Source organism: Temnothorax nylanderi, unplaced genomic scaffold (genome assembly GCF_030848795.1).
Source record: "Temnothorax nylanderi isolate EJ_2023f unplaced genomic scaffold, tnyl_v1.0 TNYL_tig0225_pilon, whole genome shotgun sequence".
NCBI classification, from domain to species: Eukaryota; Metazoa; Arthropoda; class Insecta; order Hymenoptera; family Formicidae; genus Temnothorax; species Temnothorax nylanderi.
This window is the reverse complement of record NW_027249287.1, coordinates 104525-248703: the sequence shown is the minus strand read 5'-3', so window position 1 is coordinate 248703 and position 144179 is coordinate 104525. Positions and strand designations below refer to the sequence as shown.

The 144179-nt window shown below is 44.2% G+C and overlaps 1 long non-coding RNA gene across 1 annotated transcript; it reads left to right on the top strand.

The window, feature by feature from the left end:
- Positions 1-24692: 24692 nt before the first annotated feature.
- On the top strand, positions 24693-127061 carry LOC139779413 (uncharacterized). Its single transcript, XR_011719892.1, has 3 exons — positions 24693-25141; positions 51879-52153; positions 126163-127061. It is a non-coding gene; the product is annotated as an uncharacterized lncRNA (long non-coding RNA).
- Positions 127062-144179: the final 17118 nt, after the last annotated feature.

Genomic DNA, 144179 nt, shown 5'->3' with positions numbered 1-144179 from the left:
TCCTCCCGCTCCGTCGCCGGCCCCCGAATACACCCGGCACCCGGCATCTACCAGTGACATTGAGTGACACGTTTAGCACATCCGTTTTATTACAACTTCCCCTTTCGGACTGCGGCCTCTCTCGCCAATTTGGTCGCGCTATAAAACACGTGGCGACAAATTCGGCACTCTACAATCACTGAACTACCGAGAGACCGATCGGACTTCCCTCGGTCCGCATATCGACGACACGAACTTTGAGGTTCGTCGCTTGGCTCGCGGTCAGAAGGAGGCGAAAGATCCCCAGGCTCCCGATACGAACAATGAATTATCGTGGCAAACAGAGATTCAATTTTCCGCGAGCGTCCACGAAGAAAAATCAGATATGGGGGGGTATCTCTTCTCCCCGGTGTGTCAAACTTGGGCGCAGATATAAAAGTCGGCTACGATATTTTATACGAGCATGTCGGCTATCGACCGCGTCGACGTAACCCGATTGCCGATAAGGCCGCGTGAACGGTTGGCCACAAGTTGGAAGGAGCTTTTTATCCATGACACGCATCTACGGAATGGAGAAACGGCGGCGGCGCAAAAGCAGGCAAAAGGGCGAGAACGAGGCCGGCGGCCTTACCTTGCCTCTTCTCTTTGGACGCGCCGCGTTATTTAGTGCCGAGTATCGCAGCACCATGCTTAAGTGCTCCGTTGACTTACATCCCTCCGTACCGAGCCGGATTAAAGGAGCGAAATATTTTTCCGTCAAGAAGCGTGATGGAACACCATCGCATAGCGGAGCAATTAAATGTATTAGACGCGACTAGTCATGTATGAATGGTTTGATCATGTCATGAACACATTTTATCTAATATGATACTCTGTTGTAAAATATTTGTATTACATCAAATTGTTATCTATATAAAAAAAGCAGGGAAGTTAATTCAAATTATATATTAAGCTCATATATGAAAGCAAAAGGCAAGAAGTTTATACATATCACTCGTGAATAGCAAACAATTCACTTTGCTTTCTTAAATCAAAAGAATATTATGATCATCTCCACTTTAAGTACATAAGATGCGCGTTGACGGATCACACAGGAGAAGGCCATATGGATCCAAATATGGCGATCCGTCCGATTGGCTGCTTTAGGTGGCTACAGACTTGCCCATTCCTAAGCATTCGAGATTGGTATGACGGTGGGCTGAAAACGCGAGGGTCGTCTTAACACGGGCTCACACACATGTTCTCAGAGGAGGATAGTGCGCACGAAGTAAACGTCGAGAAAGAAGCGAGGGAGGCCCATTGGTTGGAATGGAAACGACATTCCATCAAACCAAATTCCATCTCACGTATATCAAAGCTGCGACTAACTTCTTTCTATTCTATCTTTTTCCCATTCTCTGAATTTGATTGGAGCATCTCTTCACCCCGACTAAAAATGTGTAGGACGCGAAACTATTTGAAGAAACGATACATATTTGCAACATTCAAATTGATAATGTCTCTAAAATTCGTAAATCCAGTCGAGTGGACCAAACCAGTGTTTGGTCTTCTACGATTAGTCGAATTTCTCTCGTTCGCTTTTAACAAGATATCCACATTTCGTGGGGATTCTCCCGTCCTGTTAGGATCACAAAGTGCTGCGCTAAACACAACTTCGCATTTAAAATCGCTACAATGCAGCGATTTACTCGTTGCACATAAAATGACAGCAAAGAGAGACGAGAAACATCTTATTTATAATGGCATCAATTAGCAAACCACTGTAAGAGCATCCCTGAGGGACGGTACAAACGGTCGTTTAATGGCGTCTTACTTGTGAGAGTTGTGAGCTCCTCGTGATCTCTGGGAGATCAGAGATCGATGTGGAAGCGTTAGGCTCCGACTATAAGAAAGGTCGGTGATGCGATGGCGAATGGGTGCGTTGACGTGACTCGATGGATGCATTTTTAACGTAACCAAAATAGCGGCGGGATCGCAGCTTAGAATAGCTTTCGAAGTGAGCGAGGGAAGACGAGATAAAGGGATTTAAAGAGAAAAATAGCAATGTAGAAAAAATGAAGCAAAAGAGAGAAAGAGACAGAAATTGAAACAGACAAAACAGCGACAGCTGTAACAAAGACAACAACGACGATGACGACAACTGTAATTCCATTTCCGAATACTGTTCTCTTGTTTTCTCAACGTTTTATTTGAAAAATTTCTAAAGTTTCGAACATTATATATTTCTTATTATATAAAAAATGTAATATTATCAAAAATTATATTAGTAACAATTAAGTAGTTGCCATAAAAATGTCATAATATAACACGCTTGAATCTTTTATAACGCAATAAGCAAGCAAGTAAATATGAGCTGGCATACGTAAGGTCGCGGGAATACGTTTACAGAACTAGAAGTTTCCGAGGTCAGACCGTACCTAGAGCGACACGACGATGGCAATATCGACAGTCGTAAAGCTAACCCCTTATGGCGGTGTGCAGTACGCCTCGCATAGCACGGTCGCTATCTCACGAGAGGCCAAAATGAGAGTGAACCGGCGCGGCGGACGGAAGAGGGAAAAGTTGCGTTGCCTGATATGCAGATAGAAGAAGTAGGTGTTTGAGTATGTAACGTCGCACGAAAGACCCGTCGCGTGGGCGAGACGTCCCGTTACTTTACGATTATTTTATCGCCGACCGTCGTTGCTGTCGCTGCGAAGTTACCGAGGAAAAAAGGATAGAAGCGATCAAGGTGAAATGAAGGGATAAGAACGTGTAGCTTTCAGTACTGCGATACGTGGCATCGCTACATTCGCACTTTGACGAAACAAAAGTTCGTAAAATGTAGAAAATTGCGAGCTACGTGACACATTATAGTGTGATCTACGAGGCATTAATGATAACGAATGTATACTTATTTATCAAAGGATGTCTTATTCTATTCGACACAATATTAGAAAAAAAAATAAATGTTTGGTTTACCGTAAGTGAAATTAAAATGTATGAAACAGAAGTAACGCGAGGCAATCTACATATTGTGTATTAGAGCAACAAACGTAGTATCGGTTACGAGGACGATTAACGTAATTCGAGATGGGAACCGCGGCGCGTGGACAGACGATCGTACGACCTCGTAAATCAATGCATGCTCAGATTGCGCTCGTATTAGTGTCGGTTTTACGGCGCACTTAGAAAGATAGATTAAGTGCGCGACCTTAGCACCAATCAATGGAACCAGATTACCGATGGTCGCGGTTAACGATTAATGTTCCCGCCCCATTAAAATTAGAATAAGATATTTAAAGCGTGACTCGCCGCGATCAAACCGATCGTCGATCCAGGACGTTGATCCTTCGCGTGTCAACATCACGTGCCGGTGTTGCTGTTGCTGCTGCTGCTGTTACTCGGAGATTATGTAAAAGATATTTTAAGGCTCGCGACCCCTGTCTCTCTTCTCATGATTAATGAAGAAGACGAATTTATAGAGGTACCGTTAAGCGACGTCAAGGTCACCATGGTGTCTTAACGTCGCTTCGAGTAACATTATTCGTTCTGTGGATAATATTTAAGAGCCTCTCCATTACTTGCATATCTTTAGCGCCACGTGTAATATTTTGTGTGATATTTAATACCTGAAATATATATTCAACATCGGAATGCCGTAATAAGAGATTATTTTAATGGTAACTCCGATATTCTTATCGATTTTTATATGCAAAAAGCACTATAAACTCATCTACCATCAATTTGCATCGCACACGCGCGCATAAGCGTCCACGAACGCGAAAACAACGACTACAACACGGAACCACGACTGCAACGTCGTCGCGTATGTAAATGCGCAGAGGCACCTGCAGTGATAAATTGATTATTCCCGACCCTCCCTCTCGAGTCTCTTCCTTTTCCTACCGGCGGTTCTCTCGAGGCCTCTTGAGCAACGTGACTGCTCGATCGGCCTGCCTCTAGGTCGCATTATAATAAATACATAATGTCGATCCTTTATATTTTACGCAGGCAGAATTTAAAGAATACCGTAAACGGCACCCTCGGGCATTGAGCCTGCAATTTCGCAAATTTCTTAAGTATCCAAGATACACGGAGAGGATAGAAGGCGAGCTAACTGTTGCCTATGTATTACGAAAATTGATCTAATTTTTATTTCAAGCTCAAATAAGACCGCACTAAAAAATAAAATATTAATGAATATAAATTACTAGAAAGTATTAATCCAAATTCTTTATTATTTACATAAATTTACTTCTCCAACGAAAAAATGCAAATCATAAGATTCAAATTTCGACTTAAATTAAATTTGAAAAATGTTGCATGCCAAATTTCAATTCAAAATGCACATTTATATTACAAGAAAATTTTACATTTGCCTTTTAACTATACTGCATTGTTATTATCGACTCAGGCGAGAAGATACAAAGCAGATCAAAGCGCGGCGCGCGGACACGTGATCGTGTCACTTTGGTAACCGAGTCAATACGCCATTGAAACACTCGATGCCGAGTCATCGAGTGCCTCGTAGCACGCGTTGCATGCGGATTGCATCCGCGAAGGGAAGATTAGGGGCGGCAAGGGGAGGGACGGGATTGCATTGTTTCTCTCGCCGTGGCAATCTGTTGTCGGCCCTCTTCACTCAAGTGTCCTCATTCTCCCTTCACTATCACTACACCACCAGCACCACCACCGACTATCGTCACGGCGCAGCGTCACTACCACTGCAACCGTCTAGTCTCATCGTCCATCGCGTCGCCCGCTACTTTCATCGAGTGCTTAGACTTTTCGACCACCCTCGAATCGACCCTTCGAGCAACAGCGAACGTCGCTACGCCACTCCCCTCTGCTTCTGACTGTACCCTTCAAGCACCGACAATTAGTTTCCCATTGACCTATACCGCGGACCCTCGATGGTACACCTCGCGAAAGAATTAAACCGGAACAACAAACAAACAAAGGGCCGCTTAATTCAAGGGTAGCGCTGAAAATCAACCTGTATTTATGATAAATCAACCTCTATTGTTACCCGTTATCGCATTGATCGAACACACGATTTGAAATTAAACATGAATTTTTAAAATAAATTTTTTTTTAATATTTCTATATCTATATGTTTTATCAGAACATTTAATGATAACATATCCAATTTTAACAAAGAATGATTAAAAATGAATTGGAGTACCATTATACTTGACAAATATATACTCGCGCGTTAACCCCTCGCAATTGTGGCTCGAAGGAGCTACGACCTCATTATCGAATCGTACACACGATCGGCGTTTACGACGTCAGTTGGTGCTGGTCCACGTGCATGGTGTATGTGTTTGACACCGCCGATACCAGGCGATACCAGTCGGAGGCACGTGTTGGTCGTGAGAGCCGGTGTGTCACGTCCGGCAGGTAGTCCGGGAGTGTGTAACACACGGGACGATCTCCGCGCGTCTCTTCTGTTCTCTTGCCGTTGTAATTAAACGCGAAGGAGCTCGAATAAAAGTCGTGCGGCACCGCTAATTAATGATGCCGAAGTGTCGAAATCGAGTCGCAGTATTTCACCGAACTCCGTTAGATCCTACTGAATCGTTCGCGCCAACGTCAAAGACGGTCGGTGGCGGCGGCGGCGGCGGCGGGGAGAAAACGCGGAGACAACCTCGCACCGTATAGATTCTTGGGACACAGGCAACTAATAGAGCGGAGTGAGAAACAAGCAGCCGAGGAGATAACGGCGAGAGGTCCCGCCGCCTGGTCCGGCATAATAATTTGTGCGCGCCTCATTCTCGGTGGTGAGAAGAGGAGAAGGGATGAACGAAGACTGAAAGCTTGACATCTCAATTACGAAGAAAATCTCGATAAAAGAAGGACTCGTGATTAGAAGCAGTGGATACTATTAAGAAAAATATTTATGTAAGAATTTTTAAAAGTTTCTATATAAACCCTACCATCTCAAAAAATGTAATATAAATAACTGAATAATATCATATCTCAACATCGCTTTTAAAATTTATTGCAACTTTTCGCGTTATCATATCGCAAATTTGTTTATAATTTCCTTCAATGTTAATTATATGTATATCGTGATACATTATATGTATATCATGATACATGTACACATCATCCAGCATAAAAAAATTATCTAATTATTTTACTTAGAGTATTACTTACTTTTTAAGCAATACTCAACTGGGATCCATCGTACGCATGGAAAAAAGAAGAAGTATGAGAGAAGAGCGTGACTGGAAAAATACAATACAAGCTCTTATGTACTTATAGATTATGTGCAATGGATCCCATGTATAATGGAATGTAATGCCGCAATAACATAATGTAGCGGTAACATTGTTTCAAGCATATACGAGGCCCCAACGCAATCAAGTATCTCGACGCACGTCTTAACAGATGCACCTCTCTCGTACCATGTTCTTTAACGTGTCGTACTTTAGTTCACTACTCGAACATTACTCGGCAATACTGTTCGATAGACTCGCCCTATCGCAAGAAGTACATAATGTCGAGGCATCGACACATAACGAGAGATCGTAATGTCCAATGTCTAAGGTCAATATTTTTCAGCGGAGCATCCTTGTAATAAGATATAAAAAGTACCACATTGTTACGAGAACTCACGACATCTATTGTCTAACGATAAATTTTTTTTAAAGAGAAATCGCGATGCTCTATGTTGCCGTGAAAGGACTGCCGTCAAACGATGTCGGCGCGAGTTACGCGGTAGAAAACAAAATGCAATTAACGACAATGGCCGCGTCTGTTCATTAGCATTTTTTTACGTGCTCGCTCGCGGCCTTTGTTCTATTTTCATTTCGTTCCATCACGGCGATCTACCGGCTCTCCTCTTTTCTACGGCCAGCCACTTCGCTTCATCGCCGGTGCGCGCGCTTCATCCCTTCGCCTCTTCACCTTCAGCGTCCATTGTTGTCGGCGATGGCGGTGCGCTCATTGTGCTCCGACACAATAATAATTGCGCTAATGATCGCGCTCGAAAAGTGCTTCGTAATCGGCGGGGTAGGGACCCTTTCAGACTCTTTAGCCCGTTCCTTAAAGTAACTACCAACGCGATAAAACCTCCCGCTCGATAAGAAAAAAAAAAAAAAAAGAAAGCAATGAAAAAGCTACAAGTCAAAATCTACGCGTGCAGTAAATGATACACGCGGACAATCGGGATGACTTCTTGGGAATAGTACTATTTTTAAATCCACTCTGTATAATCGATTATATTTCGGCCAAGTAAGATATTAAACTGCTAAAAAAATGTCATAATAAAAAAAAACAAATAATGCGGCCACAATCAAACACGCAATTTACATAATCGACTAAACGGAAACCGATATAGTCGATATACAAAGATACAAATACGCCCGGAAGCGATCGTCAGGATCGAGAAGCGGGAACGAAAGAAGGGTCTAGAGAAAAAGGGCCGTGGATCCATTTTCTCGCTTCATTCCACGAGCGGTATTCGCGTCGGTGCCCGACCACATATTAAAGGGATAATGTAAGCGCGCGCCCGCTCGCTCGCACGTGTGTGCACGAATCGTACGTACGTACCTAGAACGTGCGTTAACGTACGAAAGCGGGTAGGATACGCCACGCGGGGCACTCTCTTCATTTCCAGGCTGTCACGAGCAGAAGAAGATTCGGCCTGCGTTTGACAGCCCCAGGGTCTGGGTTGGGTGCTGCTGCTGCTGCTGCTGCCGCCGCTGCTGCTGCTGCTGCTGCTGTTGCTGCTGCTGCTGCCGGGGCTGGGCCGTAGGTTGAGAGAATCGTGCAGGGGCATGCTGGAGGTGGAGGGTACACAGTCGAGAGGATCAGCGCGAAGGGACGAGAGAGAGAAAGTTGGCGTGTGCCGGTACTACCGATTATACCGTACTGCATCGTATTGTTACATCGCGAAACCACCCCTTCTACGTTCCCCTTTTCTCTTGCACTCGGCTTTAACTCGCCCTCCGCTAGCACTCTCTTCCAGCAGTATTCATCTCTCTCGCAAAAAAATTGTAGAAGCGGACCGATACGCAGTTTGAAATAGTGTTACAATACGTGTCTCCTTCCTTCGGAAATATCAGCGAATACCTCGTGTCTCTCTCTTTCTCTCTTTTGCAAAGAGCGAGATACGATCTCTTGGTAAACTTTTCGTTTTCAATTACTCGGCTACTAGACCCGTTCACCTTTATTGCGTCCATTGTACGATATATTCTTAAAAATAAATGCTAAAATATGATCGCGCAAGAAACAAATTCTGCTGAGGCTTAAATTGAATCATCAAGCAAATGGAATACTCATTGGAGCGTGTTGTTGCGCAAGAAGCCGGGTGTGAAGTCGTAATTACTTTGCATAGTAATAGCCTCGGCATCGTATCTGCATATACGAAGGTTAAAAGAGAGAACTCGCTCATCGATGTGTAATATAAGGCTGCCATGACTTGACTGGTATTGGAAAGAGTACATTAAAAATATTATCCTAAAGGGAAGTCTAAAAGAGCATCGAGCAGCATCTGTAGATAATAATTAATTGTACTATAATGTACTTATTTTCTCTTCTTTAAATCTGACACTTTACGCATTATCTCTGAAGAATATTATTTCTAATGCATCATTCTTTACATAACTGCAAACACACAAAAAACTCGTACCTTTTGTTGTTGAGTTGGATTATAATAATATAAATACAACTTATATGTGCGTTGTTGTTAACTATTATGATTTACTTCAGCAAGTCCTTTGAATAACGAATCGTCGACCGAATTTTTATATAAAAATATAACAATAGCGTTGCCTTCGATAAATTATTCGGTGAATTACGACAAAAGCCGGTGGATTGGGATGACACGAAGGGAAGTCAGAAGAACGGAAGTAAAAACTAAGAGGAAAAAGGATTTGAGAGTGCTGCGGAGGGTGTCCGGAATCGAAGGACCAACGAGATTCCCGATGGAAACTGAAAACGCGTATGGAGCAGACGGGTTACGGGAGGGCAGATGCAATGACGGCTGCTGTTTAATATCGGTGCCGCACATGGGCGCACTCCGAGACACATTTCACTAATATTGCACCAGCCAGCCAGCCAGCCAGCCAGGCAGGCAGACAGCAGCCAGCAAGCAGGCAGCTAACGGAGACGGCGCACTTTCCAGCGCACGCTTTACATATCTCTCGGCGCATTAATATATTCAACACATATGAATATTGCAGAGAGACCGAGAGACACGTAGGAAGCGAGATAGAGAAAGAAAAACGGGACAGAGAGGCAGAGAGAGAGAGAGAGAGAGAGAGAGAGAGAGGGGGGGGGGAGGACGGCGAGGGAGGCAGGTAGAGATGATGTACTCGCCAGCTAAACCATTGTGCCTATCTTGGGCTTCATGAAATCTGCAATTCTCTCGCTTTCGCTCTTTCACTATCTCCTATACCGCGTTCCCTTCGCCTCTCTTTGTTCCGCGACAGAGCTTTGTGCTTTGTGCCTCTCGCAACTCTGGAACTATTTCCGTGGCTTTGAATAAGGAACTAATGAATACGAACTGTGGATGGTGGCAAGCTTATATATATATATTCCCTTTATAGCTTATATATATATATATATGTGTGTGTGTGTGTGTGTGTGTGTGTGTGTGTGTGTGTGTGTGTGTGTGTGTGTGTGTGTGTGTGTGTGGTGTGTGTGTGTGTGTGTGTGGTGCGTGTGTGTCACAGGCTACTTCATTTCTTTTCCCACGTATAGTTGCAACAATTGTATCGAAGAACAGTGATCACAATGAATACCTTTGATCTTTAAATGTAAGAAGTTAATAAAGTCTATATACAACAGAGACGTTACCGTCATCGTTAATTATTTCCTTGTGATTTGCTTGTGATCATCAACTACTGTAGTTAAAGACAACTTTGTATCTCCCCGAAAAAAATGTTTTTCTATCTTTTATTTCTATCAACTATCTTCGTTAATGCGTTTCCAGCTGCATCGTGCAGTTTCGGCGAGACATTTTCGAGCGAGGCGTTTTCTGCCTCCATGGGAACCAATTACCCTTCCACCCTCTTACGAGAATGGCCGACCCTTTGGGCGATGGTCGCCGGTATACGAAAGTCCGGTACGCGCGTGTGCATACGTTCGAGAGTCGCACGAGTACAACGTAGCGTGACAACGTAGCGCTACGCGTGTACATAATAGTATACACGCATATATGTATACATATACATACAATCACGTGTATGAAGTCACATTCACGTATGGTTCTACACAACAAACGCTTACACGCGTAGATGTTTTAAACATACACACATAATAATACATATATGTATGTTTATATGTATGTATATATGAATATATATATTTATATATGTATATATGTATATACACGTGTGTGCGTGTGTGAGTGAGTGTGCATACAGACACATACGTGTGCTTATGTCCGACTCCTTGGCAATAGACATTGGAGAGGACAAGAAGGAGAGACGGAGAAAGACGAAAGAGCCCGAGTGAGAGAAGGAGAGAGAAGCAACAGTGATGGATCGTCCAATCAGTGCCGCGAGATGAAGCACGAGAGAAACGGAGCGAGCGAGGAGGCGAGACCGGAGGAGAATCTTCTCCACCTATGGCACGGTATACGCGATGGACGATGAAAAAAGAGAGAGACGAAAAGCGACAGAGAGAGGGAGAGGTCATGGTCGGGTCGGTCTCTTGCTAATCGAAGAACACGAGGTGGCCCTGTGGCGGCTCTCCGTGCGAGAGAAACTCTACCTCGGCTATTCTCCTCCGCCATCACCTATCGCCGGGCCAGCTATTGTGTAACTTGCTCTCGACCAGCAACGAATTCTCTTCCGCGAGGCCTATAGTCGTGATGAAACTTCCCTGACATTATCCGATAAAGTCCCAATTAGCTCGTATTTTGAAATCACTTGCAAAACTCGAATATTCTTTCTCTTTCCATCTCAGCAAAATTTTTATTTCTCTTATTTATTTTATAGTAACCATTATCTCACATTAATTGTATCGTTTATGATGTATTCTATATTAAAATTAAAAGCAAAAAATGATGAAATATTGCAATTTTTTAAACAATTTTTTTCTAATCTTTCCAAAAGAAATTTATTATGTGTTGTATTGTTAATATTTTTGAATGTTTAAATATCATCATTGACAAGACACTTAGATAATTATTATTAACATACATTAGTATAATTAGGTAAATTTCGCAAATTTTGAACAAAACTCGGTTGTTGTGTTGAATTGCATCAATTACGTAACTATACACGCTTGCTTTTGGATAACCGCGGTGTACCAAGAAATGAGACAAACAGAACTGCGGTCGAAAGGGTTGAGCCCAAGGGTCGCGAGTCGCGGGGTTGAACACCGCTCAAACTACCGCGCACAATGCCGGTAAGGAGGTTGTTGAAGATCCGCGTTACTACAAAGGAGCTTTGCGACGAACGATTGCACGCGGAACACCACGAGATGATCTTCGTAACGGTGGATCGTAACGATATAATCGAGTATTGAACAATAAAAAATTTTCTTCCATTATCCTATTCTTTCACGTTGCATTTTACTGCCGCTTTTTATATTTTACTTATTAATTGATAACTTGAGCAAATAAAAATTGCAAAAAAAAATCCTTTCATCAATTGAAAGTAAAAACATGTGTTGTATGCATCATTGCAGAAAAAGTTTCTATTAATAACATGTATTAATAATAATATGTATAATTGATATTATGAATCTAAGATAGTACAATATATGTATATTATCGTATGTACAAAACAAGTTTTTTTTTATTTTTAAATAAATTTATATTACAGATAATGCAAAAAATTTGCAATTTGCAATTTTTTCTCGGCTCTTTTATATTTCTAATAAATTTTACTAATTATATTAATAATTTAATTCAGAACAACGAGCGTAGGAAGTGTGGCTATTATATTAGCCAAAAAGTACAAAACGCGACGAAACGTATAACTTGAATGATATATCTGGCTACGTCAATTCTTTCATCACCCATAGACATCCGAAATGCACTGCGGGAGATTGAAAAATGATTTCCTAGCAACGACGTAGCACGAGTTACGCCACTGTGCGTAGAGTGGTGAAAGAGAGGAAGAGAGTAGAGAGAGGGTGGCTAACAATGGCCGCCAACCAAAACATCCGATAAATCTAACCGGCCCGGACCTCAAGCCCCGAGGGGTTTTAAACTCTCTCACCCCAAACGCCGACGCGGGCGCAACCCTTACATTACGTTACACACTCACAGAAAAGGGAGCCATGCCGTGTGCTATTGCAGGGCGATACGGGGGGGTGGCAAAGGGGTGGTAGCGGGTGTGCACAGTACGGTGGTTCCACGCGATGGAAACGGGGAGAAGAGAGGGACGTGATGTGCGACCCATGAAAAACCAAACCGAGAGAATTCCACCCGTTCTCCTCCTCTTTCACCTCCGTTTCTCCAGCATCCACCCCCGCGTTCCCTGTCTCGGCTAACCTCCTTCTACCAGTAAACGTAACGAGATCCACCGCGCGCGGGCGGTCGTGTACCGGCTCTGACGAAATTTCGACGAATTTGCTTTGTTACCGCATCCTAATTCGTTTTGTCCCTCCCCCCACCCTCCTCCCTATTCAAAGCCGCGGTCGAAATTCCGACTTAACAAACGCGCGCTCTAAAATTACGACGGGAATGGTACCTTATTCAAAGTGACTTCAAATAATTTTCAAAAATAAAGCCGTTTTGATATAAGAAGTTTTTAATTTTCATTGATATTAATATGATCGAAATCGTATATTGATCGACTTTTTCTTTAAGTTAATAAGTAAAACACGAGCTATTAAAGTGGGAACGAGGCTGCGAGGAAAAATTGGAATATTCTTCAAGAATGATCGTAACGTGTATCTATAACAATCGAAAAAAATCGCTACATCGATTAAGATATGCCATTTTTAAAACGTTCTTATAAAATTCGAAATAAACGCAGGCGACATCAGGAGCTGCCTCTGTCATCGCGTTCGTAACGGATGAAAATATGCAGTCAGGGAAAACGCAGAGGCACGCTAATGTCGTCGCCGACGCAGAAACTCGACTCTCGCCGCCGCGTCGTCGCGCAACGTATCGAGAGTTAAACGACGCCTGGAATCTCAGGATTCCTCGACAGTCGTACATAATCAAGCGCGTCTACGATATTCCGCACCCGAGAGCTGAGTGGCGAACCGCGTTTCCGCGTCGAAGAATGTCGATAGCTTTCAGCTACGCACTTAAATATATGCAGGTATGACGTGCTGTTTGCTTGAAAAATATTGAGATTATTTATAATTAAAAATACAAAAGAGACCGTATATAATGGAAAGAGTGAATAAGGCTTTTCGTTATTACACGATATTTACTTTCCTCGAGTGAAACAGCGAAGGAATTATTTTACGAGTGAGAACATGTACATTGCGATTTCGATATTTTATATCAATCTTAGGGACATAAATCGCACTTTCGATTTGGATACAATCTGGATACGCCAAATTAAACGGAATTTCACCCCTACGCGGTCGCTATCGCGAGTACTTTCTACATGTACCGAAATTGACTCGATGCTCCTAAACACGGAAAAAAAGGGATCCACGTGAGGCTGCGCGAAACGAAGGTGGAAACGAAGAAAAAGAAAAACCCTTTCTCTGGAGCGGCGCGAGCCCAAGTCCGCCCCACCTTTTCTTTACGGATCGGCTCGAGAGAGGAGCGGCGTTCGCGCGACCGCTTACCCGCTCCGTGGGCGGAAGGAAGAGGTCCAGATGAGAAGAACGAGGAGGACGAGAGGCCAGAAAGAGGGACAGACAGGTCGGCCCGAGAGAGGAACCCGCGGCTGCCATGGTTACCGTCGCATTCCCGCCTCGCCTCGTTGCCATGGAGATGGCGGCACCCTTTCCCTCGGCTCTCCTCTCCTCTCCTCTCTCTTTTCGTTCTCTCGCTTTCTCTGCTCCGTTCGCATGCCGACCGACACTCTCACACTCGCGAATATATCCCGTCCTCCTCGCTCTCAGGCGCCGATCTTCTCTCCGACGACAAGGGGCGACTCGCTCTCTCGCGCTCGCCTCGTCCTTTCTTCGCGGAGGGTACCCGCTGCTCCACGAAGAGAGGGAGGTCGAAAGAGAGGAACAGACGGAAAAGACAGCCCGCGAACGTGTACGCATGCGTGATGCTTGGCCCTTCGCAATATCGAGGCTCGATGCATCTCCAGAACGATTCGATCACTTATCAAACGCGAGTCACTCGCAACCTCGTAATGTGCCTCTCGCGCGTTGCTTATCTGTGGCGTTCGAGAGGATCTTGATGCCTCTCGAAGAAGGTCGACACGATGTCGCTTACTACAGGATCGCGCACGTGTAATAACAAAGTGAAACAACGGAAATCCAATATTGAAAAACTTTTGTCGTAAAAAAAATTTGTATTTACTTGTTAACCATTTTTTTCAAAGATTGAAACAGTTCAGTTTAGATCTTACGTATACTTGATGCCAATGATTTGTAAAATTGTGATATCATGAGTTGCACTTTCTCTTTATAGTCGAGCTTAATTTAGAAAGAATAAACAACAGAGTTTCCAGTGAGCTTTCTACAATTCTATGCAGTGCGTAGCGTCGTGTCCGCTAATCATCGTCAAGCCGAATCATTCGCGCGCAAAACGAACGGGATGTAAGCGCCCTATTTCGTAAATCGCAATTCTGATTGGCCGTCGCGTCACCCGTTATCAATATTTATTCAGCGTAGCGAATGCCCGAGGCCGATTAAAACTTGTTTATGCGGCCAACGATTCGCTCCACCCACAACGCACACCAAGTGCACACAAAACGACGCATCTTTTCCCTTCGCTTTACGCACAGCACACGGTTAAAAATGATTGAAGATTAATTCGGGCGAATAAAAATGAATTTATGCTCGGCAAATGTCATTACGTACAACTTTATACTTTATATTACACTTAAGAAATATAATTAAAAATATTGGTAGTTAAAAACATAAATTGCTTTTTAAAAATTGCAGAGTTGTGCAATCTTTATAAGAGGCAATTAATTTTTTCAATTACCCCATTTGCATTATTTACTTAGTTAGCGCTTTACGATTAATTCCTTCAAGCGCATAATCCGATAAAGAGAGAAGTGTAAATAACAATTGTATAGATAAAATGCAGAAAGAATAAAATGCGTAAGTACGCATAGAACGAATTACAGAATACTAAAATAATACGTACAATGAAATAAAAAGTCATAGAAGAAAATCTTCCACAAAAGACAAGCCCTCAAAAATTTTGTAAACACATAAATGTGTGGGAGAAATATCTATGTTAGATAATAATTGGATAACTATTATTGCTAGAAAATGATAACGTATTCTAATAGAAGGTCTTATAAAAAATTTTAAATTATTTGGCAATGTGTTCCCAATGACTAATAAGATATTCTAATAATTACAAATGTGCACTGCATCTAAAAATTTTTTTATAGAGATCACTCCGACACTGTCGCGTTATGTGCAGAATGAAATAATTGAAACTAATATGACGAGACTTATTTCAGCTTCGTTGCTAATAACAGTCGATTGAAGAGCGCAAAGTGTAAAAATTTCAGATTTGTGCGAAGAACTCTACTTACCGGGACTACCGAGGAAGACCGAGGAGTAAAGGACACCACGACGCGCGTCGGTCGCCGCGCGTTGCGCGTCAGGAGGCGAACTCCATTCCCTACGTGGACACCATTTGCCTGAAACAATTTTTTCCCATTAAAATTATTATTATATAATTATGAAAAACTTAGTTTTTCAGTTATGATTTATCAATCGCTACTTGTCGTCTGCGTTTTAATAAACATGTTTGTAAGAAGCATAATCGCATTAGGAATATATATCGTATATTTTGCACTTTTAGGAAAAAAGAATTAAAGTTAGAGAGAAAAAGTGTATCCATAAATCTCCATTCACAAATCAAGTAGCACCGCTGACACACGCGTTAAATGCATTAAAACAGGAATAGTATTGGTGAGTCAGCACTTTGGAGTTATGAAACAAATTCTTCAATGGATTTGTTTTAAGATGAAATGCCGACGATTATACGTCGCAATCAAAATATTGTAAAAAAATCGTGCTGATAACGCGAAATAGCCCGTTCTCGGGTAAAAATAAATGTTCTCGTATCGATTCCCGCACGAAAACGTTATTATGCGGAGCGCTATGGAGAAAAAGTATGCAGAAAGGGTTGATGTGGAGGAAGCGAAAGATTCGTGATCGTCGGCGTCACGACTTCGACCAAAGAGATTCTATCGTACTATGCTCTCTATATGTATGCCGTTATAGCACTTTCATTCTTTTTTCCACCGGGTAGCATGCGACGTTATCCCTGCGATTTACTTCGCCAGAATAAGAATAATCCTACAATTATGCTGATTATAATAATTACTTAAGAGCGCGAGAAAGCAGTTGTGCTAAATTGCGCGGTATTCGCACGACGGTTATACCACCCAGCATAATATTAATCAATGCCACGACGTGAAGCGATTAAACGAAAAAGTATTGTCTATAAAAGTTCGCTTTTTATATCAAATTAACAGGAAACAATAATAATTTCTTATTTCTTCTTTATGTGTGGCTGCACAAAAAAATTCGGAGAATTTTCTATCTTCCAACTGATTTATCAAGCGGCGAGCACCACTCGCGACTGCAGTATTGCAATTTTCCAGATGCGAAAATAGGAAAGGTATCTACTTTATTTCCAGGGAGATCCCGGCTGAATGAGGATACACGGTAAGAAAGGGTGGCGCCGGGGGATAAGAGTAAGCCGCGGAGCGAAGTAATTTCACACGAGAGAGTAGGGTCTTGCTGGGTGAGAGGAGATCCCGCGGAGCTATAGTCTTATCTCGGAAATATAGCGGGGCACATCCCCCTGCGAAAATTATATTCTTGGAAAGCAGAAAATTGCTTCGCTACAGCCCGTTCTGTACGAGCGTGCAGTCCACCGATATTAAGTTTTTGTTAACATTTTTGTATGCGATCAACTGTCGCTTTATCACAGATACCGGGATGTTAATTTCAAATAACAGAGATTCGATAACAATCCTCCGTAGACTCCCTAGCGCGATTAGCTTTGAATATCATTTTGAAATTCTCGTTCAATTGGCGCGCGCTTCAAACTAATGGATTTAAAAACGGAGCCAACGATTGATTATAGTGTACCGAGCGAGTGTGGGTTCAACTCTTGATTTTACGGTCACGGCACGACCCGTCAGTTTTGGTTAATCGAAATGACAGGGCTGTGTCGGCGATTCGAAAATAATGGTTATTCCGACACAAGGGACAATCGAAATCATGTTAATAACAAGAGATTAGTGTGTCCCGGCACTTGACCTGCGAGCAAATCTATTGAGATGATCTTTTCTTCATCAATATCGTGCAAGTTAAAAAAGGATTGGTGAAAAATGCGATAATAAAAACACGATAAATATACATAAGTAAATATTCAAAGTGCATTGTCGATTCGATGTCTCGTTGAGATATCTCGTTGCCGGAGATCCCGTCTTTCCACGCCGCGGATAAGTGAATAAACAATATATCAGGATTATTCAAAGTCATTTGCTCGCGTTGCCGACCCATTACGCACCGCCAGGCTATACGTCACAGCCATTTCGAAGTCCTCGGAGGCACAGGTCCTTTGGATACCTGTAGAATCCTAGGATGAAGGTGGGGCGGATAGATGGAGATTTATAGCCGCTAGGAGACAGGGTGTAATCATACACATCGCCCCATCAACTCTATAACTGTGATTTACCGTGGGAATTCTAAAAAGTTCTGGAGTTTCTACCGTATTTTGACCCGAATTCTCTGAATCTCGGTATGCGGCTGCAACGACTGTCGTATGTCAAATCTAGGTGGCATTCATGAACGTATATAGTTACGAAACATTAAGACCGTTCTATTTTCAGACAAATATATAAAATAAGTTTTACAAAAAAAAAATCTTTCTCAATAAAACGGGGAAGCGAAAAACAACATGAGATAAACCACTGCTACTAACTTGAACGTTGTCGAAGTCGACTTTACGTCCGCAGAATAATTGTCGCATCTGACAGTGCAAAATGTTTCTTCACAAGAAAGATTCGTTAAGTGGCATCGAGTGAGACGTCTCCTTTGAATGATCACCGTAGCTAAATTGCGGGTTAACTTTGGTCTAACGGGTTCGCGTGTTCGCGACAGTCATGCCACAGGGCCGAGTCATGTATCGGGCAAAGCCCTAGAGGAGTGAGTATACGATCGGTGGGAGGTGGATGGACTAATACGACGACCACGTCATCTTCGCTTGAAACCAAATTCGTATAGCCACGCGCGACGCAAAACTCCCGCTATGACTTTATTTTTGCACCCAACAACAGCTGACGGTTACAAATTGGAATGTAACAGTCGGACACGCGACGGACGCCGCGTTTATTTCTTCCGTGCGTCGACAATGATCCTCCCATGACTAATTTGTTTCGACAATGGCAAATTGCTCGAGCAACGTATATCTTTTATCTGCCTTTTCAACAGTCATTGCAAATTCGTGCAATGCATCATACAAACTTCCGGAAGCCCTCGCGGAATTTAAAAGATTTTAATTGCTACGAAATGATTTTACGCGATCATCGATTCGAATCTTCCAGGCACAGAGAGATTTGGAGAGGATCCTCAATGTTGGTATCCGGCTTTGCCACTCGTGGAGACCGTAGCGGATGTTATAGATAGAATATAGGTACCCAATAACCCCATCACGTCGGAGATGCTTCCTCGGTATAAATAAATCAATATAACTCGCTTCCACCCTTAGACGCCGCCCTCTTTCGCCGTAAGAAAGTGACGTATGAGGCTCGCATCTTCAAGGCGAGGGTTGAAGAGGCCACCCTGTTATTTCACAGTTAGGCTCGTCCCTCTCGCTCCCCTCGAGCTCCCTCCAACCATCTTTCTCGTCGTCTTCTACCATCCAGACCGACCTGTGCGTCCCTAGTGCCGCTTCCAAACGCGCACGAGTCCCTCGGGAAGCTTTTGTCCTCGAGCTGTAAGCGACTTCCTGACAGGCCAAGTTTGCACCTGCTCTCCTTTCGGGCTCGTCCGTGTCTCTCTCTTCTTCTATCCGTTCTCGACGTCTCTTTCGCTCGTTGTTTCGCGTCTTACTCTCCCTTTCCCTCTCGCTTCGTCCTCTCTTTGCGAACTCCGCCTAACCTTACGTCGCTCCACGCCACCACCACCGCCACCACCATCCACCGACGTTACCGGCGCGTAATTTATTCGGGATAGGTATCCTCTCTCTTCGGCCGAAGGTAATCCGTAGATCAGCACGCTGGATAAACCGGGCGTGTCGTTATATACGTCCGTCGAAATTATTTTCGAATAATCCTTGCCGTCGACACCTCGAACTCACTTATCTTAATTAAAACTACCCTCGCTTCGCGGCTCGAGGCGAATCGGATGTTTGCGCGATTTATGGTAATAATGCTGGTGGTAAACCAACTCGTTTAAATGACAAGGTTTAATAGCCTGTTTTCTTGTGAAGATGCTGAAAGATTATTCAAGATTTTCACGCATCAAATCGTAAGCCTCAATAACCGTTCTTTGAATATCGATACTTTTAAAATGTTTTGAAATTTTTACGCAAGTTTCTGCAAACGAATGTATGAGCAAACCGAGTCAAAATTAAAATAAGAAAAATCGCTCTTTTTCTCGATTAAAATCTAATTGTGTGGAATAAACGGATAGTGTTTCAAGGTTGTTGGGCGGTCGTGACGCCATTCCTATTTTCCATTTGCGAGCAGAAACACCGTCTTTCTTCGGTAAGTAGAGGGCGACGGGCGGAGGTCTGCGTTCGCAGATGTCGGAGATGCCGAGTGATTAATGACGCCCGATAGACGTAATTTGTTGCGGCTTGCAAACTCGCCGTCTCTCGGTGCGTCTTTCAAATTCAAATTATTGATAAACAGGATGCTGTTTGTAACAGCCGGTACGGGACGATGTCGCGGACGAGCCAGACGACTTCACTAAGCGCAAGCGATATACATAGTAATTAATTTTAAACAACGTGTTACGCCATTTTCTAATCCGTACAGAAAATTCTTGCGCGTCCGCCGTCCAGCGAAAAGAGAGAGTCATAACGTATACACACGATAACTCACAGCACCTGAGAATTACAGTCGTAAAATCATGCGCGGATATTGAACAAAGTGACAGTTGGACATTATCGCAACGCATGTAATTATTCCAGTTTTACGGATAATAATATGCGTCTTCGCTTATGCGCGCGTGAATTCATCCGCACGATTATCACGAGACTGTAAAAAAGTGTACGAAGAATATTACGATCAGATCGAAACACTGTACGATCGTATCGGACGCGCATTATCTAAATCGAGAAAAGGAGGGATGATTCTTATTAGCGGAAATAAAGATAGTGAAGCGATAAGGTACTCGCTTTAATAGTCGTGCGGCTAAGTGTGTGCGAGTGAATTTCCCCGTTTGCGAACGCGAACGACGCCGTCGTTTTGCAGCATGCGGATGCGAGATTATCATTAAACGTGTAATGGTAAGAAACCGCGTAATGGAAACGGTCGACGGGTCCCGCTGGTCAACCGACGATAAGATCGAACAAAGGTGTTAACGTAATTCAACGACGACAGCTGAGAACGCCAGGCTTCGGTAATGCGCGCCATGCTACCCGCCGTCGCGCCTTCTCCTGGCGAGTCCCACTTCCTCCATAAAACGTAAGTTCACAATTAACACTCTTTCGTCCGCGGCAGTCAAATTTACGCTGGCACTTAGCGCCAATGGCGATTGCGCCATACTTTGCTCGCATTTTAAGCTCTTATCGCGTGACGCCTTCGTGGAGTGTTTAGGTTTAGATACAGACAAGTGCGAGTGGGAGTGAATGATAACATATCAAAATCTGAAATTGTTTCTATCTGGCTAAAGTATAAGGAAGTATTAAAAAAAAATACGTTGATATTTTTCCCATTTTACGCGGCATGTATAAGTTTGAAAAAATTGAAACAAAATACCTGACAAAAATTATTATACCAGACTTCTCAACGGTTTGGTATATGTAATTTAATTTTTATAATATTTTTATATAGATTCTTTATTAGATTCATTCCTATATAACAGTAAATTTACAATTTTAAAATGCACAGAAGTGTTTTAATTAACCGAGTCGATATTCGCTGATTACCGTTTCGAAGCGTCGACTAATAGCATTGCACTCGCTTGCCCGCGCCGGTTAATAATTCGATAAAAATCGCTATTGATCTCGCAGCGTGGGTACTTGCATTAATATCGTAAATCAAACACTTAATCTTCGGACGGGTGAAATCGATGCAATAATGCTTTGCCTCACAGCGGACCTTACAATCTCAAAAGCAGATACATCATCGATACTGGATTTTGTTACAAGGAATGTATTATTAATTATTACGAAAGATTTCTATCTAATCGAAATTCTTTTCGGCCGATGTTTTATACAATAAAATAATATAATTCGCACGTATCATTATCACAGTGAATTCCGATGTGATCGTCTCGAAAAGATCGTGTCCGCGAGATCAGAAAAGTTTTTCGCGCTACGATTTATCTTCCCGAAATTACAGATGCAGTTGGCACTTGATGTCCACGAGGATATAATTAGATTAATAGCCTCGCGCACGGAGTTAGAGCCCGCAATGGAGACGCGCGCGCGGAGAGGGTATACGACAGTTGGACAAGCCGGAGTCCGGCCTCAACTATACATAGTGGACGGTTAGAAATCATGGCGAGTGACGTCACCGCTCGTGACTTGTGACACGCGTCGGTTTAATTAGCGCTACAATGCCGAATCCGCGTGTACGTGCGCGCCGGAAGGTGGAAACCGAGGAAGGCGAGCGAGCGCCGAGTCCGGATAAACCGCGCGCCCTGTTCTCTCGGTCGCGGAACCTCCTCTCTTTCTGGCACTCTGCCTGCCGACCTCCGACCCGCTCCCGAGGCCCTGGGACCACGTTCTCCGAATTACCGGCCCGCCGTCGCTGCAACAGCCTTGCACTTAGCGTAAATTCACGGCGAAATCGACAGCGCTTGACGTCCCTTTTCCCTAGCCCTCTTCCTTCTCCTCCTTCCCAAGATTAACGATACGTAGAAATAAAACTGAAAATTGCGAAACCACTAATAATCTGCTGATACCAGCAAGGAGGAAAAATTATTGAGGTCGCATTTCAACTTTATGCGTTAAGTTTTGTTAACTTAATGGAAATTTCATGTACAATGTCGTTATAAGATCTTGATCAGACTCACTCCGATTTCTTTCATTTCATACTCGGAGTATTCGTTTGACATTTCTTTTCTGGTCATAAGATTAACTTACAATATTGCTCGTGTTAGAAAGATGGAAGAACCGAACGGAGAAAAAGACGATAAACGGCTGATAAAGAGATATCGAAGCGACGACGAAACAATAGTACACGACGAATCGTTGCGTGCCTTCTCTCTCTCTCTCTCTCTCTCTTCCGTCAGCGCCGCGTGCACCTCGTGAGGTCGTGAGTCACGTGAACGCGTGTGCGTGCCACAGGCATGTGTCGCAGACCGGCCACGACACGCGGCCGCGCGGGACCGAGATAGGAGAGATTTAAAATGTTGCGGCAGGTCGGGAGGATTAAATGATGATAAACTATCTCGGCAGCCCCGGTAGGCTGACCCTGCACGACGACTTGAATTACGACCGTAAAACAAAACTACCCGATGCCAGGCGCGCTCGACGAAACGAAAGACGTATTCGCACCAATCTGTCCGAGCGGCGCGCCGAAACGCATAATCACGCGCAGAGCCACTCGCGTGGCTCTCGCCTCTTTCGGACTTTTTTTTTTCATGTAGCAACGACGGATAATTATACACTGTTAAATATAAAAGGATGAAATTTATATCAGTATCTTAAGATAAATAATATTTTGTTAGTTTTAACTACCATATGTGTTGAAATTTATTATTTTAAAACAAAATAATATTATTTTAACTTCATTGATTTAGTTAAGTTAACGACACATTAAGTAGGACCAATAGCGATCTATAGGAATGGTTAAAAATGATTCAAATTGAGCATAATTTGACACCACGAGTTTAACACGTTGACTACCAAACATTAATTTAGAGTTAACTCGTATTTGGCGATTTGGCCCATTGTCTTATTATCAGACATTACACATTTATTAACACGTCTATTAACAAAAATATTTATTATTTTTATATATTATATTTTGGATTTTGAATAATTTAGCATGCATAACTCAAATTGGATTGGCGTCGAGGACCTTTTTCCCAAATATGGCTTGGCAGTCAACGTGTTAACAGTGTAGACTGCAATTTTAAATATTAACATACCGATTACACGCCACATTATTCCATAAAGCTTACCATATAATAACAATATTTTTCGATCATTACCGATATTTCAAAAATAATTGAACCTCTGACAAACTTAAAATTTGCCACTACTAAATCAGATCGTAATATGATTCGATGTATTACGGATGCAAAACATGCACAGAAAAAAAAAGTGGCAAATCAACACTGATATACTTGTATATACGCAAGAATATGTAATCTTGAAATGAGATTATATTGCTTATTAAACGCGCGAAAAAAACTTGCTTGAATAAAGTATATACAATTAAACGAAGTTTTAAAAAGTTGAAATAAAAAACTGAAATTCTTATAAGATTATATATTCTTGCGTATATGAATATATATCATTACTAATTTGACACTTTTTTCTTCTGTGCGGAAACGTATGGTATAAAACGAAAAAATATATGAAAATGCGAACGTTTGCTTGCGGAGAGACCTTAATTCGCGATTCGACGTGTAACATACCTCGGGGACTAAAGAAACGCATAAATCTAGCCGGTTAAAATTCACCGAGTAGAAATCCGCGCGGTTAAAATCCACGATCCACTCCACCCGGTTATGCAAAGAGCTCGCGCTTTTCTAAACGCGTCGTAAAATCGCGAACCTAACGACCGCGGTCGCGACTCTCCTACGGAGAGCGAATTTCGCCCGCGCCCGTTTTGGTACCCTTTACGCGCCCGCCCCCGTCCCCGTCCCCGTCCCCAATCTCTCCTCCCGCCATGCAGACGGGATTATTAATTCCCTCGTTAAAATCCGACCCGCGGCATCGCCACGGTTTGTTATTTACGAACGAAAATTGTAAATACGAGGCGGGCGGCGCGCGGCGCGGCGCGGCGCGCGTATCGACGCGCAACCACTCCCGCGGCCGCGGGCAATTAATAATCGCATCGCAGCTAATTAAATCCGGAAAACATGCAAATGCACTGTTTATATTTCAAAGCGATCGGTCGATCGAGTGCAACGACGTATCGCCGGAGCGCGGCGGGAAGGCATTCGGGCGCTGGGCGAAGAGCGAGGAACCGCGCCCAGGGGATTCGAATTATATATCATCCATAAAAATACATAAAACACGATCGCGCTCTATTAATCGCTTTACCGCTTTACGACCGCGCGCGTTGCATATTAATGCAAGCGTGCCGCGCGCGCGCGCGCGCGCGAGGTCGATCGAAAAGAGATCGTGTCGTTCACGATGCGACACGGCCAAACATGGTGTACTTACATTTCACAAGTACCGCCGAATGTAAAGGAAGACGGAGAAAACTTGTAGACTCCAAGAGTCACCGTCAAGAAATTCGGGTACTTACGGAAGAAGCGGTCACGAGGAGGAGATTCATCACCCTAGATCGTGTCGCAGTCGTGTGATCATGAGAAATCATCCGTCGGAGCTGTCGGAGATCGCGCGCGAATATCTCTCCGACGACGCGACGCGAGCCCGTTACCGTACTTGCCGTTCAAACACGCCTTACTCGTGCTGCCAGCTAACGAGCGACGCGGAAAGCGTCGGCGGCACCGTCGGCAACGCCGCGCACGGCGCGAGTCCGCCGCGTTGCCCGCGCGTTCGCTCGACTCCGTAAACTCCGTTCCGTTCACCTCGTCTCGCGCCCGCGCCACCGTCCCACTTCGTCCCTCTCTCTCCTTCGGGCACAGCATCGACGGGATGCGGGATGATTGCGCTACGCGGCTGATGCACTTTTGGGGTCCACGCGGCGGCGGCATCGACGATTACGTGGGAGGAGGAATGAACGCTACGGACGGGAGCGAGGAAGACGGCGCGCGATTGACGGGCAGGCAGGTAAGCGGGAGAGGGGAGGGACGATCGAGAGGGAAAAGAGAGGATCCTGGCGCCGACCTCGCCGCGCGAGTCGTCTCTCTTTCCTCCCGCCTTTTTTTTTTTTCCTCGTCGAGTAATTACGTCGTTAAGCGCGAGGCAATTAAGACGCAAGAAATCGAGCAACAATCACATTTACGGGGCTGCCGCTTCGCTACGGTGTATTGATCCACGACGGTGACCGGGGGGTAAGCGGGAGGGGCGGGGGGGAGGGTAGAAAAGAGAGGAAAGAGCCAGGCCGCGTCGGTCGAGCGAAGCGGGAGAAGAGAAAGGGAAGGTGGAGGCGTGGAGGAGCCGGACAAAAAGAGCGCCGGACGTTTTGTTGGAATCGAAGTGCTTGCGCGCCGCGCCGCGCCGCGCCGAAGCCGGGATTTTTCTAGCCGCGGCGAGAGGCAGTTATATACGTTCGACAAAATCGGGCCGTATAACTGCCTCGGCAACGCGGAAGTCGACATTGTCGATCGGACATTGACGATCGAAATCGAAATTTATACCTCGCCGCTTCGATCTAACGAGGCGTAATCGATAGTATTGATTAAGAGACCATCTATCAAGTGGAACATTGAAAAATCTAATTGCGAACTTCCTTTGCTTACGCTAATAAAAGATTATTTGCAGCTTAGTGTGTCCAATGAATTAATCATTGTTTCACTCGGGATTATTTCATTGTAAAACAAAAGCGACTGGTTATTAATAGCGCATAATAATGAACGGCTATCTGTTCCACGAACGTCGACGTTTCACGAGAAACGTTCTTCGGACTAATACGACCGCGATTCGTCACAAATAGGCTTTTCTTTCGGCGCGATATCGAGCTTCTTGACTTAATTTATGCGTCGCGAGTTGTTAAAACGCGAGACGCAAAGGCATGCCGCCATCACAATCGTAAGATTTACCATCGTCGATCCGTCGACAAATTCGTCTCGCATTCTGTCGGCAAGCTTTAACGATATGCAGTTTATTATTTGTATATGTCGCAGGGATTTCGTGTAATTCGTTTTTTTTTGCAAAATCCCTATGGAATGTACAAAAAAGCGGGATATTGTGGAATGAATAAAAATTATAAATATAAATATAATTTATATTATATTTATAAATATAAATTAATAAAAATTTTAACTTATAATTTCACAGAACCTAGGATTTTGCAAAATCACTAGTAAGATTTGTGTAATTTTTATTCATTCCACAGTATCCCGGTTTTTTGTGGATTCTCTAGGCATTTTGCCAAAAAAAAAAAAAAAAACGAATCACACGTAATCCCTGTGACAGATATAACTTAAATGCTACTGGCGTTTCGTTGTAAAATTTATTCAAATATATTCATTGAATAATGGTACCTATTTTTACATATCTTTCTTGCATGTGTCTAATGTTGCTTAATATAAACATATTAATTAATTATTATTTATACCAATATATACATATAAATTGCACCCGTCACGAATGGGGAGTTGCGACAAGTAAAAGCGATTGAAAGTGCGTGCATTTAAAATAATGCTGATTTACAATTGCACTTTGAAGATGATCACGCGACATAATAATGATCTTCTTATGCCGATATTTCGATTTAATTAGGATTTAAGTATTTATCAAACGATCTGTCGCGAGGTGAATTATATCCAAGGAATTCGTTAATCGTTTTCGCTGAAACGAGGCAATATATCGGCCGTTTAATGAAAATGCGCTTCTATGAATTCGCCCGGTGTTACACGACAGGATCGAATTTATGCAGCAACTGCGCTAAGAGTGCAACTATACGAGCGGAATTACTTTACATTAATTTTATCACGAGCTACGATAAAGGCTGGAATATATTACGTTGGCCACTTGCTCCGCGATCATCTCTCCCGCATCTAAGTGCGAAACGCGTTCGTTATCCCCTTAAATACGGACGTAAAACTGCGCGGAGTATCCACGCAGGTGGCAAAATTTATCCCCGCATACCGCAGGTTCCCTCCGATGAACACAATGATTTTTAACGAGCGGTAACGAGCTCCTTTTCCCGCGCGCAAAGAAAGTAATGTTGTTTACTCCGCGTGATGTGTAACGCGAGGAAATAGTAAATCTGAAAAATAAAAAAAATCTATGCCGTTGATCGGGGCCCGCCGGAACCGTGGCACGATCACTCTCCGTTTACAACGCGATTTGACGTGTACTAAGCTCTCGCGTATTTCCTACGATTCTTGCATTTCCGTTGCGGAATCCGCCCCCTTGCGCGCACTCGCTTTTGCATTAATTCGCTCGAACGGGATAAAATGTCGAGGCTGATATCATTATGTTCCGCAATAAAGATACGAGCACTGCCTTTTCTCACACCTTCTATCTGTATTGCTTCCTTCTGAAGAATTTATCAAATTGTTTTTAAATTCCACCTGTTTTCAACGGATCCAAAGAGAAAAAATAAAGCAGGATGAGAAAAACGAGAATATATGGAGAAAGAAGCAATGGAAAAAAGGGTGATGAAGTTTGTGGCAATCATGGCGTCAGCTGTTTTGTTTCGGGATACGCCTATTTATAACGCTTCACTCCAGAATCCTAACGTCGACATTGTGTCAATATAACATGCTTTTCTATCTTTTTAATGAGTTTAACGCACGCGGACGAAAAGAGGAGAATGATTAAAAAGTAAATAGATAGCATCAAGGAATGAAAGTTTCTATATGGTCGTCTTATATGGACGGTTCATAAATTTTCCAGTGTTAGCGAAATCAACGATGGCGATGAAATTCTGTAATTTACGATCCCTATTGCCAAGATAATTTGAGTGATGCGAGTTTAAAGCGCGGCAACAATGAAGCGTACCGTAACACGTAACTGTTTCACCCCTCTGCCGATGCGCAGATAAGTCAGAAGCGTGTCTCGCGAAACGCGTGCACAAACCTGTCATACGAGCGATACACTACGTTAAGTCACACGACGATTATCAGCGACGTAGCGCGACAGGTGCGCGTCGATAATGCCATCGACAATAATTGCGAATCGTAGACGGCCGTCCCCGGCGCGCGGCGCGTCGATCCAGATCCACATAATATATCGGAGTGATGCTTCCGTTGCACGGCGATGACGACGATTGATTCCGATCAGTGAAGTTGACTCTCTGTTTCCGTAAAGCACCCCAAAAAAAATGATAACATGAAGAATCAAATTGACTTATAAAGAATTTCACACATAAAAATAAATTTCGTTAAAAATAATCTCAAGAATCAAGAATACGTCTCTTTTATATAAAAGTTTTTCATAAAAATGATGCGTGAAAATAAGCCAAAAGGATAAGCCAAGAAAATAAAGAAGGTATGTATGGGTGATAGAATATACATTCGGGAAATGCAAGAATACAGGAAGTCAGAAATGATCGCGAGAGAGCATGTGCCAGTAGAAAAGGTCGATGAGCCGAGAATTCGTAATCATTTCCAAAGTCAGTCGAGCTATATTTCAATGCCACGATCGACACGATAAAAGTTTTACGATCATGGAATGACATTTATTATTTTCATCTCTTTAAGACGGTTTTAAAATCGCTTTCCGATAAAACCTAAAATAAATGAATAAAATTAATATTTCACACTATCTTTTATTTAGATCTTCCGCTCTTTACTTCCTTTTGATATAAAAAAATAAAAATATCTAATATAATCATATACATACGTACAATTGAGGATACTTATATAAACTCTAAAGTTTCTGATCTGTTCAATTATCAAGATAATAAAATTAATCTAGAAAACAGAAAATTAATAGATTTTAATTGAAATATATTATTTTTTATATTAAATTATATATATATATATATATATATATATATATATTAGTGTAAAATGGTTGTACACAATTTATATTTATTTAACTTATTAAAACACGAACAACTTTGTGTTAAACGTAGTGTAAGTCGGGAAAATCGATGAGGAAAAAATGAAGGAAATTGTGAATTGTACCCCCCGGGGTTTTCCGATTACGACGTAGCGACGGATTTAAACCGCCAAATGGACGATCAGTGGCGGGAATCTTCGGCAGACCACATAATCCGGATCACGATTAAAACGTGAAAATAACGTCGTTACATTGGGAACGGTGAATCGTCCTCGACGCCGGGCGTCCTGCCGGAGAGAGAATCACGGTCGAGCACGAGGGGTGGAGACGAGGTGCGGGGGTGCGCAAAGAGGGGCAACAAGCAGCCAGGGTAACAGTAACGACGTCGACAGGGTTGGCGCGGAGGGTAACTCCCGTCGGAGTAGTCCTCCGGCGGCGAAGAGGGATGGAAACGGGAATACGATTGGTTTGTGAGGGTCGCCATTCACGGGGGTCGCCGGTGCCGTTTGGAGTCTGCGCTCTTCCTTGATCCCGAGAGAAGCGTTTCGCTCGTTTCCAGAGAGAAACGAGAGGAGGAAACGTAGGGAGGCAAAGGACGTGGAAGATCCTTTTCGCCGAAGGCCACAGAATACCCGGGGTAGGGAGAGACGGAGAGAACACCGCCGGCCGACCAACCGGCGCGGCTTGACGGACGTCGCGACGCCCTACGTTACCTTTATCGCCGACGCCCTTCCCCCCATCTCTCCTCTCGGCCCTCTCGCTTCACTCCTCCTAAATGGGAGAAAGAAACGATCCCCGCAGTTTTTACGTCTTCTATAGATGCCGGATCGTGAGCTACTTCTCCTTCTTTCACTTTCGACATCGCCAAATACGAGCCCTGGAGATGTACTTTTTCGTCTAAAACGGCCATCTCGATGAAAGAAAGAAGTATCTTTCTCTTCTTTATATTCCCCCCCCCCCCCGAAATTATACAAAAATATCCTTTCTTTCGTGACAGTGACATATCACAATTTTCTACGATAAGATAATTTTTTATAACGTAATATATTTATAATTAAAAATTATTCTAGTATTTTAGAACGGAACGTGACGACTGATGTTATTACGTGGTTGAATCTATCTTATTTCCATTCACGAACATATGATAACTCGTTAGACAAAACATGAAAGCTTCTGGTAGGTCAGCATGCTCTTGGCATAGGGTCAATGGTATGACGGTACACTTAAGACGTTATTTACGACGTCGTTTCACCGCTAATGTTTCGATTGAGGCAGGTCGGGTGCTTGCCCGATCTGTTTATGACGAGAACAAAAATTCCACGAAGGATTAAGATATCGCTGCGATGCAGCAAACAGGAAAAACGGAAATGCCGAATGAAAGGAAATGATGTAACTAAATCTATCGCCGTACAGAGACGCGCTCTGCACGGCGCATTTTCGCAATTTCGTTCAATTAAAATAACAGCCTGCCACTTCGTATATTTCTCAAAATGTTACGATACTATTTTTCACATACATGTCCTGTACTTGTTTTCCGCTCCAACAAAGTTGATATGCTGCAATGTTGCGACGTAAAAATATCCCACGAGTACTTTCGATAGATATTTTTTCAACTTTAAAAATATTCATATGACAACGCAATTCCGTTATCGTTTCGGAATATTTTACTTATTTTACTCGTCATCATATATGTGCCGTATGTTGTATGTGTGAATTGAAAGTGTAAAAGAGCTCTTCTGAATTTTTTAAAAAGAATTAGAATGTTTAATTTACTACAAAGTGTTTAATTATTAAACGTATAGGAATATTTTTTATTTATGTAGTGCGATATTTTCGCATAGGAAGACAGAGGAGAAATCTCTCTCTCTCTCTAAATTTCATAAGAAGAAATCTCATAAAAATCTTCAAAAAGTGGACACATATTATTTTGAATCAGTTTTCACATAATCGTATAGACTTTGATAGTATTTTTACAGTCTCTACTATCATAAAACGAGTTTAGTGAGCAAAAGAGATGTGAGATAGGTAGGTCTGTCAGAGTGCAAACAACGAGGGCTGACTGCGGAAAGGAAATGACAGAACAACAAGAGGATGAGAGGGGAACTATGTATAGACAGAAGGTTTAGAAGGTGGGATAGCGGAAACTGAGCTGTGTATTTAAATTTAAATATAATGCAAATCGAGCGAGATAAGATGAATAATAATTGTAACGACAAGGGCGGGTGACTCGCGAGGGAGAGTACTGACATCGAGGAGAAAGATGGGAACGGTATCATTGTCGATAAGGCGATATCCAAGGCGAACTTGCAATTATCATTCTATATTATACAGCGAATTATTTGAGAAAACATATATTTGTCTAAACTTCGTCCATCGTAAAGATCAACGTAGAACTGAAAGTCTTGAATGAACAGAGAGAAATATTCCGGAAATCTAGTTGCAGAAAGGAAAATCCACCACTCGTTAGTAATTACGTGAGTAACGCTCATTGATGGTTTTAATATAGCTCTCGCTTTTTTTTCCGCTCGTGGACCGAGTTCCAATTTTAATTTTTTATTGCGTGTCGCCATTAGTCGCATTTTCCCGGCATCGCCGTTTTATTGGCGTATCTATCCGTTCTTTATACTACCAAGTGCACAATACGGCGCCGATTACCTGGATTATTTACCACTGCCGGGAAAAGTTCTATAACGGAGTCGCGTCAATAATGTAAATTCGACGGCGCGTCCAACAATGAGTGCAGCGCGAACGCAAAAGTTTGTGGTGTCGGTAGATACGAAGCGTCACGATGCCATAGTGAGTGACAGTTGTGACAAAGTTACGTCTCTTTAACCGTATTACATCGTGCTACGCGTCGCTCTGGTTATTCTGAATAAATCGCGCACTAGCCTAGATATCTAGATACTTTATTATTGTCGCTTTACCTTGACATCACCGGCGAGTTTACGACTTTAAGTATTATTGTCACTATTCAGCGACGTAGTAGATTCTTAAGTTGTTCGCAACTTTTTGCACCGAGCAATAAAAGATAATGATTCACGGACTGGTATCAAGAGGCCTTCCACAAACGACAACGTTCCGCTTTAAATTTTTATTTGTCGAAATATATATACGCTACTTCATTATACGTACATTATTACGTAAATTTCCTAAAGTGCTTAAAAGAACCGGATTCTGCAGTGAGATATTTTTGATGTATATCTGTCTAATTATAAGACGCTGGGCGCGAACGCCGCGAAATAAATTCACAGACCGAGATACGTCCTCGCCGTCGTAGCGTATCGAACCGTGCGACGCGTTCCAGCTGCCTGGAAAAAGCCACCGAAGATGCGTACGGGTTCGTTAAGCACTCGCCGGGTGCTGGGTAGTAGAAAACGCCGGTGTGTTCGACGACGCGACGCGAACGCAGCGCAACGCAACGATATCGAGGACGCGGCGAGGCGTTATGCCCGCTAAAAACGTGATCCGCGATATTATTCTGCTACGGAATATCTCTATTCGGTCGGCGGCGGTGAAAGAAAAAAAAACGGCGAAGCGAGGGAACAGAAGAGAGGAGGAACCGGAGAGAACGAAGGAAGAAACGAGACGGGTTGCGCACGCTCCGGCATGGCGTCACGGCACCGGCCCTGTATACCGGCGTTGTACTGGCGGCACGACGCAACAATACGCCGAGAGTGAACGGTAGATAGGTAGATACCCGATTAATTCCCATTGAATGTCTTTATTGTATTTAATGCCCCGTGCGCGCGGGCCCGCGCGCGCGAGCAACGCACGAGCGAGGAGGAGAGGAAGAACGGAGGGAGACAAAGCGATAAGAGAAAGGTTGCGCCTCGCTTGCTTCGCGCAGTCGGTTGCCTTGCCTTCCTAGGATATATCGGTGTATGTAGAGACAGATATGGTACCGGCTGCGGCCCAACACGAATGCGCGTATATGTGTGCCGGCTGCACGGACACACGGATAGGCGGACACGATCGCGGAGGTTCACAGAGAGCACTGTCGGGGAACTCACCGAGTTACATGTATATTTATAATATAATCGTGGATACCGATCTCTCTTCGTCGGAGACGAACGAGAAAGAAAAAACTCCCCGGCACCAAGGTCGAGGAGAGAGGCATTATGACGGAGAGAACGCACACGTAACGCACGACGCTTTTCTTTCATGGGCAATCAAACGACCGTAAAACCCACTTCCCTGTCTTTCTCCCTTCGTTGGGAACGTCGTTTTTCCTGGTGAACGCCAGTCTAGGTGCCAAGCGGCCGCTTCCGCCGCGAATTCCATTCCTAAACGCGCACGTCAGACCTGTCGGATCGGGCGATGCGTTAATTACTCGTCGCACAGTTCATGTTCACGCTGTTCGTCGGCGAATCGCTAGAAATCGCGTGATTCCACGATGCTTGCTGCTACGGAACGGCGTTTGTAAGAGATTTCGAGCGGCTTTTTGCAATATCAAGCACAACATAGATCTTGTCTTTGTTAAATATCGCGTGTGTGATGTCATTAAACAAAATTAATTAAATTATTGTTAATTATTATTAAATTATTAATTATTATTAAATTATTAATTATTATTAAATAGGGTAAACTCGGGTAAGATGGCCATACAGGAAAGATGGCCAATCCATGTTCATTCGATGTTTCATGGCGAGCTAGATTGGAAGAACATAGGTTGGCCATCTTTCCTGTATGGCCATCTTACCCGAGTTTACCCTATTACACAATTATATACATATTTAAATTAATGAATGTCAAATTGTACAAAAACTAACGATATAATTGCATCATTACATGGTTTAATTATTTGCAGTAAAATTCGTAATTACGAAAACAAAAATAATGCAGTAGGTCTGAGTAGGTATCGGAAAAAATCTTAATTATTCAATAACTTACGTAGAAAGCTGAATGAACGATTTGTTGAGTAAGACGACGATCAAGCACTTTTAAACAATAAACCATATACGACAGAAACATAGTGGGTGTACAATAAAAATTTGGAACCTTTTAGCCATTACCATTGCCCGTCAAGAGCAGACAAATTTGGGGAATTTGCGAGACGGACGACGAACTGCCGGGCAATTTCGCGTCCACGTACGAACGGGGCACGAGGGCTGTTTTCGGACCTATATAGATCTCAGCTTCGAGAGAACAAGAGAGAGGGCGAGAGAAAGGGAAAGAGAGACGAACGGAGAGCGGAGTTCAGGGTCGAGGCATACAGGTGGTCCATAACATAACAGTCGCTGCGTTTTATCCGGCAGTAAACTGGCGGCAGGCGCACTCCGGCTCTATGATTTAATACCCCAAACCCTTCTCTCCTCTCTGCGCGACCACCCCCTTACGACCGCCCCTCTTCGGTCGACTACCCTCTCCTCCCGGGGATGCTGGCACCCTGCCCCCCACCCCCCTCGATCCCCCGATTCTGCCCTCTCGACATTGCATCCGCGTGCTTGCACTAACCTAGTGCCGCGGAATGGCATTATCAGCCGGATGCTTCTATGACTGCATGCGGGTTAAATGGCATCGCGACGGGAAGCCCGAAGGGCACTCTAATTTTGTCGATCTGTCACCAGCCAGCGAAAGTGCTCGTCCGTGGAGTTGATACGAAGTAAAATCGTATCGTAATGAAGAACAACGAAAACTGAACACGCAAAATATTTTGTCTTTAAAGTGCTAAGATAAAGTTGTGATTGAAAAAATAATTGGTCTTAAAAGTCAAGAATAAATTAAACCAATTTTTATCTATACAAAAATATAATTGATATTATGACGATGGAGTTTTTTCTAGCATCTCTTTCTTAAAAAGCTTAACCGTAAAAACATTCACTTGTTAATGATCGAGTTTTTTCTTGACGTCACAAATTCATTGATTCTGTCGTTGATGTCATTTAGATTACGGCACATTTAGATATTATGACAGATTACTCCCTGATGATGATCAACATTCGTGACGAGTTATGACACTCTTGCATCGGTCGATTTAATTACCTTATTAGCCTCGCGCGTGGCCCGACTACAAAAACCAATTTCTCCTTCGACCGACATAAATCAAAATGAAGTCGGAGAACGACTTGAGACTCTGCTCAACGATTCTAAACTAACGCGATATCTCTCCTATCGACAACTCGCTTATACTTTGTGTTCACGCCTGTATACAGAGACACAAGGCATCAGAGACATTTTGCAGTGGGTAAGCCGCATAACTCGAAGCTCGACCACCGCAGAGGCTCCGTAACTCTGTTAATTCATATCCGGAAAGTTGCTCGTGATGAGGGTGGGAATGGTGGATAGAAGAGGGGTGGCGGAGCAGCTCGGGGGAGAGAGTCGGAGATGGGCGGAAGACGAGGCGGTACGAGAGGGGTCGCAGATGGTAGGTGGTTGGGTCGACTGGATGGGCAGAAAGAGAGAAAGAGAGGGCTGGCTCAGCCGGCACGGTCGCTCGGGGGTGGACGAAGTTAGAGGAAAGGGGCGTAGGGGTTGGTTTCCTTGCCTGGCATCGAGGAATCGATACGCCGCTGGGAACCTAGCGCCACCAACGCCTCCGACGCCCTACGTCATTGCACCCCAACGACCGAACCCACCCCCGCCCCGGTCCGCTCCGCTTCGCTCTTCTATAGCTTGCCGCCTTTCTCCGCTACAGCTCGTTCAACTTCCAACCCATAACCCACCTATGAGGTCTTCGAGATGCGCAAACTGCATTGCTCTTACGCGCGTCCTTCATTCGCGAAATGCCCCGGAATTGCCTAAATTACGTACGGAGAACGTGCGCGAACAATCGAAGCGAGACACGAAGACGCGAATTACGCCGAGAGAATTTTATGGAAAATTATCATAGATATCATAGATTATCGGTTCTGCAACCGCAACGTGTTTCAAGAACAGTTGTGATGAATTTTTATCTACTATAGAGAAAGTTATATTTTAGATAAATCGAATTCAATTAAACATGAAATCATATATTGTATTAGTCCAATACACACAATCCGATAAAATTAATAAATATCTTTTTTTATTTTTTATTTTTTCATATCTTTTATATCAAATCCAAATGCATAATAAACTAAAAATAGTATACTCAAAAAATTTTGTAGCTAAGAGCTGTTTCATTATGGATTAAAATATTTATAGAAATATCTTTTTATTGATTTGTCTTTCTATACACAACATATGACATAACACACGCATAATATTTTATCTTCGAAATTTAATATACGAATATACAAGTTCTTCGGAATTTCAAGCAGCTAGTTTTTTGCACGCTATAAAATTATATTTTATAGCGCGCAAAATACATCGAGGAGAAACTAAAGTCGAATCGTCGCATTAACATCACGTTCGGAATTTTGAATGCCTTGCGGCATAACGGCGGCGGCATCTTGTGTCGGGGAGTACTTATTAATTTATGCAATTGCGTGCATCATTGGACGTGCAAGATAGTTACGTGCAGTCGGGTACTTTCTCGCATGCAATTTTAAAATCCATCGAGAGCCAGAAGGATCTCTCGGCTTAGGATAACCCAGAGAGAAAGAAAGATGAACGGAGACGAAGGGAGAGAACGGCGGAAAGAGAAACAAAGGTAGAAGGAGCGAAAGAGAGAGAGAGAGAGAGAGAGGACCAAGTTAAAGAGACATCGAAATGACACGGCGAGCTAAACTTCTGGCACTTCTCGATGCTAATGCCGCATTCGCGAGCGTGGTAAACGTCAAGGCTTTACGAGAACTTGATGTCCCTTGTGGATTTTGTAACCGCGAGTCGCGACTTTGCCTCTCTCAGTTATTCAAATTGTATTCGTCCGTCCTGTCTGGCCTGCGATGCTCCCGTTATTCTTTCAGCTTCGCTTCGCATTTCGTGAAATCCCCGCCATCAGCGAAAGATGACACGACACGGCGGGGATGCGAGAAGATAAATTCCAGGTTTGGGATAATTCCCGATCTGATCGGAACTTTAATCGCGTTTGGTTGTCGAATTAACGTCGCGCGCAGCGGCATTGGCAATAGTGAATGAAAGCGTGAAATATTCACCGAGTTTTCGTCATTACGAGATTAACGTCGAAGCGTGTAATTAAAAAATATTTGCTTCGTGCCGCAATTTTGTGTACCCGATATAATCACGCGAGGATAATGATTTAACGCCCGGCGAGTGTAGTGATAGCGCGTATCATCGATTTATTCGGTCACTTTTATTGGATCGATCGGGCAGTGCCTCGTTAATTAGAAACTACTGCGTATCGGATGGAATCAAGCCGCGTATTAGCTATCGCGCGCGCGAATCGACGTGCCGGCGATGCGGATTAATTAATGTACGGACGCGCGATTTAATTTCACTTGCGCTATCGGCTCGCTTGACGCGCGAGAAATTTCTCCCAAATTCGGGTTTCATTCGCGCTAATACAATCCGCATTGACGGTGTGTCAGGCCGAAATAAATATTTATAATGAACGTAAAATGAACGCGCGAGAGTCCCCGGTCGATTTGAATGCGAGGATGAAACTTGTTTATGGATTTCCGAGCCACTACAATCGTGATGCCGGACCGAAGTTGAGAACCGTCCCACTCACGAGCGTAAGAGACGAATTGGTTCACAAACCTCGGCCGGTACGGTTTGGCTTTGACCCAGTCGTAAAAGTGATGGAACGCAATACCGCGGACCGCCGACTAAATAGCATGTAATAGCAAGAGGTAGCCACCGCGAGTAAAACATCTCCCAATGTCAACCGCGTCATCGTAAGCCAGTAAACAACAGGGAATCGCTAATTAATACCTTGTTTCCGTCACAATTTGTTTTACGCTCGACCGTCTCGACGTTACGACAATCGCGTGACAACTCCATTTATACAGCATGGTGGAATAACGATTGTCAAGTCACGTCCTCAAACGAGTTTTACGCTATATGCATACGATATCATTTACGGCCTACGCGATACCGGTAATTAGATAAACAATCGAAACGTCTGTGAAATCGAAGTAATCGTGTAGAGTCGACATGTAATAGAAAAAATTTATAGCACTTGAATTTATTAGAAAATTTTTAGCCCAAGTCAAGTAAGATTATCGAGTTCGTTAATCGTAGGATTATTCCTACCGTCCGCTTTTCTTGTCTATCACTCTCATTTTTTTTCTATTTGATAGAATATCCGGATCAGGAAATAATTGTTCAGTAATTCCGCATAATGTCCCGGTCATATGAGATTTCATTAGTAATCGTTCGAGCTCCTTTTATGTCCTTCTCATAGTCCTATAACGGCAGCCTCGCATTTCTCACTTATACGGCAAACGCCCACCGTGTCCTATTGACCGGCGATTTCGAGAACACCTGGACTTTTTGGCGTATTAAGTCAACGGTCACCTTTTTTCAATTTCTACAAATAGAACTGTACTTCAACAATTCTTCTCGTACATTCTATTCTTACGTCAAAAACTGAGAAAAAATGAAAGAGACATAATGGCTGTAATAGACCAATAATCCATTTGCGTTTACAGATACAATGCAGATTTCTATTTTTTCCCGCGTAACAGCATGTTTTGTAAAAAATGTATCTACTATTTTTCCCCGTCATCGTCACGCCAGGATTGATCAAGACATCACACTTATCCGAAACGAAAAAAAAAATATATTTAAAAACCAATCGTCAAAGAGCGAAATACGCAATTCGTTCGTCTCGCCGAGCCATCCGTTATAACGACATCGACAGACGCGCGAGAGTGGAAAGATCGGTCGTCGAAACGGCAAATCGATATGTCGTCGATACGACATGACGGGCGTGTATTGTCAAGCCGAAAACGGTACATACGCACGCACGCACGCACATTCGCCACGTTCGCATACGTATACGCACGTGCGTTCACGCCAATTTTGCAGCGTCCGCAAGCGCACCCTCGTTATTCGCTCGTGCCTACTTTGTATGTATGTAGTGTACGTACGTACGTATGTATGTACGTGCGCGGGCGCGCGAGCGGTTGGTGGCATACATCATTGTGCGACTAATTTCCGTGATAAATATTTTACGGACGGCCATTACGCGGGGATCCGCGTGTTCGCGCGATATAAACTATGGATGTGACTGCGGTGACGGCTGCATCGTCCGCGGGGACGGCAAATAGTATCCACGAAGGGACACGGTACCCGCGGCGACGCAATAGGGTGTAAAGGGAAAAGCCTGATGCCCGTAAAATTCATCCATTCGTAGCATGGCGATGTGTCTTGAACGATAGTGTGTTCGTTAACCCCAAAGCGCTAGTATATGTCAATATAACATATTTCGCATGAAAAAATGTTTCTATCTTTCACATACGTATAGCATGTAGTTTTTAAATTCTTAATGTGACATAAAAAAAAAGAAAGGTAAAAATATAGAAGAAATAATTATATCGCTAATAAATGTTAAGATAAAACTCGTTTACTATCAATTCATCAAATCATAAGTATTTCACAGTATTTTATGCGTTTTTTTCATTACAATGTTTAGATTAGCTCGTTTACAATATTTCTTTCAGAGTATCGCTGGCGGAATTAATTTTGAATTGAATGGAATCTTGATGCATAAATATACGATAAAAATCCAATACTATTTTTAAATAGCGGCCTTCTTCATTGACAAAGCTTCGCTTGGATCTTATCCAAGCGGAAGGCGGATCAAAGGTGACCACGAACGGTTCACCTCAAGACATACCGACGACAGGTGAATTCACGCATAATGCTGAATGAGAAGTGACTAAAAAGGTGCCGAGCCCGTATGCGCGTCGTTAAGCGTGTGCCTATCGCCTCTTAAAAAGGCTGGGCATTCAAGGCGGGATTACCGCGACGAATCATTGACTATTCAGGTGTTCGTCCTGCGAGCAGGTGGTATCTCGACTTGGCGTCTGCGACACATGCGCGCCGAAAGGGTGCCGAACCAAGAAAGCCCACGTCCAAGTGTATTTCAGAGAATTGCTCGTTCGAATTTCATTTAGGCAATGAAATTGTCTCTTGCGCCTATCGCGCTCGCTCGGCGCCGCAATGGTGCCGTAGGCGTCGCCACGCGGCCGTCTAATTATGTGACGACGATCGTATGATGACCGAATAATGTCCAGTTAAATTAGACCGACAGTTGACTCGGTCGGGCAACCGAATCGTTCCTAAAAACAGTCGACGGTTCATATGCGCGCGATTGTCGCGAAAGAAATTTGTTAAGTATACAGCGACGGAATAAAACGAGCAAAAAAGTAACATGCGAGTCTAACACTCGCTGAGTGTTATACCATTGCGGACATGTCGCGGCATCAAAGCGAAATCAAATTTATGCCCCGGCCGTCCGGGAAGTCCCTAACGAAACTTAAATTAGCTCGACTTAGCGGAGAATTTGGGAAGCGGCCGGGCTTGAAAATTTACGTCGCCGAAAGTGAGTCGACGACGCGGAAGGAAGGCAGAAATAATGCGGTGCTGCGTACCGCGGAAATCATTTTTCCACCCCGTCAAATTTAATGTGCTGCTTACTGTTCAAGAGCGATAGCGTATACGAGTCATCGGGGAGAAGATCGAAAAAAACGGTTGGAAAAGATTTATTAATAGCACGCGGAAACTGAAGAAAACAAAAACGCATACCTAAGAAAAGTGAGCGAAAAAGAAAAACGAAGTGATTGTAGGAGACTATAAAGAAGTCATTCACGCAATTGGATGAAACAATAATTGAGTTTTTATTGTGCACGTACGCAATCGAGTGGCAAAGCATCTCCTTTCATTTCTATGACTAATATTATTAACGCGTATTTTTTGGCGTATTCTGCCTATAAATAGGAAGATTTTATCAATTTTCTAACAAGACGATTACAGCATACTTTAACTAAAACTCATCATTAAAACATGTTTCTGTATTAGTGATATATCTTTAATATTCATTAAATTTTTAATATTTATTATTGCGATCAACAGAGTAAAAACACTGATATTCATCCGATATAAAAAATCGTGTCTAGACAAGCTAAGGTCATACAGCCGTTCAACATCATACAAGCGAGTAATAGATAGCGAATGAATAAAATAATGTAACATGAAGAAAAACAGAGTGGCAGCCAGTTTTGTCTCTTCATCTTTCCTTCATCCATTTTCCACTATCGATTCACGTGGGTGTGTAATTGCCAATCTTATCAAGAATCGTTGAACTTGACTTCACAATAAGAAATCTACGGACGGATTTGTGTCACGAACGTGAGAAAATGTCGCTCTAACTTGATCGCGAATCTTGACAGCTGTCACAAAAGTTCATATAGCGTTTGGCGAGACACTTATGGGCGAGATCGAACGCAAAAAAGAGTGACGCGAATGATGATTAAACGGCGGTCTCGTAAAATGCATGCGTGACATTACACCGGCCATCGTTACACGATGGGGTCAAGTGAATAATCACAGCACATAACTTCGACAATCGCATTTAATTAATCTAGGCGTGAAACGTTTCATGTTTTTTTTTTTCACCTCAGATGCGGATTTATTACGATACCGATCGATAACGCGTACTAGCCACGTGCGACCGATTAAAGTTAACTGTTAAGCATCGCATGTCTTTATGACGCGAACGAGGAGGCGATGCGGAATTTCATCGCCGGGCAAAAAGTGACTTCGCAACATCGTAATGTATTCCGGTGCGGTGCGGAGAAAACGAGTTTCCAAGCAAGTTACTCCCTGTCGATGCGCGCGGACTATAACGGGGTTGAGCGATATTAAATATGGGCCTCGGGGAGGAAGCCCCGAAGTCGCACCTGCGGGTGGCTTCATCCCCTGGGACATCGGCCGGTTCGGTTGGCAAAGCAGGGATTACTCGTGCTAAGAGGACGCGCAGGGCTTCGCGCCTCATCGTCTGGAAAATGGCTTACTGCTTACATTTACCTACCACTTGCACCCTCTGGCCATATATCCGACGACACTCTATATACACATCCCTCCTTTTTTTGCGATCCTCAAGATACCTTTGTCGCGTATTACGCTAAAGGTATAAATAGATTCTCTATACTTGATCCGAAAGAGATAATAAAAAACAGATGTACATTTATGAAAATCTGACTTAAAAAAACGACATGTTTAATTTTAACATCCGCAACATAACCGTAGTGATTCGATACCAATGATAAAGAGCATTAGTTTTAGGAATGAAAATAAATTATATTTCGAATGAATATCGCAGATGAACTATTTTGATGATCCTATTAATAGAAACCGAATCGAAACTCAATAAATGTTCATTCATGAAGCGGAACACGAACCAGAATAAAGTAATTCGCAAGCTATAGCGGTGTATTAATAATTCCAAACTGGTCTTTATTATCCCAATAAAAATACACAGCGGATGTTCCACTGAAGCGACGTTTCTCGCGATGCTTTAAGTCGATATAGGGGAACGCGAGACGATATCTAAACAGGTGCCAACGTGTTTACGAATGCACGGCCATCGAGGAAAAACAAATTATAAGTTTATTGCTAACGATGTGTCTGCCAGTACGTAAAATCGGGACATCCTCGGAGCGCCAACTGAGAGCGGGAGAGTGATTTATGCGCCTTCGGATATAAGGAAGAGGGACGGAAGTGCGGAGTATTGGGCTTCCTATTCCCGCAGGAAGAGCTATCCGGAGGAGCTGCCCCTTAACTCCACTCGAGTTGGCTTCACCACCGCGTTACAACCCCGGGCGAGTTCACTTACACCCCGTGAACGAGCCCACGGACACACGCGGACGCGACGCCGAAATCGTTCCTTCCGTCTCCTTCCACGAATAGACGACCATTACCGTGTGTGCTTCATAAAGCTTGGCCACTTCACCGCTCGAGCGGAGCATTAAAGCGTCGATCGTCTCCCTTTAAAGCTTCCTCCCGCTTCCCGGGTTCTCGGTAGGAGTTGAGAATTTCGGTTAGTGTATATGTAAGGAAAGAGATTCGGGCATTCCTTCCGGAATGGTTTTATGCTCGAACGTCTGCTCTTAAGAGTTCTCCATGGAATTTTAGACGATCTCAAGGCAACATAAAAATGCTTGTGTAAGATTGCACTCGAAATGCAATCCGGCAAGAATATTTACGCATTATTTTAAATTTTAAAAATAGCTTTGAAAGCTATCGAATGAAATTCTTCGATCAACCATTCTTACAATCCGTCATTTATCTCTCTTTCTCCTTCCGATAAATAAATTTCGATTAAAAAATGCAATTTGAATCTATTTTTTACGCTGCAAAGTCAACCTTAACTTATCACAGGGCGACTACAATGCTCGTCCCTACGCAATGATATCCGAAATCTATGATAGCGCGCGAGTCTTTACCCCATGAGGCTGACTCGTTCACCGTGGGAGACGTAGGTAGATCGCGTGGGGTCGGTGTTCCGCGATAATATGTAAATATTCCGTTATCTCCGGCGACGCGGCCCCAACCAAGTTTTCGGACCGGGTGCAAGCGGCGACCGGTGGGGTTCGGAGCGATTATTCGAAGCGCGTAGTAACTCGTGCAATTACGCGGCTTACGACAAATCGATAGCTTTTAATTACACTCGGGAATATTTACGGGATTTCAACAGTCGCCCTTTCAGCCGCAGTACAATCCAGTAGATTTTTTTTATGTTCTTCACGAAGCACAGTATAAACTCTGTTGAGCGAGTACTACTGATTCAATATTTGTAATTATCATTCACGTCATTTTATTTGTCGAAATAATATCTCGCACTTATCCAACGTGTTAAAGATTCTAAAAGTGATAATAGGACATGACTCTAGAATACCTTTCATCGCAACATACATATACATAAATTGCCTTCTTAAAATCTTGTAATTTATGTTCGTTTAGTATGTAGTCAAAAATTAAAAATCATGTCAAATCAAATCATATTGTTCGCATTTATCCATTTAAAAAACTGAGATAAATTTTTATACGTTTCGCGTAAAGATAATTTTACTAGACGTAAAAAAGAAACAGAGCGATGTAAAATATAAACTAGGTATATCTCGAGTTGTAGGTATATACATCATGATCGAAACATATTTTTGATGCAATAATAAGTATTATTTTAATCGAGTACACATACATACTCATAATATCGCCTGTACTCAAATATTCTGATATTGCAGTCGAGAAAAACGACGTTATCGAATGAATCCGTTAAGATATTTATTCGACATGTATGTAATTAAGATTTTAACGGAGCACAAAGTGGAAACGATAGAAAGACTATAGCCGGTCGGTCGTGTGCTTAACGAAGATGCACCCCGAAGAGGAAGCGAAAGAAGCCGGAGATACGGTAGCGGCGTTCATCGTCGGAAGCTGCTCCTTTCTCCGCAGAAATGCGGTGGAAGAAGGAGCGGGGAAAATGATTAGTTATTAAAATGCCGATAATTATATATAATCAAGCATCGGGGAGTGTCCTACGCATACATTTACGTGGATGCATGTCGAACTCTAGAAAAGCGACTCTCTCTTTCTCTCTCTTTCTCACTCTCCCGACATTCGTCCGCCTTTCTTTTGCTTCCACGATGGTTGCTCGCTCGCTGGTCGATGGTTGGTGCAAAACGGTAGGCCGAGCAAGATAGCGGGAGCGAGAAGTAGCGAAAGGGCCGTTAAAACGAAAGGGACGGAAGATACACGCGCATTATAAAAAGCCTCTAATAACTGTTATCCACGATCTCAGCGAGCCAGCAGAAGCACCGAACGACGGAGGCGAGAAAGAGAGGGAGAAAGAGTGGAAGTTGCTACTCTAGTAGGCGGATCGCGGTAGGTAATGGTTCCAACGACGAATCGAAGACCTACGCGATTTGATAGTTGTAAATTATCGAAATATAATACTATATCAGAGTCCATGTGAAAAGAATCTAAGATGGATTAAATAAAACGGCAAAATCTCTCGATCTGACAGCTACGGCAAATAATGTTTGTAATATATTGAAAACGTAGAACTCACTAGATATTAAATATACAACTTTTACAATCGCATGAGTTCAATCAAATGTCATGAATTAGCAGTTAAAATCGATATCGTCTAAATCAGTAAACGAGACGGAATTAATATCATAGTTCACCGCTAGAGTTATTCGTGGTAGCGAGAGGCAAACTGAAGTAAGCTAGCCTCAATAAGTTCATTCGGTCGAACGATAAGTACATGATTAGAATATATCACGCCGACTATATATTGCCATGCGCTTATATTACTCCAAAATTAGGAAAACGGTTTCTAATAAAAGACGCGCATTGATTATTTCACGTGTCTTCTCCATTCACTATACTTCTACACTACTCGTCCGTTTCGATCAAAATCTAAGAAATCAAAGTGCATTTGCACAAGAAATAAAGTTCGTACCAATTTAAATTCAATAATTAATACGTTAATATTTTAATAGCCTTATGTCTTACAGCTAATATTTTGGTGTAACTTATAAAGTTTAGTAAAGTTCTACGAATATAAAGATATAGTATGAATAGGCAAGATAATCGTCGATCTTTATACTTTTGCATAAAACGCGCGAGCGCAATATTTCGCGATGGAGCGAGGTAAGGAAAATATGTGCGATCGCGATCAATGGAACCGCGGTAGGTGGAGTCTAAATGCGTGCGGATATATGATAACAGCGCGAATCCTGTGAATGGAGGGGCATCTCTCTCTCGAGGAACCGCGTCAATGAGCCGCGGCCATCAAACTGCTCAGACTCGTATCGCTACTACAGTGGGCCTTGATGATTTACAGCGCGTCGCACGACGAGAGTTCAACCGAGCGAGGTCAAATCGTGCGCCATCCATATACGTCCAGCATTTACATCGCTCACTCTCGTCAAGTCCGTCAACGAAATTACATACCGAAATAGACTATCGTGAATCTGCTACCATCAACGCATTCATGAAGACTGTTAACGTTATACGGCTCTATAACTTTCGAGCATATTTTTAAAAAATTACGTAAAGACACACGATTGAATCATTTCTAAATCACGTAGCATGACTATTGTCATTCGTGCAACCACCGCAGCGTAGAACGTGATAATTCTTAACGCGTCCAAACGCTTGGGTAATAATTTCCGTTTGCACTTAGGAAGTTGCTGCCTATTTCGAGCGATGAGATACCGATTGCGCCTGGCGTATATTAATTTTCTCCGATGTATTATAATAACGGGAGCTCCAGCTCATTGTGCAGCCTCCGTCCACAGGCTTGCCGTGTAACGATCGTCCGACCGAGATAACCGCCGTGCCATCCGCGTCCGTGCCAACGTCCTCTAATTACGCGGAAATTAATTATAAGCGCATTACAGCTCGATACTCTTTTTTTTTCTCTCTCATTCGGCTTCGTGTTTTTCCCCGAGCGTTCTTCGGACGCAAAGCGATATTGCGAATAACGCCGGTGTAGTGGATCGAGTATATTTCCATCGATATTTTATTTCTTTTATTTTTCTACTTGAAATTAACTATATACCTATTTCTTATATAAATAATCGCATCCAGCTGTAATCGACCGATAGTATGTATATAGTCGGCAAAATATTAACTTGCATCAGTTTACACAATCGGCGATCAAAATTCTCGTCGAATTACCAATTGTGCGACAGCTGAACGAAGAAAACGGAACGATCGTTAATAAACGAGCAGAGTGGCAAAAATCCAGCGGAGATCGTTGTGCAACCGGAAGCAACGCGGAGAAGACTTTCATACTCGCAAAGATAAATTGACTGGCGCGAAACCAGTTTGTGCATCTCCGGACGCGATAAGTTGTGTACAGCGACGCAACGCAATCGCAATCTTTAATTGTTCATTCATTATGCACTCTCGCGAGGCAGCAACTGCCCCGTCATAGACGAGCCAAACTCTTTTCCTCTCGCGCGAGCGGGATCTCGATTGACCTTCGATCTTCGACACACGACAAAAGACCGTGATTCATGCATGCGTGTAAAACGCATATCTCGCGAGTCGCATGGCACCGCGGTGTGCATTCGCAGATATCCGTACGCGCCTGCAGAATGCGGGTATTGCCTGTGATCGTTATTAGCGAAGGTGTGTTTTTGTTGATCTTTCCTAACGGTTTTTTGCTTATCGATATATCCGCCAATTTTCACACAGGGTATACGTGATACGGGTATTTAACGAGTATCGCAATACACCGGCTGCAGATATCATGTACGATAATAAAAAATGTCAGTGGTCACTACCTTTCTTGCATACTTTCAGAATATATTTTTGCCTATCTGCGAGAGACAGCATATGAAATTGTTGTATTTGAACTAATTAAATTATATCTGAATTCAAATTTCCTTCATTTTTATGGCTTTCATATTATAATCGTGTTTTTTTTTTTAGTAATTGGGTAATTTACTTATTTGACTAATTTTACTAATAATTTAATTTTACTAATAGAAGAAACAAGGAATTAAACACACTTATTGGTCATACCTTTGCGCGCTTTATCTTCGTCTAGCATTCCTCAGGTCTATATTTCTCCGTTCGGTCGCGCGGAGATCCAGAATCTAAAACCGTCGTGCATTCACAGAGCAGACCGCAGACGACGTACAGAAAGCAACGGAGAAAGAACAAAAGAGAGATGAAAGGAGACGGACGAACTTTCGACGGAAAGACAGACAGCGAACGGAGCAGCGGCGAGCGAGAGAGGTAGAGATTGTGCCAAGATAGGTCGACCGCCGCCGTCAAAACTGGTAGGCCTTGAGGAATTATGCGAACTATTCTTGCCAGTTTGTCCGCCGTGAATTTACGAACGGCGTGATGACGCGCAGCAGCCGCCAAGTCCTACCCTGGGCGTGACCGAACGAGAGGGATCGAGATAGATCCTCAGAGATTATCCATCCTGCCCACGTCTCAGAGGCTCGACTGTTCTCTGTCTCCTTGTGGCGTAAACACTTCCCGAGAAACTGGCATAAATTAAAGCGATCCTTAATTTATGCGCACACGCGCGATGATATTAAAAAAAGTATCAATCGGTCGGCCTGTAGATAAGTTGACAAAAAATTTTGAAATACTGTCAAGAATGTCGATTCAATTGGGTATTCAACGCGTTCCGACACTCCGATAATTTTTAAGTCACGCTCGAGTATCCTTCACCGCGTTCCACGATGCGCACGAATAACTGATTAACTAATAACGCGAGCACCGACTAAACCTCAATCACTTCGCAGTTACGATCGATTACCCTTTACCTTCCTTACCGCGGTAGCGACGATGAGAATCAATTACCGTCCTTTCGCTACCCACGAACCCATTTCCTGTTCGCGATGAGCGAGAAACCTCTTCTACCCGCGAGACGATTTATCTGCGATAATCACCGCGAGTCTCCGCGGGATCTATTTACGAACGATGCAAGGCGAGAAAGAAACCTTATCCCACAGTGTTCTCTTTTGCTTCTCATATACGTTTCATATTGCGCAATGCAGTCTGACGAGCGCAGGATAAATGACTGGCGCTCCTCCGCGACTGCATACATATGTGTACAGGAATACACGTTCGGATTTCTCTCGTCGTAGAGCGTATTTCCCGGGAGACGGCGTGTCATCTTCGTCCCTTTACGTTGTTAAACGAATCATCTGGGAACGAAAAAATCGGTCGGCGATCGCACCCGGGGACCTCCGTGGGAGTACATCTCCGGCGCGCGTTCACTTGCCACTCGACGATTTGCATCGAATATTACGTCAGCGAACCGATTTATCAGGCAGAGAACGGAAAGTCCCTGATACGATCAGCGAACTCGACACTGTGTCGTTTCGGGTATCTTTGTAGGTGTACTATGTTCGATGTTTAAGAATTTAATACCTAACCATTCGCTTATAGTTTTTTTAATCCGCATTTTTAATATTTCATAAACATTCTATAATAAAAAGATATGTGTGAAAGAGAAAGAGAGAGAGAGAGAGAGAGAGAGAGAGAGAGAAATAATACATGTATATAATATGTATATCACGACTTGCATTGTTTGCAGACTGAAATAGCGAAGAAACAGATTCTATTTTTAAAGATTCAAATTATTCGTAGATGCGATATGATATACATTAAAATGTTCACGAAACTAAAAAACTAACAATGGTAAGGAAAGTATATCCAGAGAATATACCACCGCGTGAATTATAAAACGTGTTCGGTGGATACGCGACTCATTCTACCTTATGAATTCCTTCGTCTTCCAACTTCCAGTTCTCCACCATTGACTCTCTCAGTCAATCCTTTACAATGCATCGCTAAGCGAACACTCGCCTTGCCAGATGGTCAAAGCGCAATGTGCCGTTTGCATCGTGCGCGAGTGCTGAGAATTTGAATGAAATTTCGATACACGAAGGAATTCGAGTCGCCAAACCGGTGGCCTTGAGAAGCGCAGTCGTCGGCAAGTAAGATTGATGATGTGAAATCTCTTTCGCGCGCCGTAGCGTTGCCGAACTACAGAATGAGATCTTTTTAAACGAATCATGTACTATGTACAACAATCCATAAAAACCCGAATAAATGATTTCAAGACGTAAACACGAAAATACGTACGTAAGATAAGCATGACAAAATACAGAAGTTGATTCACGAGAATTTTCGCGAATCGCGAGCGAGCAGATAAACGCATAGGAATTCTTGACACAGATCGCGATTTCCATTCTTAATAATTATCTCTTACCGGTCACTCGAACGATATCTCCCTCGCCGTCGCGAAAAATCAAAATTTCTTTTTCCGTTCCTCTTCTGTCAGTCTCGCGTGAGACCTTAAGATGAGATCGTGCCCGTTGCAATTATATCCCCCTTCACCCGTCTCACAGCTCCATCTTTTTTCCTCTCCTTCTCTCCTTCTCTGCCGCAATCGAGGCTATCGAGGTGTCGTGCCGAAGTGGCCACGTAGCGCACGTCCGGATAGCAATTCCCTATTCCGCGCGCAGCCGATCGTCGACAAAGAGAAACGGCTCATGAAATATTACGCGACACGGAAATATATGCCCGCGCACGCAGCTCCTTCCTTTGATCAGGACCCGAGAAAATCGCCCGTTCCAGTCCCATGGGGCAAGATGGACCGCGAACTCGGCGCGATGCAACGTTATATCGTTTCAATATCCTCTTTCCGCCGACCGGACCTCCGCTCGGATCTTCGCACACCTTCCCTCGCTCCGTGCCATTTCCATCCCTTATCTCGCCCTCTTTCGTTTCACCACGGTCCGGTCATACCTTATGTATGACACACCGCTTCGTCGTCCGAACGAGACGAACTCGTTTGGTATTCGGCACTGACCACCACTCGCCACTTTCGTTGCGGATCTGGCTCTGTCCAGGGACCTCGCGTAGGAAGCGTATACGTGGTCCATGCTCTCTTCCGATCCAGCGATACGTATTCGTGCCGCGCATAAAGAAAATTCCCCGTAATAGCTTCACAGAGACAACTAAAATACGGAGCCGCAAAAATACGAACCGATGAAAGCGAAGCGTTATCGAGACACATATGCGCAAGTTTTCGACTAAATACAAATTTTAATAAAATAATTATCTCACAGTTCGTATGGAATAAGCGCATCTTCTTGTGCCTGTCGCGATCGCTTCAGGAAAGATAATGCGACAGACGGAGCAACGTACACCACCCACCCACTGCCTGCCTGTCTCGCTATGGAAATAATAGCGCGGCCTTGTGTAAACAAGTATGTAGTCGCACACTGTAAAAAAAAAACCAGCGTCGCGCGCCGCTTGCTGTGTGCCAGTCAGTCCGTTGCCGCGACAAAACATTTAACGTATTCTGAAACGTAGGTATATATAATTATAATAGATATACGTCGAATATATTCTTTAATCGTTTACAATTCGGAAACGATTGCACCTTCCACATTTTTATACTACAATCTTTGAGTCTCATCAATCTTCGGAATACACCGTCAAAATATTGTACAGTAGTTGTGAGTTCGATACAAAAAGACAGTTCGTACACAACTTCTTGCTCCATAAATCCTTTTTTATTTGCGGTCACAAAAAAACCGCAGTTCGAGAAGCGCAGTCGTTCGCGACGCCGTATAATCCAATAAGACGGCGAGTTGTGTTACAAAAGGCGCCGAATCAAAATCCGTTTCACTTTATGAACTATCAAAGCGGCTCGCGCGTCGTTTTAGCTTATGTATTGGAATCCGAGAGCACTTTAAACCGAACGACCGACCGACCGCGCAGACCGTGTGGGACAAGTCGGCAGAAACAAGAGGAACGCGCAAGTGCCACGTTACACACCTGTGCGAAGTATAACGCACGCACGCACGAATGCATAAACACGCACGACGGAAGTGCGCTCTTTTCTTCTCTCGGCGGGTAAATAAAACAAAACTCGATCGATTCGATACACGACGAGTACACCGGAAAGGTGGGTGGGAAGGCGATGGTGAACTACGAAGGACCGCGGTACACAGGAAGAGCATTCGCCTCCCCATAAATCACATTAATAAACTGCACTACCTTGCGACTGGCTGCACACATCCTATCCAGGATGTCGGATAAGACTTTCTCCCACCTTCGCGCGCAAACGGCTATTCTCACTGAATATGCTTATTCCTCCCTCTCCTATTCTTCCGTTTCGCTCTGATCGCATTTCTTTCTCTCCTTCTCATTCGACAGTCTGATGTCTTGATCGCACTTCATTCTCTTCGCGGCCGCGCACTTAAATTATGACGTCTGCTTAATTGTAAGATATCAAGATAAGACAATCTCGAAATTGCTTTACGACCTCAACTTGGCGCGAGATCCATCCGCCGTATTATGTATCCGAGAAGCACAGAGAAAAATCAGGATCCTTACAAAACGAATTGCTTTAGAGTAATAGCATTTCTATAGAGAACTTTTGCCGGACTATAATTTTTCACATATGATAAAGAATAAAAGAGAGAGAGAGAGAGAGAGAGAGAGAGAGAGAGACAGCGAATGTTCAACTCTTTTTTACGTCTCCTTCATTTCTCATATTTTGTTACAGAAATCTAAAACGTGGATCTACCGCTCTCTACCAAGACAAGATGAGAAGTTGAATAATCTTCCATCGCGAATTACGCGGGCACTTGTCCGAATTCGCACAAGTCATCGCGCGCAATGCCCAGTCTCCTCGGGAAGTGGATTAAGTGGCCGGCCGCCGCGCGCGTAGAATGAAGCGATGCATCTCTCGGCGCCCGATGCTGTCAGCCAGCGTAACGAAAGAAGAGACGCGCCCTGGACCAACCTGAGAATTGCCAACGGGACAAGAAGAAAAAGAAGGTAAGATCACGAGCACGCAACGAGAAGAGCCCGATGGGCACGATAGTTCCTCAAAGACGGATGGCGAGCCGGTCGCGATCGCCCAAAGTTATGCGTCTGTTCTTGCGTTGGACCGGCCGAAGCCTGTTACCGGCTTATTGTATCCTTGTAATCGCGAACCCGCGAATACCGCGAGGTAAAAGAGGAGGATTGGCGCGGAGGGCGCGTTGGATGAAGAAGAGAGTCAATTTCCTCCCTCGTATAAGATACGTGCGAAAATGCCGTGCGGCCGCCGAAGCTCCGATCTTCAAATATGCCCAATTAGCAACGGACTGACATAATAAGTAGATAAACAACTCCGGAGTCTCTTTCGCGGTGAGATCACAGGCGTGAGTTTTTTCCGCGCGATCAGCGGTGGAACGCGTACGAATCCGATCCCGGCTTCCACGTTCCCTCTTCTCCTCCTGTTTTCAACTTTCTTGCTCGCGCGTCCTCGCCGGCGAGTGATAGCACTTTACGGTCGATTTAGTCACCTCCTCGTCGAGAGCGTTCTGGTTTTTCGGTATCGCGTGTCGTGCCGGTTGCCGATTGGCTGCCATTTCGTCGCTGAATCCCGTTGGTTGCTGCGCTGGTGATCATCGGTTGTCTTTCGCGGCAAGAAGTCGAGAAGAATATCGCGCAATTTTTAGTATAACAAAGTAGCATTTCGAAAAATTATGAGTCATCCAGTAACTAACTTTAGCTAAACTTTAACTGTAGCTAAAGTTAATTACTGGATGACAATTACTGGCTCACAATTTTTCGAAATATAAAAAAATATTACTTCCTTGTCAAGTACAAAATTACAATTAATTCTTACCTGTTATTGCCTAAAAATATCCCGATATAACTTGATATGTTGTAGTTATAACTATTTTCAAAATAAAAAAATAACACGATGATGCATCTATGAGAGACGTGACGATTATCCGTTTCGTATTTCTATCTAATATAATTGATTCTTTAACGATCTTCAGTATCGGCGAATAATGACAATAACATCATATAAAATATTTTCTTCTTTAAAGATCTTAATCGTGTTATCGCTCGTCGTGAATAGTTTGAAGAATAATTGAAGAATTATATAATAATTGTTACGACAAAAACAGCGTGCAACAACGTTAGGATAAACGTTTAAATAAATTAAAAAATAATTTCTTAATTCAAGGATGCATCATCGACGAGCGATGTGGTCACGCTTAATTGCACGATGCAGATAAAGTCATTACGCGTAATCCGTTCCGGCGTATCGACGAGAAGCTCGATCGCGTCTCATCGTTTCGACGGTTCCGGCATGACGTGAATTTTAATGCCGGTGACGTCGCGGCGCCCCTATATTCATGTAATGCGGACACAGATTTAATAATGGAATGGTTAGTGGATTTCGTGCTAACGCGTTGCAATTTTTGGGAGAAGCGCCCCGTAGAGAGAGGACCGGAATAGAGAAGAACACGTCGGGCGACAACTCTGGCGAATACGACGTCCCCGGAACGCGGATGAGTACGTGAGTGGCATGTGTAAAAGGGCGAAGAAGGGCGGTTGGGGCACCCTACGAAGAATACCCTTCGCGAGCACGTAATCTATTTGTCGGGCGACCGCAAGACCGTGCGACGTTACAGAATCGTCTGACTTCGAAGAGACACGCCGTGAAAATGTGAAACCGATGCAACGAGCTCGCAAAGACGGAAGGAAACGCTGTCTCGTGGTGCAAACCGCGAAAAAAAATCTATTCTCGCCGTTAGATAAGAGAAGAGAGCTTCGGGAATTCGAGAGATTCGAGACGACACGAAAGAAGCTTCGCTTGAATAGGTCTGAGAAGAGACCGCTGTTAGAGATAAATTCCGAGGGATCGGGCGCAATATGTATGTAAAGGAAAATCCTAGGGCACAGCCGCGATCGACATTAACCGGCTCGTAGCCATTTCGAGATGGTGTAAAACCGAAAGTAATACTAACGTAAATGTCGTATTTCTGGTCGTAAGAAATTCTATCTTCGAATGCGCGCGGGCATTTACGGTTTTGTACTTGAGCCACCATCGCCATTGAGAAAGTCGAAACCGAGCTGAAACGACTCGCCATAACAACGTGAGAGACTTTTATCGTCACGCGTGCAGATCCATGCAAATGTACAAATGTTCATCACGCATTTGGTGCCATAATGCATTTCGCGCCGTCTATCCTCGCGAACGAAGGGGGGCGGCAAAAGGAAGAGAGACAAGAGTCACCGAGTGAACTTGTAAAACTTCCGAAAGTAGCATTTAATTTTAATCAGCGCCACGAGGACCATCAAGATGGTATCCGTTCAAGCACGTCGTCGACCGTCCGAATGGATTCCTGGCGCTATCGTGTCGCCCTCGGGTTCTTATTCTCGTCAATTCGTGGAATAACGGGCCATAAAAGGCGTCGAATTCTGGGCCGAAGACGTGCTAAAGTTTGGGGCCCGATCGACGGCGACGGGTCGCGCTGAAAAGTGCCCGGGACGAATGGATCTCGGCGGGGCCCGAGAGATCCGATGGATAGAGCCGCTCGCAGGCCGCGCGAATGGCTTGCGGAACCAGCTCGTGCATATGCATATGCGAGCAACGCGGATTTGCATTCTAATTGTCGGACGATCTGACAAACGTGCCATTACGACTCCGTTCGAATGTCCGCGCGATAGCGGCTGAGGAGACTTCTGCATCACGGAACGAGGTGCCAAAGAGTCCTCGGAACGGCCGAGAACGGTCAATAATCGAAAAAGTAAGGGTCTCTTATCTTATCCATCCCGTCGGTCTTGCGAAGGCAATAGCGTCTCCGATGCGTCCGTTTAATACGCACAAGTATACGTGTTATCGCAGGAAATGGACACAAGGATGCGGGCGTTCTGACAACGCGCCGGCCGGTCGTTACGAATCTAGTTATACCGAATTAATTCAAACAGCGACCGACACATTTTATATCAACCATCTCCCACGAAACCATATCTGTTTCATTAATGCATATTATGATCAGACGTTCACAACAAAGAGAAGAGATAGATGCCAAGATGACTGTGGTAGAAAGAGAGAAAGAAAGAGAGAAAAAGGACAAAATTAATACTTATTTTAAAATGGTAGGAGACCATCGCGTAAAATATAAACGATATAAAGAGATGGCGAGCAAATCGAGACAACATCTACGCACAAATCGTTTTATCTTATCGTCGGACCTTCCCCAAAATTGCCACTGTTACGTCAGATCCAATCGGCCTTAGTATCCAATAAGTATAAACACACGCCGTTAATCGCATCTTGCCCCTAAAATTTAATTCCAACCTTTCACGGCTACTACCGAATTTTTTAATTAACCGCCCATCCGTGCTTGATTTACCGCCGCGCTCAATTTGAGCCGCTTGTAATACACGCCGTTCATAATCATATTTTTATAAGGATGCACAGTACGAAATTAATTTCCCTCGGACACGACGCGTCGGCACAAAATTAATTTCATGCGAATCGTCGAACGCGAACGCATGTATTAAATTAGTATACTCCTCCTTCAATTTCCCTTACGTTCGCTTATCTAACATCGTATAACGCGGAGTAGGTACACATATACTTAATGAGGAGTGTTCTTATCCTCGTCAGAATTTCGAAGCAATTAGTCCTGATACTGTTAGCCACGTACAGAAGTGCGATAACGTCCGTAAGCGAGCTAAATCATCTTCCATTTTCATATTAACATTTTTCTTTCGGCCTATCTACATTATTACAAAGTATTAAATTATACGCGAGTCTCGTAACGCGACGGGAATCATAGATCGACGTTACCCTGACGTCTATCTACGATATCTATAGATGATCGTTCGAGTACCGTTCGATTAATGCACACGCTTCAGCGATCTACCTAGCCACCGTGTACCCTATCCATAAGAGGCTCCTTGCCATGAGCGTTAATGAATAGTTCAAGTCACGATTAGTAATTACACTTTAAACGTCGCGGTGATGCCCGATCGGTGGCGAGAAGTTCATGTACACTTCTTATCGCGCAGTGTCGTCGAAAGATTCCTTTTTGTGTACTCTAGGACGAAGGAGGCAAAGCCGAGAAGCACAATGCCGAACATTATGCGTCCAGCGACTCTGCGCGAGTTAAAAATTAACTTCAGCTTCCTCTCGCGCGTTCTATCTCCTCGTGTCTCTCTCTTTCTCCTCGGTCATATTTTTCTTCCTCGATCGCGCTTCCCTCCGTCCATTTCGTCGGCTTGCCCTGCACGTGTGCGCGATCGTAAAAAAATGCAACTAATTAACGACTAAAAAGTGGGGCCATCGGAAAGTTTTTTGCTCGCGACCGCGAGAAAAGGTCCGACTGAACTGGATGAGCCTAACCGTGCTATCGCGCCTTCTTCGTTTCACTTCTTCAATAACCGTCGGTTGGCTGGCGAGTGGATCACCGCTCGAAAAGTGGAGCGCATTCTCTTACGATGAGACGTCTACGCTTTCGTTTCAGTATACATTTCATCAAATTTGTCGTGTGAATCAAATAATAAGTAAATAATATTGTCTATACACGCAATAAATATCCGAAATACGTTTTTCATTTTTCAATAAACATGATTACGTTATTTAAATTAAATTGGTAACGGTGTTTATATATCGCCAACGTGATAAATTTTATGAAGGCTTAACGATTAATCGGTAATACTATTATTACATGCCATTGACATAATTTGATTTGATTGGATGGCACTAAAGTACTAATGAGATGACTGTAACGATATCTATCATTCCATAGAGATTGATTATATGAGTTTTTGTGCTTAGCTAAAGGATTAATGATAGTTGCATGAGTTGTTAAAGACTACCTGTAGAAAGATGAGAACAATTCGTTCAAGATTATTATTATTCGTACGTCGTTTATCCTCCGCGTATATTATTATTCGATATTATTAACAGTCGCCATGTCGTTATTCGATTTGCCGTAGCAAAAGCAATACAAAATATCAATATATACGCGATATATTATTCTTGGGGATCACATTTTATCATCTATGCATTAAATACTGTTTTAAAAACTACTGGAGTACAGCATATAACGAGTGTAAAATACACACAACATGTGTAGTATAATTAATGTACGTAACGTTGAGAAAAGACATTAGCTCGAGAAAAGACAGGCGTAAATTGGCATTTTCAAAGGTTTGATAAATCTCAAATTAATTATACGTGCATTGCAATGTTCGAGTAGAACGAGCAACTTGTTTACAAAATATTGCGTAAAAGAAAAAGAAAGGATCGTTTAACGACGTTAATGCGGTTAACGACAGATCTTCAGAAAGCTCGATCTCGTCGAGCGCCATCCGCGCGATCCGCCTCGCTTGCAATCTAATTAATCTAATTAAGCCGAAGCGCCTCGTTACTGCGGCGCGCGCCGCACGCACAAGGGGGAATTAAGAAGAAATGTAAGAGAGTGGCTATTGCGCTCGTAACAGATCGGTAACGCAAGATCGTCTCACCGATCCTCGTCGTTCAGACCGTGTCGCCGACAAGATCCATTAAGAGGATTATTATCGAATCGAGCAATCGCCGCTCTTCCTCTCTTACGTACCTAGTTTAAAATGTTTTTTTTTCTGCGGCCCGCAAATATTATGCTTGCAATGTGTTCAAATTTAATCGCGCTTAATTTATTCTGCCAAGTAGAGCAGGTGACGAAGTAAAAGCGGCTGAAATTAAATCACGCAAATTTGGAAAACATTTTTACATTTATGGATTTCACGTGCGATGTTTAATTTTAATTTCACCTCTTCACATCCCGGAATTTCATGTTAACCATTTTTAATTATGTCCGTGACCGTATCACATGTGTGCTCACATGTGCATGTAATTATGTTTCGTGTCAGCATTGGTAATCTCACGACACGCACGTAAACATTATGAGCGATTACGACAATCGAGTTTTTTTTTTCAAATTCCAGGAATGATTACGGAAACGTGGGTTTTTCTCGAGTAAAAACTGCTAATCTAATCGCTTCATTAATTATGATAATTAAACCGCACGCAATCGATACGAACAAGAAATTTCTACATACCTCAGACAAGATGGAACTATTCTGTTACGCTTACCGATAATACCTGACTTGGTGAGAGATAGATTCACTTACCCATTGCATCTGAAACAAAAATAGAAATACTAATTTTTAGTACAGGTCAGTTAAAACAGATATACATATAGTGCTAATTAAAGAATTAAATTAGAAGAGAATACCCTCTACGTTACTATTACCAATACTTAAATTTAAATATCCACGCTCTTATTCATCTTGTATAAGATCACGGAGGTCAATTATTTCCAATTTTTTATTTAAAGGAGCCAAAATTAAATAAAATTAAATATAAAATTGAAGCAATTAAATATATACACATTTTCATTTCTACATCATATTGAATATTCGCAAGATATTGACGTAATTACACACGGACGTTACATCAATACTTACGCCTCGTCATCGTTCCGCTGAAGTTCACGGTATATGCATAGTTCGCGGTTCCGAGTCTTCGGTAAGAGCCGCACCGAATGACTTTATGTACAACGCGCAACAAGAAGACCGCGCGAACACACGGCTAATTCCGCGTTAATTGCCCTACGGCGCTAAAGAGCGTTTCAGAGGGGGAAAAAAAGTTCGCTTTCCGTGCAAAAGGGGATTAAGAGCGTGAATGGCATTCTTCTCGGTCGTGATTTCATGCGAGGAGAGATGAAAGTCGAAATTACCGCGGATGCACTTTGTCCGGTGAACGCTGAAAAAAAAAATGCCGACTCCTCCCTCAGGTACGGTCGAAAGGTATTGCGACGCGAGCGAGAAACACCCAACTACTTTAGCCGGGGCGTACAATTCGTATCGTTTCTATTAAATAAAGAATCGGAGGTCTAATTGCCTTATTGTGAGCGTGCGAGTCACGTAAGCACGCGGCGGCCGTCACGATAAATCATAGCCAAAGACCGGAGTCGGCGCTCGAAACAATCGAGCGCGACTGAATGAAACCTTGCGAAACAAACGACCGTGCTTCGTGACGCTGCCTAATATCCGTTCTTACTAATCGCTCGCTGCAATTCGTAATATCGGGCGGAGCGGCCACGGCGTTCCAAAGAGTCGCGTGGGTCCCGTGGGTCCCGTGGGTTGACCCGAGAGATAGCCGAGAAGAAAGATAGATCTCTCGTAAGAGACAACACGAGTGAAAGAGAGAGGAGGAAGGGAGAGACGCAAATATGTACCGCGTGACACAGAATCGACGGAACAAGTTTCAAACGCGCATGAAAATCAGGAACAGGCGTCGATATAGAACTAGGCAGCGTGCAGCTTTATCTAAACTAGAAGCCCCGCGCGGCCCCGGTCACACTCGTAACTCCACGAGATAATCTCCGGCGTGGGCAACAGATACACACACCGCAAACTCCTCGCGTCTATACCGTAGTATCTACCTTCGTCTATCTCTATTTATTATCCTTAGGCGCGACTATGTGTCTCCGCCGAGATAGCCGACACTTCTCGCGTGTGGAGCAGCACGTGTATACACATGCAATATGCAACGGCACGCAGATAGGTATAGGTATAGGTAGAGCATGGGTATTTTTCGTGCGCTCCGTCCTCTCTTCCACGGCCGGTTGCACGCTCCAAGCACGGCGGAGTTCGTGTCCGGGCTGACTAACCCATTAGCGCCTTGGCTGCCGATCGACATGGCGAATCGATCGATAAAAGCCACGCCGAACACTTCCTGCCGATAGGAAGGCCCCGTCGTTTCTCTCGCAGCCGATCGACCGAGGAAAGAAAAATTGCTTTAGCCGCAGTTATCGCTAAATGAATAGCAGGCGCGCTGGAATCTTGCACACCAAGTGGCGTAATATATTGGACGATGTATACCTTAATTTAAAGTCGCATATTCTATTTATTTTTATATTTTTTAAATTTTTTTGTCGAGGACGATATAAAGATTAATTTAAAAAATGAAAAAATCGATTATTTACTCTGACAAATTATGCCAACGCGCCTTCTGAAGAAAAATGATTTTATCTATATTTAAATAATGGCAAGCTTGCAGAACTGCAAGAATAATTAGTTTTTTTTTTGCTAATCTAGTTGTACAGCAAGTGCTGTCAGCGTTTTCTGTCTAGGAAAGAAAATAACTTTGTTCAACTTTAAATTATTACAAGCTTTTGCAAATGGAAACGCGCAGATCGTACAGCGGTTATTCTTGCAATTCTCTCACGAGGATGCCAATAGTTCGCCTGTCGCGAAAATAGAAGTAGCAGTGGTAGGTGGAAGTGTAAACGAAGAAATAAATTAATGATTAAAAGAATTCGCGAGACACACATGATAGGGTATTACGGGAAGTGTGATAGTTGGCCGCGTACCTGGTAAACATTACCGATAAAATACGCGGTAAATATAATAAATGAGGTAATGACAACAGCCGGTCATCATAAATCCAGTGACAGTTGTTGCTACCGTTGCCAAAGAAGAGATTTGCTCAAGTGACGCAAAGCCGATTTATCGATATCATTATTTGAGATCCAAACATATCCAATGGTGAGGACAATAACCTAGTGCTTTCTTATTACACTTCATGTTATAATATAAACAGAACAAATTTCATCAAACGACATTCCACGACATAAAATATATCTTTGCCTCTCGCCAAAACATTAATATATTATTGTATTTTATTTACGAGACTACTGTCCCACGCGCGTCACATTAAATTTGTTTCAACACAAATCCTAATTAAATTACGAAATCATGTAAATTTAGGAGATCAAGCGGATATCGATATCATACAGAAAAATTCAGAAGCCCGGACAAGTCTTTACGTAATTTCATTAAAAAATATTTGTCATTTGTTTAAAATTAACAAATAGAATATTAGAATAACGTTCCCTTAAGAAATTCCTTCTCGAAAATAACTCGATACTTCGGGCTACGGAAACTTCCCGTCCGTCCCTGTTCACAAGCATACAGACAATGAAGCGTAGGGAGCAGCAACCGGCGGCTAAATTTTCGAGATGGTTTCAACCGATCCGGGCTTAATTTGTAGCACGTTCTTATGGAGAAGGGGCGATGAGGTCCATTCGATCGTCTCGTCGCGTTGCCAGATTAGTTAGCGCGACTTAAGACGGCTGTTGATGCTACCGCTTCTTGCCACGTTCCCCCTTCTCCATTTTTGCCGCTAAAACATCGTCCCTAATTAATCTCCTCGGTCTCTCCCGCATTGACGCTGCGCTAATATGGACGAACGGTGACAATGGCCAGAAGAGACAGAGCTTGGAATCCGCTGAATTCGACGGCGTGGCGAGCGAGCGAGAGAAAAAGTCACCCAACGTTTAACACCGTCCAAAAGGGATTATGGCCGATAAAGTCTAACCAGAACGAATCCTAATGCATATTTGTAAGGCGTTTAGCTTAAAGAACCAGCCAATGTGTGTTTTGGTTGATAACGTCGATAATTGCTGATGTAAACAAGAGAGTAACGGAGAGATGTTGAAAGTTTGGTGCAAGGAAGCGCACGTTCTGTTTAATCTGTATTTTTCTACAATATTAGAATATGTCAGAGACTTAACTGTCTCTGAGTTTGAGTTTGCCCTACCTGACATTCCTTATACATTTGTGAACAAACTTCATGAAAACATATTTAATATTCACTTAAGTGTACTGTATTCGTCGAGAGAAAACTAAATACTCAACGTTCGACTCGCGAATAAATGAAAATTAAGATAACGCAATTTTTCGAGCAAAGTACACAGCCAACACTATTTTACGTAAATTTTAAGTGAAAGACTCCATTTCTCAGATAAGTTGCAGATTCACGCAAATCTCCTCTGCGCGAAGAAATCTTTCTTCGATAAAAGCGATAGTAATATAGCAGCGAAAGTAATATTGACGACAGTGGTCGACGATGAAGAGTCCAATTGTGAATCCGCCGAATTCGCCGCAGAGCAGCGGCCGACCGGGAGAAAAACTTGCCCGATGCTTAATACCGGAGCGACGAGTCAGAACTGACGAGGGGAAGGACGGAGTCCGCTAATGGGAATTTGCGAGACGGCCATAATGTTCTCCGGAAACGTACGGGATGCACTTAACGTCTTACTTGAATGTAGCACGGCTCAAAAAGCGCGCCGCGGGAACTGGTCCGCAGGTGGCACTTGAGCGTCGTAGTTCAGGCCGCGACTGAAAAGGGCGTACGCGGTTAATTGGGATAATCGCCACAGTAAATCCGCCAAACGAACTCCGCTTCTGGTGGTATCTCTCTATCGAGGCAGCTTTTAATTTCTCGCTGCGGAATGCCGCGCGCAGAAGAAAACCGCGCCGACGCGCGGTATATACGCGAAAAAGCGTCGGATGCATAATACCCCGAGAGATCGCGTCTTGAATCCTTGACGCGCGTAAGCTCAATTTGTCGCTCAACGAGACATGCCTCCCTCCGCGACGTGAGACGCGAGCAAGCAAAAATGCGCGCGATATCGATCGAGGCGACGCGATCGTCCAGTGAATCGCATATGAAGAGCACTCTGAAACCGAGATCACGTCGCACAAAAGGATTCCCGTAAAAAGACAAGTGCGAACTTCGCGCGTTACTTTTTAAGCTTCGTTAAGCTAGCTCAATTTTTTATATCTCTTTCGAAAATCGATCGACTGATCTTTATACGCCGTACAGAAAACAGCAAGCCATTTATTTAAATTTTGCTTTACGTGTTCTTAAATTTTTGACGATAAAAAATGTTTAAAGCTACTTGTATTTCTGTTTTCAGTGACCGAAACTATTTTGGTAGAAACCATCTCAAAAGCGAATGAATAATTGATTAGACAAGTTGATATATCAGTTAATTATTAATGTCGACGCACGGTTTTTTCATTAAATAGTAAGAGGATAGCGCGCGCTACAGTTCTCGGAAGTATTAAAATTAGCATTGCGCAGACTCGCCGAATTTTCACGTGATTTCCGCGGATTTTCAACATTCATATCCATTATGACATGTGAAGAATAGAAATGGATGGAGATGATGAGGCTCGGTGATAATTTAAATCGTAGAGCTTTAATGCAATTAAGTTATTAAGTCAGCGGAGTGCGTTAAACCGTGAGGAAAAATTTAAGATTCTCGCGGAAATTACAGCGCATAATGAATATATGCGATTTAATGACGTTATCGCGAATGTCAAGGGATCTAAAAATAGACGTTTATTCGCCGTACGGCGGATTGACGACTTGAAAATCGCGAGAATAAAGATTCGCTCTACATGGGTGGCAGCGTATAAGCAGAAAGGTGCGGACATGACAAACACGCGTAGATAATTAACGCGATCTAAGCATCGTGTTCGGCGGAGCGTGTCAAGTGACAAGGACTCGATAAGTAGCGTCCGTGACATCGTCGTCATTGCCCTACCGTGAAACCCACCGTTATTAACAAACGAGCACGAGGTACCCACTCGTTTTCCATTTAAAAAAAATAACGAACGATGCGTCATGCTATACACCGCGAGAAAGGAGTAATTGATAAATATCTATTACTCGTTATCATACGTAAAAAGTCTCAAATGTGAAAGTCATATTCGAACTTTTTATCTCTATTTAATAACTTTCATCTTGCGTGAATTTCATATTTTGAGTGTTAAAAAGATAAAAACTGAGAGGGATTAAGATCTGTCTAACAATAAGTTGTAATTACTAACCCCGCGAGTACGAGTGGCAAATTCAGTACTTGCAATCATCTCGTTTCGTTTCTCGACAACTGTAATTATCACTAATTGCGACACTGACGTGTAAATTCGACAATACGTCTATTAAAAATGATCTCGTCTCTTTTCTGTTACTGTTTTCGGTGGTTTGACGAGCAAAAACGCACACGACATTTCCGCTCAAAGATGAGGAACCGGATGACGAGCCGCGAAACTAGGTCGATCTTTTTTCGAGCACAAGTCGACAGACTGAGAGTCGGAGGAGAGAACGGAAAGGGTGTCGACGAGCGGTTAATTGGTGTTCTATGAATTTGGCGGCGATTACCGCGAAACAACGCGAAGCAGACGGCTGATTCGCTTCTTGCAGATCGCATCGGGTGACTGGCGGAGAATTGGCTGGCCCGAACGACTCCTATCGTGGAATTTTAATTATAAATTAGTTGATTAACTCAATAGTGTTTTTGCTGCCGGCGACAGTGTCCTCGGAACTGGTCGCGCCAGTGTACGTCTCATATACGTGCGTCACGCACACCTCGAGATGCCGGCTTGGCAGGGGTTCTCCAAAAGATCGTGGATCTTTGGAAAAATGTCAATTAAAAATTGATACGATGGTGTCCATCACTTAATCACATTCAGATTTGTGACTGTTAATGTAGTATTAATATATTATTAATATAGAACGCGATATGTTATAACATTACGCTAACGTAAAACGATAACACGACTTTGTTCGAAATCGAGATGTATCACAACGCGCATAGCAGATCGAGTCCGAGGCAGTGTTTGTTCCGGCGAGGATGTCCGGCGTCAGGTTCTCGAAAAGAAAACAGGTCTTTGACATCGCAAACGTCGCGCTCATTTCGCGCGCGGCAGGTGCGATACACGCTCGAGACCTGCGTGCACGTAATTCCTCCGCATGCGGATACGCGAATGCACAGTTGTGTTCGCTTGCTACACTTGCTCCTCCTTTATTTATTTTTTGCGACCACATACGCAAAACACCATCTTTTGCTTACGTAACCACACGCAGAAGTAATCGAGAGTTTGTCGGACAAATTGCGCGGAACTTTGAGTTGTTGGGTGCATATGTGGGGCTGCTTAAATTTTTGTCCCGAGTATTCTACAAAAAGATATTAAATATTTAAATTAGTGTGTGATAATATTTCTATCTTGTTCTCATTATAAAAATGCTTTCCACTACAACGAGACAATTGGCTCTAATTGAAACAAAACGATATTAATATTCCGTGGGAAAGAATTACTTTATCGTAATAAAAATCAAATTTTCTGTAATGTAAGAAATTCAAGTTGAGAACCCACGACAATCCGAAGATACCTACGTTCGGAGCCCCGCTAGCATGAGAAGCACAATGGCCGCGAAGATGTAGCCGCACCGATGTCCTCGTCGCTTCATCGGCACGCATAGCATGCGAGGAATACGTTTTGTTTTATATTAAATAAAATATTCGACGTCCCACGGGACGAGTCGAGACCGACTAAATCGGTAAGCGTGAATTCTTGTCTCCAACGATCCATCATACTTTTCGACAGAATCTGTTTAATAAAGAAGATAACACAACCACTCGTACCATACTTGTACAAATCTCGACAGCAGAGGAATGCAGCTTTTCCATTCGACAACACGGACGAGAGAAGTAAGAAAATAGAGGAAACGTGAAAACACAGCCTCTTCAAATTACACTTATTACCAAGTTCTAATCTCTCGGTGAAAGTGACATGCAGACGTCATTTCAGGTTTCAACTTATCCAAATTATCTCGAACTGTTTAAAACTTGTGTTCTCGTGTAATCGTCGGTGACAACAGTCGTAATTGCTGTCGTCTTAAAATAGATATATCATCGCGAATTATTACACGAAATAAGAATGTGAATTAGAAAATATAGTCGGGATCAACGCAACGAATCTTCAGTATTTTACATAAATCATCAGAATAGATTATTTAAAAATCATTTTTAAGAGAAGAACAGTATTATAATCGTCGCACGTATTGGAAGAGCGAGCGGTAAAATCCAAACAAGAGCGGAGAACATCTGAGCACTGACCAAAGATGCGTGGAATCGCAAATTAAGGACGAGAGAAGGGCACGAGGCACTCGCGGGTCAGAAGATGTCCCGCTCTCGGTTCGCTCCGGTCCGCATACCGGACGAACCGAGCAACGCCGCAGCCGCAGCTATAGCCGCCTCCGTGCAAAAAAGTATAAAACTTGTGACCCGACTCACAGGGCCCCCGGTCCTGCCGTTCGCCTCGGAACCGCCATACTTTTTGCCGACACTCCGAGAGTACGAGAGAACGAACTGTGTCCGGCGCGAACGTCAGCAGAATGTAAAATATGCAACATGCTCTCGTCCCGAGTCTCGTGGTTTCCCGTTCGGTGATTCCAATAACACATGTGCGAGGTACAAGCAACTCTCATGGCATTTACATAACATAATTTAAATAAACAGAAATTGCGTTTTTGTTGTCGGCATTCGACTTTGATTAAAAATTTTTTTAAACAATTATGTCCTTATAAACAGCGAATTTTACCAGGAAATTGTATTCTCTCATCGGAAAATTCATTTGTTATTAGTCACAAGATCGAAAAAGAAACGAAGACGCGATCGATCGAGAGTATATCAATGATTCTCGGTAATCGAGGAAGATCCTGCTGCACAGAGAACGTTTCTTCTCGTTCGCAGCAGTAAACATCCTTTCCGCGAAAGCCCACAATACCGAGGATTTCTCTTCGCGCGTCGTGTCATCCTGGTCTTTCTTAAAATATCTCACAAACGAGAAAAATCGTTTTCTGGTGCAAGCGGGAAAAGCATCCAGAGACAAAAAGCCCTGTGTGTGAAGAGAACACTGCGCGTCCTACGATAAGTAAGAAATCAATTATACGTGAGCGGACTCGACAGATCGGGGTCTAGCCGCGTGCTCCGAATTTCCGCGCAATTAATACGGCTCCCGCGCCGTCATAGGATCTCCGGCGAATGCGTCAAACGGTCCGCCTAACGCGGTCGCATCGCGTGTCACGGTTTTGCTTGCATTCCCCACGCGCCTCGTTGCGTTAATCGTACTTAGCGTGCGGAATTTCGCTCTACGCAGGAAGCGCCAAGGATACGTACGGCGAGAAGACCGGAGGAGGAGCCTGAGGAGCGCGAGGAAAGCCAGCCAGCCAGCCGAGAGGGAGGTCTTGGGAGTGCAACGACTAGTTTCTTCTCCGTGTTATTATCTGCCGTGTCCGGTAAGTGCCGCGTGCAAGATAGCCGGGATGTGGAAGACATCATGTCGATCCCGGCCATTCCGTTCTCCGCCACTGTGTCCACTTAGCTATGCGAACGGGAATACTTATACTAACTCTACTATTCCTATACTAACGATTCCGAGAGAAATTCCTCCGTTCTGTCTCGCGTTTCCTCAAGCTCATAATAATGTTTGCCTAGGATGTCGTATTACCAGTATTCGTCGATGTATTAACGATCTAGGACCGCGGCAATTTGACTTTTAATATTGACGAAGAATTACAAAAATTATATTCACTTATTCATAGAGAGTTTCTGTAAGCCGTCCATAATGTGTTAAATTCTCGCTGATTGCAGAGATGTTATACTGCACAAAGCGATGATTCAATCAAATCAATATGTGTGCACTTATATAAAATTATGAATGACATATGCAAAAGAAAGTATTATATGAAATATATTATGCAACTTTAGAAACTTGATAAATATTTCTGAAAAGATTCTAGAAGGCTTAAATTTAACTACTACCTGTATATAAGAAAGTAAAAATGATCGAAGAGATCAGAAAAGAGGAATTATAGACTTGCGTGTCGCCGTAATTCAAACCAAATTCCATAATCTCGCAGGGGGGACGAAATCGGTCGCTTACGATGACATATCCCTGAATCACGTTCGAGACAAAGTAATGGTTCCATGGTGCAGAAAAATCGGGGGAGGGGGGTGGTGATGGGAGGCAAGGTGCGATCTCGTTCCCTCGCTGTACGGTCTCTCTCTCTCTCTCTCTCGCCTTCGTCCGGCGCGTACAGCTACGCCCACACCATAGCTATTCGCTTGACGATGGCCCATACCATTACATGATTTTTGATCGCCAACCGTCACCCTATGTATTTGCAGTAGGTATCTGCATACCTAGTTTGTCAATGTTGCATCGACGATCTTCGAGACTCGCTATGCCAGCTCGCGTCATCTTCGTCGTCGTCTTCGTCGTTTCGTCATGGCGTCTGGAAGTACCATCACGACGACGAGCGCGCAATGACGACGGCATGTAACGAGATACCACGGCGATTTCACACACGCATGCAAATCCCCTCCAGTATCGAGTTATGTCGGTTCTCCTGCCGACCAGACGCAAAGGATCTACAGCGGCAGCGATGCGAGAGAGCAAGAGAAAGAGAGCGAGAGAGAGAGACAAAGAAAAAAGGAAGAAAAGACACGCCTTGGTCTTCATGCCGGACTAGATGCTTATCTGGTCGAACCGTGGGAAAGGGAAAGCCTTTCTATTTGCTATCTATTTTTAATCGACTTCTAGAATCTTGATTTATTTAGACCCCAGGTGATCTGGACATTGATCCATCTCGATAATGACCGATTGTAACTTTTGCAATCGTATATCCCTTGATGAGCACGGGTAACGAGATTTTATGAACATAGGAATCATACGTTCCTTCACGACTCAGGCGCCGGCGAGATCAAATCGGTGATAATGCAGCAGCGGAGAAGCGCAGATGCACAAGAATAAGAAAGAAGGGTTCGTCCTGGCGCGGTGTCCATGATCCTTTCTCTCCATCTTCGTGGCGCGACGGAGGAAGGAGGACGGGTTATCATTAAGTGAAATGCCGTGTCCACTATCTCTCGGCTCTCACGCGGCCCCCGGCACTGCTTCTTCGCGGTGCCAGGACTTGTTTTCTGCGAGTCCCCGGATATCGTAGCGGAGCGGCACGTCGGAACGGGATAATCCCCTTCGCCGCTGCATCACGAGAAATTCTCTGCGAGGGTTATTAATAAGGCTACCACTATCTAACGCAATTAGAGACGCGAAGTCCTCGGGTCTTATATACTACTGCCAGGGGTTACGTGAGAGAATATCGTGAGAGTATCCTCTCAGCACCTTCCAACGCATCACGGCTCATTTTCATCTACCTACCATCCACGGTACTCCCCTCGCACCGTGCTTAATTTATTATGTGCTCGTGGCATTTGTTTCCGAAACTATCTTCGCATTTGCAAGCAAATTTCATGCTAATTATTTTCTTCTCTCTTTCAATGTTTATTTATATATTTCTCTCATTTTTAACGTATCGGTTTTTAGTTAGCTTAAAGCTCGTCCGAAATTATTCCGAAATTATTCGCTGGTCGTGCAAACAGCATCGTTCAATTTCGAAAGTTTATGCATACCGCGCCCATTCTGTAGTAATACGAGTGCATCGAAAAGATTAGAAAATTTTGGGTCCGCGGCAGAAAATTATCCTAATCTGATAATTCGGTATAAAATGCAGCCTTGTGCGTCGGCGATCAAGATATACCTTCTTGCTACGGAGCGATCATCGTTGCCTGCGTCATACGATGTAGATACGATCTCACGACTATAAGGAGCCGCACCGTTCACGTACGACCTTGCCGCGTCGCAACCGAAGAATACAAGGCAACACGCTTGGAGATCGCCCGGTTTTACGAGTGAATGCACAGGCGGCAATTAACGTATGATCCTTGAGAGTGCGATCGGAGCGAGAGTGAAAGCGAGAGTGAGAGAGGACTTTAATTCAACGAAAGAAAAAAAAAACTTTGCGTAATTATAATGAAGAGAGGAATATAGTTGATCAACTGATTGTATCTCGGCGACTTAACAAACTTCGCTGAGAGAAGGCAAATGCGTCCTCCCACACACGCGTAACTCTCCTCCGTTCATTTATATTAGCTAATGTCGGAGAACAGACTAGGCGCCGATACTAATTAATTATGAGCGAGACAAGCGGCGTGACCGACCGCCAGATTCGTCCTGATAAACGAGATTTCGTGGAAAGATTTATTAATGCTTCCACGGTAAATTAGCCGTTAAAGCGCGTTCGGTGGCGCGTGAAAAGATCGAAGAAACATATAAGATTCGTGTAATGTTAATTTAAATATTCGCTCTTCTATTCTATCTATTCTTGTACGGTATTATATATTATTCGTGATTTATCTTGTTCTCCCGAATTACGTAGATTTATGCGAATCGAATTATCGACCTGTGGTCTCTAATTCACACCGAGACTATCTCGAATTTGATGACACTCAAAAAAAATTCTACGATCCAATTTACTGTTTGCCAATACAAATAAAATATAATTACATTGGCGTAACATGAATGTCAAATTTATAAATTAACTTCTAATGTAATAAGAAAGCTTGAAATTGCATTGATAACATCAGAAATGTCTGGAAAGTGACTTCATGGATCGTGTAAGAAACATTTAATGATATAATGAATACGCATGATACCGGTCTCATACCGGTCCTTTCGTCGCAATGCATAAAGAAGCATCAGTAAAAAAATAAAAGGATCTCTATACATTTAAAAGCGGGTTTATAAATCGAAATATTCCAACGAGAACGAGAAGCGAGAGTCATTATAACGTCTTCTCGAGTATCGTGTATACATACATTGTCGCGCATAATTGAAAGGCACGGTTATCACCGACTAATTTAGCGGGGAAAATCAATATCTAACAATTATTTACTCTCCTAAATCACTTATCCCGTACTAATAAGCGACAAAGTGTGCCAATTAAGATACACCAAAGTGTCCCCGGTGTTTCTCATCGAGTGAATCGAGGCTGCTGAAGCGATCGTCTTGATGAGGAATTCCAGTTGGGTCTCTCGCCACTGAATGCGAAATAGAAAATGAAGAAGAAGAGGGAGAGATATTTCTAGCGCATCATTATAGCCACGAGTGGAGTGCTAGTTACCGGAGGTGTCTCCTCGTAAACACTCGGACATTTACATAACGAGTGACATCTGCCAGCCCAATCATACACGCTACCAAGAGAGTTTAATACCGCTGGCATACCACTCCGCGTGCCACACTGCCTCCAGGACTGGTCTTCGAGGACTCGCCCGTATACACACATCCATAACACGCGTGGCACACGGCCATGCGATGCGCATTACACGTTTGTTCCGCACACGTCGCGTCGCGACGGATATCTACGAAATTGAAGAAAACATGTACCTCCGCGTTAAGGAAGAACGTAACATCATTTGCATATGGCAATGTCAATTCTAGGTAGAGACGCGGTATGCTGCGCGTTGCGATAAGGTTACTTTTACACGGAGGACAAATTACACTTTCGAGACGCGGCTTTCGCTTGCGCGCCGCGTTGTCGTTTTTCAGGTTGAAAGTCTTCCTGTTGTAACTTGAATGCTTTACCTAATACAATCGGAAAGAAAAAAGAAAAAAAGAAAGAATTCGTGATTGATGAAAATAGACGCACAAACGCAACGATTGTACGGTTGAGTCTTTATAATTCGTCAGCGAGAATTAATCGGTGATTAAAGAAGAAAATCGTTGTGTTTCTTCGCAAAGCTCTTTTCCTCCGATCCTCAGATATCAGAACGCACAGAATCTCTCTCGTAATTCTGGAGACGAAAAGTTTTTGCAAATTCCACCTGTCGTTCGGATGATTGCCCTCGATCTTTTATTTCGATCATCTGTCCCAGTCTGTTGTCATATTTCTTGCCATCCGCGATGTGCGATGAAGCAATTTAGTGAACCCCGCGAAAACCGACCGACTATCAACGGTCCCGCCGACTGATGTCATTGTTTCGGTCTCGTCTATTTGGACGTACCGAGGTGTGCCACCGCGGCGGTGTGCCGCACAATAATTATCGCTGTCTGCGACGAAAAGCTGCGACGACATAAATCTGAGGTCTCTTCTACAGGTGCATGAATGAAAATTGAAAACGAAAGGGAAAAGGAAAATATTGGAGAAACAACCAGATATGTAACAACGAATATGACTTCGATATAATTATCGTGAAAGCATAAAAAATCTGTCCGTCTCGTCATAGAATCTTTTCCGCTTAGATTGAGAGCTCGTTGAAGTGGTGAGAACAATCGAGAGGATTCAGGCAGGGTGTGGCAACATATAATTACAGTAATTAGCAGACAAGTAATTAATTAGGCTCGCCAACCGTTTGTTATTTCGCGCGGCGCACAGTTGCTGGACGTGTGTACGTATGTGTATGCACTGACGTGTATTTGTATGTACATGTCGCTCACGTGTACGAGTACCTAAGATACCTGTGGGGTACTGGTATAACTACTGTACCCGTGTCCCTTTACGTCCTCGTGCTCAAAGGGTTACGTCTTGATCCCAATTAACGAGCGATTTTTTGCCAAGCGCATCGAGAGACTCGGAGCGAGTGAGTATGAGGAGCGATCTGCAAATTGCAGAAAGGCAAAATCGATCGAATCTGCCGATCGCAAAATAACGGTGAGCCGTACACTTTGTATTGGACAATACCACTGAATCGATATTTTATTATTCTCCCTAAAGATGCGACTACGATTTTATTCATTGGAGACGTATGTTTCTCACAATCAGATGTATGTTTCGTATTCTGCTTTTAATACTTTAATTCAATGTCGCTTACAAGTCATTAAGAATCTGTATTAAGCAACGGTGGAATTTCAGAATCTCAATAATAATTCTTTTTTTTCCAAATCTTAAATGTATTTTTGGCCAGTATAATCTCGCGTGAAGTGAAAGATTTGGAATCGAAATTTGAGCTATTTTAAAAATGTTGCACAAAAATATCACAAGCACTTCTTTGAAAAGACTTTTCCTCACAATCACTTTTCGAATTCTTATATAAATCTTGAAGCTAATGCTGTATCGTTACTTGGTATAAGGCTACCTGTTATCCTGGAAAAATCAGTGCACACAATAATTAATTGCTTGACAAAATTAATTTAAATCGATACAGCTGACGGAAATGTATATCACCGGATCGAATTATTCGACGCATTGATCCTTAGTACAGCACAGACGATTGGCCGTGTCCTGCATTTGCCAAACATTCGGGACTCTCCCCTGCAATCGCCAACGACCACGCACGGTTTGCTCGCTTCACTGGGCAATAAACATAATGGCGCACGTCCTTAATTAAGTGGATTTTCAATCAAGATTCAATCAGTCTCGTTGTAAATGTAAATGCCGACCCAACCCACTCTCGCTTCTCCTCACCGTTCACGACCCGTCGCCGGGATTGTCGTCATGTCCAGATCCAGAGCTTCGTAGATTCATGTTTAAAAGTGTGAAGGATGAATCTTCCCGTAAGCGAACGCGACGGTTTGTAGCAGCGATAAGACGACGTTAGTGCTTCAGTAACGATACGCTTGATATATAGTCATCATTTTGATAGACCGCGTTGTTGAAGAATTTATATTTCAAAGAGAAATACTGCGAGATTTCAGCGATAAATCCCTTTTGAAGAGTGAAAATGCGCATTAACCAAAAAATTCATTTGTCACTTGCAACATATTATATATCGCGTTAAAATGGCAAAGATAAATTACAAAATATCTGCGAAACGATTGAAAAATGTATACCTTTATGGCGAGAAATGCCTCGGTAAACCGATAACGGTTAATTTCAGTACGTGCCCGCACTTAAAGCAAAATCGGGCATACTCTCGATGAACGACTCTCGATGGCCGATGACTTATCAATTACATTCGGGCTCAAGCGTCGCGCTATCATAATGCCACGATTCGCAACGTCGTAAAAAGATTCGATCATCGTGACGCGCTCGGTGCCACGATTGCATTTGCGGACGAGCGGTGGATATGCAAATGTGTCGTGGCGGAACGGCGAGTGGAGGACCCGGCTGGGGGTCCGCAAAGTCGAGACAAAGTCACAGCGGGATCCACTCTCCCGAGCATGCCCCTTCCGCCCCCCGGTCCCTCTCACCCCATCCCGCTCGCTCGCTCCCTCGTGCCTCGCTCAAATGAAATTTTCCGCAACATTGCATTCGAATGCGATTAAAGCTCGTATAGCGAGCTGATGCCCCGCGGAAGCGGATGGAGAGCCAAGTCGAGCCGAGAGACTCGAGGCTCTTCTTCACCGCTTTCTTCCTTCTCCTCCTGGCGTTCGGCCGCGCGAAGACTTCCACGTCGCAGCCCCACCTTCGTCGATTTCGAGAAATCGAATTGTAACTTGTAGCCACCGCGGCACCCTCCGTGACAGAAGCACGCGTGATTCATCGCCTACTAACGCGAAGCGCGCCGGCTAATTTCCTTCGGATATCGATTCCATTTCATGCGAATGCGAGAGTTCCTTTCCGCTTTTCCTTAAAGTTTATGGTATATTAAAAATATCAGAATCTCTCTCGTGATTTTCTAACTTGTACAACATAAAAATTAAAATTTCTATTTGTACAGCAAAGTAGCTATATTTTACACACTTTTACAAAACATCTCTCAAAACGTTAGAAAAAAATGTAATTCATGTCACTATATCGTTCGAAGTCTTATATAAGTACAATACATAGAAGTTATATAAAAGTAATTAAGATTGATTATTATAATCAGCTTTAAATGCTTGTCGTGTCGCGACTGTTGTAAAAAACATGAACACGGTGCGACTATTACTCCGATCATTAGATGCGCTCTCATGCGGAAGGAGCGTAGGACGACGACAAGAACTCGTCTTCTCGTGCATTTAAACGTCGCTCGATGCAGCAGCGGGAGGTACGTCGATGTTTATCGCGCGAGAACGCCTCCGACTGGGACTAAGTGAGCGGTACAGCCGCGTTTTGTACGTCTTTACGTGACGAAGGGGCTACCGATGTCGCGCTTCGCCGTGCGGCAGCCGCCGCCAATTTCGATCCGGGACGCTCATTGGTTCCTACCGCGAGTGGCATCCCTCGGAAATGCCGTGTAAGGGCGGTGGTGTAGGATGCAGCTTTGACAGTGACAGACAGATACTTAATGCGCGAAGTCACTTTGCCGCTCGCGCATAAGTCGACGTTACAATCCTGATTCGCGCTATAGAGATACTAAATATATAACCGTTTTATTTTTTTAAGTAGCTAATATATAAAACAAAATGAACTAATGGTATCAAATGAAGACTATCACCCCACAGGGACTTTTCACTTTTAATTTCCCGTTTAAGGTTTGATTATACGCTCTGAAAATTCAATCTTAAGATAGTTGGAAAAGTAATTATGTATTAAAAATAGCAAGAGAGTATAAGAATGTTTTAAAAATGTGTGTATGTGTGTGTGTGGGAGAAAGAAGGGAGGAAGATAGTCGAGCGGCTTCTCGACCAGAATCCAAAACGACCAGCGCGCGTCTCCGCTCGCCATCCTGAAAAGTTTCCAAGGCGGAGGGCCCGGGCATCTGGAAATAAGGGACGACGTGGATATAGGATCGCGTAGGGATAGAGTGGCTCGCGGCGGTTCGCCGTTCACCAAGAGCAATATACGCGTCATATATCACCTGACTGTAGCTAATGCCCGGGAAGGTGTGCGTGAGGCTATCTGCGCGCCATAAAACACTCTCGCGCTCTCTGCTCCAGGAGGGGTTGCTGGTGGCTCGGTGGCGAGTGTCACCACAGGTGCGGACATTCTCATCATAAATACCAACCCAGCTACAGCCGTAAACCGTCTGGAGAACCTAATTGGGGCGTGGCTGCGGTTACACCTTCGAGACTTTGCCTCTCATGCTGCGCTGTCTTTTGCGCCTTCCTTCCTTCCGTTTTCTTTTCTCTTACTCTTTAATTCTTATAATAGTATGGCACATCGCTATTCTATATCCGCGATACGTTACTCCTCGCATTTGCCGTTGCTTCTGATAACCGTTATCGCTCAATATCGATTCGTTCTCTTTCTTTTAACCACAGTTAAATTTGATGTATGAGACACGCGATAGATAATGAAGAAAATTGAAATTGCAGAAGTCAATTACAATCCAGGAATGTCTAACGTAATAATCTAATCGAGAAAAGCTTTAGAATGGAAATAAACAAGAAATAAGATTCATAAAAAATTAAAGATTAGGACATTCACTTTTCCAAAATTGATCTCAATCAGATGAAATCATTCTTATAGTAAAATATTAAAATCATTTACAAGCTTTGCCTTTTACAACAGCTGCTATTTTGACAGACTGTCTTCAAAAAAGTAAAATAACTCGTCAAGAATGTGACAACAGAAAGAACAGAATTTTCATCGAAGATTCGCATACTTCATGCGTGAGAATACACGTGATGCTGATTGAACAAGGACAGTGGAATGCTTCAGTATTGCAGATAGAGTGGACGATAACCAAGCACTCCCAAGGAACTAGAATTTGTCCTTGGGAAAGGCCCGTAAATCATAAAAGATATAAAACAGAGTGGTAGATAAATATTAGTATATGTGCAAACAAATTCTTCTATTAATTAAAGAAGTGTGCCATACAAATGTAAAATTATATAAAATGTACGTAAAAATTGAATCATAAAATTGATGAAGAAAATAATAAATGTGTCATTCGATGATGACGAAATGAAGCTAATCCAGGGTCCAGGGACCACGTCCGTGACGGAACGCAATATCGCGAGGCGATTGTTGCCTTTGATGATTCCGAGGTGTTTCCACCCTCATAATGGTCAGCGTGCGTGTTTTCACGCGAGGGTGGATGCGAGAAAACGTTAAAAGGTAGGTCGGTTCCGGCACACCTCTCCGTTTAACCACGTCGTATCATTTCGCATACACATACACACACACTTTCTTTCTGTCTTCATTTTGTACGAATTTATAGCGTTGAGTGTCCAGCGAACTTCGGTCTTAACTGTCCGCTGGCATGAACCTGCGAGCGATAACGAGCGCTAGCAGCAGCAACGGCACGATGATTCTCTCTTTCCGCCCCCTACCTCCCCCTTCTTCTCTCACACTGTGTCTGTCCAGGTGAACGTAACGGTAAGAGGACGATATGTGCGACCAACACTGGCGTAAGCGGTGAAGGATCCTCGAACGCTTCGATTTCGGACAAATCTTCATGCAACTGTCAGTAGCGGAAATGTTACATGTTGCATGTTTACTACGCAAACTGACATTTGAAAAATCTCCATTATATTCAAAAGATTCTACAAATAATTAAAAGTCACGCGAAGCGATTTTGTTCTTCGATTACTATGATATTTTCAGTTACTTTTATTATTATTAATTTTTTATAATTACGATAAAATTTTTAAAGGTAAAATGTTGTATTTTCGCATTTTAAAGCTTACACAAATGTCAAAAACTCGAATGATCAACCTAACGATAATATTTAATGTTGCAATTGCACGACCGATTTCAATGTATTATATTTTTGCATGATCTCGTGCCGCGTAAAACGACGCGATATTGCATTAGCACGATTACGCCGCTGGTAACCGGTCCTTATCGCCGAGACGGCGAAAATTATTCTCGCCTCGATATGTCTCACGTGTACGTATATTACGGTCCGCCAAGGATCCTTAATTATTATCGCGGCACGTCTCAGAAAGAGACGCATACACGATGCGCGCGATAAACGAAATACTCGCGAGAGATAGTTTTAATTATCAATCGATTCGCGTCATCGTCGAAACGTGAGCGAAATGTGAAGTCACGCGGGCCGTAAAAGTCTCCTTATAAACACTTCTTACGATCGTCGCCCACGTGAAAATTCGAGGACTGTTTACGAATGTACGAAATCGCCGTTCTTTCCAATTCTTTTCTAAGCGAGAGCGAAGGCACGAGACACGATATGAAGAGCACTTGGCATCGGAGCCTCGACAGAAGCTGTTGGATTAGGATACTACTGGAGAAGGTTTGTTGCTTGCACGAGTGTCGCCCCGTCTGCCGCTCGAGCGTGTTTGAACATATTTGTTCGGTCCTCAAGAAGACGGGACCTACTCACATTATTGGCTCGAAACTTTTCACTACCGGGACGAGTATCTCCCGTCATTTCTCTGCCGCACCTGTCTCCGTCTGATCCAACCGTGTATCCCTCAACGACATTCTGTTTCGAGGTCGGTGGAAGCGTTACGATCGACACATCGTGACGATCGGGCATCACGGCCGGTCCTCACCGTCTTTCGCCATCGGCATTAAACGGGAATTATTACGAGTATTCGCTCGGACATGGACGGCCGTCAAGTGACAGGCGTAAACCGAGCTTGAAACCATCGATCGATGTTTGCTAACCAAACTGAGGTAAAGTTATTCTTCGTGTTGTTATTCTTTCTCATCGTCCCCTATGTTTCAATTCGTCACGAAACACCGAATCGTAAAAAAAATATGTTTAAATTGTATTCGAAAGAACAATCGATCAATTTAATGAACTAACCCAAGAAACGAATGAGAGCTGAGAAGTGTTACGAATAATGGTGCTCCTCGCATAATCGACTCTATTATCCCATCGTAAAGATCCCGAACAAATGTTACGCTTGAGAATGCCTAATGTTATCTATCAATGACAGAGGTACAAAGCGATCGTTCTCGTTATCGTTGCTCCAACGTTGCAGCACGATCCGTAAAGAGGCGTTTACCTTTTTAATGGCGTATGGCTAGACACTACAAGCAGACGAATCCACACGTCCAGCCATCAACATTATCCACATATTACACACGCCGGCCGGCTCCCACACGCGTGCGCTTCACGGCGGTACTATCATCCCATGTGTACGCACGTCCAACGCTGTATACACACAAAAGGCGCGGAAGATGACGACGACAACGACGACGACGACGACGACGAAGAGCGCAGCTAACAGGGCAAACACGAAGCCAGTTACTCGCTCAAATATTTGTACCTGACCATATCCCAAGGCGTTATCTCCAACACGCACTGGCTCCTACGGCGACGTAGGCAGCAGGACGGAGAGAGCTACGCGTAAGAGAGAAAGAAAGAGGGATGCACACAGACTGCAGGTTGATTCACCTTGGCTCGGGTGAGCAGATCCTGTTAATGAAAGACTCTCTTTCACGCCCAAGCACCAAGCGGAGACAATAAAGATACCTCGTTGATCCTACGTTCTTTCCCCGTTCGTGTCGCTGCTTCCTTTTTCTCACTCTCGTGGGGAAGGATGTAGGCGCAACAGTTTCCTGTTCTCGTGCAACCGCAAGATTATGGTACCATAATCTAATCTACTGTTTACACCGGGAGTAAGCCCTCTTGAACGCCAAAAAAAAGTTGTTTTTCGGGAAGTCGGGTGGCCGCTATCGATATAGCGTGAGAGTTTCCGTGAGAATGACTTCGTCGCGGTGAATGAATCCAGATAATATCACGACTTGTCGCGCGCTCGAGTTGAAAGGGAACTGTGTGTGTGTGCGTATTTTAATTCAGACGCGCCTTCAATTTAACGCGCGAAATTGGCCCGGAGGAAAGCAATTTTCGCGAATTGACGTCGCAAATAATATCGTCCATCTTTTCCCAACACTTCTTCCAAACGGGCGAGGCGAGGTAAGCGAATTCTCTAATCGGCGCCTCGATCACTCGGATTCGAGGGGAAGTCATGGACGGCGGGGGAAGGATAAATCGCGGTTATTAGCGCGAGATTACGTGGGTTTGCGCTCAGATTGCCTTGCGGTGCGGGGGCCCAAATCCAAAATCTATATATCCGGCAATTCACCACCGACATCGGTCATGGTGGTGGTCGAGATACGTGTGAAAGAGTGAGAAAGAGAAGAGAGTGAAGAGAGAAGAGAAGAAAGAAAAGAGAGTCCAACGGATGATGGGAGACGCGAGAGGGATGTAAGAAGATTCCGTCACGTGCACATTGTTAGGGGAATCAGATTAGCCGGCAAGCTTGATGTATGTGCATTGCTAGTAACGTATCGTACTACTGTTCTTAGTACACCCTATTCCCTCTCTTTTTTTATATCTTGCCATGGTCTATCGAGCGAGTGACGGAAACTAATACCGTGTCGCAATACCACTGTTTTTTTTTTAATCTAGCGCTAAAATAATTCTTGTGCAACGTGGTATTATTTTTTTCCGCCTAAAGCATAAGATAGTATATACATAAAACTTTAACTATTCATGAAAATCATAATTGCAAGACTTTAGAATTCAGTATCACATGAAACAAATGTAAAAATGGATCCTCCATGGATTATAATAACAGATATTATCTAACATTATCATAAGCTGATCTTATACAGATACGACAATACGAAGTATTTATCTTGTCGTCTATAAGAAAGGACTATAAATTGACAACTAATTACATCGAACGTGCAACCAATTTAATCAACACGAACGACTCGCGATCGGCATTAGTCCGTTACGAGGGGAAACTCAAGATATATGTATCTTTAGTTTGATTCTCTGCCCAGACGCATAAATTCATGATGATTTATCGTCCTGTATATTCAGCGTTCGAAGAAAGAGAAAGGCATCGGCAGTTCACGTATCGCGAAACACTATGCGGCAAAGTTCTATACCTTTGGATGCGTGTATGATCGGTCTAATTAAACTTTGCGAAGCTGAATGAGACGTCAACTCGTTCCGTTCCCGAAGACTCGCTATACCAGCGGCCCTCGCAACGAGACGAGAGCACAATCTCACTTAGTTATGTCTACACCCTGTTTCTCTACTATGTCTTAATAAACTGTCCAACGGAATTAACGGAATCGCTATTGTATCGACGTTGTACAGCGGTCAGATCAATTATAGCACTTTGGTTCGAATTATCCAATCGATATGAATTCCTTAATATCATAGGAAATCAATAAACGAGCATGATTCCTATCATAAATATTTCAACGTATCAAATTGCTGATTAAAGCAAATAAATTAATTCTTCACAAAAACGATCAAAATACATAAGAAAGGACGCAAAAGGGAGAAGCCCCCTATTGAAAAGACAGAGTACGCACGTAGACAGTCGCGTCAGCGTCGCGTGAACGTCCTACGCGTTTCAGGAAGCGCGCAAAGATCTGTTCGGAAGGAAGAAAGAACGTGGGAACAGATGAACGATTTGCTCGCTGGTAACGAACACGCTGCCTGCCGGATTCGCGTAAGTCGCTACTTCTTCTTGTATGATATCTGGCCTTCGTCGGGAAGCGTCCCGTGTGGGTAGAATCAATTACGCGGCGAAATGCATCTCGACGGAAACACCTGGCCACAACTGCGGCGTCGATAATATTTAAATACGCACACCCACGGCTCGTGCCGGATGATGCTCGATAAATCTCCGAGGAATCCGTCATGGGATAATAGCGACAAAGGCGCTGACGTTGTCAGAGGCAAGGATTAAGTGGCTTTATACTCGTGAGACGTGCAATTGATTTGACTAACAAAAAACTAATGCGTGTGCGATACGATCTTACGATTATGTCACGATAATTTACGTTTCAATACGTTTAATATACAGAACGTCTCGTTAATCGCATACTCGGGACTGCATATTTGAGAGATACTATCTGTATATTTAAGATTATAGTAAATTTCCCTAACAGATGCTTGGATGCACTTCGTGTGCACATAGTATGAGATACTCAATTATGCAACGCTATAATTATCGAACTGGAGGAGACGGCTCTGGCAGACGCAATGTAATTACAACGATACCGGGTGACTAATGTTCTTTTTATCTGGATAGCGACCTACCGCCCTCGAAATCGCGACCGACCGAAGTCATTACGCGCCGTTAATGTATCGCCTCTTGTATTCGGCAGCACCCTCACAAATCCATCCCCTCGATAACGCGCCCGTGATTTCGTATGCATCCAAGTCGCGCGCTAGTTATCGGCTAATGAAATCAATGGATACGCGGAGAAGTTAAACACGACGAGCCCCTTATGAGCGGGGTGCTGCCGCCGCTAAGAAATTTCGAAGGAAAATCTTCACCCTCTCTTCCAACTCTCTTTTCATTTCCGATGGTCGTTAAATCGTAAGGAGAAAGCGCATGAGCGAGCGAATTTAAATGCAAAAGTCAACGAATACACCTATACAATCATTTTTCATTTTTCCCTTTCTCTTAATTCAACGGATACTATAAGTAGATTGCGGATAAAAATCAATTGACGGTTACTCACTGTCCCCAGAAGTCGCGGTGCTCGCGGAGCGATCGAGAAGTCTGCGCTTACCTGAAACAAAGGGCAAGTAAAATTATAAATTACACGCTCGTTAACTTTTGTTTTTTTACGCTCCGCGCAAGCGAGCGGCGACCTATCAACGGAAGGGGGTACGCAATAGCGTGCGTAAAAGCGCGGCTAATAAAGGACTCCGCTATAAAATTCAATCCTCGGGCTAGCGAAGGGAAAGAGCAACGGCGGGTATCGCGTTTATACTCTTCCTCCCAGTTTGACGCATCAAATAGAGAGCACTAGATCGCGGAGACGCGCGAGGAAGCGTCCCGTCGGAGAGATGATTCCACAGATGTGACGAAATCAAGGAGAAGAAAGGGAAGACGTCCCATAGACACGCGCCCACATTCGAACCACCCTGCGTGTACGTCTATAGGAACCGTGATACGCCATCGGTAATGGTACTTGGTGGCAAGACTCTATCGTGGTGTGAGAACGGTATTGTCTTTTTACGGCCTCCGCAGACATTCGCCGATGTTTTCCTGACGCCCGGGGGAGGCAGGCTCTCTTTTTCGCCTTCGGTCCCGAGCTCCTTCGGTATTATCCGGGAGAGATCACCTTTTTACCGGTCGTTGCGACCTCGTCATTCCGCCCTTATCTCGAGACCTCTCCCATCTCTTGTTCAACAGCGAGAGGGAACGGCACACCGAGGAAGGTGAATGAGGAAGGCAGCAGCCCTTCTCGATCGTGCCGCGCTCGCCGAGAATGAAAAAGAGAAAACGAGAGAGAGAGAGAGAGAGAGAGAGAGAGAGAGAGAGAGAGAGAGAGAGAGAGAGAGAGAGAGAGAGAGAGAGAGAGAGAGAATGAGAGAGAGAAGGTGGATGGAACGGCAACGAAACCGTGACGAGGTCGTCAAATCCGTAGAGCGATTGAAAATTATACAGGGATCGGCTTTACGAGCGGACGCTTTAGCCGCGCTGATGTACCCGCACTTATCCGCGTACTATGTCCCTATAACGTTGCGATATCTCGTCGACCCCAAGGAGCACGACAGTCGGAGGATCTTCGAGCCCGAGGTTTATGGGATCGGCTCTCTTCTATCGGCAAATCCTGTGACGCGACTGCAGAAGTTACGGCGCGGTCAAAACGGGATACATCATACCGCGAGAGAGGATACACTCTCGACATATCTTTTCACGCAACTCTACCTTATTAATACACGGGGTTTTGCGATAAAATAAGACGTTTCTGCGACACGATGACACCTTCAACAGTTTTTGCGTTCTACGCGCCTAACGGTCACTCTCCTCGCCTTTTGCGAACATACTTCCGCCTTTAGCGGTCGGCTAGATTTTCTTCAAGGGAATGCCTGGAACGATGCTGCTATCGCGCCGCGCCGGTGCCGGTGCCGTTCGCGCGTTTGCGACGTAATTGCAATTTAACGACGCGATGTGAATACGCATAGAGAGCCTCCGCATTTAAATATTCACGATGGCAAAATGACAGAATTATCTATCGCGCGCGACGCTAATAAAAGTGCCGCGCGATTATGCATACCGAACGAGGCGGAATTCATAATTCGCCAGTCCGAATGTAAATACGGGAATATTTAATTGGCGCGATAGAACCGCCGATAACCGCTGACGAAGAACGCATTATTCGATTATCCGGCCGATTTCGTAATTGGCCTTTCTATGGGCACACCGCGCGCGAATTATAAATTACAAATTACATCGGTACCGAACGTCGTAAATGTCATATTTTCCCACTTTGTAACATACATAAGCCTGACAAGATCTTATAATAAAATATACCAGCGGCGATGCAACCGGTATATCTCGTTAGAGACACGTTTCATTTGCATCGGACGATAATGCTCGTGCATTGTTACGTCGATAATATAACTACTTCATTTAGCCAAGACGGTATACAAATAACCGATGCCTTGTCCGCGCGAGACGTTAATCTCACTTTGATGACTCATCCTATAAATCGCATCGGACTTACGTATCTCATTGAATAGCAATTTGACCGCGTCTCATATCACGCATCGCTTCGTTACGTCAATGAGGAGAAAATGTATATTGACGTAACGAAGAGAGATATATAATGTGTGATTTTTAAGATCTGAGAAACGACTACTTTATACTATGATTAAGCAAAATATTGAAACAATTGATAAAACTCGAATAAGTCTGTCGCGATAAAAAAAAAGATTCCGTATGTTAATTTGTTAATTTTATGGACACGAACGTGCGTAATGTGAGAAGTTAAACAACATCGGTGACGCGTAACCATTTCGGAATTATAAACTTATCTCTCGAACGATTTCTACGTATCTCTCTTGGACGTTGTTAGACGTAACGGTGATCCGCCTCTCCTTCTTTAATATGAAATTCATGCGCAGCAAGAACAAGCTCATTATCATTTTCACCGTCACGATTTCTTATCGGACTCGCAATCTGATAGTCCATGAAACATTCTTGTATCGCTAAATAACGATCGTGCTGTTTCGTTAAATTAGCCGTGCAAATCGGATCGCGATCGTATCCACGCGAACCAGCCCAATTGAAAAGTTATTACGTCATTCATGGGACACACACATGTAGTATGCCAACATTTGTTCGTATCCATTTTGAATTTTTAACATTTATTTATCAAGCTTATTCTATCTTATTAACGACTGTGCGTTTGGAATATATTGTGTAGATACGCACGGCTGAAGGAAGCTCAGGCGGCGACTTTTCTAGCGATAGAGATCAGGTGACTGCGAATAGACTTCAGATTTCCTTCTAGCGAAGGAAATACGGCACAACGGGAAAGTTAATGCCACCCGCGGTAATGGAGTACCTCTGTAAGTAAACTCTCTCTCTCTCTCTCTCTTTCTACCCATCTCCCCCACTGTTCCCAGCATCACGCTTTCTCTCCTTTCCTCCCGCATCCCTCTCATCTACTTCGTCTCTTCTCCATTACATCGGAGCAACCTGCAGACTCCATACGTTATCACCGTAGACAGCCTCAAATTGCTTCATTAGCCGCGAGATATTTTATATAAATTGGGGACTAAATTACCTGCGGCCGCGCGCCCGGCATCGGCGAAAAATTTGTAATTAGAGCAGGTAAAACTCGTCGCCGGCCCGCGGTCGGACGGCGAAGGAAAAAGAGAAAGAAAAAAAAAACAAGAGAATAGAGGCAAGATAGCGGACAAAGAGAGAAAGAGAGAGAGGCCAAGAGGTCCGGAGGGCCATTTCTTAATTATTTACGCGCCACTGTGCGGCAGTATTGTTCGTTCGCGGCATAAACCGTGGCAAATCGCCGCCGCCCTTTGCGGTTTCGCCGATAGCCGCTTTACGTCTTCAACTTCATGAATGGAGCAATTAGCATTCGATGGCAGCTCAGAGCGTGTTAAGGGGGTACGTTTTGTTACGAGGACGCCCTTGCTTCGCGCAATCCCCGCCACTGCGACGCGTTAACGAAATGCATTTTCAGGCAATTGGGCAATGCTATTTGCTCGAGTCATCATTCACTATTCATTTCGCAATTGAAGAGATCGTTAATAATTCGCGGTCGAGTTAAAATTGTTATAACTGAATTACATCAGTTGTCCCATACTAAATATAAATGTATGGCGCAAATTATGCTATTTTTTAAATGTCTTATTCAAAAACATTTATAGCTGAAGAAGAGTTCTAATGTCGTGCGAGCTTCTTGAAATGCCAGTCGAGCAAAGTGTGAAAGAATTACACATTTACGCAAATAAAGAGAGGAAGAGGCGTTTAAAGGGGGGGAACATTGCGCCAGGGGTTGTGCCTGGCTGTCCTACGAGGCCGTTTTACTTAATTTCCTTCTCGGACGAACTTCTTATTATTATCTCGGGCTCTCTCAACTTTTTTCTCATCCTCCCCCAGGTTCGCGGCTTTCACAGAGTGACACGACGGTAAGACAAAAGGAAAAGCAGCCCCTTTCCTTCCCCCACATCTAGCTTTGGGTACCCGCTCGTACCCCCGTTGTCTCTATAGCGGCCCGAGTTCACGGGGTGGAAACGACGGGCGAAATGAATTGGCAACTTTTAATTAAGATGGTATCGTCCTCGCTCGGTCCCTTGCCTTTCGATTCTCTCTTTGGTTCGTGGAAAATCGACGTGGGAGCCGGAAGAACTGGCTGCTCAGGTTCTGCTGTTCGGGGGAGCCTCCAGGAGAGGACGGGGTTGCGATGGAGGAGCGGGAGGGAGCTTTAGGTCGTCGAGCGGCGGGGACGCGGTTAGCATTCTTTTTGTTCATGCCAACTATTCATCATCGGTGACACTTCTCGAGATAGAGGGTACCGGCGCTCCTCTCTCTGTTCCACCCCCTCATCGTCTCTCCCCGCCAACCTTTCTCGCTCTCTTTTCGTCCTCTCTGCTCGCCTCCCCGGCCTTTTCTCTTTCCTTCCAGCTCGATCTTCTCCCTTGCCCTGGGGGTTTCCTAATGGACCCCGACTACACAGTCCCCCCTGGCCCCCTTACCACCTACTCGTTCTACCGTTACTCTTCTCCTTTTTTTTCCGCGTGGCACGAGATCTCTCTATCGCTTCTAGAAGACTTTACGAAGGATTTTAATTTCCCGGCAACTGCCGCCAGCGCTCACCGACTGCCGTTCGCGCGGTAATTCGTCGGCAGGCTTCCAAGATGTAAATTTCTACGCCGATACTCCTCCGCAAAATTGTTATAAAATGAACTTTTAACATACTGATGATTCTATATAGTACAAGATATAAAAAATAAATATAATATATAAAAATATATATATTAGTATATCCATGCATAATAAAAATAAATTTATAAATGCTTAGGGCCGGTTGTTCCAACCTGTTGGTAAGCTAACTAACAGTTAAATCATACGTCTATCTTTGTCTAATGTAAAGAATAAACAAAGACATATATATGATTTAACTATTAGTTAGTTTACCAACAGGTTGGAGCAACCGGTCCTTAATGCATTAAAAAAATATGTCTAATTTCAGAATTGAGTATATTTGCATTGATTTGTTCATGTATTCATTTATAAATATTTTATCCAAACTTTATTTGTTGTTGTGAAATAAGCGTATAATTTTGAAATCTGAATTTCTACGATTAAGATATAATTAATTACATGAAATAGTGACTGATGCAATGTAAGATGATCGCAAGCTGACTCGAGCGACGTTACGCAAAAATAGCAGTAGTTAAACCGCGAGGCAAAGCCCGCCGCATGGAATCCTGTAATTATGACACGTCGTAAAAATGTTTGAACTGGTTCCCTCCTACGGTCTTCTCGAGGCCTCTTTCGTAAAGCATGGAAAAGGATAATCAGACCATGCGCCGAGCTTCCTTAACATAAAAGGAGTTATAGTTACGGTTAAAATACAAAATATTATTTGCAAATACTCCAATAGTTCTCCAATAATGCCACAGATTTTCTTTTAATTCTGACTTATTGTAGATTTATGTCCATTTCTACCAATGTAGATTAACTTTAATCTTGATTTAACTTGTGTTTCTAATTCTTCGAATTAGATGAAGATAAAAAGTGAATTAAACCGAGATTAAAGTTAATCTACATTGGTCGAGAAATGGACATTAGTCGAGCGAAGAATAATTGACCCATTTACAATTAAGAAACAAAATAACATTTCGAACAAATGCGATCAAATAGAACACATTAAAGGAATATAAGTAGATTGAAGACGGAGCATAGGCGTAAATAATAAATGCGAATTGCGAAGAGAGACGAGGAAAAATAATATAATCATAATGTGCGCAACACGGGCGCGTGTGACACGCGTGCCGTCACCGGCACCCTACTGCCACCATCCCGCGATGGAAAAAGACTTTCAGGACGTGTCTCTCGCCGTTCTGGCGTCATTCCCCCGAGGACTGGGGTAAGCCGCATACTGTCTTCCAGATACTGGATGTAGAAGGAAGAGGAGCAGGAAAGAGAAGAAAGCGCGCAGGCAGGAAAAAAAAACGTGGCCGCAACGCGCTCGGCAGGTGGCTGTTAACGTCCCACGGGAACCGCTGATAAAAACAAATGGCGGCACGAGGAAAGGAGGTGGTCCTCCGCGCCTTCGCTACGTCGGAAATAAAAAAATTACTGGATGCCGAGTCCCGTGTAAACAGAGTCGATGAATGAAAAGGGATTCTATCGGGTGTCTATCCGTTTCCGTCGATGCAATCTTTTAATTTTTAAACGATGTTGTCGATTAACATGCAATACGTACATTAACAGACCTACATATTCTTGTCACATAATTGCCCCATCTTTGCGGAAAAAAAGGAGCATCGACTAAATCTCGCGTGATATCGGTTACAATCGCGAAGCATCTTCGTCACAATGCCAGTAAGAGCGACTCGCCATTTCCGGAGTTGATAAGTCGAAGATTGCGTCGCGCTATGGGAGGAGAGATCTCACCGCGGTAATATAAAGTTCGCTGTTCGTCCTCATAACGACGTTTCATATAACTGTATCAAAAAGCAGGCTCGTACAGCCTCGCGACACTCCATAGAATATTTAAGCTTCAATTTCATACCGTCGCGGTAGGTGTCTCCATGCCAGGGAGCATATTAAAAAAGAAGGTAATAAAAGCGAGCCAGGAGATCAAAAAGAAGGAGAAGAAATTGCGAAGAGGGCCGCCGATGGATCCAACGCACAATGGGGGCGTCGCGACGGCCGTCTCGCGAAGGGGGCGGCAGAGGCTCCGACGCAGACTCCTCGCAGGATGCGACACTATATGCGATTATTATTCATTATACGGCGTCTCTCTCCCGTGCCAGCGCGTAACGCTCCGTCAGAGGAGCGTTCCCGCGTACGCATCGTATAGACAAGCTGCAAGACTCTTGGTGCGCTTTTCATACGCGCGCGAAGACCGTGTTGAATTGCAAATCGTACGTCGCTCCGCGACGCGAGACGAAGGGTGAACCGAGGGACGGCAGATACATGTCCGTAGAGGCGAGGAGAGGAGAACAACCGAAAACTGACGAAAAACTTTGCATAAGCGAGACCGAATGCCACCCTTCCGAGACGCGGTTTCTCTCAAATCCACTCTATCATGAGTCCTGTCTCTTCTCCGTCCCCCTCGTCCGTTTCTCGCATCGTAGCTCTTGCCGTGGCGTATCGTTATGGTTATGGTATTAGGCACACGAGCCGAAGTACAAACGGTTATTTCGCCGAAACGACCTCGCTTCTTACAGGAAATGCCTCCTCCACTGGGCTAGGGGCGATAACGAATGATGAGGGTGGGAAAAGCCGCTCGAATTTTCCGCTCAGAGAGTCGAAAGAGGCTTTCGGATCCGCTAACAGCGGCGGCAGTGCTGAACGTCGAACAATGTACGACACGTAGGAATAACAATGGATGTATAAGCTCTGAAGATTACTTGATATTAAAAATTAATCCTCTTCACTCATCTCCATCTATTTTACTAGCTCTTCTAATCGTTAGAAAGCAAATATTTTTACTTTATACGTGATTATTATAGCTTTTCTTTAAAAATAAATTTATTTTAAACTGATTCAAAATAAAATTTGTAACACTCGACCAATCTTTACGTTTAATATGCGCAAGCTTTAGAGTTTTCTCCCAAATTTGATGGCGGTTGACGGCGAATTCATGCAGAGCGTTTAATAGCGCAATGTCAGTTGTATAGTCAAATTAAAAGGACGTTCCAGGAGCGACCATTCGCGTGGGCCCCCGAGGGGGTAATTTCGATTATACCAGTACAGGACGCCGCGGGACCGTCGTTACCGGTGCCGTACATCGTATACGGTTTGTTGTTTTACTCTCGCTATTTTGCTTTTTATTACTTTCGGTTAGCCAACTAGTTAAAACCGCGGCTGCCCTCGGCTGCACGCCTAATGACTCGGCGAGTAGAGACAAAGGATTCATTTGCGAAGCGGCAGGTGTACGCTGCGGACGAACTCGACGAAACCGCTCTTTCGTCCCATCCCTCTTTCCCCGTCCGATTCCCTCTGTCCACGCGCGTATACTCCTTTCGGGGAGACGATCTACCTCCTTCTCCTCCTCCTTCTCTCGTTTCTTCCACGAATATGCATCTGCTTTCGAGAAAACGCGACGCTAGTCCGTTGAATCGATCAAATCCTCGACCAAAAAAAAATAAAACAGTAAAAGTGCGTGAACAATTAATAAGTAAAAAAATATCCATTTAACGATACATTTTTATTGCAACGCATCTTGTAATAAGTAACTTAGTTTTCAAAATTTATAAATCATTATTAGATAACTCATCTTGTTTTTACATAATTTTTGAGTAAAACATTCTATCTGAATGATCTATGGAGGATATCAAGGATGCTTCTCTATGCTATGACAAATTTCGCTATTATCCTGATAGACAGTCAGTTTCGGATCGGTAGCTTCCACATTCTCGGGGATAACGTAGTCTTGCGAATCAAGGTCACGAGGTATACGTCGGCTGTATCTCGGGAAAGTACCTAACACCTGCAACTTCACGTCTATCCCAAAGTCCTGCGGGCGAGTGGCTGTCACCCGGAGGCGTCCTCTTCATCAGATATCGTGACACGGGGATTCAACCCAGTAACCAAGGAGCCAGCCGCTCAACCCTCTCCGACTCTCGAACTCACGCCCACCATTCCATCGTACACCATTCCATTTCCACCTTCGTATCCGTGAAGTCTCTTTGCGGCGCGGCGTAGCAAGCGCCCGGGCGACGTCGTCTCCGTACACCCGGCAACCCTAGCGTCGGTCTCGTCCGACCTTAAGATATTAAGTACTTCACCCGCGATTAGATCTCTCATTGTGCGGCGCGGTGTCAGACAAGCGGTTCGTTAGGCCCCGCGGAAAGAGAGAGAGAGAGAGAGAGAGAGAGAGAGAGAGAGAGAGAGAGAGAGAGAGAGGAAGAGAGAAAGAATGGGAGAGACAGATAGAGAGAAGACGAGGGGCAAAGGATGACTTCAGGAGAAGACAATACCAGCCTAAGAGACAATTGCTCGCGGTTAGAGAAAGAGAGAAGAGAGAAGAGAGAAGAGAGAGAAGAGAGAAGAGAAAAGAGAGCAGAGAGTGAGAGAGTGAGAGAGAGAGAGACTCTTATAACTGCTGTATAATTTCCTGCAACGACACCTTCATTGTACGCCCAGCGTTTCATTCTTATCGTTAGAGCACGGAACTGAGAAGTGATGTCGAGAGGGTTGCGCTCTCTCAAAGGCGTAAAATGTCCTGAATGCAATCGACATTAGATCCGTAAATTAAAAAATATATATATATATTATTTCACAGCTTGGAATTTTTTATCAGAGAATCTCCAAAGTTTATTTTTCGATTCGTTGAAGATTTTTCTTTTATAGTCTGTTTGCTTGCTAAATTACGCTGATACAATGCCTCTAATATCATTGATGTCGATCTTAATACCCGATTCTCTCAATACGTCAGATCTTCTCAGTCGATTCGGGCATGGTAGTGAAGTAGCGTAATTAAAAGAGCGTTTCACACGAAAGCCATCCAATCCCGCGTGAGAAAACGCCTAACAGTAAATATGAGCTAAATTTATTCGGAGCAGCGAGCGTGCGTTTACGCTGATTCTTGGAGAGATAGGCTCAAATTTTAATGCGGTATCATGTTCGAGATAAATGTTCGCATCAGTAAAATCTCGAGCCGGGATTCAACGAACACTTGATTCTTCTGACTTAATGAAGTCTACGAGAATCGAGTAATCTTTTAAGATAGCTAAAGTATCTTTTCCCAGGTTTCAACAACCTAAAGTACTCAGTCGACACGATAAGAGATTACAATATATTGAGTAATATTCAATGCAACTGAAAGAAATTGAGAATCAGATAACAGAAGATATGTTTAAGGCTCTTTTAACTGTAATTTTTTAATAATCTATAAATAATAAAATTTAGTTTATAGTCTCTGGTACATTCATTCCAACTTTTCTGCTGATATCTACTGTGCTCTATTCAATGCGACGACATCGAGAAGTACCTGAGTATCCAGGACTTTCCGGCACTCTCCCACGATCGGAAGAGAAGCAGGATCGTCGACGCACTTGAAAACCCTCAATAGACCCAATCACAAACTGCTGTGACCCCGCGTTGTCCCCTTCAGGATCAAGGGGTCTCTCTCTCTCCCCCACTTGACAGTGAACCCGAACCAGATTCACAGTTTGTTTTCTCAGGGTAGGCTGAATCAGAAGAGATCACTCGCGCTCAATCGCATGGTACAACAAACACTGTCGAATATTTGCGAGAGAGAGCGAGAGAGAGAACTTCTATTATTAGATATAAAATTTCCTCCATTTGGCCGAACGATAAACTAATCGATGCATGCATATCAAAGATCTTCAACACCGTGAAAACTACCCCGTTATAATTATCTATATATAATAATTAATATCATTATCGGAGAAAATGTCCAAAAAAACATATTTTCTAATTAATCAAGTAAATCAGTTTATAAGATTATGTTTACATATTCCCGTATTTTTAATTATATAAAAGCATAATTATACTTATCATTCCGTAATCTTTTAATAAAGTGTTCCGTCGATCGAATAGGAAATTATTATCGAGTTTAAAGTGATAGTGTCATCAGCACACATGCGACATTGATGCGAAAGGCAGAAAGCGGGCAAAATTCAACGACGATCCTGCACGTCTGTTCCATAGTTACATCGCCGATGACGTTAACAGACGTGTCATTAAAGGGCGGCGAAGAACAACCTTGCGTGACATCGGTCGCGTAATCATCACGCGAGGATTTTCACAGATGGACAAACGTTCCCTCGAAACGACGACAGAGTTGCGCAACGAAGAGGGTGAATATGAAAAGAGCGACGAAGAACGCGCGATCTAAGTGAGCGAAAAGGAGGAAAACGGACAGTCTGCGCGGGGGGGGGGGGGGTCATGGTTTTCGTAAATTCGCTACGCAAGTCGGCCGCAAAATCAGGAATGAATGAAGAAGTGACACAATGCAACGTGTGCTGCAGACGGCCGACAGAATCGCCGCCATCCCCCTACGAGTTCTGTCGCAGCGACGCGTCTCCCCCGAAAATCCGCCCGACTGGAACCATTCACCACCGTTCGCGAAGGAAAAAAAAAGGACGCGGAGGAGGGAATATAAAAAAGGAGGAGGGGGGACAGCAAAGGGGGAGAGGAAGACAGAAAGGAAGGAGCAGGTCCTCGTTCTAAAGCGAGCGGCGATGCGTGGCAGCGGCAGAGCCAGAACCGACTGGGTGGTTCTTCCCCCCCGCTCATTGTGTATCGAGATCCACGCGTACTATGCATAAGGGACAACGTAGGGCTAGGCATAGAATGGTATCTGCATGTGACGGATCGTTGCAGGGATCCGTCAAGAGTCATCCGGATGCGGAGCCCCCCAACTTTTATTTCGGTCTCAGCCGATGCTAAAGCTTCTATCAAAAAGTAGCAAATTTATTGTACACGTACAGGTGTCCGTGGGTTTCCTTTTCTCGCACTCGACGCTTTCTATTCTTCTCCCCCGAATGTATAGCAGATATCTGACGTTCCCGTCGGTTGCGAAAAAATAAAATTTATTCGAAATATATTTATTTAAAAAATAGAGATGAAGAACAAGACATAAAGAAGTTTCTTAGAACTTTTTAGATAATTACTCGAGTCATACTTATCGGTATATTTTATCTTTTATATACCTAGTTTCGAATCACAATTTTATTAAATAATAAATAAAACATTAAAAATAATTTTAAACATTCTACAAGCTATAGAAAGCTACACGTTATATATTATATAATACTTAACAACAGAAGCATATGAGCATATTCTACGAGGTGCCATTTCCTACTCAAATTACACAAAGGGCTTCTCGAAGGACTTGTTTCCCACGCCATTCTCCAATACTTCTGGATTAGGATCGATTAAATCGTCTTATGTAACGCGACACGTTTCGAATTCAGTATATTACCGTACTCGCTTTTATTAGTTAACAATCTCATGCAAATTAAAACCTGTGGTTTTATCAGCAAGATAATAATTATATAGATACAATCGAAAGAAACGAGCCGTGACGGATATCATGATACCTTCTTGCAATGTTGCATTAGATAAAACTACTGCACGATGCAGGTGATTAATATGAATACATTCCGAATACATTCATATTTTCGCTCGATCCACATTTGTTCGTGATATTACAGTAATTTCGGCTCGTATTACTATAATCATGAAATCTAACGAGATGTAAACTGAAAGGTTACATCCCAATAGTTGTTTCCGTCATAAAAAAAAACTTTCGCGTAGGAAAAATATTTTGCGTTAACTTTACGTACGCCTGTTCGTGCGCGAAACTCGATTCACCTCGGTTCTTTCGGTGAGCGTAATTTCACGATGCTACCGCAGGTAGGTACTCGAGTAGTCAGTTTCGCCGCGGCGCGATGAAGAAATAATAACGGTCCGCTAAATGCCTGGCTATCGGGCGTAATTATATTTTATTACGGGGCAACGGCGGGACTGCCGGAAAAAATGAAAAGCAACCAGCCAGGCGATTTCGTGTGACGTAATCGGGCATGCATAATAGTGTGTCCGCGGCATAACGCCAACACCCCTTCGTTGCATCGCCTGTCATTTTTTCCCTGTCCCAACAGTTATTTCGCCGCGATGTCCCGCGATTTCAATCATACACGTCGGTGAGTTTTCATTATTACCGAATCTAGGGGCACTCCTCTTCGCGCGCGGCCTCGCCTACCTCTTCGTTTCGCGGTAGCTCCATGTTGTAACGAGTAATCGATTGGGCGCTTTCCTCATTCGCGTCACGCTCAATACCAACCTACGCCGTCCTCAGTACCGAAATAAATTAAGAACTACCGCGCGCTCCGGGAAAATATTAAATCGCTCGTTTGTGAAATTCGTTTTATTCACTTATTGATGTACCATCACTCTCCTCACTAAATTCTTCGTATTGATATCTCCAACATGATTCGCTATTAATATACAGCATCTTGAACAGTATAACGAATCTATGATTGATCCTGGAGACAGCGAAAAGCACACAAAATGTCTATCATAGCGACTTCTTCTAGTTTAAATGTAGTAAAACAGTAGTCCAGATGGTGTATCGACTCGTTAAGTTAACTCGTTCGAATTTAACCGTAGGATCTTAACGAGATAAAGCCACGTTCCTTCCTGCACTCTTGACGGGACCGCGTTTACACCGTACAAGCAATAAAAGTCACGTCGAGGACGGCAAAGTCGACGAGAGACCACCGACAAAAAATATCAGTCCGCCTGCAACCGCGTTGCCGAGGTTCGGGTTGCGGAGGAACGTTGCGAAGGTTCCTCACATCTCCGTCCTCCTCCCTCGCGTTTCGTGAGAATCCGGGGGGCGTCTTTTTCACTCGTCCGCTCCTCGACTCCGGCGTAAAACGCGTGACGTTCGCGCACGCGGCCCTCCTTTACGGCCGTACTTTGTGGTTTTCGAAAAGTTTCTTACGTTAACGTTCCACCGCCGCCGCCGCCGTGGTGACGGCAGTGGTCACAGTGGTTCTCGCTTCGGCCAAATAACCGCTCGACGAGGAATAAAAAAACTAAAACACTTCCGCAAGGTGCTATATGTCCTACTATATATCTGAAAAAGGATGTATACTAATAGTTGCTTTTTAATTATCATACAGTGCACGCGGTTACTTCTACCAGCTTTATTCTTCTATTTTTGGATATTTATTTTACCGAGCTCTCCAAATATTTCATCCTTTATTTTTAGAAAAATTAAATAAATAATGTAAAAATAAACATTAAGAAAATTTGTGTGTGTGTGTGTGTGTGTGTACGCTTAGATATTAAAAAAAAAACGCGCTCACATTACACAACATATTTCATAAGTATCATCACGGAACGCACCGGAAAATCAGATCAGCGATACTCGCTCACGGCGTAGTCGATTGAAATAACAGTAAATCTGCAATTGGTGACGATTTACGCGTGTTTTAGCGCTCGCGATTTTACGACTCGAAGAAATGCCTTCTTCGGGGCGAGAGCCGACTATACGGAAGGTGACCGCCACTTCGGCGTTGTCACGAAGTAAAGATGCATCTCCCCAGTCGAAACCTTGCCTTGTCCGTGCCAGCTTTCCTCCGTACCGATGCGGACCTACACTACATACGCTCGTACGTGCGTAGCTGCGTGCGCGTGCATGCGTGCGCCTTCGCTCGTGCACCCAACAAAATCACACACGTACACACACACTCGCGCCGCGCGAACGAGCGTACGCCTTCGTGAGTCGCGGGTCTCGGGCTCTGCGGTTATTTTAACAACGTGGCAACCTCTTTGTAGACCACATGCTTGTAAACTAAGAATGAAGTCTGTTCGGCAATGGTAGAGGCGAAGAAGAAAAAATCGCCTTCTCGTCGTTGTTCGCGGACCTTCCTCTCCGCCTCGTTCTCTATTTTTATTTTATTTTGTCTGTTCCGCAAAGGAATTCAATCGTTTCGAGAATTTAATGGAAACCTTATTTTTTTTACTTCACTTATCCTTTTGCTTCATGCACGAGACGTCGAGATCAGGAACAGGATTGATCGTGCATTTTTTGTCTTAAAAAAAAACGGGAATGCTATTATTTCTACAACAATACGACGTCTTTTTTTATTAACGGTATTAACATGCCGTACCGTTGAATACCGGTGCGCCACCACGGAGATACGATCTAGACGAGAGTTCGTCGATGTGAAATGTCGCGGATAAGAGGCCGCGCGGTTAAGTCGAATGTTTATATGAACGTGCGTGAAAGTGGACGCGTGGACGCGAGCGTGTGGAAGCGTCGAGGTTACGCACAAGTTTCCGCACAGGGACGACACTCTCTCGCGCCGCTGTATTTTTGCACGTCTCTTCCCTTCTCCCGTTCCTCCGGCCACCTCTCGTTCCTCCTACGCGTCGCGTCGTGAGTCACGCTCTATATTTAGAGGCTCGTAGAGCGCGTATCCCGCGCTCATACGCGCTCTCGCATCGTTCAGGCATCGCAAAAATATGTCACGCTCGTCTTTATATCTGCGACGGGCCCGCAGGATGATGCGTCTTTTATCCTTCGCGATGTGTGGTCCGCTGCGTAAACCCGTTCCAACGGCCGACCTCCATGCGGTGCGTCGCGGCGCGGCGCGGCGCGGCGCGGCGCTTCTTCTCGTTAGGAGCCTCAGCCGAAGTATTTTTGATTTGCGTTTGATTTAATATTGAACACACAATTTTAAATCCGAATTACCATTTTAGTCTTACACTTAATATATTTACCGTAAAATAATTTATTCTGTACGAGATTACTTGTATCAGAAAAGAAGAGAGAGAGAGAGAGAGAGAGAGAAAAAAAGAGATTATTTGCACAAACGAAATATCATCCTGCGAATTCTCAATCCGAAGCCAAAAACAATGGTAATCGCACAAGTGGTCGGAAAGCGCTTCTTTCGTCGCCTCTATGAACGGAGGACACAAGAAGAATACCAAAGCCGCGCATTTAAAGCCAGAACGCCGCGCGTAAAGGAACAATGGCTGAAACGACGAGGGGAGGAGGAGGGGTGTGTTATACCACGCTCCACGCGGGTGGATAGGGTGGCTTTAGAGGCGAACGGCGTGACAACCCCTCTTTCTCGTCACGGCAAAGTTTCATCACCGCCACGACGCAAACTCATTCCCAACCCCTCCGGCTGAACTTCGACCAACAACTTCGGGTCTCCTCGTTTATTCCGGGTGACTGCATTTTCGTTCCATCGTGCGCGCACGGGATTGTCCTCTCTCCTCTTCTCCACTCGTGTCTTCCTCTTGCTTTCACCGCCTGCTACCCTCACCGATCTCCTCGTTCGTCCTCCCTCTCTCTCTCTCGTCAACTGCCACATTTCAACCGACACCACGACATGCTCTTTAGAAAATCGAGCGTTCTCGATAGAATCAGGACCTCTTCAAAACGCAAATTATCCTCATTTCCGTATCCGGCAAGCTGAGATCGTTTCGCAATTACAACAAATCTTGAACTTGACCGATCTGTAATTCACATCGTCGAAACTATCCCAAAAATTTTCTCCCGATTAGATCTCTGAAATTGGAGACCGGTGCCGTCTTCATTTAGTACGCGGTAAGAACATTTGCGCGCAAAATGCGAAGTCGAGTAGCTGGAAAGGGTCTACAAGAGTTTGAAAGCTGGCTGAAGGGTCCGATGGGAAAGCACGAAATAGGATGAAGAAGAGGAAGGAAAGCGAGAGAGAGCCGAAGACGATCATTCGCGCGCGCGATGGGCGGTAAAAGGGTGCGCGGAAAGGAAGATGTTAGGAGCAAGGGAAGAATTAGCTAATGGCGCACGATGAATCCGTAATGGGTTTGCGCTGTTCCCGGCGCCGCATCGGGATTTGAACGAGTTCGCTCGCTCGCCCATCCTCGCGACGTAGAAAGCCGTGGAAGGACTGCCGAGGAAGCAGCAGCCAGCGAGTCGACGCCTCGCGTAGGCGAGAGGGAAGATACGTGGTGCACGCTGGGGCGTGTAATACCCCAAGGAATGCAGAGAGAAGATGGAAGTACAGATAGAAAGCGCTCGTCGGAAGTCGAGGGCGCGAGGGGGAGAGAGAGAGAGAGAGAAAGAAAAAGGGAGACCGGCAAAAGGGGTAGCCGCCACCGAAAATTCGAGCGGCGAGAGGTGAATCCTTGAAGAAACTTACGAGATTCTCAAACTCCGCTAGAACGAAATGATATTTGTGGCCGAGAAGTGCAATTTCTTTCACGTTCTATCCTATCGTGATCGCGATCGCGAAATTCGCGCTTGGATATGATAAAATAGATTGCCAAATAGTTTCTGTGTATAAGAGATGTGTGTACAAGAGAGGCGCGATTTTACTCGAAAAAGCTATGATTTATTTCCCGTAAATAAAAATAGAAAATAAGATGTGTAAAATTCAATTTCGTTTATCTAAATGTATAACACCCAAATTATACTTATCAATAGCGCGTCGTTGAATAGTGAGACGTTCACTCTCAAGCCACTTGATCATTGCGACCTATCATGCAAATGTGCCGCGCGACGATTTATGCAGGGAACCCGCGTCCTCAAACAGCGGTAATCGGGACGAAGCAGCGACCCTGGCCGAATTCCTCATCGGGACATCGCGTCGTTCGCCAACTAACTGCGCCTCGCCGCGCCAAAGCGTATTACGAGCTTTAAGTGACACGAGAACGGCGCGTTTTACGCGCCATACGGTACCGCGCGATGTTATCGTCCGAGAGGAACATATTCTTCCCCGGCTGATCCTTGGGCACCAAACGGCGGGAGTCGTGCCCGTTAGTCCTCGGCGCGGAAGAGTGTCTCGTAAGGATAAGATTTTACTGCCACCGCGGGCATAAAGTCCAGAAGAATACGTTTCGACGAGGCGTCACGTGAGATTCCCCCTCGGGGGACCGGAGCGATTTACGAGCATTGTCGTGGATAGGAAAGGCGAGAGACGAAACGAGACAAGTTGCAGCTGAGCGCGGTTCCAAAATCGACGAAATCGCGACAAAGTTGTTCGTACGATTCCGATTCCTCGTTGCATAAATCTCCATATCGCGACACGCGCGTGCCTAGCAAAAGAGCTGATTAGCAAAAGAGGACAGTGAGCTGTCGAGCGATCTATAAACGATCTAAAGGGTAAAGGTCGCCTGTTCGCGATTGGATAACGTTGATTTTCGGCTTTCAGATTTCGACGCTCGTTAAGTTTTTTTATGGGCCACAACGCGTTTAGGACCGCCGTAGTATCCAAGCTACTATGTTATTATTTTCTGACATGCGACATTTATCGAAGATGTAAATCGTGAACGCAGTTCGTACGGTTGCGTGCTTTTCGGCGTTTTCTTTTTATTAAAACTAATGATCATCGCCGCTAACTCGCATCGCTTGCTTGACGGATGTTATAAGGACTATTTGTTTCTCTTCGTATTCTTTTTCTGGAGGAGAATGGATATATTTCTATGAAATTTGCGGAAATTCTGCAACACACCGAATAATGACTCGGGGATAGTCGCATGGGCATTAATTTAGGACTGAACAGCTTTCTTTCGTACCGCGTGCACAATAAAGAATGTTCGGGGAACCCGAACTAAAGTGTCTTTTCAGGAGTGTATCGACGCTGATTGGCTTTCGTGGCAGACTTTCGTGGTAATTCGTGGCTGATCTACTAACCGGCTGACAGGAAGGAAAGAATCTCGGTGTTTCCCAGAAGACAATCAAAGGAGCTCCGGCGCGACGTGGCGGCGTGGCCGAGCCATTTGGGCATGACGAGAGACTTAAAAAATACAAACTACGTCAATACGCACGCGAGCCGACTACTAGGGACAGCCCCGGCTGGTTTGGGTTATCTTACGTGCTCCGAACAGCTGTCGGACAGAGGTGCTCAACCGCGACGATGTAAATTGCATGCATCAAACGTGATTAGAGCTGCGTCTCTCCCTGCCATTGATTCGAAATCACTTTTCATTCGCACAACGACGCTAGATGCTAGATCTATGCCGAATTGACAGTGAAATATTAAGCGAATCTTCATTTCTTCGGAGATTATCCGAACAAAGCGAAGAAAAATATAATATGCACTACGCGCGGTTGAAGTCGATCCGCCAGCGTCTTCTCCCTCTCTCTAGCGTCTCTTCCTCGTTTCCTACTTGATAAACAGGAATGCCGTATATCCTTTATTTACCGTATATAGTCTCGCGTGATGGACATGCGTTGCTACCAACCGAAGAAAATTTACTGCATGCAATGAACCGGCTGTAACCCTTCCCTCTACCGCTCTGCCGCAATCGCTGCCTCCTCCTTCGCGCCGATACAGTATCGGTAACGGCGCGAGGCTGACTCTCCGAGAGTGACGGGCGCGCAACTCGCATTATTCATTATAACACTTTCGACAAGTCGTATTTTTGATACACAGACCGGCTCCCTCTGACCCGTTACTTCCCGATACAACGTTCTCCGATGCTCGTTGCTTCCGAAGCACGCAACAATCTCAATAAGGAAAACGCTCCTCGACAAATGCATAAATAAACAAACGCGAAAAAATGTGATACTTCATTAAATTATTTCTTAACGAAAGTCGTGCACAGAGATTGGTTCATCGATTCATTTTTATCGTCAAAATTACAGTTTATCAAAATGTTGCGTAAATCATCTTCCCTGTCTATCCCCTCCTCTTTTTCTTTGTAAATATATCAAAAATATTTAAATAAAAATTCCTTACTTGGTCCGAAATTGCGCATCGTATTAGATAAGATATGTATTTCTTTTCGTTATTTTTTCATATTAATTGCAACTGATGGAAGCTCTCGATCATTAACTTTCGACGTATATCCGAGCATTACTTGATGCAATGCAAGAAAAGGAAATAGAACGATGAGATATTAACGAGGAAAAAGTAAAAAAAAAAGAAAGAAGCGTGCATCGCCTCTACCAGTAGAAAATTTACGATCGGCTCTCGTCAACACCTCGGGGGTTCCGCAGGAACGGCAAAAAAAGGTGTTTCCGATAAACTGGTACCGGCGAACTACGGCGTATGACTACATCGTGAGAAAAGATAAGCCTCATGCTCCGGGACCGAAAGTGTACGTACACATATCTCGAAGCGCTACAAAGCGTAATTAATGTCGTGTTAGAGTTATAAGATTTCCGACCGCCCGATAACGGTTGACGAATGGCCTCGAGAAAGAATCGGAACGTCCCCGCGAGTAACGTGGACTTTCGCGATAAAACGGGAGATTCTCGCGAAATGGTTTATCGTTGCATTGTCATCGCGGACATAGCAGACCGCAAATTGTCATTGGTCAGTCAATTGCGTCAACTTATACGCAAAACGTTATTTCGACAAATACAATAATAAATATATGGTAAGCTTTAATACCCTATCTCTCTGTCGCATATCAGTTTTTGATAATTTCTTCAATTTTTGTATTATTAATATTTATTTCTAAAACAGAGATCGAAAGCTCTCTATCGTTAAAGCCTTGGCAAGGAAATACGTAATAACGTTTCCATGCAAATTTCTCGAGGGCCTTCGCGCTTATGAAACGCCAAAGCGTGTATCTGTCGATCGTGAAACGCATTATCGATCACCGGTTTTGCAATCGCTCCTGTGGTTCGCCTCAGTGGAGAAGGATCTCGCGTGCGATTCCCTGGATTCGTGCACGCTCCACCGAGCCCGGTAATACGCCTCCGAATCGCGTAATAAAAATGCGCACGCTCGATGAAAAGCTGACGGTGCGCGAGAGAGAATTGCAGCTGAAATCGACACGGGCCGAGCGGGGAGCGTTTGATAATGCGGCCATCGATAGCTCGACTAGATTTGGCAATCGTGCGTAATTGCGCCGATATTTCACATAAGCCGCTTAATTGATTTTTCTGCGAGCCGCGCGTAACGCTCGCGCACGTGAGAGATAAAGAGAGACAGAGAGAGAGAGAGCGCGCGAGAGCGCGAGAGGATTGAATTTACGACTATTTTTAAATCACCCGGAATATACCGACGTTTATTAGGATGCCGATGAAACGAGGTAGAGAGGTAAATATCCTGAAATTTGCTCTTGGCGAACGGCCAATAAATAATATTGCGTGCGCTAATTTGTTTTTGTTGATTGCCGCTATGATTATTTACAGTAATTTACACACATTGGAAATATATACAGGAAAATAAAATGCAAAAAATGAAACTCGCTTCAATGCGCGCAAGTATGCGATGTAAAACATTGTCCGTAATTTAATTAGCCTATCTGCGTTTAATAAACCCGGATATTTTAGCTAACACTCTGGCGGAACGAGGAATTGTGGATGTGTCTTTCGAATAGCGAAATTTCTGTCTATTATATTACGGCATTACATTACGATCGAGTGTGTTCGTCGAGTCCGACCTGTGGCTTTATCGTTATCCGTTACTCAAAGAATTAATCGACCAGATGGTGAACGTCTCGTTTCCAATTTACGGCGCTGCAGTTGCGGCGGCTCGCTGACGTAGGTTTCGCCTATCGGATGGGACAGATAAGGAAATTTTTTTTTCTGCGGTCAAGCCAGACCGGAGCACCACTACCAAGAATCGACCGGGAAAGAAGATAACGACGAATAACGCGCTCGGCGCGCGAGCGAGCAGTCGCTCAAATCAATGAACTCTGACAAGTCACCATTCGGTAGAAACGCGGTTGCGCGGTCGCAAAAATTACGGAGATTAGAGGCATAGTAAACAATAATATTAATGAGAGAGTGCCAGCCGTGCTGTCACGTCCGCAGTTACAAACCGTCCCGAGAGCCATCGATGCCCTGCGCGCTCGCGCGCGCGCGCGCGAGTGACACGAGTTTATTATTCATTAACATGCCAATTAACTTCGGTATCGCGGTATTCGGCCTCGGTCTCTCTCTCTCCCCCTGCCTCCGGCTACGTCTCATAAACTTTGTACACGACGTGTCGTTGCAAGCGCGATCGATGTCGTTGCAAATGTACACATTTCATAATTTAATCGCTTCCTGGTGCCATCTGCGCGCTATCGATCATTCGCACGCGCAAGTTGAGAACCTCTCGCTGTTGCGGTTTCGATAATAATAAGGCGTATTACGCCAATTTCTGCAGTTGGGTCTCGGATGTTCCCAATTCGTAACGGGCCATTAAATCATTCAGTGTATGATTTGCCGTCGCGAAATGTAAGAATGTAATAATTGGTATTTTCGTTTAAATTATTTCCACTGAATTTAAAGAATAAATTACGGTAATTTATTTATAATCCAACATATGTCTCACGTACACTAGAAGAAACCTTCTTTTCCTATAAAGAAAGAATCGCTTTTTATTTATATGTAAAATCAGAAGCAAGCAAAAGTTTCCTGCCAAGCAACGGACAGATTCTTGGCCTCGTATATTCGATGACATTTTACGTAGGACTGAAACGTCCTCAGGATAAAAAAAAAGGAGAAACAAGACGCAGAAGTTCGCAACATGAAGGCCTCATTATGCTGCGAGAAAGAGACGGTGCCGGAGGGACTAATGCGGGGGAGGAGAATGAGTTCTACGTAGAAGGGGGCAAAATGAGGGAAAAAAAACGCCACGGTCCGATAACCGACCGATACTCTCTCCGCCGCTCGCTGAAAACACAGAAAACAGAGAATCAACCTCATTACTTCTATCTCCCTCCTTCGATACCCCTTTCTCCTGCATCCGCTCCTCCATATAAGCCGATTTCCAGGAATTCCTCGTGATCTTTGGTCCCCGTACACGCTTTAACACGCTCACCCTTTTTCCCCCACCCCTATTGCCAGCCCCCGTCGTCACTTTGCCTCTTTCTTCTTCGACCGACACACGCCCGATAGTTGTCAGAAAACGAGGGATATCTAATTCCTTCTCTCCTTCTCACACGTACTACACTCTCCCCTTCCGCGCATGATGGAGGAAAGGAGAGAACAATCGAGAGGCGAGAAAAAGTCAAGACGGTAGAGACCAAGTCCGACGAACCGTCGATTAAGGATCTCTCGAAAGGCACGGAAAGTCGAAGATTGTTACGAAGGGACAGTCGTCGGTTGACAGGACCCGGTTCCGAATCGAAAGACCCAATCTGCTCGAAAGTGTTCGAATACGAAAAAAAAAAGAGCGGAAGATTCTCTGTTTGCTTGTCGCTCGAGCGATAGTGCGTATTCCAAAGATAGAACGATCGATACCGGCACGAGATCGTTTCAGAGATGGTAAATCGTGTTCGAAGTGAGATGTTAATCGGCGGTGCTCCATTAACTTAACGAAAGGCTCTCGAAAAGATAACTCGCCACTGATATTCTACTCTCATTATATTGAGAATATAATGAGCCAAATCTTCTAGTTCCAACGTCATTTTAATTTCAATGTTTAAAGTAAGTAAACAAACTTTAATTTCATAACGCATTAATGTTTCAACATATTTTATCAACGCGTCTCTCTTGAAAAGTGCTTTTGAAAACATATTCGCAAAAGTGCAGATTAGATAACAGATGATTTAAAACAACTGTCGTCATCTGCACAAAGTATGTTTAACGATCGTGCTACGTATTATACGTTTATGATCGTCGAGTGCGATATGATTAATGCAAAAACGAAAAAAAAAAACCTATAGGCAAGCATCAATGCGCGGTAAGAAACGAAACATTGTCGTTCCTTTTGGAAAAAGAGGGAGCGGGCATATTTGGTCAGAGCAAGGTGAAGGAGGGAATTATAACGTTCGTACGTTGGCGAAAAACAAAAGTATCGTGGGGTATCGCACGCGAGATAAATTTTACGAGAGCCGCTACGACTGTCGCCGTATGTGCCGGTATATTTACCTCGTTCATAACACACGGCGCGCATAGTTCCTCGACGGCCGTGTATCGCGATCGGTCAGCCAGGCCAGGAGATAGAATCTTTTATAACCACTGCGAGGAGGAACGTGTTTATATCCGCGAGCGATTGCGACACGATATGTTAATGCCCCGAGCCGTGCTCTTCCCACGTATCGGCGCGACGGCGCGCGTTTCCAGCCCCGTTCTGGAAAACATTCCGGGCTTGACGCACGTGACGTCTCCATCGAAGCTTTCATGAAAGTGTCGCTTGGACGATGGATGAGGCGACATAAATGTCGTGCGGCGGTGAACATTAAAAAATAACGAATGTCAAATGTATCGCTCGCATTCTGATTTTTATTGTACGTATGTCCATTGATCTAGAATAAATGTGATGTGTACCAGTTTGTATCTCTCTTAAGCGATACTCGCGGTTTCGAACCGAGCTCATAATAACTTTTTCCAAGCGGTATTTCCGAAAGTACATGAACGATTCGAAAATTTTGTCAGTTATCGCCAAAGCAACAATTAGCGCCGACAATTTCCTGTATAATACGATGTATCGCCGGAGAATTTGGAGAAACGTTTGCTCGCGAGCTACAGCACGGAAAACCACCGCGTGATTGTCGTTCAACGAATGATGGAATACAAATTAGGTCCGCCGATGATGTTGTTGTCAGTCATCGCGAAGGCGGGAGAGGCGACCGAAAAAAAAAGGACGTCCACGATGATATCTCGCGGCAAACAAGCTGGCACGTTAATGAGGACCCGCACAGTGCGAAGGAAGGGACGAAAAGAACCGAAGAACCGAATAGAACGAAAGGGGGAAAGGGGAAAACGAATCGAGCAAATACCGCGTCGTACGATGACAACCCCGGATGTGTCGATAGTATCTCGACATTAAGTAATCAGCCAACGCAAGTAACTCGCGCTGTATATACAAGTAAGGAAGTCTATATGCCTCAATATTCGCCATTTACGGAGGGGTGAGACTCTTAAAGAGGATTGAGCAACCTAAACAATTGCCCATATTATCGCGAGGTGTTGCACAGATGCAGCCATCGATATTCTTATGTAATACTTTAAGATTGCAGCTCTTTATCTTTACATTTAATAATACAATTGGTTGTTTTGTAAAAAATTTGCGAATTTCACGGTATTACATCAACATTAGTTTCTTCATGAATTATCCTCGTTTCAATTTAGTCGTCAAAAAATAAATTTATCAATAAGTCTTGAAACATAGGTCACAGTACTTGTAAAACGATAATTTGTTGGTTTAGAAATCGATCAGAAGAGTAGCGTCGTCTCTGTTTATCGAAGATGAATCGATTCGTTGTATCATTTAACGACATTTCGGAGCGCATTTATACGACGCGAGGCGGCAATGTAAGCGATTATTCGTCGCGATTGTTAATGTATTCGACACTCGTATCGTTTCCTCACTTCTCGAAGCCCGCGGACGTGCTCTCGCGTTAATGACGTACACGTACGTGCAGCGTTGCAATTGGAGAGAGATACGAGATATGCGACGCGACATAATGGATAGCGATGCATCGCAAGTTCTTCCGATTTCTGTGTACACCATAGAATTTTCCTACCAAATACAATTAAAATTCTCATGCGTGTATATACACGTGTCGCGATATCGAGAACGAAAATATCGTGTCGCGCAAGATCTAATAATTTAATCTAATCTGATAATAATTCAACATCTAATCGATAATTACGAATGTCTCGCTGGTGTTATCATACGACTATAATTTATGTTGACAGGCGCGATTTGCCTAAGCTCGATGATATTTCCGCTTCTAATGTATGTCAATTAAGTTATTTTAGCATCTTTAATTGGTTACATGCCATTAAATTAAAACGACATGTGCATCTACGTTCATCACTTCCGCGCATACTCCCGTTTTATAAAAAGGACAATTTGCATTTCCGAGGCGTCGAGAGTAGCCTATCGGATCGCGCTTACATAAGAAAACAGAACGACCGCGACGAGGAGAGCGTATCTCACGGACGCGTTTTCCAAACGCGCGTTATCGTCGCTTGGTGAAAGCGCCGATTGCGGATTATCATGTTCCTGTCGCTGTGCAGGAGAACCATCAATTTTTTTTCTCTCTCTCTCTCTCTCTCTGTCTCTGTCTCTCTCGCGATCTCGCGTGCGTCAACGGCTACGCTTTCTATAGCGGCCACGTGCGAAACTCTTGGGTTCTACGCTCTCTCACGACAGATCTCGCGCGCGGAGATTGATATCTGGTCACGAACTAGCTGTAACCCGTACGCGCGATACACGCACGCTCAATTCGCGGATATTAAATCTGAAGATGACTTAACATTGTTGGACTGTGTACTATATACGAGAGAGCGAAGAAAATTTCTGTCTTCAGAGGACTTCTCAACCGGTAGGAAAATAATGATGTATGACATATTAGGCAATATTATTTTCTCTCTCTTACAAAATTCGTTCCCTTGTACGCTCCTAAATTTGTAATTAAATGTTCAGAAATATTCGTAAATGCCGTCGGCACGCGAAATTTCCATTAGGCGATATCATTACCGCGGGAATGAGAATTGGCCAATGTTATTTTGTAATTTGGAAGTAGCGGGAAGATTGTCCTACCTTCAGTATTTCTTCATTCCGAAATAACGACGTAAGAACGATAGCGATCTAATGATCATACGTATGATCGTATAATTCTAAACCTTGGAGAGCATATTGCTTTCTAAAAACATTAATTTGAATCACTTATGCTTATGATAAACGATTAGGCCGTTCACCTTACGAAGCAAGAGTCGCGAACTTGTACGACACTAAGTACTTGGCGGAATTAAAAGGACGGTCGGCACGCGTGCTGAAAGAAACTCGCGCGCGAGGCCCTCGTCAACATTTTTCCGCGACAAATCTCGCGGCGGCAGATTCGTATCTCGTCACGAAATGGCCGTTGCACGCGCTCCATTTGCATCGTCGAACATTACCGGCAACGACGAAGATGCAACGAGACTGCTTAGTGTAGCCCAAGCTTAAGGCTGGGGCTACACTATGCGCGTTTTCGCGAATCGGATTCGCGATAACGCGCATAGTGTAGCCCAAGCATAACTCGTATAGCGTTTACGCGGCACCATTTCAGAAGCCACCATTCATTATTCCCTCGTTCTCTCTCGTTCCCTCTTTCTTCGATTATCAGCGGTCTCTTCTTCTCGCCCAATCCTTCTCGTTCGGCGAGAGAGTCCGCGCTTATGATTGTTATTGATCAACCGTTTTGTTTCTTGCCCCTATGCACGTATGTATGTGCGTGCACGCCCGGCCGAACTGGCACGCCACGCGGCACTATAATGTTGGCACGACAGAACGAATATAGAGAATGGCGGACCTTAATGAATCTTTATGGGATGATGTCGTGAACTTGTATACCCTCCCGGTGACTGACTAAACCCGGTCGCGTTAACCATTGGCGCGGCTCGTTCGCCACTATCCAACTTTTCCTTCGGCACCGTCGACGAACATTCTCAATACTGCGCGCTAACGTGCTGCGGTAGAATAAATCGTAGAAGATACAGAGAAATATATTTTTCGTTATCACGTCGCAGTATAACAGGCAATGAAATGCCTTTCTGCAACAAAATATTCGTGCAAATACAATGGAACTGAAAAGTGATCTTATATCACGCCTCTAGCATTAGAAAAAACGTTAGTTGCTCAAAGAAATAAAACATAATAATTTATCGTTGTGCAACAACATTATCATTGACTACGCCAATGCGACGAGCTGCTCATTAGGCTCGACGGTGGCTTCGCCGCAAGTTTGATGGTGTAGACACTCGCGTCCGTGTTCGTAAAATTTGAAGGGCGTGTAGAAGGGGGGGGTCCGTGGGGTCCCAACTAGCCGCGCGTCTTGATTGTCATCAACTCGTTGCTCGTCGCGTGATATTGTCATTAGCCTGCCTAGCCGTCGTCACCCGCGCGAGTGTCCATGCCTGGACGTGCGTTTCTCGCCTCGCGCGCGGAAAAGACCTACTTTAAGTCCTATCGATCCGTCCACGACCAATCGATCCGAAAATTCTTTATAGTCTCGTCACCTACGCGCACGTGTAATTTACGACACGACGCGACTTTTATCACCCAACGTTAAATTATTCGGAAACAGGCAACTCTGCGTTCGCCATTAAAAATAAATTATAAATTATACATGTGACGCAAATCAAATTATTATTTCGTTAAAATACATATTTTTTCTTTGTAATAATCAAACTTACCTGGGTCCGATGAGTCCAAGCTGGCTGGCGCTTGCTGGCTGAGGGGCCCGGGTGTACCACCACTTCCGGGGCTACGGGCGTCGTCGTTAGCACCCGCGCCGGGATACGAAAGCGACGAGGAAGGCGGCCTCTGTAATGCAGAAAAGATCGCAAATTAACTTACGGTTTTTATATCTTGATAAATTTTTTTATTCGCATTTTTTAATCTATGTTTTGTAAATATTCATTCCGCGGATTTATCGCATTTTCTTTTACTTCTTTACTTTTTCTTAATATTAATTACACAGGTCACATCAATATTGATTTAGGTAAAAAGGAAGATTTTAAATTTTAAAACCGATCACCATCCATTGCGAAATAATATCGCTTTTATATATTATTTTTGCTTTTGATACTTTTGTTTCATTTAAATAACAATATCTGGCTTGTGAAGCGCGTGTCACGTTAACGTGCGTCGGGAATTTTTTTCGTTATCTACGCTGAACACGCGCGTACATATACAAGGCATTTCTAACTCTTCTTTTCAATCGCAGACACCACATAAACACTACAAACAGCATGTAAAAACAACGTGGTCGACTGATCGAGCACTCGACTTTTTGAATGAGACAGAATTAAAATTAATGGCCATTTACGATGCGCTATTTCGGTATACTCGAGGAAATAACGTTAATTTCATATGATTCCACGAAATATGTAACATTCATCAAATTAACGTATAATGTTACATTTAAACAATTTATATTATCGAGCATTCCAAAATACATCGCGAAATAGAACGTCTCGTCATCGGCAGTTAATTTTTAATGATTTTGTTTGATAATATACTCTTCAAATTTCTAAAAGAAATTTTCACGATTTCTCGCAGACACCCTGTACCTGTACACGGACCATTGATAATCGCGCGCGCGTCAGACCGATTTCGATCTCGATTAAAGACGGAGCACACGTATCTCTCCACAAAAATGCTGCCGGCATACCTAAATGATTCGGGGGAGCCCGACAGGACGCGCACGACTTACGAATCAACGGATTTACTTGGGAGAAGTCGCGCGCGCGACGAATGTCCGCCGTAAATATTCAATCGTTTATTCCGTAGGTGTAGCCGTGTGATAATGACGCTCGTAGAGAATCTCCCGCCGTAGGAGGAAAGAAACGAGACGTCTGCGGATCCGCGTCGGGACACGCGCGGAATTACTTTCGCGCGCGAAACATAAAGTTTGTTTTGTGAATCAGTTCTCGACGGCAATGTGCACAAAGCGCCGTACGTAAATACGTGAATGTGCACGATAGATTATTGATGAGTGTACATGAATGAGATTTTCGTAGGATCGCGGAGAAAAAGGAAATATCAATGAGTTCAACCAACTTCCTAGAAGGGGGGGCCCCCCTTGGCACGAATTACTTGGCAGTATATGAATAACAAATCGTAGATCAATCCAAAGCAATTCGTTGCTTCCCGCTAATGTATTTCGAAGTGTTATTACGGCCACGGGATAAGCGGGCGACGGGAGCATTCATTGAATGATTCTTCATAACGATCGTACACACGATGAACTTTTCAGGGTCACTGACTTTATTTTTCGAGCACAGACTTGCGTGCACGAATTTTTCCGCTCAAATAATAATGTATCAAATAATCCTAATGGCAATTATTTTGAATCCAACTTTTCGTACTTTTTATAAAACGTATCTAAAAAAAGGTGTTTGTGAGTTTATTGATCTCGTCCCGGAGGTTGAAGGGCAAGAATTTGAAGCAGACGAATCTCTCGATATCACGAAGCGAAATGTCTGGGTATATCAAGTCTGGCCAGGCAACAATGAGTGACAGCTACTCCCACATGCTGTCATAAGCGTCATCTTCGCGATAATATACCGACCCGCTCTCTCTCCCTCGATTGCCTGCTCTGGTATCTCGTCTGAAATCGTTACACGGTCAACTCTAGAGAATCTGCTAGAGCAGAGACGCGTCACGTGAATTTATTGGTTTACAGGAGCCAGCATGAACGAACATTCGATAAAATTTATGCGAAATATAACAAATAAGCCACCAAAGTATTTATAATTGCATATTATATATTGCTAGAATTTTTGTGGATAAGAACAAAAAATAACTGCTGTAAAAAAAGTAATGTATATTATTTGATATGATAAAGATATGTGCTTTCAGCTTCAAGAAAATGAAAAAATATGTAAATTTCTTTGGTTTTATGTGTTTATTTTAAGAACTAGTAGAGCTTAAATTTTCGAATAAAAAAACGAAAATGACTGGCTCGAAGGACCAAAAAAATGTAATTTGAATGAAATATACGAGCACGTGAACGTTCTTATGTAATGATAATTCACGAAGAAATTTACATGAAATAATTAAGCAAAGACTTTCTTGTCAGGAAATCTCAGGCGGGAACACAATGGGCATGAAATGAGAAGCCACTCTTTGATCTGACTAATTACTCACGATTCTTGAATGGCTATTTGCTTAGGGATGCCGATAGATTGCACGAGCAAGTAAATACGAGAGTGGTAACGAGTAAGGGGACATTAATAATGCATCGGTCGTCGCCGGACCGTTTCCTACTGGCATCCAACGCAAAACGAGGGATCGTGGTTGTCAAGGCGGATAATCTGCCGACCGTGCTTACAATAATTGGCCGAACGACATCGTTTCAATAAGACTACCTCGAAGAAGGTTGCGTCTAATTAATCCAAAAGTCGCGTGCGATAGCTGCTGGAATTCTTAAGCGATTTCTCAGACATTATAACACATCGTCAAATTTTGCACTAAAATCATGTGAAGTGAATACATCGCGCTTAACGCTAATTATCGGGGAATCTGGGATAAATGTTCTCATTAAATTATCATCATCCAGTCAACAAACTTCGGTCGTATGATGAAATCTGTGTGTAGTGAAGCTGTTTACGTCGCGTTTAGAGAGACGTGGCTCACGGTATACCTCCAAAGCTGACGTCACTTCCTACTAAAGGCTGAATCGCCGTTTTTTAAGTGGCCAGTAGGGTCCACCGCGTGACTCGTGTCGATGCAATGATAAACGGTTAACGGGTCGACGAGCTACGCGCTCTTGTTCCACGTCGTTGCCTCTCGCTCGCACGTACGTCCCGTTCGTCCCGCGTCTCCGTTTGTATCTGCCAGTCTACTACGGGCACTCTTAAAGCGTAATTCGACAAACCGGATGTCTGGCCTGCCCCTTAAATAAATCAGTTGCCCGCATCTCATATTCCACCCCCGCTCGTTTATACCGTACGTTTCCTTCCCGTTGAGGGAAAAATGTCTCTTCGAAACCACGAGAATGCGTCCTTGAGAGGAAGTAATAGTCATCGAGGCACCCCTCGAAGGAGCGATCTTACGAAATTTACGCGAAGGCGGAAAAGCGAAATCTCGAAGACCGAGTAACGGCATTAGGCAATATCGGTTTGCGCTCTGACGCATTCCCGCCATTGTTGAGGCCATCATTACGATATGAAATGTCTCATGGAATGCGTAATATCCCCATACGAAACGTTTCGTGCGAGCGCGAGGCGATTGGAATCGGGAATCGCTCGTGATATTCGCCCGTAAAGCATAACCGACGCGCGTTCACTGTCATCCTCATGCGGACGATAAATTACGATCGCTTATCGAAGTGGCGCATGCATCACATGCGTATTCGGTGATTTGAAGCATGACACTTTGCGCGGAATCGCACGGTGATCGCGAAGGAAACTTAACTTATTATCGCGAATCACGCTTTTGAATCATTGTACGTACGTATTAATTGACCGTCGTAACATAATGCCATATAATTATGTAATTAGAGGCCAAGCATTAGTCTCGCTGACTGGTTTACGGGCGAGATACGTAAATCTCGGCAATTAATTTATTGGTGCTCAAGAGCTCGAGAGGAAGCTGAGAGAACAAGACATAAACGAGGCGGACGGGCGCGATAAAGATGGAGAAACTAGCGGATCCACGTCGGAGAGAGGGGCAGAGGCTGGAAGAGACTGGACAGAGACGGCGATAGATTATGGAGGTAAGGCAGCACATTGTAAGTATGCCCATCGGACCCAGATCGAGAGTCTCTGCCTTCTTAGTCGTTCCGCAGAGCGGGATGAGAGCGGATAGAAACGAAGGCGAGAGAGAGAGAGAGAGAGAGAGAGAGAGAAGGAGAGAAAGAAAGAAAGAGAAAGAGAGCAGGTAAAAAAGAGACAGAGAGATGAATTCAAAAGAAAGAGACAGAGGAGAGAAAGAGAAGAAAGTCTTCTAAGTCTCTGTTCTGTGTAGTCTTGAATTTCTCGACGATACCGGCGGGCGTATATAGGGATCATAAATTACGATTTATTGCAGTGGCAGCGCCTCCGCTCGCTGGATTATCTTACCGTTATGTCAGCACGCTACAATTATATTTACATTTCCTTCGTAATGGAATATCATGCCGGCATCGTAACCGTCCAGCCGCGAACTAATCGAGACATATCCGAGATGGATTTTCAAGGTAGCTGAGCTGTCCGCCACAGAAGTTGTTGACTCAGTGATTGCCCTTAAATCATCGGCGAAAGAAAAATCGACAAATTGTCCAAACGTCCAAATCGATACAAAACCACCATGATAATTTCATCGTGTTTCTCAAAAATAACACATATTTGACATCGAGCAAAAAGTCGCGTGTACTCGAATAATTTTGACCAGAAAGCATTACCTTCTTCCATCAATCATATTCGGGTTGAAAACGTTAACATTTTTCATAACGAATTTATGGCGTAAAGGAGTACAAAAGTGCACCGTAGGTGGGACTAGAGGCCGTACTAACCACATATATAGCCACAAGTTTCGAACGATTAAATGGCCACGAGTTTAGGCCTTAACAAGGTGTACACCTGACCGGGGAATGATTTTAAAACGGTCGTATAAACGAAACAAATTTATAGCTGCTGAGATGAGGGAGGAGGCGAGGGGGACGAGTGAGAACGAGACGGGCAGCAGCCTGTTTTGGAGCTCCGGCTCAGTGTCCGTCTCCTTTCACGGGATGAACGCACGAGTGAGCGACGTGTTAGGTACAACACGGAGGAGAAGACGACCGGCCGGTCATAAATATGGAATCCGGGTATTTGGCGCGTTGTCAATAAAACGAAATCCAGATTCGTGCTGTTGCTTTTACGACTCCTACTGCATCCATCGTTTTTGGCTGCTGCCACGGCGCGGCGACGCGTTATCGGAAACACGTTCGCCACGAAAACGGGTTTCGGATTCCCGAATCAAAGCGCGAGCGACTAGGTTTCTACGTCGTAAAATTCCGCAAGATATTTGCGATATATCGATTTTTTTTCCAGAATATCCGATTACTTCTAGTGCAAAAGTATTCGATGACGATCGAAATACGCTGTGCCAGCGAATTTTACATATATGAGAGAAATCCATCGGAAGCATAGCTGGAGGTGATAAACAAGATATACTCGTAACTTACTGTAAAGTAAATAAAATGATGTAACGGTTGGATACATGAATAATGTATTAATACATAATACCTAATTTAGTTATTAACATAATTATAATCAAGATTAATTTCTAATTTATATGCAATTAAGAGTAATCTCTTCAACAGGATTTAAACGTCAGTTTAAACGTCACAAAGAAAAAAACAGCCCGTGATAAATTCACTTCGGGTACTGGAACTATACGTCTCTACGGGAAAAGAGCCGAATTTTTAGGTCAGAAAGATGCAAAGGGGGGGAGGAGAGAAGATCGGTTTAAGAGGCAAAGGGTCCAGCGAGAAGGAAAGAGGGCCCCGCACTCGACCAGCTGATGGATCTAATCAACATTCCTCCCTAATCACGATATAGTCTCTTCTCTTTCTCGGAGTATTCCCTGTACCTCTTCTCTTCACGTAAGAGCCTCTCGACTTCCCGAGTCTGTATATACAGTGCCTCTGCCTTTCGTTCTTTCGTGCGTTTCCCCGTCTCGCTCGCTCCCGCGCTCTGGTTCCCTCGGACTCGATGGAGATTCGCAGATGCGAGTCCACCTCTCGTTCCGCCATCGCCGCCGCCGCCGCAGTCGTTTTAATTTAACCGCCGTATAAATTAGACTCCCAAATGATCGTCTACCTCAAAAAACCGCCGCGACCACGAAAAACCGGCAGCGCGCCGTAGGTGATCCGTAGCTGACGAACAACCTTCTCCGAATCTTCGAGATTTACAACGCGGTAACGTGAATCCCCAGACGAGGAGATCTTGTACGGAGATCATCCGTTACATCCTCGAGAATTAATTAGCCCATGAATAACGCGCATCTCGGTCTCCCTATCGGAACTTTCTGTGCACTATATTTTATACATATGAAATTTGTATTTAAAGTGATGAATGGATATATGTAACTGAGTCGAGATATGGCATTTATAAATAAAACCACGTAAAATTATTCAGCGTCATCCATTAAATAGTTCTCGTATGAATTTCTTATTCGTGTCAACGTCACATTAATATTTACTTGCATCATTCAAATCAAATATTCAAATCAACTGTTCGAAGCATTGGAAGTATTAAAATCTGATTCAAACTCGTTTCACGTGGTTATCGAATACACTAACCGCATTTATCTTTCACATATATTGTCTTGCATCGTAGCGCACATCTGCAATATGATATTGCATAAAGTGGGAAAGAAGAGACAAGACATAAAATAATTCCCGCGTATTAATGCAGGATCTCGAGGTGGACGCCGACTACACGTTACCAAACGCGGCGGGATTTTAATTCCCGTGCGTCGTCGATCTTTCCGCGGGGTTGGAAGGTTGCCGGAGGAAGAAGGTCCACGGCGCGGTGGGTTTGCGGGTGCTTGGCGATAACGGCAGGCAACGTATCGGCAACAACACCGTCGAAACCGGCAGCAACGGCCAGTTCACCGTACTATCGAGCTCGCGTCGTATCTAACGGCACGGTGGCGGCGTTCCTCGGCTAATTGGTTTCCCATGTTGCCTCCGCTCCCTCGGGATAAGACGGCTTTGCCAGTCTCCTCCTCCTCCTCTTTCGCCTCGTCTCCTGCGTTTCTTATGCCTCTTCTTTTCCCGATCTTTCTCATATACGGCGTTGGCGACGTGTGTCCACTTTTCTCATCGGTGTTTTAAACTAGCCAGCTCAGCTAATCGTTATATGTGCTATCTACACATCTACAGCATTCGTATTTTATTTTAAATATTTGCTCGCGATTTTTTAAATAAATAACTTTTATTTAACAGCTTTTATTTTTAGCGGATTTCGCCGAGGTATGATGACGTTAATTGGGAAGATAAAAGCTTGAATTTCTCTCTTTGAAAAAATTTACCTCGAAGGTCAAGGATAAAACATTCGCGAGAGGGATTTCAATAAGATCTAGAGCAAATTTATACGCACACGCGTGCTGAGGGTAGCGCGTGCGTGTAGGATAAGCGAGCGGGGCGAAAGTGACGCTAACGATTGCCAAGAGGCAGCATCTTATCGTGAACTGCAATCGCATTAAGCGCGGACAGTGACACCCAGTCCCGGCTGTGTGTATATAAACGTTCATTAGCGCGAAAAATAATCGAGGGTTTCGCGAGCATCGTGCAAAGAAAGAAGAGACCGGTCGTTAACGTTCCACGTTCGTTACCGGCGAAGATCTTCATGGTAGAGAACTTATTATTTTGGTAAATTGACTTTCGTGAAAACTGCCTTGACCACATGGAACATATTCCATATTAAGTGAAACCGCTGATACGATTCGGTTACGAATATCTGACGAAATCTACAAGAGTCTGAAAATTTTGACATCACAACAACAGCACTCTTGAAGAGCAACGAAGGAGGATCTCAAATTTTGTAACTATAAAACGTCAATGATTTGTGAGAACCACTGTTAGTAAGAAAGAGAGAACGAGAGAAGAAAGAGAGAGAGAGAGAGAGAGAGAGAGAGAAATGAACCGGACGGACGAAGCCTTGATAGCGGCTGCTCTGCCCACATATGTTAACGCGTTCGCACAGGCATCGCGTGACACACACTATGGCACGCACACGGCACGCACATAAACGAGGAAGGGACGTATTGACAGCGACGGTACTCGACCTGGAACCCACCGAAACGGTTTCGCCGTAGACACGTTTCGGGCCGACAGTAACGTTAACCAGGATCACGAATATTGGCATCGCACAACTCGTCTAATCGCCCGCAAGTGCCCAGCGATCGAACAGAAATCAAGCACGTAAAACAATCCAGAGAAGAAATGGATCCGAGGATCTGAGAGAAATAGGTTAGACGAATATTGACACTTTCCGAGGTTCAGACTTTCGAAATCGAGGAATGGGATCTCGCGCGATACACAGCATGGAGAACATAATCCAAACTAATACTCTTATTTTTGTATGATGCGGCGTATAAGACCGGCGACAATGTGAAGGCTCTCGTCGTCCCTCGAGCGAGGGTGGATTCGATCCGAAGGCGTGATAAGACGAATTGGAAACCTCGTGACACGCGTACACGGGGTATAGTCGGTCTGTCAGTCGTTCTGTCCGTGTGTTACCACACTTTGCGCGGGATACTCAGCGATTGCCACGCCCGTGTCACGAATGCGCGCTTGATCGCGTAACGTCAAGGGAGCAACGCGTCCCCTTTCTCGGAATATGGATCCATATCCGTAAACTTGCATCCATATTTAACAAGGTCGTCACACAGGCGCGAATCTTCGGCACGGAGCGCCGAATGCAAATTCCTCCAAAAGCTTAGAGCAAGTCGAATGGTCCGTCAAAAGATACGCGGGGACCGCACGGATCCCCCCACATCCACGTACGTGCGTCCCACGTGTGCTGAAAAATGAAAGAACCCGCAAGAGATCCTCCGCTGCGGTGAATTCGAGCGATATTTCTCTGACAGACGGAGGTAAGCATAGGACGCGAGTCAGAGACAGGCGTAGCGCGCTACGAAAATATATCTTCGGTTGGAAACTCATCTTAAACAAATAATTCATTTTACATACAATTTCTCACGCATAGCTACGTTATTATAAATACAGTTTAAGAAATGGAATTGAAATACCTACTCAACTTGTAGACGGAAAAAGTGAGAAGCAAAAGATTCACATTTCATAGCTGTCATCAATAATTAATTGTTGCGATGAAATACGTGTTAACTTAAAACATAAACAATACTGGTAGGCACGAGCACGCCCCCGAGATACGCATCGGCAATCGATCATTATTCGTCCGTACGGTTAGTTACTGCGGCGAAGTAACGCGTCATATAATGAGACGCGGCCGTTGGAGAAGCTCGCTAATAATAACGCGCGCAATCAAGCGCTCGAGTTCGAGAGATGCCCGTTTCTATTGCCGGCATACAGGAAGAGGAGTTGGTCCAGAACTGTCCGCGTTCGACGCTGACCACACAACGTGTGGCCGTCAGTGAATAGATCGACGTGCGAACGATATTTCACCCTCGATTTGCGCAAATTGGTCTTTAAGAGATATTGGCTCTCGGAACTGCGGACAATAGAGACTGTTGCAGTAATTAATTACCAAGACGTTAAATTGTCTTATATCTTCAATGTTATAAAAAAAAAAGTTATTTATACAAAGACATAAATAAAGTGAACTCTATTTCATCTTCAATTTTATATATTAGTCTCGAATTTTGGAAATTAACCATAAGAAAAATAATCATAAGATTGTTTAAAGAGAATAAAATTCTTAACGTCGAGAATGGAAAATCACTTTGAGCCATAAGTATCTGTGTCTACGTAATCCGCAGACTTCCGTAATAATTTTGTCAGATCGGGCGAATAGGACGATCGCCATGGACAGAAAACAGCTACGGTCGTTAGGAGGAAATGGTTTTTAAAAGGGGAGTGTCGGAAGGGGAGAATGGGGGTTTGCTCGCTCACCTCCTGTCCTTACGTCTGTCATTCGAAACACGCAACACTCTCTCACGCCACGCTATTATTACATCGCGTTGACCGTGCTAGCCGCATATCCGTATATATTTATTTACACTTATACGTCTGTACGACGTGTAAAGAGTGCTTTCATACAGATAGAGAAATCCGCAGGACTCGCCGGAGAGAGAATCGCCGCTGGCGAAAAAAAATCCGCGCGATAATCAGATGTTTGCAATTCACATTCCACCGATCATGCGTTCTCATCTTATCTCTACTCATCTCAAGAAGAGTTATAAATAATGTGAGAAAAACTCGCACATACTCGAGTAATTTTTCACGTATTAAAACGATACTCGACATCTTCTATAAATATCGCCGCGCAAGATCTGCCAAGAGCAGCGTCGTAAAATACGAGAGCGAATGAATTTCCCTAACGACTACTCACGGTCATTAGTCATTAAATTTTCCAGGGAAGATTTTGCTTGGCGAACGTGGGCAGATTAGACGCGTACGCGATGTTCGCGCCAGATATCTCACGTTTCCTCTCGGGAATTACGAATGATGTGCTAACAATGACTGTAAAAACAGAAGACGCAGAACGTCGACCCGGCCTGTATCTTAACTGCCGGCGGATAGATAAAGTAGGGCATCAAGGGCGAACGTGTCATCAAGAGTGGCCCTAAGTCGCGTGATCTCTCCCGCGCTTATGATGCCGAGTTTAACAGGAAGTCTTTTGCGCTTCTTGCCGCTCCTCTTCTAGGCCGCGACAGTGCGCGGCGGCGAGTCCTACCGCTCCTACCGCGCCCAAGCATCGTTAATGTCCCCTTGCTCTTTATGAGAGAAAACGGGCAGGGCCCACCGACACCGTATAATTATCATATTACGATTATGTTTATGGTTCAACGTGACTCCAATTAAATGCGTATCCAGTCTGGACGGTGGCCGCAGCCACCGGCAGGCAGCTACCCCATATTTATAACAACGTAAACCCACGTGGTGTGAAGAGATTTCTTTCCGCCAGGGCGAGCCTGGTCTTTACGTTTCGTAATTGAACGGAGAGCGACTTCCTGGACGCAGTTCCGATTAGCAAGAGAAGATTAATTATTGCTACAAATGTTATTGAATATTCGTAACGCGATGCGTCTGTAAAATTTAACAGAGTAATATAATAATATCTAGTTGGCAATGAAGTTTACAATAAACTTTAATTTTTTATTTTCGTTAATTTCAAGTAAGCAATTTTTGTTGCAGTTTTTATGACACTCTGTTCAAGTTTAAGACCTTTTGTAGAGATGTCAGTTATCCTAGCCGTTACAAAATATTATATATGCATATCATTTTGGCGTATATATGTATATAAAGCAACAAAATCGAAGAGAACGCAGTAATGATTGTAATGAGAAAGTTTCGTCGCTCCTTACGCAACGCGATTATCGGAGATCTTCGAGGTCGATCGTCTCCGCTATCAGTATCGGCATCTCGATGTTGCCTTGTATCGAACATAACAATATCCGAGGGAATAAGAGCCATTGCGCCTTCCAGCGGAGCTCCGAGCAGTTACGAGCGCACGGGGCAGGAAAAGAGGAAACACAACGATCAGCCATCGAGATTTCGTTTCCAGCCTCGGGGGTCAGAAATATATATATATATATATATATATATATATATATATATATATATCGGTATACTACACGTCGATCGGTACTACACGAGACATTTCTTGCGAATAAAGACGATACTTTCGATAAATAAATATTCGATCGATCAAGTCGCGATACACGCGCTTTTACATAGAAAAATTAACGAGAATATGAAGAGAAAGCTTCGCTGCGGATGTGTGGCAGAAAGGGTCTTCGAATGTTGACTTTAATCAAATAAAAGAAGATTTTATAAATAATTTTACGGATGCATTGTCGGACAAATATAAACCATTAATATCTTCCGTGACAAGCGGCGACATGCGAGACGGACAGGAGGCAAAAATAATTCATAATATAACGTAAGTGAAATATAATTTCCGTTGTACTACAATTATTGCGATACGCCGCTAATTCGCGTTGCGTGCGCAAGATTTTTTTATTGGATAATGTTCTTTGCTTAGCAAATAACGTGGCGTCTAATTGCGATAAAAGGCTGTAAACGTGCAGCGCGCACGGCGATGTATCTCTGATGTGAATCAGCCGCGCGTGGCTGACGAAGGACGGAAGCTAATTCCGGGATATGCCGATCGTGCAAATTGTCTCCTCTCTCGCGCGCGCGGGCGCGCGCGCGACGTAAGCGGCAGTAAGTGCGAGTACGTAAGCGGGCAGACGCATCGTTTCAGTATGTGTACGGGTAACAATATAAATATGCTTAACCCGGTGACGGCGAAAGGAGGCGCGAGAGAGGAGGACAACGCGAGAGAGATTGATCGCGGGACGGACGAAGAGTGTTCCACCAACGAGGCGAGTTGACACGGAATTGGGGGACGCGTAGAAATGGTTAGGCGGATGCGTCGAGTGATGTACTTCCGGTTATTGAACGCCGTCTGAAGGCTGGAGAGAGCGACTCCTGAACTTACGTCGCATTCTCTACGCTCGCTCGTCGCAGGCTCCTGCCCGACACCTGGAGTCGCCGCCGCCGCCGCCGCCGCCGCCGCCGCACGCCCCGAATCTTTCGACGCCAGAAAACACGTTTGCGGCCTCCTGGATATAGTCCTGATTAAATACACCCGTCCAGGAAGAGGCGCATGGCACGAGGAAGAACATCTGCTTCGGTTATTCCGCATAGCGCGCTGCTGCCAGTTACATTAGGCGCGTAAAGTGTCGTTACGATTCAATAGAAGCTCCGAAATTTTTTTAATCGATCTTTGCAGCGATTAGAATTATAATAATTAATCTGTCGGCTTATAAAAAAAATATCCTAGATATATTTGAACGTAACATTGCTTGTTTTCTACTTCAAATTCAAAGGATATTGGTTGTCCTATAATTTTAAGAGCGCATTTAAATTATTTGGTAGGTATACGTTGAGGAATGCTAACGTAACGTTACGCATTATTATGTCGTTAAAAATGTACCATCAGAAATTCATGTTACTCGTTATCGCCATTCCGTTAATGTCGCTTTAATGTCGAACGATGCACGTGATGATTGCGCAAAATACACGATTCATATAAAATCCGTGAATTCTCCTCACTTAGCTGAATCGCGTTTCGTAATTTTTCGTCCCTGAGTGGTCCGGGTATCGTGAGCGTTTTAACGTTCCCTCTTATTACCGGAGCCCGAAAATATTTTTTCGACACTCTCCGCGGGTATTCCGCCGACTACCTGAAGGAAATGCGTTCCATTAAATAAATTAAAAAAAAACACGAGACGATATGCGCACGCACGGCAGTCTCGATCGGTGTAACAGCGATGAAAAGGAAGAGCCATGTGGGCGGTTCATCCTTCAACGTTGCAATAAATCACTCTCATCAAAGTAATGAAAATTGTCATAAATGTGCAGATTACCAGAAGATAATTACTTCGCGCTGTAACTAGCTTTGCATGTTACGAAAGCGCGGGAATGACGTGAAACGATGACAAAACAGATAATATACATTGTTATCGAAATTGTTGATACACGTAATATATAAATTGTGCCAATTCTATCACTGTTCAGCCACGAATAATTCGATATATTTAAAGCTGACTTATCCTTAATAAAATTTTTACACAGATTTATTTAAACGCATAAATTTTTGATTAAATTTCTTTTAAAACATTTGCTCTGCTTTCGATATTTCAACATTAACAGTTGAAGCTTGATAACTTGAATGATTTATAATCGCGACATTATATTAGATATATCCGCATTCAGTTCTGTTTAGAATCTTAGAGAGCTACTATTGTATTCTATCCTGCTTCATCACCTTCAGCTTTCTTGCTTGCCTTTTTCTCCTTTCCTAATTCCGCGCTAAAGGCTGCCCCGGTGTTTATAACTCGGATTAAAGACGCTCCCAGCCACAAACGAAGAGAATTACAAGAAGCTCTTACGGCAAATCAGTACTTAATGATACAATGGGCTGTTCTCTCCGCGTGCATCTTTACTTTATCGGCGCTCTATAATTTCAGGGAACGCCCGTTAGTTACCGAAGCGAGCGGCCTGACATTATTTGTTCCTGCATCGCACGTTCGCGATAGTTTACGCAGTGTGGTGCGTTAACAAAGAGAGAGAAATTGTCTCATTTAATAAAATTATATTCAAAAATTAAATTTTAACAGCTGATAAGACGTGTTTTTCGAAAGGGCCGCTCGCGTCGAACGTGGAGCTCTCTCTTGATGGCGGGAACTCTCGTGGAAGATACGCGTGTAACGTGAGATTTTTCAAACTGTCCGATCAGTGAAAGAGGTCGGATCAGTACACACGGTATCGACGTGTGTACACGTCCGTCAATTTAGGATAGCGTCAGAGCGTGACGGTAGAATTACGTAATGCGTGCGTGCCCGATGTGTGCGCGAGCGCGCGTATACATGACGCTTGGAAGTATCCGTTTGTGGTTTGCCTCGCGTGTCTTTTTTTTTTCACCCGGTGCACACGATGACTACAAAGGGTGGACAACGTGTTTGCGTATGCATACCTTGGAGGATTTGTTGGCTCTTTTTTCACGGGCATAACATACCCGCGGGTGTTATGACGGAATAGACGCGATGCTATGACACGGCAATTTTCCCTCCGATGGTTTTTGTTAACCCGTTTGCATCAGCAAGCGGAGAATATTTCTGCGAGCGCGACTCGGGTCATTGCAACGGAATATTCCAGGCACTCAAAGGTCGATGATGCAAATGCGTTACTTTATTGATAACGAAACGGATTAGCTTAACGCTTTTATAAAAAGAGACGTTGAATAATTGTTTTTTTCCTAGTCGAGTTTTTTTCTACATACTTTATACATAGTTGCAATTGTTATGTACAAAGAGATATCTCTTACGTGCTGGCGAGGAGTTCGAGAACTCGAATTGCAGATTACTCGACAATCGAACAATGAGAGATATATTGTAAAAAAAATGGGACAGAATTCAAGTCAAATAAAAATACTGAGGTAAATAACCGCCTTTAGAGAACGAAATCAATCAAAATTGTACAAAATTGTCGATGTGTTGTTCAACGTTTTATTCAAACGACGGTATGTCACGTCGTATTGTATAGATCCACGTTACTCCGATTAAATGACATCGCATTGAAGCGCGCGGTCATTACGACGCATCATCGGTCTTCATTCTTTTTTTTTTCCTTCTTTTCGTTTGCACCTCTTTCAAATCAAAGAGCATAACAACTCGGCGTTCAACGCGACGTACGTTTTACAAAGCTCGTTCCCTCCGGCGAAGGGACTCGCAACGGGGCACGGTCGTTACCGAAAAGATATACACGCGCGCAGCTCGCCGTGTAAATGGACAACGCCGACGGAGTAATGACGATTTAATGATACGCTCCGCCGACGTAATGATTTCGACGCGTACATGTCCGGTTGCGCGCGGCCATATGGACGATGTTGATCGCGGTTTCCGAAGCGTTCTTCACACCGTGTGTCTCGCTGAACGCGCTAAAATTATAAAATTACGAAGCGCGTGTACACACGACGGCGTCACAATGCTATTGCTGATTATTTTATCATGACTCTGCACATAAGCCACGTCCAATAACATCTCTCCGCGATATTATACGTTTCCCCGACATCGAGAACGGGAGATCGTTTTGCAGTCCTATCCCGCCACGATTTAATAAACGGCCGTAAGCGGACGAATACTTATCGGTGGATTAAGGCCGCAAACAGCCTCGTCGCATCAATCTGATTGAAATGAACACGCGAGAACTCTTCCCGAATACCGTTCGCTCGTCATCGCTATCGGTGTGTTGTCTCCTTCCATTAAGATCACTTTCCTTTCAGAGTCGTGACCCTCGGACGCCGCTAACAGGACGCGTGTCCGCACGTGGTGTGCGAAGGATTTTGCGCGTTTCATAGGCTCATAAGTTTGATAAATCCTGACACCTTGAAAGATATTACGACGCCCGTGTAACGAAATTGATCGCGATTCCTTGTCCGCAAACAAACTCGCTTCGGGAACTTCGTATTCCAGAAACGACTCCCGGGCAGTCTCGAGAAAAATAAAGAGAAAAGAGAGAACACGAAAAAATTAAATGAATCCAGTGGAGCAGAATCTTCTTGAGATAAACCAATTATTTACATATATAGGGGTAAGTAAAAAGAAGCATTGAATACGTAAAAATTATATTAACTGTATCGAATAAACAGCTCCGCTTTGAGTTCGGAGTATAAAATCTAAGGATTTTTAATATCGATAAAATAAAAAGAGAAGAAATATGAACGGAGAGACGCAACGGGGTGATGTGGAGACCGCTAAGTAGCGACGCCGCGCGACGCGTCGTCGATTTGCATAGGCTAATGAATATGTTAAATCAATTTCACAAAACGAGCCGAGTCCACGGAGGCTAAGTGGGCACTGGTCGGTCGCGCGACCGCGGAACGGGGCGCGGAGGCTTGTTATTATTGTAATTGCTGCGCGTGTAAAACCGCGTGTGGAAAATGAGCCTAATGTGACGTGTGCGGGCGGCGGTGTACACGTATCACACACTTGCTCGTGTGTACAAACGCATGAACGTAATCTCGCGAAATGGAATAGAGAGCGAATCAATATGTGAAGGGTGCAAAGAGCGACGCCTTCTATCACCAAGATGACCAATCTTGCTATTTCCCGTCCGACCAAGTGTACAAAATACCAAAACTTCCCCGCATTTGAGATCTATTCTGTTCTCGTATTTTATCAAAACAGATCTGGCAAAATTTGCTAATGTCCTTAAAAGTTACCTTACCTTCTTTCCAGGGGGACGCCACTGCTCGTTAAGAGGACGAACGATATGTGTCCCGCGGAAGATGGAAAAAGACGAATAGCAGAAGCAGACAAGGAAGGCACAAAGTCGAAAGATGATAACGAGAGAGAGAGAGAGAGAGAGAAAGAGAAAGAGCCGGCTCAGTGTGCGGTATGCAAAATCTCTCATTCGTTTAACGAGGGAAGCGAATCTCGAAGACGATTCCCGAGGCCTTTTTCGCGTGCGGCGGAGGAGGCGTTCTTCGTGTGCGTCCATATGTCGAGTAGCCGCGGTACGGAGCAGGGGCAGGCGGACGAAAGTACAGCGAGAAAGAGCGAGGCAAGAAAAGAGAAAAACGGAGATAGAGTAAGTATAGAAGAGCACTCGGAAAGCAGAGGCGAGTCGGAAGACTGGCGAACAGGAGGTTCTCTGCCCCTTCTCCCCGATCTCTCTTTCTCGCCCCGCAGCTGCCTCGAAAAACTTCTCCGGGCGAACCCTGAAAAACTGCTCTGCCTAACGAACCATCGACCATTCCCATTTAACCAGGAACGCCACTTACGCTCGCGCGAGGCAACGCGACGCGACACAACGCCAACCCGTCCTCGTTTGCTTCCTCTTCTGTTGCTGTTGCATATGCAGACGATTCGTCGTGCCTGCTATATTCTTGGGGGGGTGCTTGGTTATTTCTATCGACAATTTTTCAGAGAGTATGTCTTAATTCTTCTCGGACTTTTCAGTTTGAAAATAAATCTATTAATTTTAGATCACACAACGCAACATTTACATGGATATGTATTGTATAAATCAAGCTGCGTGCTTTGAATCAATACCAAAAGAGGCTAAGATATCATTAGGCTTCGAATAACCTTACGCCGGCGATGTTAAGCAACATGGACCGTTTATATGGAACGGATTAAGTGAGGCCTCGCTACCGCGCTAAACTTATGCAATCCCTTATCGCAGCCGGTTGGATCCTCATCGTAAATACGGTTGCAACAGCTTATAATCCGAAAACACATAGTCGACAGAGCGGCGCTCCGACTCTGACCCCCTTCCTCTTCTTCTTACCCCGTTCGTCCCCGCTATGCAAATACCGACGAAGTAATGGGTACTCGTCGCTCCAATAAACATGCTCATCCGCCTTTCCGGGGGGGGGGGGGGGAGAGAGAGAGAAGAAAAACTAAAGATGAAATTATTAGCGTTATTGGCGAGATCACGAATTCGCCGACACTCCCAAAGCCGTTTGTAAACAAGTCGAGCGATCCAGTTACCCACGCGAAGTTGCGCCCAGGTGATATCTCCGCGTGAATTCTCGCGTTATCATTAATATAGAAACTCTCCGGAGCATTTTCGATTTTTCTGATCCGAGAAGACGCTCGTTAGAAACTGGGAAGCCGGTTCACTTAGCGTAATCGTGCGGGTAAATGACGATTTGGGGCACGGAATTACACGTCGGAAGGGAATCCCGCGGTTGTTCAAGCGCGTTAATCAGGCGCGAAGCGCGTAAGACGGATTTTACGACGTAATCGTCTTGGTAAAGAGAAACTCGAAAGTGGAAGTCGCGCTCGAGTGCGAATAAATAATTTCGTTCGATGATCCGCGGAGCGAGCACAATTATTCGCTTCAATCGGATAAGTATGAATGGCTAGCTCGCTACAGGTAAGTAGACACGAGTTCGCGCGAGTTAATATCCTATTTTATAAATGTCAACGAGACAACGAATGCTTCATAAAACGTGCATGCCCGTTCCAAGAGATCTAGCGATAGAGAATGAAGTAAATAAGTGATTTTCGATTGCCGCGCTCGCTATCGTGCTCGATAAATAGCGCCAATATCCGATAAACAACGATTTTAAAGGGCGCGAGTTGTTTTCGTGGCGATTCCCATTTTTCAGAACTTGATATAAATTTAGCGCCGTCGCGGCGACACGGCGATACGACGAGCCGGACGGCGGCTGAGCTAATAGAAATTCGTCACCGACTTCAATTGCCCGTCGTTTCATTAAAACGCTAAATAAGGCCTATTTGTAATTCGGTAGACAAGCGATATCGATCAACCTGTTGCGCGCGATCAGATTTTCCTAAATACTTAAAGAAGACAACGCGCTTCATGACGCTCTCTTCCGTTCTAAGCACATCCTGATCAGCGGCTCTGGCGCGTCTGTTCCTTTTCGTCAAATAAAATTAGCATAAGACACTTTTCTTTAAATTGCAAAAGATTAAATATTATAGACCGATATGTTAAAAAATAATTATATAAATAGATAAAGGCAGGAAAATAAGAACAAAAATGTTACGATTTTGTATCCCATAATCTTTGATACTTGAACTTAAGGATGTCGATCATAGAAATAAAACACGTCATATTGATCGGAGTCACTGGGTGTCATTGTACCAGTCCAGAGGTAAAACGATCTCATAAATCGAGTAGCGATAAATATCTCTGTCTCTCCGGTCGGTGGCACGCGTGCATCTCAGGGAATAAAACACCTGTCCCGTCCCCCGAGGAGTTATAAACATTTACAGCGCCACATAAACCTTAATTAATTCTCGATTAGCGTAGTGGAATCGAGCGTCCGTCCGGCTCTCTCTCGGACGGACGATCGCGCGTCACGATAAAAGGGCACATTCTTGCAATTGTAAAGAGACGAAGGAGAAAAAAAAGAAAGAAAAGGAAAAACGTCGTAAAAATGTGCACACGTAACGATGGGCGCAGAGGCATGGCCGATGCATGGCTATGCGTCGGGAATGCAGACGTAAGCCGCGCGCGTTACGCGTTATTTATAACGCTCCGAAGGCGCGGAGATAACGTCGCGCCTCGCCCTCTCGCTTTCGTTCGCGAGCGTCGATCTCCAGCGTTTATCCGGCCGTCTATCGACTGCGTGCGGAATAGGCTAATCGTATCGCGAGTTCGTTAGCCCATTTTCGAATTTTACGAGGTCACTGGCGCGCTCGTTCCACCCGCCTCGAGAGGGCACGCCGCAGGTAGTATTCCTTGTCTCCTTTTCATCGGCTCCTCTCTCTCTGTCTCTCTTTCTCTCTCTCTCTCTCTCTCTCTCTCTCTCTCTCTCTCTCTGTCTCTTCCTGTTACTCTAAACGCTATCGAGATCTTTATTATCGCGAGCATGCATTATCCCCCGGCGTGGTTATAAACATAAAACTCCGTCGTCCCTCTAATTAAAGATTCATCGGGGTAATTGAGCTGGGGCTTTATTACCGGCTACACTGTAGAGAGCAGCGCCCGCCATTTGCCACCTTTTGCCGCTCTTTATGCGCAACGAGCGTGAAAAAAAGAGACCGAGAAAAGAAGTTCTGGCGCGGAATCGGCGCGGCGTAGCGAGGCCGGAAGCGCAGCCTCGACGAAATAAAATTTAAAAAAACAGGGACATGAGTCGAGAAGTTTAGAATACGACGAGTTCCTTACGACGGAGGTAGCGTTTAAAAACAGTTTAGTGAAAGTCGCGAACACCTGCTCTCCGGAAGCGTCATCCTGGGGTCTCATGCGTCGCATGTGTTTAAGGTTTTTGTCGGGCAACGATAAAACTCGTAAACGAGTCGACTGATCTGAACAGCTATCGACATTTCGCGTGATGGTATGCGAACGCAGAGAAGCGTTTCTTTTTTTTTTGCGACGTTGTAAGTAAGTTACTTTTAACAGTACTTTTCACAAGTTTCCGCTCATAGATTACTAATGTAAAAACTTAAATATTACGCAACGATTTGAAATATTTTATATCATTTTTAAATTATCATTGATACGCTTCAAAGTGCCACAAAATAAGTGTTCCTTCGAGTAACATCGATTTTCGAAATCTGTCGATCTCTCGCCGATCTATTTCGGTTCTTGAAATGTCGTTCGGTTCTTGGGGTGTCGAACAGGTTTACGCTCTCGGTAGACGTCACGCGATAATAACAGGTCGTTCGTCTTTGGAATGACAAAAAGCGGTACGGCAAGGTATCTACGCGCGGGAGAGGAAAGGGATGCCGTGTGTCATTTGTTGAAAATTAGAACGTTTCCGGCGCGCCCTTAGGATTTTTAGCCGTCAGGTAGGCAATCAGGCTAAAGGCGACCGCGCGTAATAATTGTAGATTAGCCACGCGTTCCCTTCCGATGAGAGATGGAGTCTTTAGACATTTGGATAGGTGCCAACGTAACACTTTTTCTTCTTAAACAAAGCGTAAGAATCCGGAGGAGGTATATTTTCGGAAAATAAAGAAAATTTCACCAAGTAAATTTCAACACGCCATTGATTCTCGAATTTGTAGGAATTACGGAGTGAACGGCTTCTCGAAAATACGCGTCTGCAACCGGAGCCTTTTGTCGAAAATCTAAGACGCGTCTTTGCCATAAGGGCTGCGGCGTATTTTCCCTTCTGTGCTCGGGGAAAATGTAACCGGAGAGCCTCACTTCGTCGGGTTCCGTGGGACGGGGTGCGCGCGCACACACACTCACACACACCGATGAAAAACCACGTGGGCCCCCCGTGGGGTAAAAGTCTTTCTCTAACGCGATCGTTTGCGCGCCATGTGTTTCGGGGGCAGCCTCCAGCGCTCCTGCCACGGAAGATGCCGATGTTTCCTAACGGAGGAACCGTGTGCTGTGCGCGACTTTTTGAAAAAGTCCCCGGGAAGAGACCGCCTCCGTTGTCCCCGGAAGAGCTTGGATTTCACGCTCGTAACGACCGCGAGTGAGCGGCTATAAAAACGACATAAAGATCGGCTATTTTGACAATCTACGAGCAAAGGCGAGATGCGCGCCGCGCACCGCGCCGTCCTCGTTCCCCCTTAACGCTACAACGATAAACTTTACGACGGCTCGTTTCTCCGAGCGACGTAAGCCCCGAGTGTCGCTCTTGAGCATACTCTTTTTTTTTTCTATCTCCTCCACCGTCAGCGCCAATGAAAGCAACATTTCCGCGTGAAATCGGTCGGAACTGATTCGAGGCTTTTATGGAGATTCGATTATTGGCGACGCCGGGAATCGGGAGAAGAGGCGATTGGAATATTATCGGATCGGAAAACAACAATTGCGCTATAAATTTAATTTCCCTCTATTAATCCTACTAATTCTCCATCAGCCTATTATTTAACGTTAAAATTCGAAGTCGATTTTGTCCAAGATTGTACACCATTAAAAAATTAAGGTCGAAAGTTTCCGTATAACCAACAACGACACGCACTGCTGACTGATAAAAAAATCAACGCGTGTAGTCACGGTGTATTCGTGACACGTGTCGATTCGCAGTGGCGAATTCGCAGCGAGCCTCTGCGATATCCGGATAAACGTCGACCGGTATTTACGACACGGCCGCGCCGCGTATCGACCGAAAAAGTTGGCGATGCCAGTCCCGGGTTGAATGCGAAAATTCACGCTCGACGGAGTTACGGCCGCGCGGTAACGACGACAAGGACGTGGCGGACGGGCGGGCGGAGGAGGACGCGAGAGAGAGGACTATCAGGTCAGCGCGACCGATGGGGTTGCAGAATGCAAGTCACGCCGGGTAATTGCACCACGCGACCATTACCTCGCGTGCGGGCCGCCTCGGTAGGTGAAGGCTATAGTCGTCGTCGGTAGCCGCGCACCTACGAGCACGCCGAACGATACACAACACGTTGCCGAGAAGGCTGACCGGTATCCCCCGGCTTACGTTTGTTTTATCGCCGGCGCCATTTTTTTTACCGCGATGACGTACAAAAGCGAGAAATCGTAACTCACGGGGCACAGAACGTCGCGCGGTTTTTCTTCCGGAAAATCGACGTCGACGGTTTAACCGATGTGTTTTCTTTTTTAATGATGTAAGCCGTCGCGCCGCCTTACGATCAGTGCTCCGTCTGTTTCATTGAGCGCGCGGAGCGCTTCCGAGAAGTCTCGCGATAATTTGCTGAAGCGCGTCACGCGGAATTAACATCCGGACCGTAAATGGGATACGCATCTTCCATCGTTCGCGATTAATCGCCGATCGACGACACGTGCGTCTGATTTACGAGTACCTATACACGCACGACGACGAGGCGCATAGATGCGAGAACGACGTTTGTGTGCATAAGGACGATACTATTTGCGAACATGCTCGATAAGAACGGTCGCGCGCGCTCGAGCATAAACCGGAAGCAGCCATCTAAGATCCTGCGGCCGTCTCGTGTAAATATTATGCTCAAACAGTCCGAAACATTAAACATCTTGCCGATAGCATAGGACAGCGTGTTTGTATACCGGGTCGCTCCCCTCGGCTTCGATCTCTTCGCGTCCCCGTGTGCCGCGCCGACCCCGCGGTGCCTATTTCTCTCGGTGTTCGAAAAATGCAGGGATCCGTGTAACGAATGTTGCAGAAACTCGGCGTACCTGCTCCGTGAAGAAACTCGAGCGAATCGATTTAAAACGGCGGAAGAGAGACCCCTCGATGGCGAGCTTAGCTACCATTTCGTGGGGCTGATTTTGCAAAGAAAGCAGCTGACTAGAGACTCTTTACTCTCCCTCTTACAGGGCCAAGGAAGATTAGCTCTTCAGGGATTCTCAGCCGTTCATGAAATTAAGCTAAAGTATCTCTTTACCTCCGTTCCGCTTTCTTCCGATGTATTGACTCCAATAATCGTAAAAATCATCAAGCATCCGTATAATATAACATTAATTAAGACTTAATCTATCATACAATCAATCGTTAATAATTTATCTTTCGCAATTAGAGAAAGACTCGCGAGAAGTTTTGTTAAGATCACTTTACTAACACTTGTACAATGTTTTTCAAAATTTTAGATCGATCTGCGATTCTGATATTCTCATTATTAAGATATTTGCCATTTTTATAAAGGACGTGATTAATTTTTACGAAATGGAGTCTCAACCGAATGACAGCCACTGAAACGACAACGCGGCGCGATTGCCCTTTGCCACAGCTTGCATCATTCGATGGATTTTCGTTGCACTCGAGACTGCATAAAGGCAAACGCGGTCCGGGCAATGCTTCCCGATCTGACAATCGTTCGCAACCGATGGGCGCTTCCAAGAAATCAACGAGCGAAATTAACCTACCGACCGACAGATAAATCGTCTTTGAAGGCGACCGTATCTTCGCCGTTTCTAAGCGCGAGCTAAACTAGATCACGTTGAAACAGTTCGACGAAACGACAGACGACGGTTCTACGACCGGCAGACAAATTGGTCGCCAGCTTCTGTGTGTGATTTTCTACAAAGTCACGCGCTGTTAGAGAATCTCGTATGACATGTATGACTACAAACTGAAGACGAAAACAATGTCGTTCTCGACGAATATTCGACGAGAAAAAATTGTTATTTATGGACGTAGTTATTTTAAGCGAATTATCTGAGAATTTTTCTACGAATCGATATAATGAAAATAATTAGATTATGCGCATGCTGCTATATATTAATCTAAAAATTATCGAAATATTAATCTGGAAAAAGTCACTGCAATCACGAAAATTTCTTGCCGCACGCGGCGGGGCCAATAATTACCAGAACAAAGACGTGGGGTATCAGAGAGGCACGCACGCCTTTCGACCTTCGTGCCTCAAGCTGTTCCATATATGCGATCCACGTGTGTCCCTAGGGACGTCATAGGGCGACGGGCATTGAGCGACGCGTACCGCCGGGGTTCAAGCAACCTTCGTATCGCGCGCCGAATTAAGCCCGCATTATTATATCGATAATGAAATTTGACGATATTGTGCATTTTACAGGCGACCCGCTCGGTTTGCCCCCCTGCTACGCGGCCCTGTCCCCCTTCGCTTTGTCGGCCATTGTCAAAAATCAAGACCGCGGCCGACCACCCGCCACAGGCGCTTCGCGTTATTATTGTGGTAACGCGGTTCCGACGGTTAGCCTATATCTGCCGGCCAGGAGCGTGGAAGGACATTTAATCCCCGGTTATGGGGGTGCACATGCGTGAAATCTCTCGCTTGTTACGCGTTTTGTTAATCTCGCCGAGCGCGTTTGTATGTACCTCACGCACGCTCTCTCTCCGTCCATGCTAAACGCCCGCGTTGTACATATCTACATCCTGAATTTCTACGCAATGATTAGAGGTATTATCCCTCGTAATCCTTTTCTAACAAATGTCATATATGCGTCCCTTATTTCCCTTTCTTTATCTCTTCGTTTAATTTTATTTTTACCTTATCTAAGAAAACAACAAAGGGTTCGAGAAATAACAAAGAATCGTCAATGCTTAGAACCGATGAGAAATATTAATTGGCTCCTTTACGACAATACGTACCGAGAAAGTCATGTGGTGGGAAGGTACGACGACACCGACCGGATCTGTTTGTTGATCCAAGCGAAGCGGATCTGCTTCCGCGAAGTGAACTGCCCTGCCGCGGGTGTAAAAGTGGGAATTCCGGCAGCCGCGGTTTGTTTGCGAAACCGGGCCAGGCTCGTGGAAACGGTTCTTCCACGAGCGCGATCGTTAGGATCCCTTTTATTATACGCGATCGAAATTAAACGACGCCAGAGTGAACGAGCCTCGTTTTCGCGGTGTGCTTTGTGATCGGGAAAGATACTAGTCCCCGTCGTGTGTGGCCCGCTCGTTCGCGGCTCTTTATTGGGTTTACACGGTAATACGGCACGCAAAGAAAAATATATCGTCCACGATACACCCTCCGCGGTCATGAAAGTCACATGAGATCGCTCCGAAGATGCAGAACGGCTCGTACGTCTACGTATTGAGCTACGAGGTGATCGTTACTTAAAACATTCTTTTCTTTAACGATTATTTAGAAAAAGCATGTATCTGTCAATTGTGCCGGTATTACAAAATAAAAATAACTACCTCCTTCTTTATAAATTGCGCGATTCTATTTCCTATTTACAATAAATATTGCGATGATTAATTTGACAGATTATTAAAATTGTGATATCTAGGAAAACGGAGTCGAAGAAACTAAGAAAGTTAAATTAGTCTCTTAATAAGATTTTCTCCGTTTGTTCCGAGTCTCATAACGATCACGCAAATATAGAACCATTTGCTGGGCGTATACTAATCCGCGAGCAGCGTATGTAAGATGCGAATCAAATCTGGGTAACGTTTTCTGCAATTCTGTACGCGCTGATTGGGATGCAGCACGCGCACATCGCCGGCCAGGTTTACGCATTGCTCCCCTTACCAAATAACCCGTCTTCAAGCGACGCATTGTAACGTTAAGACCAAGATTACACGTTGCCATATTACGCGAACAGGCTGGAATTACGAGGCAGGATCTACCCGTTCCCGAGATTGCCGAGGAAAACGTGAAGCAGCGCGCTCGGTTCCGAGCGATATCGCCGACGTCTTTCATCATCATTCGCAAAGATGATACGTGGAGCATGCGAAATGGGAATGAAAAAAAAGCTCGACATATATACGGCGGAGGAAGTTACGGTAGTAGGCTTGGGAAATTGTCGTCGGTATGCGATTGTTGAAACCGCCGTGAGCGTAACATCGTGGAAGCCGGTGCAGCGTGTGTCTTCGAGCGGAGCGACATTATTCTTCTATTATGGCGCGCGCAGCTCGGGAACAATGTGCGTGGAAAAAGTTTTACGCGTTAATAACTGAATCGTATGCGAATCATACGGAGCCTAAGTATGTTCGATCAAAACGCTGAATGTTGAATGAAAATGCAATTAATCCAACACACCGGTCTTATCTCTTTCTAGAAAGTTGTAGCAGTTTGAATCAAACGCAAAATTATATAAATACCTTAAAGAATATTTCTAGCGTAATCAATAGTCGCGATACGGAAATAATTAATACACACAGTAGGCAATAGCGCAACGACGGGGAAGAATTACTGGTTCGAGACTTATCGATGAAATTTTCCGAGCCGGCGAGCAGCATCGCGCCGGTGCGTACGTGATTGGAGTACATTAAAATAATTCCCAGCCTGGCCAAGCGGTCCTTCTCTTATATGGAGAATATCTTTCGTGCCGAAAAAGGCACCTGCAAGGAATCGGTCTACGTAATAAAGACGTTGGGGAGACGTGCCGCGCTTTAGAGACCTCCTTGAGCGTTACATTCAATAATTAATTATAATACATTTTTGTATTCGCTTAATTCATTTTAAATCAACATCTCTAAGTGACTATTCCAAGATGTAATCGTCGCTTTCGTTCTTCTAAGCTTGATCGTCTTTCCTGATATTGAATAGCTCGCCAGAATCACGCGATAATTAACGATTAGGCAGAAAAGCATTCGAAAATATTATGGATATTAAAAGAACATTCCCTGTTCTCTGTTTTCACAAAAAAGATAAAAATTCCTTCGATCGTACATTGATAAAGCTGAAGACGCGACGGTTCGATAATTGGTTTGAGTAAGTAAGAGCCAGAAATGATATTGCGATGGGTGCGTTACTCCGAAAGGTGCGGTGTGTAAATTTCTGCGGATATCTCTCTTGACTCCCCGCGGCGCGGCACGTGGATATTGTTTTTAAAAACACCATTAACGAGGATGACTGTCAATCGCCTCGAGCACCGATGCAGCGCGCTCGTGTAATCACATTACGCGGCGCACAGCCCTGTACGCTCGGCTGAGCACAATGGCGAGTGTTTTTGTAGTGCGCTCACGGCAGCCATTGTTACATTATTATTCGTATCCTGCGCGCCGAGGGTACCGCAGGACGGCGGCGGGTAACTACTACGGCAGGATCCCGCTGAATCAAACCGACCTGCACACCCTTCGCGAGCCGCGCGGAGGGAAGCTCGGGCCCTCTCGACGCGCGCAATGTGTGTGTGTGTACGCTCGAGGTGTTACCGTCGATGTCGCGCAGAACGACGTGGAGGGAAGGGCCCCCCCTCTCCCTTCATTTCTTTCTACGGGCCCATGTAAACCAAAGCGGAACGATCTGTCGTCCCTCGAGCGCCCGAACGTACCTACGAGTGCAACAATGAAGACATCGTGAAAAAATGTTTGTCGGTGGTAACCGACTTTTCGTGCGAGAGCGTATCGGCAACAGCTGCCTTGAGCGAAGACGAGACGTCCAAACGAGCAGGAGCAATTTTTTTCTTCAATTACGCCGCTTATACCAACGTAAATAAAATTATAGAAAGCGAGAAAAATTCGAATAGTAATCGCGCATGTGTTCGAGACGAGAATTAAACGCTCTTGCACGCGTCGCCGCAATTCTCGCTTCTCCCGCGCATACGCTTCTCTCCAACGAGATCCCCAATGAATTTCTATGAAACATAATATCGTCGATGACCCCCAGCACGCGCGCGCGACGCTACGTAGACGGCCGAGGTCGCGCTGTCACGCGGGTTCGTCGTTTTATGCGAGCGCGGGGTTGACGGACGCATCAGTCACCCATCTGGCGCTACCCTGGACCATCCATGCGTGCCGGTTTTACACCGCACCCTGTTATGCATTTGACTATCGACAATGCGCACAACACGCCGAGATGGCTTGGAGGGTGCGCGAATGGAGCGAAGGGGAACGTCGAACTAAAGAAGGCGAGAAAAGAGAGCAAACACGGCGGGGACGGGGTGAGAGCGGTTCGACTTGATGATCGGCTATCCTTTGAAAATTAGCGTTTAAATCCTCGTGGTTTGATCGATAGCCTAAAATATTCCCTCCTAATATATAACAATGTAATTATACATTAAAAATATTTAAATCGAAAAATCTCTTATTAATTTCTGTGAAATTATTAAATTGACAGTGCATTTGAGATAATTTTAACGTTTTAAATTAACTGTATAATGACGAAAGGGTAAATTAATTGTCGTTAAACGTAAGAAAGATTTTAATATCTTCAAAAATTTAGAGATGTTTTCAGAATAAAAGATCCTTTTAATTGTCTCTTTAATTTTGCACGGAGAATTTTAATTCTATCAACATACACGTCTTTTCAGTGTAATATTATTTGCTTGAATATAATAAAGTAAAATAAAGAGAGCTGACATGTGTCTATTTAAAGATATATGCACAAAATTAAAGCTCCATATCAGTTGTTCTGAAATAACAAACAGTAACGACTTTCTCAGGAGATCAATTAATTATTCAAACAACAGAAATACAATGCGAAAGAATACTTTCGTTCTTTACAGCTAGGTACTGTTTCACTGTTTTTAAATTATCTGATCTGACTTTTTTATACAAAAATGTTTATCCGAATTAATTACTGTCCTGTTATCAAATAAAATAAGCGAACTATCGGAAGAGAAAAGTACGAGCTATCAGCCAAATTGTCCAATTTACTTGGTGTGATGTAATTCGGAAAATGCGCTTCTTTCTAAGGCGGCTTTTCTACGCAATCGCGCTAAAGCCATTTCTATTTCGTTACTTTTCCACAGGTAATATCGAGCTGCGTTGTCGCTCGTACGCGAAAGGGCGGTAATGGGCAGAAGGGTCCCGATGATGGGTGATCGCTCATCGAGAAGTGACAGTGGCGATGAAAGTATGCCTTATCGTTGAACAGGCTGGAGTGTCACATAACGAGCTCTCGTACAAGTCGTCCGCAATATTATCGCGCACGGCACGTCGAGTTGCAGATAAATAACGCTAAAAAAGGGAAATTACTGACCGCTCTGCGATGTTTTTAATTTTATCAGATAAAAATCACCGATATTAAAACACAAAAGAATCAAGAATATATTAATATAAATAAAAGACTTAAAAAATTCCAGTTTTTTTTTTTTTAAGAAAAAATAAATAAAGAATGCTTTAAATTGAAAATAGAAATTATAATTGAGACAGAAGACTGAAATACGTTGTAGATCGATTCGTGACCAATTAAGAGAAGTTCCATAAAATTCAAGTCTAATTGAAAACGCGTTCCAGCAATTTTCAATCGGAGAGTGATTCCAGACGATCGTGGGCCACTTTTCCCACGCTACATCTAAAAGGATAAAGGCGGAAACCGCGAATAAGACGAGGGATGGCCGCAAATCGAGCATTCACCGGCCGCTAGAGTCAATTGGTATTATTAGATTGACACCCCTGGTGCACGGGAACGGGGGAGGGCCTCGACCATCCCCCGCGGCCGACGAGACAAGCACCCTCGGAAGAGAGAGCTCGGCTCGTAGTACGTTACTGGATATGTGCGTGATGGTTGGCGGTAAATTTCATTCGAGGAATTATCATGATTGAATCAGCTGTTCCGCGCGCTCCGCTCCACCGCGGCCACTTCACTCGAGTTAGATTCGTAGCGCCCCTACGGTCTACCGACGGCTCCTCGCCCTCGCCAACCCCCTTCTTCTCGTTCCCCGTTCGCTCGCTCGCTCTCGACCGCCAGCAGATTCGAATTTTTCCCTGAATGCAAAGTAGAGACCGATTCTCTTAAAATGCATACAATATCCCGTCCGTGAGATGTGCACGCGATGAGTCGTTAAGTTCCTCTTTCTACCATCGAAAAATACAGTTTTACAATTTTACACGCGGCGAGACATGCATCGCGCAGCGTAACGCCAGCTTTCTTGCGAACGGGCGTTAATCCCGCGATTTTAATCCGCGGAACGGATGCGATTAACGCTCGTTTGCTCTCGCTCCCGTTCTCGCTCGAATACCTTCACGGGGCACACTCTACATTTCTCGATTAATTATACGTCGCGTTTCCCGTAATTCAGTCACATTACGCCGAGACGCGAGCGGTGGCGCAAAAGCGATCGGCTTCAGGAAGCCGCGGCGACGGTGTATCGAGTGTCGAAGACTGGCATGCACCGATCCTTTCGCGGCACCACAACGAGCCGGGATGTGTGGCTCGATGCGTGCATGCGTGCACAAGTGTACACACACGTGTGCGTGCTCCGTGCGTTATGCCGGCGCGGCGGTCCTTCCCGAGCCGCAAGAGTGATTTATGCATGGTCGTGTCACGGCCAACTTGATACAGTTACAACCCGCTAACTCACCTCGCCGCAGCCATTGGCAGCGCACGGCTTCGGGTGACTCGGACTTTTCGGGACTACGGGACGAAGTCGGAATTTTACCGCGATCGATAAACGCGCCGCTCGCGTGCGTGCGTGCGATGCTACCTCGTCGTACTAGAAACGCTAATCGTGGCGAAATGATGGATTTTATATCAATATAAGTGCTAAGGCAAAAATTCTGTTTCTCTTATAAAAAAATTTTTTACAATAAATATCGTTTTATAAATCACATATTTCTTTTACTTCTCATTATATTTCTAACATTTTTAATATCTATATTGATGTATATCAAGTACAATCAAAGCGTGTATAAAAAGAATGAATAAAACAAGAAAATGTTATTTGCTTAAAATGTACATATGCATTTCTTTCCAAATAACAATAAAATAACGTCTTTGTTGTAAATAAATCTTACGAAATTAATTTCCACTGTATCGCGATATTTTTGTCCAGAACGTGTTTCCGATAACTCGTTATTTCGTGCCAGGTATTTTTTTAAATCGTAGATCAAATACAATATACGACATTTAAAAAAAAAACAATTATAATTGAAGATTGAATGACACACACGGTTGACAACCACTGATGCAGAAAGCGGAGCGACACCTCAAAGGGCGCGCTTTCCGCCTCGATCCGCTCCCGCTCCACGAGGGCGCACATAAATGCAGGCGCAATAAATCAAGTTTAACGCGTGTATAATATTATATTCTTTAATTAAAAATCGAGAGGTAGAAAGATTACACGTCACACATCGAGGCTGCGGCGCGTTTCTTCTCCAACTTCGGCATCGAGAAACAATGAAAGCGATTATATGAAATGCTTTGACACGGTCGATGGTTTTCACCGCGACGAATTTTCTGTCGACAAGCTATGCCCAATTCCCTGACCTTTTTAGAACTTCATCAAATTTATATAAATAGATATCCCAGGATATATAAGAGTGTGCGCACAGAGAGAGACTATCGCATGATTGACACGCATTATTACACAGCAGTTATTGTTCAAACGTAAAACAGAATTTATAAATGAGTCTTCTTTGTAAAGAAAGTATATTTATAAATATCGATTATAAAAATATAGAAATCTATTATGTCCTTTTAACTTAGTCAATTGCTTAAATATCACAATGTGGTAAGAAAAACGCCACTGAGAGAATGTGATGGAATAGTACTGGGCATAAACCAAATTTAGAACAAAAATTGTCAGTGAAAAATTATATTTCACTCAAAGTTCACTTCTTAAGGAAAAATAACATAGCGCTCGATTAGCATCTCCAGCGATTTGGCTATCGATTGCATCGACGGGATTGTTATCTCACGCGTTATCGGCGCACTCTGCTCGAATGTTGTCGCAGCCGAAGCTGATCGACTATTATGACGATGTTATCGCGTTTCCACAATGTGCAAATCAATATACCGATGAGCCGACGATTAAATTCTTCGCCGACATTGCTCGCCGCGTGAACCGCCAAACAGATACGTTTTCGATGCGCCGCGTACCGGCAGCGGCTATTCTTCGGGTTCAGCGCGTAACCTTGACAGCTCGCGATAATCGCACCGGCCGATGTCGTTGCTCTGGATTAAGCGACGATTAGATAGACTAATGATCTCGACCGGTTCGAGACTCGGTCTTTATCTCCGACTTTCGTCGCTTATCAGTCACCGCAGAGATTACAAACGCGTTACGTACTGCCGGCGAAACACACTCATTCACGGAGATTTGAAGTGTCATTGTAAATAACGATGCATTCACGATCGAGAAAACGCTATTTCTATTTTCTGTTGCATAGATAGCCAGAGAGACAGCGATTATTATTATTTATAATATTATGCTGTAACAGGCATTGAAAATATACCGAATAACTATTTGCGTTATGATTGTGTATAGAAGTTTTAGCAGAGAGAACTCCAGGTCGCTTTTACCGCTTGTTTGTAATGCTAAGCCAAAGACGCGGCAGCGTTATAATGGTGCGATAACAATTACGCGCTATTCTGGGATTCATAGTTGCGCCGGTTAATGCGATCGGCAATACGCATTTACGGGCGGCTATGCAAACACAAGGGGTGGCTTGTCGGGCGGCGTACAGGTCGCGCGAGGGGTGGAGGATTCCGCCGAATCCTGGATACCGTTTGGCCTCGAGTCCGGGTCCGAGGAAAAAAAGCTGATGGGGACTCGCGAGGGTGCACGACAATGGAACCACCCCGTGTGAGAAACGCTTGTGATGTTGTTCCACGAGCCGCCCCTGTCATCTGGTGGTGACTTTTGTAAACACCATCGTGTACCCCCGGGGATGGACAGAGGCATGCGAGTGATGGGAACATCATCCCCCCTTTACACCCTGCTATCTTCGCGAAAGAAAGTACATATCGGTGAAAAAAAAAATAGATTATTAGATCGTTATCGCTATCGTTTGATCTACGCGGTCTTTCGTCTTCACAAAATTGGTTGCTTCGACATTTACCGGGACTTGAAGCACGGAACAATGCTAAAAGAAACTTGAATAACTGCGATTTCTCTCTAAAGCCGCAGTTGCGCGCCAAACACAAAGAGATTCACAAACGCGCGGATGTTACAGCGCCGTTAAATCATTGTGAAATCAAACAAACACGCACATCAGAAATATGCACGTGGTTAAGGCATAATTGCCATAATATACGATACACACATACGGCCAATGGAAACAGGCCTCCAGGCTTGATCTCTCAATAGCGAGCTTACGGCTTAGAAATCCGCCCCGATCTCGCCGTCCCCTTTCAACCCCCCTAAATACTGGTATTACTGATTACAGAACCGCAGCAGCACGTGGCTCACGTCTGCGCCCGTCACAGTCACACCGGCCAATTTGCGTTTCCGTAATTTCCGCCTGACAATGGACCACCCCGCATGTACACAAGCGCTCAGCGTATGCGTGCGTATACGCGGATTGATAATCCGCGCGCGCACACGCGCGCACGCGTTTCGGATTGAATGCTACTGCCAATTTCGCGTGTGGTCGACAGCAACGATTGTTCTTTGCCCGTATATGCGCTTCGTAGTAACGAAGCCGAGAGAGAGAAAGAGAGAAAGCAAAGCGTTCGCTTTCACACGCTCCTCTTCATCGGCGCGATCACGGGGCGTGTCCGCCCCGTCAGCCCACGACGCCGGTCACTTCAGTAAAATAATGCGACACGCTGTAATTATTATATAGGATCGTGATATCACATAAGAAATCATCTACAGTAAGAATCGATCGTTGTTATTGCGCGTCTTAATACTTTTGGTCGCGATTAACATGTGACGAATATCTCTCCGTTTCTCTCTGTAATCGGTACATTTGCGATTCTATGCGTTTATTTAAGAAAGAAGAATAAAACGTTCCGCTCACGCTGAACAAATTTTCCACGTTTACGATAATTGTTGCGTTAGCCAGAAAATTTTTCTTAAAATCGAGCCTTCTTCGAATTTTTGACAAGCTGCTCAACGAGATACGGCAAATCCTTTTTAGCGATCGGAAAAGATCTCGATCTTTACCTGGAGCTGTTTAGTTGGAACGGCTCTCTGATCGGCAAACAGGATGCCCGCTGCGACACGAACAATGAGAGCCTCAGCGGGGGTGCGTTACGGTCTATTCTCTGAATCCTTCCGAGAATTTTTCCGCTCGACAAAGGGACCAATGTTCGGGATTTTTGGACGTTCACGTTTTCGTGCAGTAACCCTGGACAACCCTTGGCAACTGTTGATGTTTCACGGCGACGCGGCATAACGGTATTTCTGTGCAAGCCGGAAATTCGAATGCCCCGCAAATTTTCACAATGGCATTAGTACCAGGAAAAATCAGCTATCCGCTTTTCGCCGTGGCCTTGGTTTCGCATCGAAGGAACAAAGATCGAAGGACGGTAGATCGACGTGCGGCCGAGTGTTGTGACTACCAACGGACATAAGCAAACAGAATCAACGTCGAGACTCAGTAACAAATTCGATCCGGTTTTATCGAGAGACGGACAGAAGTCGACGGATGTGAATTAAGGAGAATGGATAATTCCGACGCTATGGAACGCAAGCGAAACCACGTAGAAAACATGAATAAGAAAAACGATTGATATTTGACTCTTATTCTTAACGTCTTAAAATAGTTTAAGCAGAATTCGCAGGATACTTTTGCTAGATCTTACGAAGGTAAGATCCATATTCTCACTTT